This window comes from Pangasianodon hypophthalmus, chromosome 13 (genome assembly GCF_027358585.1).
Source record: "Pangasianodon hypophthalmus isolate fPanHyp1 chromosome 13, fPanHyp1.pri, whole genome shotgun sequence".
NCBI classification, from domain to species: Eukaryota; Metazoa; Chordata; class Actinopteri; order Siluriformes; family Pangasiidae; genus Pangasianodon; species Pangasianodon hypophthalmus.
The window spans coordinates 4511309-4643263 of record NC_069722.1 but is presented as its reverse complement, the minus strand read 5'-3'; the positions used below and the strand labels follow the sequence as shown (position 1 = coordinate 4643263).

Genomic DNA, 131955 nt, shown 5'->3' with positions numbered 1-131955 from the left:
GTCCAGCTATCTCATCTGTACAATCTGCTCAAACAGATCAGAGCTTCAACCTTCATGCTAATGCCACCATCATCACCATCTCGCTCTTCATCTCATGATCGCTAACTAGCTGAGCCGAGTCGCTGGCATAACTCAGCGCAACTGTGTCGCGTAGCTGCGTTGCATTCTGGGACTTTGACTCCAGCCTTTGCACCAACTTCTCCACAATTTCTCATTAATATGACAATCAAAGTCACTGGAAAATGGTGTGACAAAAGAAGCACTTGATTTCTTGAGTTTAGGAGCTAAATGCAAAAACTGACCATCATGCACAGTATATGTGAGATCGTAGAAATGTTTTCTTTTATTAAACGCTATTGTAACGGTGCTAGCAAGTAACTTCTCACAGGAATAATGACAATACAGCCAACCCACAAATTAGCACCAGAATCTCTGAACTCATCACAAATATTTCATTATAAACATGTTTAATGTGTTTCAGGTTGGACTTTTCCTTTAAACTCTCTCTCCTCTCTGTTGCTTTCTCTCCTCCTACAAGAACAGATGTTTTATTTTTAGAACATCCCACTCTCTCTCTCTCTCTCTCTCTCTCTCTTGCTCTCTCTCTCTTGCTCTTTCTCTGTTCGTCTCTCTGTATCTCCTTCTCTCCTTTTATCACCCCCTCTCCTGCCGTCCCGGCCCACGCCATTTTGAAAAAGGGAATTTTTTTACTTCTATATATGGCTTCTAAGAGAGCGGAGTTTCCAGAAGGAAAGCGACTGTCATTATCCTGCCCATCGCTTTGGCCCAGAGGACGCCAAGAGGTGAAGCAGAGGTCCTCCATTCCTGCCTTCATCACAGGCCTACTTCCTCTCACGTCTCATACTACTCCATGCAGTGTAATGAAGCGTCGCTCTCCGCTAAAGTTTAATTCATCTCAACCTCCAGAAAACGTCGCTGCCATGAGAGTCGAAGGTGAAGGTGCTGCAGTTATGTTTAACAAAAAAGCGAAAAGCGTGAGAGGACGGACTGATTTTGCCTGAATACTCCATCAGGTTTCAACATTATCTCTGTCCACCACATCTGTAGCCAAAAAAAAAAAATTACTCAAAACTGATTTATAATGGAAGTGTAAGGGCAGCTGTTAAAATCTGTCAATATATTTTATCAGTTATGGTGTTAGGATGAAATTCTATCAGTTAAGGATTAGAAATGTTGAGACAGATATGAGAGAAATTATTACTAAAGATGTTCTTATATAGGTTTACACTGGAGCACTAAACTAAAAAAGGAGTTCCAGTTGCTTTTACCTTTTTTTTGGATCCGTGCACCATCAGTCCTACACAGCTATGTTGGCAAAGCATAACTATAAATTCTTCTCCCTGAAAAAGCAAAAAAAAAATCACAAATTTTACTGATTTGGAACTTCAATGCCAATCCCCTTTCTATAAGTGTAATAGTTCTGCATAAGTCTTTGTTTACACAGCAGTACAATTCAAACTAGCAAGCAAAAGTCAGCTAGTGGCTACTAACATAAAATCTTTCTTGATTATATTTTACCTAAAGGCAACACCTAGTCACAATTCCTAACTCTTAACATATGCAGTGCAGACAACACCGACAAAATCTGATTCTTTAACACAAATTAGGGAGATCCAGGTCCAGGTATTGTCTGTCTTTTTTGTTTGTTTAGACTGAGTCACATGTCTAGAGATTTTAATCCGTTCTGAACCCACGTATGCATGTCCCTTGAATCCAATTCCAAAAAGCTGTATTTTGTCATTGAACTTATCAGTTTAAAAAATTTCAATTGTCGCTCAAATCAGAGATTATATGACAGACACAAGAACTGCACTTAGACTTCCATTATGAGTGAGTCCGATTAAAAATGGTTTTCTGATGATTTCTCAGTGCATGTTGAAATGGTACTCAACAGATGCAGTGGAGAGAGATTCACCTGAATATTCCTTGAAATACAGAATTTTATGCAGTTACACAAATATGAATGGGGCAGTGTGTAACACTCAGTGTGTTGGCAGGATTACTTACTATGTGTGTGATGCACATCAATTTAAAAGGCAACAAATGAAAAAAATTGAGGCAACAATCATAAATGGATTATCAGTGAAAAAGGACAACTGGTTTGCAATAAATGCATTGATATTTGAAAACTATCTACTAATTATCTACGACATCATCAGTTGCGAGTTAACATTAGGCCTACTCCAGATTCAGAACAGAGTCTGTCACATATCGATTGGAAGCTACTAAATAAAACCGTATCATATGATATTGTATCGTAGTAGATTCAGTGGTATCATAAAATAACAAATAGTTGCCTTAAGGATCAAAATCGTACCCTGTGGTATCGTGTGGAAGCCAGCCTATTATATATAATGTATGAAGTCCCACCCCTCACTGTATACAGCGAATCATCTTGTTGGCTAAGACTTTACCATAAAACGCCTGACCTATCCAAATCGTACGCCGCTGTTGCACAGATATAGGGTGCTTTGCTCCGTTTGTGAAAAAGAAACGTGTATGCACTATAGCTGGAGCAATCTGAAAATATTTTTTCATGTAACTGAAGCCAGGGACCACATGTTACGCACGTCATTTTTTTCTGATTTTTAACACCAATTTCAAATCTGTGTTTAAAAGATCATATTATCGATATGTTTCTGGTAAATGGGTCTCTATCCATTGAAGTAGATTGGAGCCTGGTCCTGTAAGACTCTCTGAAAATAACTGCCCAGAATCGTTGCCAAAATGGCCACCAAGTAGACAGACTTTACTAGGACTTTAGTTGCACACACTCACACACAGGCACTCACACACAACGAATGACTTCACCAGTGACTTGGTTGTGGCAAGTGGCAGAGATTTTGGCCCATGTGGCCAGAACAGTATGTCCTTCCAGACTCATGTCCTAATTTTGTTAAGAATTCCAAGGAAGGAGTTTACCATTTTGGAAAGGAAATATTTCTCAAATATATTGTGAGCCTTGTGTTAGGAAGTGCAGCGGCATCAGATTACGGAGTACAATCTGTCCTCTCGGTACAGCCAGGTCTCCCTGTGTCTGTCCGTTTCACTCAGGCTGTACACTACCAGTGTGTTCCCCTCACAAACTGTGCTACTGAATGTTTTATTAGTTCCCTAATTTGTACCTGGGAGTTCACACGTCATTGTCCTGAAGCTCATTGATATTTATATTACTTCACATATTTAAAGGTCAACCAAGACATACTGTATAAGTCTGCACTGGAACTGGAGCTCCAAGGTTAATGTAGCTACCATCAGGGGTCACGACCCCATGTGGGGTCGCCTGAGATGCAGATGGGGTCACAGGTGATTTTTACAAACCGTTATTTATAATTACGTTCTATGCAAATAAACTTGATTTATAGAATAACGTAAACTAATAAAAATAAAACTACACTACAAAATAAAATATTCACACTATATTTTGCAATGTATAGCCATAATCTAAACAGCACATGGATGATATTTCAGTCTCTAATATACTGTAACTATGCATGCTCAGTTAAAATGCAAACTTCATGAAAGTTCTTCCTGTCACAGTGTGACAGATAAATGTATATATATATATATATATATATATATATATATATATATTCACATATATATTTGCTAGGGTTTATGTATTTTATGTGCATCAGATCAGAACAGTGATCTTGGTTAGATGTAACAGCTGAAATAATGAGATGATGCATACTTTCCTGACGTTAACACGCTGCAGTGTGACGCACAAGCCCAGTCCTCTCATTAGACAAGGAGACCGCAGTTACACACTCTTACACACTCTTACACACAGTGACTCATAAAATTTGCTAAAAGTTTATACAATTAAATGTGACATGAGATATGTGTTTATCTATGTCATCTGTTTTTATATTAACTTGTTAAGATCAATTTTAATCTTTAATTGAGAAAGCCACCTAGCATTCTGTAGATGTTTTTTAAAATAAGAAGCCTTTATTTTTCACACATAAATTTCTGCGTAGTGGAATTCGTTTTTTCGCATATCCCAGCTTGTTGGGAAGCTGGGGTCAGAGCACAGGGTCAGCCATGATACAGTGCACCTGGAGCAGAGAGGGTTAAGGGCCTTGCTCAAGGGCCCAACAGTGGTAGCTAGGCAGTGCTGGGGCTTGAACCCCTGACTGTGCACTTATTTACAGTAACAAACTTTGGATTTTTTTTTTTTTTTTTTTTTTTTTACAATACTAGGCTTGGCCTGTTATTTTTATTAAGTGACATGAATACTAATTATTGTCATGAATTTTTTGGCCCTTATAGAGGCTCTTAATTTGGGAATTTTTGGCCCTAAAAATAGAGTCCCTGGCCAAAAATTTGAGAAGCCGTGAGCTAACACAAAAGAAAAGCTGGAAAAAACCTAAGCACATTACTTTAGTTATAGACATAGACTTCATTTTCTAATCATCCTTTCTTTTTCTTGTTATCGTTTAGTCACATATCCTGCTTCTTTGTGTCCGTGCCCGTGAGGGTATTTGCATGCAGGACAGCGCGTCCACTTTGGTGTTGTTGCTACGGGAGACAGAGAATCCGGCAAATACTGCTGAGTCAGCGTGACGAAAGACAGACACATGCTTCTGTGCCCGTCTCTCATCTGTTTATCCTCATCTCTCTCTCTCTCTCTCTCTGTGTGTCTCACTCTGTCTCCTAGTATCTAATTCATTCACACTCTTTTTTACCCAGTCCTTTCTCACTTTTTATCTCTTTCTCTCTGTTTCTCTGTCTTTGTCTGGCTCTGCTATTTTTTTCTTTCTTTTCTTTCTCTTGCTCTGTCTTACTATCTTTCAGACTTTCTTCTCTCACTCTTTCTCCAGCTATCTCACTCCTCCTCTCTCTATCCTGTACGTCTTACTTTCTATTTTCTCTTTTTTTCCTCTTTTGTCTTTTTTGCTCTCTGATCATTTCTCCCCATAACCTTCACTTTCTCATTTTGTGTCCTACAGACTTTCGCTTTCTCTTGCTACTTTCTCTCTCTTTTCTTTCTCATTCACTTTCTCGCTCTGTATTCTGCTTTCTCTTTCTCTTTTTCACTTGATCTCTTTCACTCTTTTTCTCTCACTTTCTCCTGATCTCTCACATGAATTCTCTCACTCTGTGTTGTTATCCCTCTCATTTTTCTCTTATTGTTTTCCTCTGACTTTTTTCTTTCACTGTTTTTCTCTCTCATTCTTTCTCTTTTCAATTCACACTATTTTCTCACTTTTTAATGCTCTCTCTCTCTAGTTTTTATCAGTCTTCCTGCTATTTCCTTTTCCTCTCGCTATCTCTTTCTCTCTCACTCTATCTGCAGTTTTTTTTTTTTTTTTTTTTACTATTTTCCCACATTCCTCCCCTCTTTCTCCCTCTGTCGCCTTCTATCACTTTCTCTCTTTTCTCACTCTCAGTCTTTTTCTTGCTTTTCTTTTCTTTCTCTGTGTAACTTTGTTTCTCTCACTCTTCTTCCGCTAATTTTTGTTCTTTCTTAATTTCTTTCTTTCTTTCAGTCACTCTTCCGCTATCCCTCACACTCTTGCACTTTCTCCTGCTACTTTTCCTATCACTCTCTAACCCATACTTTCTTTTCTCCTGTATATCTCTTTTTATTTCTTAGCATCTCTCTCTCTCTCTTTCTCTCTCCTGCACTCCTTCTCCACTCCCCATTCTTTATTTCTCATCTTATTTCTGTTATTCCTTACATTATCTTTATGAGTATTCTCCCATTCCTTTACTGCTACCTCACTAGTGTATGTCCTCAAAAACTGCATCTAGATTTTAGGCAGAATACAAAAGCTGTTTTTTTTTTTTTTTTTTTTAACTTTTCTCCAGAGATCAGGCTCCGCTTAGTTTCCAAATCCACCTAAGCCCTGACAAGACCGCTGTCTGTGTGTGAATTACACCCTGCTTGCACACTGCGGACGCCTGTGTGGATAGAGATTTATAGAAATCCTCGAACCTGACTGTAAGTTATTACAGCGATCAAGCGTCCCAAAGCCTTCCTAAATCAGTGTCTTTTAGTCTGAGAATGAAACAGCAGAGGGAAGAGCAGGAAAGAAAGGGGGAAAGAAAGGGGGATGGAAGAAGGAGGAGGGGGTGCGTGTCATGGAGAGGGCACAGAGGGGGAAAATCAAGCCTCCTTAAACTTCTGACCCCCTCTCCATTTCCCTCTCGGCCTGCTGCCTTTCCTCGCACCTCCTGTCATCGGCTCCCTTTCGCTATCTTTATCCCCACCTCTCCTCTCCTCTTCTCTCCTTTCCTCTCCTCTCACTAGATCAATCATCCCTCGCTTCTGCGTCTCAAAGCCTCACAAGTCCCTTCGGCGCATGTTGCACATTGCGCAGATCCTGTTAACCCACCCCTCATTTCACATTCAGCTCTCCCTCTCTCTCTCTCCCTCTCTCTCTCTCTCTCTCTCTCTTTTTCCTTTCTTCTGTGAAACTTTCACAATGTGCACAATGCCTGAGAGGATGTACTCTGCTTCTCTTGTTCAAGCTTTCTCACAACAGAAATTCATTCTTTTTAATTCCCAGGAAATGATTGGGGAAAAATCTGAGTCTGAGATTAAAAAATGTGCCCTTTTGCCATCCCAAATAGCCTAACATCCCTAACATTAGCTAATCTAACTAGCTAACAAGTCAGTTGCTAGTAAACTAGCTCACATTTGTCACAGGTAGACATAATTTTGTGTTTCAGGAATATGAGGGATTTATCTGTCTAAATTTCCCAAAACTATCAAGATTTTGTACATCAGTAACATTAGCTATGTTAGCTAAGTCTTTACGTTGCTAATTCTCTTGTACAAGCTTTCTCACGACCTACAGTATCAAAACATTAAAACCAGTCAGTGTCAAATGCTGTTGTTTTAAATGCTAAAATGTCACAAAACTAAAATGGTGTAAGCAGAGATTGCAAAAACATCCCCCATGTTTCACTGCCACTGACAACTGTTAGCGAACTAGCTCATATTATCACAGTCAGTATAATAACTTTTACTATCTTTTTACGTTGTCATATTGTGTTATTTATTAAACAATGGGCAAATTTGTCTAAATATACTACAACAATCAATATTTTGTCCATCAATAATATTAGCTAAGTTAGCTGCTAATTCTCATGTACAAGCTTTGTCATGACCTACACAGCCATCATTAACATTAGCTAAGTTAGCTAAACCTTTACACTGCTAATTCTCTTGTACAAGCTTTGTCATGACCTACAGTATCAAAACATTAAAACCGGTCGGTGTCAGATGCTGTTGTTTTAAATGCTAAAATATCACAAAACTAAAATGGTGTAAGAAGAGATTGCAAAAACATCCCCCATGTTTCACTGCCACTTCAAATAGCTAGCCAGCTAGTCAACTGTTAGTGAACTAGCTCATATTATCACAGTCAGAGCCTAGCATAATAACATTTAGTATCTTTTATATGTTGTCATATTGTGTTATTTATTTAACAATGGGCCAACTTGTGTAAATATACTACAGCAATCAAGATTTTCTCCATCATTAACATTAGCTAAGTTAGCTAAACCTTTACACTGCTAGTTCTTTTGTCCAAGCTTTGTCATGACTTACAGTATCCCTATATGTTTAATTCTAAAACATTAAAACCAATATATGTCAAACAACATTGTTTGTTACATTAACATAGCATATTATTAACACAAATATGCTAATATGCTATAGCATGAATAGGATTTTAGTATTGGAGGCTTGATACAAAAACCAAACCTGTCAAAATATACCATAACACTCGTGATTTTCTACACTAGCAACATTAGCTAAGTTAGCTAGCTGGCTAGTAAACGGTTAGTAAACTATCTAAGATTTGTCATAGATAAACCAGAGTAGATTTCAGTATATGACTCGTAATTTCTCAGTGATTTTTTTTTTAAAGTAATACGTCAAGGTTCTGTGGTTAAGGAAGTTTCTAGGTCAGCGGAGCCTGATTTTTAAAATCTGAAATATGTACACAGTTAGGAGAAAAGAAGTGGCTGATTTTTGAAGTAAAGAACCCATAAACCCTTTTTAATGCTTCCTGATTATTTTGACTAAAGTACTGAGAAAGGCTCTATTAGAAATAAAAAAAAAATCAAAAGGAAATATGGAAATTCAGCAATACTGACTCACACACCATTTTTTTAATATTCGTTTATGAGTGCAAGATCAAAGACTCTGACTCATAAGACAGTCAGATAACCATCAGTTGATGGATCGCTGCTCCAAGTGCTCTGCATGAGGAGAAAACTAGCATTCTGAAAGAAATACAAAGGACACTGAGACAAAACATCAGTGTCCTTATCGATGTCTTGCATCAGAGTTGCAGCAGTAACCAAGAGGAAACACACACACATACGCATACACATGCACACATACACTCACACGGACCATGATGGAATTAAGTAGTGAGGGTGGAAAAAGACAAAACAGCGACATAATAAAACAGGGGGGGGAGAGAGAGAGAGAGAGAGAGAGAGAGAAACATTATTATGATGTCCCCATACTGAACTCTAAAATGGGAAGAAAATAAAAACTGCTGTCTTCTCTTTATCTTTTTTATGACTTTGTTTGGAATTAAACAAAGGATATAAAAAGTCTACACACCCCTGATAAAATGGCAGGTTTTTGTGAAGTCAAAAAATGAAAGTAAGATAAATCATATCGGAAGTTTTCCCACCCTTAATGTGAAATTGCAAAGTATATAAAGAAAGTTAAAAAAGATTTAAAAAAAAAAATAAAAAACTTACAATAACCTGGTTGAATAAGTGTACGCACCGCTAAACTAATACTTTGTGGAAGCACCTTTTGAATTTATTACACCACTCAATCTTTTTGGTTGAGTCTATCAGCGTGGCGTATCTTGACATGGCAATATTTTCCCACTCTTTCTTCCAAAAACATTCTAGATCCATTAAATTGTAAGGGGATCTCCTGTGCACAGCCTACTTCAGGTCACCCCACAGATTTTTAGTGGGATTCAGGTCTGGGCTCTGGCTAGGATATTCAAAATCATTGATCTTCTTTTGGCTAAGCCATTCTTTTGTTGATTTGGATATATGCTTTGTGTCACTGTTGTGCTGAAAGGCGAAATTCCTTTTCTTCTTCAGCTTACTAGCAGAAACCTGAAGGTTTTGCACTAAAATCAGCTGGTATTTGTAGCTATTCATAATTCCCTCCATCATGATAAAAGCCCCAGTTCTGGCTGAAGAAATGCAGCTGTAAAGCATGATGCTGCCACCACCATGCTTCACCGTGGGTATGGTGTTCTTTTGGTAATGTTCTTTGGAATTATTATACCTTTTCGAATTGGTCTCATTAGACCATAACACATTTTGCCACATGGTTTGGGGTGATTTAGTTGAGCTTGGATGTTTTTTGTGAGAAAGGGCTTCCATCTAGCCACCCTACCCCGTAGCCTAGACGTGAAGAATACGAGAGATTGTTGTCACATGCAGAGAATAATCAGTATTTTTCAGTTATTCCTGCAGCTACTTTAATGTTGCTGTAGGTCTCTTGGCAGCCTCCCTTGTAAGTTTTTGTCTTGTCTTTTGTAAATTTTGGAGGGACATCCTGTCCTTGGTAATGTCACTGTGGTGCTCCATTTTCTCTATTTGTTGATGATGGCCTTCACACTGTTCCATGGTACATCTAATGTTTTGGAAATTCTTTTATACTCCTCTCCTGATTGATGTCTTTCAACAAGTGAGATACCATGCATGCTTTGTAAATTCTTTGCAGACCATGGCTTCAGCTGTCAGATGAAACCAAGAAGATGTGAAGAAAATCATACAGAAACAGCTGGTCTTTATTTGGGGTTAATCAGAATGATTTCATCGATGACAGCTGTATGATAATTACTATTGAACATGAGATTGAATGTGATTGGTTCATTCTGAACACAGCCACATCCCCAATTATAAAAGGGTGTGCACTCTTATGCAACCAGGTTATTGTAACTTTTTTATTTTTCCTATTTTTCCCTAAAATGTTTCTGATTGTTTTTCCACTTAATTTTTATACATTTTAATTTCACATTGAAGGTGGAAAAAGTTCTGACATGATTCATCTTAGTTTTGTTTTTTTTTTTTACTTCACAAAAACCTGCCATTTTAACAGGGGTGTGTAGAATTTTTATATGCGTTGTAATCAGATTTTTGAAAGTATATTATATATATTTTTTAATTCCAAATGTAGATCACTTATGTAGCCTAATAAGAATACTACTAGTTTGTTTAAAGGTGCAATAGTTGATTTTTTTTTATTTCTTACTTGTACAAGTAAACTGGAAAAATATGTAGAACATGATTAAAAAAAAACTGTTTAAGCCATGGCCTTTTGGCACGATTGTATTATGTGGCTGAGAAAACACTTTTGGAAAACTACGTTATGGTCTGGAATGGGCTTCTGGTCAGTCATTTTATAAACGCTCCATAACACCCCTTTACTCTGCCTAAGCAAACAGCAAAATTCTCCTGTGAGCAAAAACCCACACTATGCTTCAAAAAAACCTGACAAGAAACGCAGTAAAACCAGAATAAACCCTGTCAGTGCTTTTCCAAGATGGAGTCATTTATTACTGGTGAAGGGGATGAAGCTGGACACAGAATAGCGATGATGCTCCTGGACAGCTACAGCATATAAACTCAATGTGTATAAAACTCTGAGTCGTTTGAATGGTCGGCTTTAATAGATTAGCTTTTTTTTTTTAATTACAAAGAAAAACAGTACCCATAAGGCCCTCATGAACATTTTAATAGTGATATAACTTGGCTTTCAGGCAGTTGAATGGCCTATTTTTTAGCCAACAGTGCTAATTCTGGTGTTTTAAAGCTCATGATGTCGCGGGAGGATAGCGAAGGCACTCATGGAAATCATAATAAATCATTATGAGCTGAAATTCACTTGTTTCTAGTGTTATAACCCAAGCAGTTGACTGCACTTGAAAGTGTTGTCATGATGTCATCCTTGCTAATGCTAACTCTAGTTAGCACGCTAACGCTATATGAACTCTATGAGCCACGTTCCGGGGGTGGAGCTTAACTGTTAGAGACCTAATCTTGACTAATTTTGATTAATCATACCTAATGCACCTTTAACAACCAAACCAACATCATCGAATGCACAAGACTCATATAACTTTATGATGTTACAATTTATACACTTTAATAGTAAAACAGACTGTTTATAAGTGTTAGATTATATGAAGTTTTATTATTTCTATCAAATTTATTTTAATTTATAGTTTCTTAAAAACTATTGTTATTAATTTTTATTAACTATTATGTGCTAACTTAAGAACTACATTACTTATCTTGTTTATATGTTTTATTACTTATATATTATCACTTACTTTATAGCAGCTATAAACAGTCATTCTCACGCCAGCCTCTCTTTTTTCTCTCTCATAAACTTAATAAGACAAAACCCCTGCAGTTTTCATGTTCCCGAGAAACCACAAAGCGTAACTGACACTGGACCCCTGTCAGCTATCTAACTGTCAACTGTCTAACTGTCAGCTGTCTAACTATAGACCAATTTCAAACCTCCCCTTTATCTCCAAGATCTCCAAGATCCTAGAAACGGTTGTAGCACAGCAGCTATGCTCATACTTACATAGGAATAACATTCATGAAATGTATCAGTCAGGATTTAGGCCTCATCATAGCACAGGGACAGTGCTGGTTAAAGTGGTAAATGACTTACTACTGGCCTCTGATCAGGGTTGTGTCTCCTTGCTTGTGCTGCTTGACCTTAGTGCAGCTTTTGATACCACTGATCATGCTATTCTCCTCGATAGACTGGAAAATGTAGTAGGCATTAAGGGAACGGCCCTTTCCTGGCTCAGGTCTTATTTGACTGATCGTTAACAGTTTGTAGACGTAAAAGGTGATTTCTCTTCGCATACTACGGTAAAGTTTGGTGTACCACAAGGCTCTGTTTTAGGCCCACTGCTCTTTTCTTTATATATGCTACCTCTAGGCCAAATTATTTGTAAACATGGTATTAGCGTCCATGTTTCAGCAAAGCCAGATGACAGACACCAGCTTAATAAAGTTGAGGTATGTGTAAAAGACATTAGAAGCTGGATGCTTATTAACTTTCTCTTACTTTATTTCTGACAAGACAGAAGTACTTGTACTAGGACCACATGCAGATAGAAGTAAGCTTTCTGATTACATAATAACTCTGGATGGCCTTTCTGTTTCATCATGTGCAGCAGTAAAAGACCTTGATGTGATTATCGACTCTAGTCTTTCTTTTGAAGCTCATGTAGATAATATCACTAGGCTTGCTTTCTTTCATCTCAGAAATATTGCTAAAATAAGAAATATATTGTCACTAAACGATGCAGAAAAATTAGTTCATGCTTTTGTTACCTCTAGGTTGGTTTATTGTAATGCCTTACTGTCTGGATGCTCCAGTAGATGCATAAACAAGCTAGTCCAGAATGCAGCAGCGAGAGTCCTTACTAGAACCAGAAGATATGACCACGTCACCCCTACCTTATTCACACTGCATTGGCTACCTTATTCACATTGCATTGACTTTGGGTCTTTTATGATCCGCCACGGCTACTTAGATCAAAAGGTGCAGGCTATTTGTTGGTATCTTGAATAATGCGGGCTACAGCTGGGGGTAGAGCTTTCTCTTACAAAGCCCCACAGTTATGGAACAGCCTTCCACTTAGTGTTCGGGACTCAGACACAGTCTCAGTGTTTAAGTCTATGCTGAAAACATATTTGTTTAGTCAAGCCTTTTGTGAATAGTTTTTTCTCAGGTTAAGGAGCAGGTCTGGAGGGTTCACAGGCATAGAGTGTTGTGGTGAACTGGGATGTTTGGATGCTGTCGCCCCCCACTCTCACACGTTCACTCAGGTTTGTTGACGGTGGAGTGGCTGGCTGCCTTATGTCCCAGGGTGCCCTCATGTCTGTGTTAGCTTCTGGCTCTCCATTTTAGTTATGCTGTCATAGCTAGTTTTGCCAGAGTCCCTGCTTGCACTCTGCAAGCAAAGTACATTTTCCTTAACAATTAGAGGACAAAAGCTTACCTAACAATCTCTCTCTCTCTCTACATCTCTCTCTCACACTCTCTCTCACTCTCTGTCAAGCTACACATGCTACTTCTGAGATGCCAGTGATCCTGACCCCTTCTGCTCCTCCTCGCTGCCTGACCCATCCTGATGCCCTACTTCTGGTTGGAGTTCTCATCGGTTGAGTTCGCTCACTGCTGCTGGGGGCGGCCACATATGGACGGCCTGAAGAACCGTTTGGATTGCTGGGGATGGTGCCACCTGGGGGCTGTGGAGATGGCTTGGGGATCACATATTGGGAGCTGTTCTGTAATGGCTTGGGACCGCGATTGCTGTAGTGGCTTTGGGACTGCAGTTGCCACGAGCACCTTCGTACTCAGGACTCCATCAGTGGACAGTGGATAGATTTTAACCAACCGGACTTCTTGCGAAAACTGTGATGAATTTACTGGTTGCACAATTGCACTATTTGTCCATATAGTACACAATAATAGAAGGGATTTATTTATAATCAGACTATCTGGTGTCACCCAGATGAGGATGGGTTCCCTTTTGAGCCTGGTTCCTCTCAAGGTTTCTTCCTCATATTGTCTCAGGGAGTTTTTCCTTGCCACCATTGCCTCTGGCTTGCTCATTAGGGATAAATTCACATATTTACAATATATTTTTTGAATCCATTTATTTTTGTAAAGCTGCTTTGTGACAATGTCCATTGTTAAAAGTGCTATACAAATAAAATTGAATTGAATTGAACTGGAGACTCCTTCCAAAAAATGTTATATAAGCATCTCTTTACAGAAAACTTCACTGCATCAACTTTTTAACTCATTTACATAGTCCATCCGCCACACAATTCCCTTTGAATTAGCTGTTACTAAAGAAACGATAATTTATTAGAACATAAATATTAACCTGAGGTTTGTATTGCAGCCGAAATACTACTCAGAGCCGCTGTTATAGAAAATTAATCAACACCTTCTGACAAAGCTCCATTCAATATCCTATGTACTTGTATAATACTATATATTATATAAACACACTAATATAGTTTGTAATGACATTTTTAAACTATTTCTTAAATGCTATAATAAAAGGAAGTAATACCTAATCACTTATATATTATTATTTACAGATATAATTGTTATATTCTTATGTGTATTGCAAGTAGCACTTTATCAGTTATAATATTTATTACTTCTAGATACTTTAGATATCTTTATATGTGCCTTGAGACACACATAGTGTGTGTGTGTGTGTGTGTGAGAGAGAGAGAGAGAGAGAGAGAGAGAGAGAGCTGAAGTCCAGATCTTATAAACGCTGTTCAGAGTCGGCCGGACTGCTGATTAAGGGTTAAGCAGGCGTGGGCGGCTCTCCGGAGGCCTTGCTCTATTTTTAGCCTGTAGACTGTGTGAAAGTACTCCGAACTTACAAACTGCTGCCAAACCTCTGGATCACTGTGTGTGTGTGTGTGTGTGTGTGTGTGTGATTGTGTGTGTTTGTTTGGAAGACATAAATGGACACCACAGATAGACAGATGTTACATCACAGTTAAGATTCTGTGAATAATTTCACTCGCACTGCTAGGAAAAGTTTGGTGTATCTTGCTGGGGATCTCTGAACCACCTTGGCTGCAGTCCACTGTGTTCTGTGGAACCTGGTGTGTGTTTGTCTATATGTTTGTTTACCGTTCTCCTGATTACCTTTTAGATAGCGCCGCACCTCCAGTGCTTCCACAGAATCTGTAATTAGATTTTGGAGAAGAGGCTGACTCAGATGGGATCAGAGGGCACTTACTGTAAAAATCAAACAGTCCAACTATCAGGAAAGTGATTTCAACTGGGAATATCCAGAAGTTTCTGTGGGAAAGGATGTCTCCTGTGTTGGTCATTGTGCTTCGGTAGCACGCATTCATAAATTTTCCTTGGTTGAGAAGTGTAAATGTGGTTCTGTTTGAGTGCTGAGTGCTTAATCTGATATATCTCCCTTTTTGATGATTAAGAGAACAATTCATTCATTCGTCATTCATCATCAGTAAGCACTTTGGCCTTGTCATAATCATAGTGGATCCGGAGTCTCTGCTGGGAATGCTGGGCGTGAGGTAGGAATACATCCTACATTCCATCACAGGGCACCATTCACACACTCATTCACACACACATACACACATTCATTCACACATTAGCATAGCTAGTCCACTTACTGGCATGGTTTTGGGAGGTGGGAGGAAACCGGAGAACCCAGATAAAACCCAAAAGGACATGGACAGAACAGAAAGTCTGCACAGCTCCTTCCTGGGACGTCCTTGCCAAGACATCGTTTTACACACACTAGTCATTTTAAAGTTACTTCTTTTATCGAATTGTTGCACAGGGCATCGAATCGATATGATCACACACTGAATTTATATCATTAGCAGGTATACATACATATCACATGCTTAGGTTCATATATAGTTTATATTATGAGTTTATATAGTGTTACAATTTATTGAAATTTTCAAACATTCAGTTTTACTATGCACAAAAAGGAAGCCAAGCCAGTAGACCAATGATCATTATTAGTAGAGAAAGTGTAAGCGAATTCAAAACAGTTGTTCTTATGCTAGTATTCATGCACTACAATCCATTAAAGCTGCAAGTTCAATTTTGATGGCTTTGTGAACCGTTTTGACCGATTCATTTAAAGGAATCACTTCAGAAGAATGATTCCTTCCAGTCAGACATCACTACCAAAAAAAAAAAAAAAAGAGAGAGAGATTCTGGGGATCTAAGATGGCTGCCCTTGTAACATTACAGCAATCTGCTACACGGTGAAGTTTTTCCTCATATTTATAGATAACAGTAAGTTAGTAAGTCAAGCTCAGACCTAAACTACAACAGGAAGTCGTCATGGTTTGTTGCAGATATTTACATGGTGAATTTCCACATCTCCATTGCTCGTTAACTACATTATACAAAGCTGCAGCGAAGAAAACTGAAAACATGTCATGGTAGATTTAAGGAAAATGGTGTTCATTTGATTGTTGGCTGAACTCTACTTTGAAAAAGGATCTGAAGATGTGATTCAGAGCACAAGAGGATAAAGATCAGCTGAATGATCGCTGGGAATGAAGCGGAAAGGAAAACTAAAAGAAACATAAATCACACTGAGACAAATAAAAAGACTGGAACTCTTATCGATTTCATGCATCAGAGTCACGACAAAAACCAGGAAGAAGGAGAGGAGGCCGCATACACACGCACACACACACACACACACACACACACAGACTGACACAGACACAAATCTCATAAGCAGGAAAATGATTTAAACCAGGAAGATCCAGAAATTATTGTGTGAACTGGCATCTCTGCTCCACACACACACACACACACACACACACACACACACTCTTCTTCTTCACATTAGGTGTGTAAATGAGGCTCTATTCGAGGCTTTAGCTGGGTTTCAACCCGTGACCTTCAGTTGGATTAAAGGAACACTGTGGTGCCTCTCTGATCCGCAGCCGTATTGAGTTACTGCGCTGGCCACTAGACAAACACAACTGATCCAGAAAGCTTCGATGTTCAAGCACACGCCCACACACACACACACACACACGCACTATCCTTCTGAGGACCTTTAACAGACATAATTATTAATGTAGCTAATTAATTCTACACCTAAAACTAATCCTAACTTTAATCTTAGTAACCAAAACGAATAATTTGTTTCTTTTAGTTTAAGGTTTTTGTTTAAATAAAGCAGTTTTCCTTGTGGGGACCAGCCAAATGTCCCCACAGGGTCAAAACTCCTGTCCTTGTGGGGACATTTAGTCCCCATCAGGTTATAAAAACATGCCCCCACACACATATATACAGTTCACACGCACCCTCTTTCTACATCCACCATCTTGATCTCGCTGCCCACATGCCAGACGAGCCACATGAGTTTAGTCTACATGCTCATTTGTTTATGTGACAGAGTATGGAACTTCACAGTGTGTGCCAGCGCCCTGTCTCTTTTATGTGCGTGTGTGTGTGTGTGCGTGTTGGTCTGTGAGTTTACAGATTTCATAAAGGATTATACACTCTGTCATGAAAATGTGCGTCTGGTTGCAAATGATCTTCTGGTTCTGTTGCAAAGGTAGAGGAAGCAGTGAGAAGTACAAACACTCAGCCGTTAAGCCTGAAATCAACCGCAATTAGCTTCTGGTTTTATATTTCTAAACAAGATGTAATATTTAATAGGACTTGACTGTCGATTCCGCTTGTAAGAATGTTTAAAGCTGTGGTCAGTGATTTGACGTTCTTCGCATAAGGCACATTTGCACTCAGGAACTAATTCAGAACCTCAGGAAGTTTAGACGTTTCCACCAACATGGCCTCACTCTTACAAATTTGTATTCCACTCAACTCCGTTTTCATGAAACATTAGGAAGGTTATGGTTAGGGTTAAGAACAAGGTTAGCATTTGTAATTTTCTCACAATTTCATTTATATATGAGCCAAACAAAACTCGCCCTCAAATTTGTATAAATTCCTCAAGAGTTCGGGTTAGTTTCTAAAGAAAAACACGGCTATTTGTAGTTCCTGGAATTCCATGAACTTTTTACTAGTTTTTCACAATGGGTTCATGGGACCTGCTTTTGAGTTTGTATTATTTAATTTAACAATTTAAAATGCTTGATAAAAACAAGAATAGAGAGGGTCTAATATATATATATATAATATATATATATATATATATATATATATATATATATATATATATATATATATATATATAATTTTTTTTTTTTCTTATTAGAAGACTGTGAGATGTACTTTAGAGTTTTGGGCAATGTCCTGTGTTTTAAAAGAGGTGCTGTTAGATAGATAGATAGATAGATAGATAGATAGATAGATAGATAGATAGAACACGTATTCATGTAAATAGACAACATAACGGTCAGGATAAATATGGCAGGAATGTAGCTACAAACGCATTCAGCTAGCTAGACAACAATGGGACTCAGTGAGTCAGTCTGTCTTTTCTAGGCCAGCACTCCAGTCAGTCCGAAAACAAATTCTCAACTTAATATACACTGAAGTATAGTTTGCTCAATAAAAACCTAATACGTAATTTAATGTATATGGACCTTTAGCATACTCAGATATTATTTATACCTGTATTACTACATCGAAAACACACCACTTGCTGTACTTTTCTTAAAGTATACTAACAAGTTCAAAATAAAATGTAAACTAGTGAACTTCTCTCCAAGAAGCAAACTGAAAGAAATACAAACCACATTGAGGCAAAACCACTGGAGTCCATATCAGTGTCATGTACCAGAGGTGCAACAATAACCAGGAAGAAGTGACGGGAGCCACCCACCCACCCACACACACATACACACACACACATACACACACATACAAGCACACACACACAGGCAAGGTGAAATAAAGGTGTTAATAAAGACCTGGTCTTACACCACCTGTGTACACACACACACACACACACACACACAGACCTGCCATCAGCAGGACCCCTGAGCATGGAGGGGGTTTGGGGCTTTATTTCTGTGAACAAAACATGAACTAGTGAGGGATATGCAAGCAAATTAGTTCCAGTTCCAAGGCGTATTATTGCTTTTGTTCTGCTTTTATTCGTATTATTGCTTTTGTTCTGATACGTTATTGTTTCCATAGTAACAGCTAATACATGAGGACTTGTATAGCAGATGTACCACATAAACAGATTTTTAAAGTTTGTTAAAGTTTGTTTGTAATTGTTGATATGGTATAGTATTTAACATTTACGGAAGGAGTCTCCAGTGTCAGTGTAAATCTGTATCTTTAAGTTTTCTGACCTGGGAAAGTTTTCAAGATGGAGGGATTTGTGGTTTCCCGAGGTTTCTGAGGGAACGACTGTTTCTAGCTGCTATAACGTAAGTGATAACATGAACTATCTGGTTTCCACAACATTGAATGTAACTATAAATAGATAAATATACAACTTTAATAAAAAATTGCTGTGGCGTAATAGGAATAAAACATATCAGGGTGTGTTGTTATTGGAAAATATTCAACTTTGGGGTGGTAACAGTAACTTCTTCGTGTCAGGCCGCATCACACCACCTTGTTGTTGATTATTTTCCTATAACAGCACACTCCCAAGTGTTTTTATTGCTTACTTAATTCTTCATGAGCTACAGTAAAAAATATACACAGCTAGGAGAGTGTGAAAAGTGAGTCTGGACCCATTGACTCATCAGAAATGAAAGAGTTATAATACAGTTCTCACATTTTTGTTTTTGAATCTGCGTGCATGTTTAAAGTTTATGAAAGTTTTATTGGTTTAATCGTCAATCACTAAGATGTCAAAGAGAATAAAGAGATGCTAGTTTTATTATGCAAGTGTTGCTTGAAGGTTATTGAGGCTAAGCTAAAGCAAACACCATGCTGCGACGAGTGCACTGTAGTCAGGGTTATTTGAAACTGTAAAGTGGAACCTGATGACAGCGTGAGTCTGGGGTCTGTAGGACACGGTACCAGCATGCTGTCGGGTTTCTGCTGACCGAGACATCACGCTAAGATAAGTGGAAAATGCTCTGTTATTTTTGTAATGGCTGATATGATGATAACAGTGTAGTTGAAAACGAAACGTTGAGGAAAATAAATGATAATATCGTTGCATGTACATTTTAAGTTGTAGAAAGAAAGAGTGAGATATATAGATAATATAGTTGAATGCAAAAGTTTGTATACCCTTAGGACAAAAGGGAAAAACGCAAAGAAATTTAATGTCTAGAAGTGAAAAAATTAGTATGTTAGGTTTCATAGATATGTCCGATAGTGTATGTAAAGATATTAACAGTGAGAGAAAAATCTAAAATAATTTCACTTCAAAGTTTCTGACTGTGGTATAAACATTATCTAGTAACTTGAATACAGTTTGGTTTTATAACCTTGTCATATCATCTGAGCAGCTATTTTTCTTTATTTTTTGCCTTATGCCTTATGATTTGGATTGTTGTCTTGGAATTATAGTTTTGGTAGACAAATTGTACACCAAACTTGCACACCAAAGCAAACAGGAGTTTGCAGCAGTTATGTAAAACTGAAAATTTAATACAGTAAGAAAAAAAAAGAATTCTTGAGAAATAAAATGAAACTAAAAGTGAAGGCCAAATATGGTGACCCATACTTGGAATTCGTGCTCTGCATTTAACCCATCCAAGTACACACACACAGTAGTGAACACACACACACAGCAGTGTGCAGCCTTTTTTGTTGCAGCGCCCGGGGAGCAGTTGGGGGTTCGGTGCCTTGGTCGATGGTCTCACCTCAGTTGTGATATTGAGGGTGGAAGAGAGCGCTGGTCATTCATTCCCCCACCTACAATCCCTGCTGGACCTGAGACTCGAACCCACAACCTTCAGGTTCACCTCCAACTCTCTAACCATTAGGCCACAACTGCCCCTAAAAAGGTTAAATTATAAAACTAAATAATAAAACCAAACAAACCCAATAATGTGTACATTTTTGATATGGCTTTGGGCATAACTTCTATTCAAAATCCATGGAATAGTCTGCAGAATTAATATATTTATTAATGGCATCGATCCCAAGGTGTAATAATGTTGATGGCGGAGTTTTCAACCAGAATATGAGCCGCATGTCACACAAAGGAGTATTTGTGGAAGTCACTGCAGATTAAAGGGAACCGACATTTTGCTGAAGCCAGTGTGGGTTTTGAATTGGGAAATTTCTCTTTCAGACTCCAGCAGGCCTAACAGGCTTTGAGGTTTTTTCACCAAAGCACCAGACGACAGGCAGCTGGTCCGACCGTATGGTCTGGCTATTTATTTGTTTATTTGTCCAATAAACCCAGAGACGGGCGTGTTGTTTTAGCAGCTGTTCGCAGGGCTGAAAGATTCACGATGAGCCTCTGTAAAGTCTGCTTTCCAGTGAAACGGAAGAACACTCACAAAGTGTATTAGATTGTGTAAGCTGTTGAAAATGATCAATGGTGTCATCCTTATACGGAAAAGAATGCAGAAAGTGTAAATTTAAACCTGACAATATACGCTACACTGATGAGCAACTGCAGAAGTTATTTAGTATTACAGGAAGTTATGTGGGGCTTCGCTAAAACCAGAATAGTTTCAGTTCTTTTTTGATCATATTTCTGTAGGACAAATTTACAGGAATCTAGTTTCTGATTAAAAAAAAAAGGTCCGGGATTTCTGACTTTCTTTTTCTTGGATTTTTCCTCATTTTCTCCCTAATTCTCCCTCACCTACCAATTCCTGCCCACTAGCTAACTATTCCATTTTCTATGATAGCTACCAAGAAGGGAAGGTGAAGGCTAATCTGTGCTTCCTCCAACACATGTGAAGCCAGCCAAACACATCTTTTCAAAACTGCTCCTCATGCTGTATCACAGTGCTGCGTAAGACACTCAGAGGAAAGCACTATCTGCCCTCTTCCACATACATGAGCTCACCAATGCCTATGATTGGCTAGTGTCTCTGTGATTGACAGGCGAGAGAGAGTTTTTGTATTGTGACAAATTTAGACATTTATTTAACAGTAACCAAACCTGTCAAAATAATAAAAAATAGTAACAGTCACAAATTTGTTTATCACGAGTGTTAGCTAAGAATGGTAGCTAGCTAGCTACAGTATCTTAGCATGTAGGTTCTGCAGCTAAAAGATAAATAACTTAAAACATTAATAAAATCCACAACACTTAGGAATCAACATTTTGCCCATCCCTGGCCGCTTTAACTACACTTTACCTTCAAATTTAATCATTAAAACACTTCACAGATCATCCTTTTTTGCATTAACGTGTGAATCCGTTTACATCTCATGCTTGAAACATCCTTTTCCATGAGTCGGCCATTTTAGGTTATGAAAAATGTACATTATAACTCCACAGCATTCTCTCAACATTCATCTCTATGATATTATAATGTTTGGAATATTCCACAAGTCACATGTTCAACAGGAAGTTGCATCACCTGGATTTTCTGAAGATCATAGGAAGAAGAAAGTAAGTTCTGTTATTCCTTTTTCCTTTATTTTCAGTAATATTGTGACATTGATTGATGAAAACACTTTGAAAGCACAATTGTTACCCAGATTATAGACTAAAAGTATATTTATTGATACATAAATATATTTTGAGTAAATTATTACAGTGTTACTCATTTAAGAGCAAATGCAACTGTTTACAGCAATGAGAGCTTGTGAAAAAAAGGAGATATTGTTCCCAGAGATGATGGGGGTTAACACTTTTTTTTTGAATAGTTAAAATGCATGTTTTCTTAGATTTGATGTTGAAAAAATATTAGTATTTTTTTAAAAAAAGAAAGTTTAACCTTTAATAGTTATGAGTTAATTTGTGCCACAGACATGGGAGTATCAAACACGTAACACGTCATTCTATAATAATTTGCAGCTGTCAAGTTTGAAACAAAGTGTGAATATGAAAAAAATGTCTTGTTTGTGCTGTGTAAAAAAATATTTGGCCCATATATTAATCTGTATAATCAGAACCAGAGATTCAGTGGGAGTTTAGCGGACTTGCTCGAGGGTCCAGCTGTGATTTTTTTGGGGGTTCTGAGAAATAAATGGTCGCTAGCACAGAGTCAATTATAAATTAACCAAATCCAGGCTCTTGTTTGCGACATCTCCACTGGATATCTTGAAAATCTCCAGCTTTTAATAAGTTATTGCAGGTGTATCCACAAACTTCACCACCATTCCCAAGGCCAGCATGCTTTTACTTGGGTTTTATTTACGTTTAGCACTCGTCACACACAATTAACCAAGAAATCACGTCATTAGGCGTGCGTTTCACACAGTGACCCGGTTTCCCTTGACGTTCTCACAAAGTGGTGTGTTGATGTGCAGCAGAAGGCTGCTGCGTCTGTGAGACGCTTTGCTTTGGAGACTGAGCGGTAAGTGATGACTCAGTGATGCGCAGTAATGTTTTTCCCCCCCTCACGTACACGTGCCTTTACGGAAAATACTCAGACAGGATCATATGATATACACTCACACACACTGAGGCGTGCTGATAAGGGCAGGAGACGAAGAGATAGCCACACAATGGACAATGGGGTTATGCACAAGCTTTTACGGGAGCTGGAATTCCACGAGACGTTTGTACATGATCATAGTCATGTGTAATATGGGAAACACCAAGAGACGAAGTCCATTGGATAGTTATTTAATTATATAGTTATTTTCCCATTTTCGCCAAAAAACAAGCTCATTTTAGTGAATTGCTTGTGGTTACCTCCTTGAGCTTCAGACGCACGTTTGCTTGCTGAGGTAATGAAGGAATTCTTGCCAAAATGTTCCTATTTATCTGCAAACTTTGCACACTTCCTATCTCTGCATTCATTATTACTGAAACACGCCGCAGTTGCTCTTTTAATTCTTCTAATAGAATCAATATACAGTATGTACATATATGAAGCATTCTGGAGAATCAGGGTTTGGCCATTATTATTATTATTATTATTATTATTATCATTATTATTATTATTATATTTTGCTCATAACCTGCTTTAACAGCTCAACTTTACAGTATTTATTTTACAGGCTTGTACCTCAAACGATTGTGAAATTAGAGGGATACATTTGTTTACTGTAAAATAACAGAAAATATTACCTGGGAGTAAAATACTGAAATTCGTCTTTTAGTGCGAGTTCAGACCTTTAGCTTTCAACAGCTCAGTTGTATCCTGCCTCAAACGTAAAGCTAAAAACGTCAGCCAAATGAGCAAATGTAGTGGATATATTTTTTAACCGTACAATATATTACTGGAAACATGCAGTGAAATACTGTAAAAAGTAATATAGTGATGATCTTATTTACTGCAAATTTACTATAGAAACTCTGCTGCCTGTACATTACTGTAAACAATTTGACAATTTTTTTTTTTTACAGTGTACGAAACCATAGACTTTTTTTTTGTTTACCAAAACAACATGGAAATTTTTTTTATCATGGATACCTCAGTACTGATATCAGTATCAGGTATTGGTCTGATTTGGTGCTTATTTTCTCCTACTCATAGTTCGTGCTCACTACGACACCAACATCACATACCAGGTGATATGATTTGACATAAGCCGTGACACTGTACTTTACATCATGGCACAGTTGAATCCTCGAATCTGATTGGTCAGAAGGTGTGCTCTAGTTTTGTATAACAGCACGGCTCAGACAGTAGTTCCAGTTCTAACATGATTGACAGGTTAATATTAATATTAATATTAATGTTACTATTGTTATAATACGTTATTGTTTCTATAGTAACAGCTCATACACAGGGACTCATACGGCGGACACGTCACACAATCTAAGACGTATGTAAAACGTATAATCGTTGATGTGCTGATATTTTTTGTTAGGAGACGTTCATTTAACATTTATGGAAGGAGTCTCAGGTGTCAGCGCTTTGTAACAGTCACGGTGCTTAGCAAAGTTTCCCAAAATGGGAAAGTCTCCAGGACAGAGGACTTTCTGCTTTCTTGGAAAAATGCGAGAGAAAGCGAGAAAGAGAGAGAGAGAGAGAGAGAGAGAGAGAAAGAATCTAACTCTAAACCATTAAAATGTGTGATGTGTTGTTCATTATTAAATTAAAATTTGTAATCATTGGCAAATCTCTGTGGTATAAGTGGAATAACACACTCCAGACCATGTGGTTGTATGAAAATAATCCACTTGGTGGGAACGTCATTCCACTTTGTGTCGTACCGCATGACACCACCCTGGCGTGGATTATTGTCGTATAACCTCACGGTCTATTGTGTGTTATTCCTTCCTTGTTGCTCTGATGAACAGAGGACACTTTGGCAGCGATCTGGACTTATTTACCGAGTAATGATTGATTTTGTTGTTGACGAGTACAAGAAAACATACTCGTACTTGGTTGGAAAAAAATGGTATTGATGCATCACTCATTTTTGAATCTTTTTAATCTTGCCTTGGCCATCTTCCTGCAAAAGTGTGTAAGGAGGCAGTGTGACAAACATGGCGGAAAAAACAGTCTGCCTAAAATTTGCTAGATAGAAATGTGAGTTTCCTCACACACTGAATGTTAGCAAAATGGACATAAGTCTAATCAAATCAGATGGAAATCAGATACCGCTTGTCAAAAAAGTCACTGATGATCCTGCGTCACAGTCCAAACAAAAGCCATCCATCCATTTTCTGTACCGCTTACCCTACACAAGGTTGTGGGAAAGCCTGGAGCCTATCATGGGGAACTCAGGGCACAAGGCAGGGGACACCCTTGACAGGGTGCCAGCGCATCACAGGGTACAATCGCACACACACCACAGATAATTTGGAAACACCAATCAGGCAAAAGGGCATATCTTTGGACTAGGGGAGGAAGCCGGAGTACCCAGAGGAAACCCCGAAACACAGGGAGAACATACAAGCTCCGCACTCTCAGGGTGGAGGCAGGATTCGAACCCCCAACCCTGGAGGTGTGAGGCAGACATGCTAACCACTGAGCCCCCGGGAATGAAACCTTTAAATGTAATTTTCTCCCTTTACACTTTTGTTTCAGTTCAGGAAAGTCTGCAGTTTGCAGAACTTTATACTGCAGAAAATGTGAACATTTTACTTTAATCGTAAAGAGTTTTCTCAGGATGCCACACATATACCTTGTACAATGCACATACAATATGCTTAAAGGAATACTCCAGAACTTTTCAGACTAATTACCACGGACAAGACATATTTTCATGTACTCTTGAATTCGTGTTATGCATCCACATGTTTTAAACATTTTATTCACAAATTTATTATTCATAGCTGCCCCTAGCCTTCCATTATAACCACAGTTTATTCAATTGATTTTCCATTCCTTGTCTCATTACATGGAAAAATGTAATCATGTCAAAATTACTGTCTGTTATAATCACACATACTCTCCAGATATGTTAGATAGACAAGTTTTAAAATGTTGGAGTATTCCTTTAAGGATGAGCAACTGATATCTGTGCCATGTTCTAGCCATATGGACAGCATCATTTCTGATAAGTAAAAGGCTCGTGGATCAAAACAAAACAAACAAACAAAAAAAGCTGTAGGAGGGATATCATACTGTTGGTGATTCCTTAAACATCTGCTCATTCATGTGAACATCTTGATGCTGGGAAATGAATAGATTGTATATAATAAACTGATCAACAAAAATGTGCTTCGGATCTGATATACTTTATTTTTCAGATCAGATATACTTTATTTGTCCTGATGAGGGAAATTTGTTTTGAGCATCTGTGTGCTTGAAGTTGTAACTCACTCAGTCTGTGATTTTTGATCATTCAAGAAGCCTCGTCTGTATTTTCAGATATGAGTCAGGTCCGCCATCTGGTGGCTGACTGAAAATCTGTGCTTCAACTTCAACGTCAGAGCGTATAATTTGCTGCAGGTTGGTGAGATGTGTAAACATCAACACAGAGGAAATGTGAGAGAGTAGACAAATGCCAACTCTGTACACACAATAATCACTTGTTGGCCGAGTAGATTTCCTAAAATATTTTTAATTCTTGCCTTAAACTTACTCACTAATCACTCATTCTCACTCACTCGCTTTCAGTAAGTGCTTTATCCATGGTCAGGGTCATGGTGGATCTGCAGTCTCTCCCAGGAACACTAGGTGTGAGGCGGGAATACACCCTGGATGGGACGCCAGTCCATCCCAGGGCACCAGACACACACATTCATGCACTTATTCAGATTAGCATAGCCACTGCCATGTTTTCGGGAGGTGAGAGGAAACTGGAGAACCTGGAGAACCAACATGGGGAGAAAAGGTGAAGCTCCACACATACAGTGACCCAGGCTTAGGATCATAACAGGGATCCTGGAGCTGGGAGACAGTAATGCTACCTGCTATACCACTGTGCAACTCAATAATATACTTAATAATGTCATATAATATTAAGCAGATACATTTAAATAATAAAAAAAAAATCAGCACATACTTTCCTTTTGTTAATGCTAGTGGACTCAGGGGGGCATATATTTTTGCTGACATGGTTTGCCTTCACTTGTTCCCTTACATGGAAGTGCACATCAATACTGACTGATCACCTTTATCCTATGATGAAACGTCTCATATCCCGATGGGTGTGGTCTCTTCCTGCATAACTCCGCCCCCATTCACATGGCATAAGGGCTCAGTGAATGGGATGATAATGATTCAAATCATATGCTATGACCTTGACAGTCAGTAGATCTCAGGATTAGCAGGTCTTTTCCTTGAATATTTGTGAAAAATGATATAGTTATGCTTGTGAAATAAAATTCTATTAGTTCTTGAATGTAGGCGATTCATAAATCCAACAAAGAGGCTTATTAGGCTGTGAGTTTGGCTGCAGAGCCGGTTATGACTCTGTCTTCTGGCCAACCATTTATTCAACAGTGATAAATAGGTGAAAAATGTGCTGAATGTTCAAAAACCTGTGTGCTGGACAGAATATCAAAGGCTTGTAAAGGCAATGGAGTGTTTCAGTGCCAGACTTTAGCTTTGATTACAAGAACAACACACATAGCCAGGAATTGGTTATGCTCCGGCATGACGTAAATCTTGCCCCTGGCCTCTTAACATCCGCATGTGGTTCTCTCAGTAGCTGACATTTCCAGTGTGGCTAACACGACCAAGATAAATGACTTAAGCGTCCTCAAAAAAGACAAGAATTTTGGCGTGAATTGACATCGGTGTGACAGAAAACGCTTGCAGAGTTTCAGTTCCTCTTGAAAGTTTTTAATATATCAAATTTCACACCAGGGGATGCATGAAGAGCTATGTCATTCTTTCTTATTATGCTGCCAGAGATAGGGATGTGTGTGTGTGTGTGTGTGTGTGTGTATCTGGGCTACAGTAGAGTCATGCTTCAATTAAATGGTATGCGTTTTGTCTCTACAGGTGTAATTTATTCTTGGTATTGCTGTAGCAATGAATTCATTTCAGTGAAGTTGAGGAAATCTGCTGAATTAAATCACAGTGTGATCTGTGCAGGGCTGGAGAAAGTACTGAGAAATTATACTTATGTGAAAGTATAGATAATGTGTCAAAACTTTACACAATTAAAAGTAGATGTATGCAGCCAAAAATCAAGTGAAAGTAAAAAAAAGTTGCTACTCTTAAATTTAATGCAGTATTAAAAAAGTAAAAAGTAAGTATTTTTAACTGATGAAATTAAGTAAAAGTCACATTTGCATGTCAAACCTAACTTTTATTACTTATCTAAAACTGTTAGATGATTTTCATTTGAAAGGAATTGTACTATTTTGCATGAAAACATCACACAAACATCTCTGTACATTTGCTATTAGCTAGAATTTGACTGGCTGCCTAGCTGATAACATTAGCTACTGGAATCAATGCTAGTTTAACCTTGTGTTAGCAAAAAAAATAATGATAACAAAAATAAACAGGGTAGCAAAGCTAAATATAGTCAGTTAACATATTAATAAATTTGTGAAAGTTATCTCAACATGCTTTTTCAAATTAGCTGGAGTTCAGGCCTTTTTTCACACCTCATTTTATACGAATCTTTGCTTTCTTCAGCATATTGAAACATTTTAGTGAGGTAGGGCCAGGGGCGCTCATCCTCAAGTTCAACACCGCAGTCCAGTGGATTATCCATCTTCAAACACACACAGATAGCTATAGCGCTAACTACATTGTGTAGCATGAGAAAATCACAACAGATGGCAAATTATGATTCTTGATCATTTTTTCTCCACTGATGAATTTAATTGGACACTAAACTGACCCCATGTGATTGGCTGGAAGAGAGGAGAAGAGACTTTTGAGTTTTTTAACAAGTACCTTGAAAGTCAAAATAAATTTTTTTTAATGGAAATGTAATTAATTAACTAATGCAATTTTACTAACACTCAAGTAAAGTATAAACATGGCAAAAATAATACCTAACTATAATAATAAAGTACAATTACTCAAATTTTTACCATCAATGCAGTTAATCTGATAAGTGTGATGCTGATGCATTTTGATTAGCATTTTCCCAGAAAGCAGTAGAAATTTATTTGCAATTTATTTACTTAAGCTACGATCTAACATCAACCGATCTCGCCATAATAATAATGTTAACAGACACAGGAAATAAAATTCCTTTATGACAGTGTCAATGAAAATTCTTAAAAATGACACGCAAGTAATAAGGAAAATGACATTTTACCTTAGAAAACCAGCTCTACGATTCTTTTTCTCCTCCAGTACTACATCCATATCTTTAAGCTCAGAGTGTAGCTAGCTGACTAGTAGCTTTCAATCAGAAAAGAGAAAATGCACGATCCTGATTGGTTAATCCTGTTAATCCTGATAGTAGCCGGGAGCCTATGATTAAATCTGATTAAACAAAGTAAGAGGCGCATTCGTTTGACGTTCGAGTGGTTAAATATGGAATTGTTTGTAATGATGACTTTGTTGACCTAAATGAATGTCATTATAGCGCAATTAGTGTGCAAATCAGTGTTAATTAACACGTGTATAATCAGCTGCGCTGCATGTGTGTTACATTAACCATCAGCAATTAAGCATTCGGAACTGTCAGAAAATAATTTCAAGCCAGTTCAAACCTGAACATCTAACTGGAGAAGCTGGAGATGTGTGTTTTTGCAAGTCTGATCCACATTAATAAGGCCATTTAATGGCCTTATTACAGTGACATTAGTTACTCATGGCATTATGTGTAACAAAAAAGGTCTGTGTGTTCCCCTGTAATAAAACCCTTGTGTTGGATTCCCCAAACATTTATGTGCTACTAGAAAGTTTCTAGTTTTCTTCTTCCTTTCACCTTATTTCATCATGCTACAAACGTACTTTACAAACGTACAGTAATCTTAAAGCGAGGCAGCCGTAAGCCCGTTTAATCAGCCAGAGATTTTGTGCTTTTGAAGGCAGCAAAGCATGACTATCTTCTAAATAAGGAACCTTATAGATAGCTGTGCTTCACTGCTTTCTGGATGAGACAGATTTTATCTCCGGAATTCAAACACGGCCAAACCAGGCTGCATATTTTGTATTGCTATCGTTTGTAAAGAAATAGGTTGGAGCAAGTAGATGTGTTTTGCTGAGGTGTAAACAGAACTTGAGAGTCAAAGCCAAGACATGTTTCATACTTCATGTTTCAAAGCTAATAGGCAATGGAAGTTTCACCCAAAATATTTCCATGTTTTTACACCATATATATATATATATATATATATATATATATATATATATATATATATATATATATATATATATATATATATATATATATATATATACAGTACTGTGCAAAAGTCTTAAGCACCCTATTTTTTTTTAGTACAAACTTTGTTATAGATTTTTATTTTATGACTTCTACATTATTGATTCAGTACAAAAACATTTTAGATTCCAAACGTTAGTTTTCCAGCACAAAATTAAATGATACTGAAAAATGTTTGTATGTCAGTAAAGAAAGCAGCAGATTACATAAGAGACACTTTTCAAATAAAAACATAATGAAGGCTGCTGGGTTTCGCTGCAGAAATAAGAAGCGAGTCGACAGTCAAAGTCTCCAGAAGAACTGTGGCTGCTTCTGCAAGATGCTCAGTAACACTTACAGCTCAGCTCTCTCTCTCTCTCTCTCTCTCTCTCTCTCTATATATATATATATATATATAGAGAGAGAGAGAGAGAGAGAGCAAAGATGCCTCAAATTGAATGTATATACACACATATTTCTATATATTTACATCCAAATTATCCATATTTTAGATAATTGACTATATTTAACAGAGTGTGTGTGTGTGTGTGTGTGCTTCATGGTCATCGTTTTTGAAAATACTCTTTATTAAATCTAATTTTCCTTGTCTTGTCACAAGCACACACACACACACACACACACACACACACACTTACACACTCACATACACTGCATCTGCTCATGATCAGCAGATAAAAGATGCAGAAAAGGGACTAGATTTTTTTTTTTTTTTCATTAATACCGAACTGGTGAATGAGATTAAAACCATAAATCATGTGATTGCATTCAGAATGTTGTTTTTTCTGATGAAGCAACGATGTTTTTATGGAAGACGATAAATCCTCTAAACCCCCACTCTCTCTTTACTGGAATATGCAGGAGTAGGAGAGTATCAGCTTATGAAAAAGCTTCAATCTGAACTGATTAAAACGCAGCACAAATCCCGAGCTGGATGCCTAGTCTCACCCGAACCCATGCCATGCACAGTGTCTGCCCTACAAACCCAGTTCCTAAAGCCAAAGCTGTTTATATAACATAGTGATGAACAAACTGCAACACTTTTTTCACTCTGCCCCAATGGACTATTAACTGTACAATCATGCACTGCTGAAACACAGTCTGACATGCTGTTATAGGAAAATCAACTACTACTACCACTACTACTACTACTACTACTACTACTAATAATAATAATAATAACAATATAATCATGTGCTGCATAGTGCAGGTAGGTTCTAGTCCTGGTTCTGGTTGGACAGCAGGAGGTCAGTACTGCTGCGACAGTAGGTGTGAGTCGTTATAGAGTCTAATAGCTGTGGTAAGAATGCCTTGGTGTGACGTTCCTTAGTACAGCTCGTGTGTATCAGTCTATTACTGAAGCTGCTTCTCTGTCTAGCCAGTGTGTGATGTATGGGGTGTAAGTTATTATCCATAATGGCTAACGGTTTGTTTGTTGTTCACACACCACCTCCAGTGAATCCAGCATATCCTGTAACAGAGCTAGCCTTCTTAATCAGTTTGTTGAGCAGCCTTTTTTGCAACGCTTTGCACTGATGCAACAGCAAACGACAGCATTAGCTGGTAGAAATGATGTACACACATTAAACACCACAGCCTTCGTAGGAAATAGAGATAACTACGGCCCTTCTTGTACACAGCGTTGGTACTTATAGTGCATTCCAGTCTGTCAAGCACAAATTATATGTACTTACTACCACCACATTCTTTATATTAATGGACAGACAATAGGTGAGGCATAGACCTCGTGAAATCCATCACCATCTCCTTCTTCTTGCCCATCCGGCTATCCTGGTCTGATACACCCCGCGAAGGCCATGTCATCAGACTCAGTGTTGCACCTAAAATCAGAGGTGTATGGGTTGAACAGGTCTCCAGTGCTGCACACAGACAAATCCAACACACAGCCATGAAATCGTATGAACTGCAGCCTGCCAGTTAGGTAGCCCATTATCCACGAATCCAGGGACTCATCCACCTGCATCAACTGGAGTTTATTCCCCAATACCTCAGGCTGTATGGTGTTGAAAGCACTGGAGAAATCTAAGAACATGATCCTCACAGTGCTACCCGATGTCTCTAAATTGGAGAAAGTCCTGTGCAGCAGATAACCACACTATCCACACCAGATAGATAGATAGATAGATAGATAGATAGATAGACAGACAGGTAGATAGATAGATAGATAGATAGATAGATAGATAGACAGACAGGTAGATAGGTAGGTAGATAGATAGATAGATAGATAGATAGATAGATAGACAGACAGGTAGATAGGTAGGTAGATAGATAGATAGATAGATAGATAGATAGATAGATAGATAGATAGATAGATAGATAGGTTTTATGATAGAACATTATAATTGTTAATTCAGTAAAAATGGACAGACAGACAGACAGACAGCTAGCTAGCTAGATAAATAGATAGATAGATAGATTTACTTTATGTGGGTGTTAACTAAAGACACTGATAGTTAAATCAGCACAGACAGACAGACAGACAGACAGACAGATAGATAGATAGATAGATAGATAGATAGATAGATAGATAGATAGATAGATAGAAGTGGGAGTTAATTTAAAACAGTAAGAGTTAATTTAGCATTATAAATTATAAATTTAGCATTATAAATTATAAATTTAGCATTATAAATGTTATCAGAGAGACAGACAGATAGATTTACTTTATGTGAGAGTTAATTTAAGCAGTTAATTTAGCATTATAACTGTCAATTCAGCAGACAGACAGACAGATAGATAGATAGATAGATAGATAGATAGATAGATTTACTTTATGTGGTGTTAACTGAACACATTAATAGTTAATTCAGCACAGACAGACAGACAGACAGACAGATAGATAGATAGATAGACAGATAGATAGATATACTTTAAGTGGGAGTTAATTTAAAACAGTAAGAGTTAGATTAGCATTATAAATGTTATCAGCACAGACAGACAGACAGACAGACAGCTAGATAGATTTACTTTATGTGAGAGTTAACTAAAGACAGTGATAGTTAAATCAGCACCGACAGATAGATAGATAGATAGATAGATAGATAGATAGACAGACAGAGTTATTTTAAGACAGTAATAGATCATTAAACATTCTAAGTGTTAATTCAGCTCCGGGTTTTTCTTTGCTCTGCTCTTTTCCCTTCAACTTGCAGCGCTTGTGTTACAGTGGAATTGTGTGCGCGCTCCCGCTAAGTCGCAGCATCAGCACCGTGCACGCGGCCGGCCGGCAGAGCACCTGGAGCAGCGCGAGTTAAAGTTACCGTCAAAGCGGAGCGCCGGGAAAGAGCCAGACTCCGCTGCCCCGGTACCCCGCTACCCCGCTGCCCCGGTACCCCGCTACCCCGGAGGTGTGGACGCTAATGATCTGATCAGCGGGGCGAGGCGGGAATCCGACCCCAGTGCAGAGGGAGAGGAAGATGATGGAGCTGAGAAATCTGCGATTACTCCTTCCTGGCCTTTTGCTCTTATTCGCGCTGCATCGCTGCTCATCACGTAAGTGCCGCAAGATTGCGTGAAAGTGTCACATTAAAGATTCCTGAACGCAATGCACGGGTCGGGGCGCGTGTTTAGAGGAAGATAAAATGCTTAAAAAAAGATTTAAGACCTAAAATCTGAAGTCCCACATCTTTGCATTTTTCATTTTTATTACTACTTATTATTTATTTATTTAGTTAGTCATTTCTTTATTTATTTTAGATTTGGGTTCTGTTTTAAAGAGCAGGGTTTTGTGGTCGCGAGATGAAAAGTAGAGAGAGAGAGAGAGAGAGAGAGAGAGAGAGCTGTCCTGCGGTGGGGCGCGCGCGGTGCTCTTTTCTGCATTGCGGTGCTTCCTCGCGCCCGCACGCAACTTTCCGCGGAGCGCATCCTACACCAGGAAGGACACAGTGCACCTCTGCATTTCACACAGAATAAGAAACACTTACCAACAGCCCTGAATGTTTACTGTTAAAACATAAAAGACACATAAGATCCGTTATATATATATATATATATATATATATACACATATAGGCTGTAACTGCGGTGTAATAGCGTTTCCTCTGAGCGCGCGGCATCACCTGTCCGCGAGGACGGGCTCGTGCGTTTGCATGACGTGTAATGCAGAGGAATCCACGCACTGTAAACTTTGCATGCACAGAAATGCTCAAAGGCGGCTGCAGATATTTTTTAAAGGGGTTGGACTGGAAGAAATGGCTGTAATTTAGGACTGTCATCATGATAGCAGTCTGATTTAAGCATTTTGAAGTGTGTGTGTGTGTGTGTGTGATGGGTAGGGGAGTGGCGATATGACAAAATAACGTATATCACATCCTAGAAGCAGTGGCATGTCCTGGCCACTTTTAGAAATGTTCCCACGAGAGGAGCAGAATTTACTGTAGTGGATGTCTGTTAGGAAAATACAACCACAAATATGCAAGAGTGATGCAGGATTAAAGGAATATTGCTGTGCAAATTCATTTGTTCACGGCTCTCAATCATTCATCTTTGAATCAGAAAGAGCACTTTATCCTGCCCAGGGTCATGGTGGAGCTCAGGGTCATGGTGGAGCTCAGGAGCTCTGGGTCATGGTGGAGCTCAGGAGCTCTGGGTCATGGTGGAGCTCAGGAGCTCTGGGTCATGGTGGAGCTCAGGAGCACTGGGTCGTGGTGGAGCTCAGGAGCTCTGGGTCATGGTGGAGCTCAGGAGCACTGGGTCATGGTGGAGCTCAGGAGCTCTGGGTCATGGTGGAGCTCAGGAGCACTGGGTCATGGTGGAGCTCAGGAGCACTGGGTCATGGTGGAGCTCAGGAGCACTGGGTCGTGGTGGAGCTCAGGAGCACTGGGTCATGGTGGAGCTCAGGAGCTCTGGGTCATGGTGGAGCTCAGGAGCTCTGGGTCATGGTGGAGCTCAGGAGCTCTGGGTCATGGTGGAGCTCAGGAGCACTGGGTCGTGGTGGAGCTCAGGAGCACTGGGTCGTGGTGGAGCTCAGGAGCACTGTGCATGAGGCGGGAACACACCCCGAATAGAACTCCTGTCCATCACGCTCATTCACACCTACAGGAGCAAATTAGAGCAGCTAGTCCACCCACTGACAGGATTTTTTTTTGGGAGGAAACCTGAAAACCCTGGAGGAGAACATGCACAGTGTAACCTGAGCTCAGGACTCAACCAGGGACCCCGGAGCTGAGCAAGTTTTTTTTTTTTTTCACAAATATCCTTAATTTCATTTCCTTTATTCAAGAATTCCAAAATCATTTCTATTCACTTATGCTGTCGAATTTTTGTTGGAACTCTTCTCACTTTTTTCTTTGCCTCATACGCACTAACCTCTAAACTCCGCCTCTTAAGCTAGCATTGTCCATACATACACCATACAGTGGCACGGATCGTGTAAGATAAGCACCTTGAAAATGAATAGTTGTGTGTTGTTTTTGATGAAATTTCATTATTCGTGGCTGTAAACAGAAATTAGGTGACGTAAGTCATTCTGTTTTTGTAGTACACTGCAAAAAATCATACCTTAGCAAGTTAAAAAATATAAGCAAATTCAACTAATATGTCACTTTATTAGATGTAGAGGACACAGTATTATCTCTGGTAACTAATTAAAAAAAAAGACAAAAAGCAGGTCCACAAAGTCAAGTAGGCTTTATAGTCATTCTATATTGTCAACTGCTGACTATATCCAAAACATTACAGTAAAGAATACTGTAAATCAGCCTGTTTGACTGATCATTTGAATTGAATGAGTCAAAAACAAGTTGGCTTATAAATATTATCAACTTGGACTTAGGGTTAGGGTTAGTGTTAGGGTTAGGGTTGGTGGAAAGGAATAAAAAGAATAAAAGAATAAAAGAGTAAAAAGTCCTGTTGGTAGAAAGGAATAAAAAGTTATATGACTCTAATAAGTAGTAAAAATACACATTTAAATAATGTTCCTGAAATAAATATGTGCTGATGGGGTCCGTGGAATTTATTGTACAGTTAAAGGATACAAAAAGTTGTAAACCATTAACAGTCTTGAGCAGCAAAATGAGAATATAAAGTGACTTATGTATGTGGATTTTTAAATTTTTCTGCAGATTTGTCTTCCTTGTGAAGCGACTGAGTGCACTGGGTTGAGTAGTTTGTGTAACTGAGTGAAATGAGATGAAAGAAATGGCCATTGGGAGGTCTGTTTCAGAATCTAATGGCCTGTGGGAAGAAATTGTTCACGAATCTGGTAGATTTGGCCTGGATGCTTTATAGTAGGGGTGTAATGCATTGACACTATCTGTATCTGTATCTGTTTAGTGCTCCAAATATCCATATCTGTATTCAGGATTAAACCCAAAGTGGGTGTGGCTTAAACCCTACTACTACAAACCATATCACTTTGCCCCTGGAAACACAGAAAAACGCTAGAAAGACCTCCAGATGTAGAAATGGCAGCACTGCGAACATGGTGTGTGAATCCTGGCTCTGACAGTTCCTCGGCCTCAGCTACATCACTCCAGTTCATAATTGGGCTCAACTGGAGATGTGATTGATCTGAAAAAAGACTGACTTTTTAAAATCCTGTTCACACAGTTATTATAATATCAACATAAACGAATTGCTATCCTAGTTTAAACCCCATGACCTTGACCAGGCAGTTACTAAGCACCACTGTATGTTCATATTTATTTGATTTTAAGGGAATTCAGATAATTATAACTGTCGTTTTGTTATCATCATTATCCCTTCCTTTCTTTCCTATTCTTTCTAATTCCTATTCTTCCTATTCGTATCTGTATTTGTATAGAACACGTTATCTGTATAATCCGAATGAGTGGTGAGTGCGTTTTCGTACGCGTTTGGCCAATCAACGTCTACTTACGTCACGGATAGTACCAGTTGTGCTGGTTAGACCCTGCTCCAGAGTAGGAGCTAATTTGGTTCTCGAAAAAGGCAGTCCGGTACTAAAATGGCACCCAGTTCCAGAGGTGCGAAAATGCCAAAAAGTGGGTAGTTCCACAATTAGTTCAGGTACTATGAAAAGGTTCCCACGGTGCGAAAGGCCCTTTTATATCATAGTTCTCATACAGTATTACCATCATTTGAGCTACACACTCTATGTATGCATTCTTCTATGTTCATGTACAAATATTGTGACTGATCCAAGCGATATCTTTCGAGACAAGTGCTTGATGATTTAGGTTTATAGTTTGCATGAAGCTAAACTAAAGCTTCTCATACTTATTAGCTTCTTAGCCCCAGTGCAAAACTAAAACAGCCAACGTCTCAGTTTTATCAGCTGCTCACATCCGAGAGTGTTTTCCCGTGGAAATAGGAAACCAGTAATGGGATGCTGAAGATCCTAGAGGAATAAATCCATTGTAAAGGGATGACACAGCACACCCTCAGGTTTTATGTTTTACAGATTTAATATTTTAATTAAAAGTGACAGGAACAGAGCAAAATAACAGGCCAGATATATGCATAATAATGACAACAATCGTATCATTATTTCTGAATTTGTTGTCATGTAGCTGTTATACAAGCAAGATAACACGCTGGGGTTTGGAGGTTATCTCTTACATATAACATACACTAAATGGGCAAATGTATATGGACATCTGACCATCACACCCATATGTGGTTCTTTCCCACACTGTTGTCTTTGTATGCTGTGCCATTACAATTCCCCTTCACCGGGAACTAAGAGGCTCAAACCTGTTTCAGCATGACAATGCCCCATGCACAAAGCGAGCTCCATGAAGACATGGTTTACCAAAGTTGGAGTGGAAGAACACCAGAGCCCTGAACACCTTTGGGATGAACTGGAACACTGGAACTCCTGACATCAGTGTCTGAACTCACTAATGCTCTTGTGGCTGAATGAACACAAATCCCCAAAGCCACTCTCCAAAATCCAGTGGAAAGCCTTCCCAGAAGAGTCGAGGTTAAATTGGGACTAAATCTGGAAAGGGATGTTCAAAAAACTCATATGGGTCTGATGGCCAGGTGTCCACAAACCTTTGGCCATATAGTGTACCTATTATTGAATGTCATGACATTTAATGCTTTTTGGCTTTTATGTTATAGTTTCACCAGTTATAGTTAAATCTCTCAGAGTTAAAGGCTGTAAAAAAGACTGACCGGAACAACATGGATGTTAGAACGTTCTAGAAACAGACTGCGTGTTTGTTGGGTAACAGAGCGGCATCTATTACATGCTCTGTCAGAGGGAAGAGAGCTGTTGGGCCTTGGTGGGAATTAGGGACATGTGTGTGTGTGTGTGTGTGTGTATGAGAGAGAGATAGATAAAGACCTAGGCAGGGTGTGACGATACAAATCAATGCCAAGAAAGAGTGAGAAATATGGAGTGTGTGTCTGTGCGAGAAAAGAGAGTGCACCTGTGTGGAAAGTGCTATTCTTATATCTGTAGATAGAGCCGTTTTTTTTGTCTTCCTATATGTTTCTTCCTGGCTGATGCCTTTCTGAATTATTCATAATCACATGCTAGAAAACATCTGCAACATATCCTGATGCAACTGCTACCCAGGCTCACCCATGTGATGTTTGGAAGGAAAGTGTATACCTCAGACATCCTCCAGGGACAAGCACGCTCGTCTAAAAGACGCTCTCTTGTGAGTTCATGTGAGGCAGCTAATGTGGTATTCAGACGCACATTCAGAGCAAAAGTGCTGCGTCAGCCTGGAGCGGTGGGGGTGCTTGTGTGTGTGTGTGTGTGTGTGTGTGTGTGTGCGTGTACGTGTGAGCTTGCACATGCTCTGTCAGCACACTGTGGGTTGCAGGATTCTCCTTCACGCTTGCTGTTATCCTATCCCCTTGGCTTTGACTGTGAGAGCCGAAGAAAGCATGAAGGAAGGGGACACTCACACACACACACACACACACACACATTGAGAGAAAGAGATAAGATGGAGAGGCAGGGAGGGAGGGCGAATAATTTTAGAAGCTGAAAGAAAGACGACGCCCTTCTGTGAACTAGGAGTGAAAGAGAAAGGGAGACAGTGGTGGGTCTCTTTAGTATGCAGAGATTGGTCTGTGTGTGTGTGTGTGTGTGTGTGTGTGTGTGTGTGTGTGTGTGCGGCATACATAATTGCTAATATGCTCATGTAGAAATCATGTTACACCTTTATATTTCATGGGCATTTTTAATATAGTCTCCATCCATCCATCCATCCATAAAGACATCCATAAGTCCATCCATCCATCCATCCACTCATCCATCAATCCATCCTTCCAAAGAACTACAAAGAGATGAAATGGGAGACTCTTTCCATAAATGTTAAACATCATAGAAAAAACATCACTGTATCAACAATTGCACATTTTTTTAATCCATTGTGTAAGTTGTTACTATAGAAACGATAATGTCTTAGAATGAGCACATTAATATAACATAAACCTGTGATTAGTCTTGCAGCTGGAAATACTGTCAGATCTGCTGTTATAGAAAAGTACTTATCACATTTTGACCAATCAGAACTAAGAATTCAGCCGCACTGTGGTATAAATAGTATTATACAAAAAATGATGTGGGACCCACTTGGTCTGATTTCAGAGATACTTCAGGACAGTCTGGTTGGAACTAGCGAGTCACTGAAAGGTTGTAAATTAAAATCCATGGACTCCCAAAGAGCCAGTTGGGCCCTTGAGAAAGATGTGAGAAGTGATTCTGCCTTATTTGTAAGCTACTTAGGATAAAAGATTTCATATTAATATTCACAGAATTAGAGAGGTCTCAGGAGTTATTCCATTTTTCAGGTTTAATTAATGATATGGAGATGATTCTATGGACACACTCGCCGTATATAATCGATTCCCTTTAATACAACAGGGAATCAACAGCGTGAAGAATTGGTTACTGTGGACCAGCTGTGCTTCAGTGGCAAAGCCACACACACACACACACACACACACACACACACACTCACACACACTGCCGTCCTCTTGTACTGCTGCTGAAGGTCAAACACTAGACACTCAGGCCTCTGTCATTGTTATACCATTAAAATGACACTGAAATGAACTGATATTAGGTGTAGCTATTTCATGTACAGAGAGTGGACGTTTATCCATCCATCCATCCATCCATCCATCCATAAGTATCTATCCATCCATCCATCCATCCATCCATCTGTTCATTCATCCAAACATTTATCCCTCATTCTTTTAGTTGACTACATATTCCCTTTTTTTGTCCACCAGTCAATCAGTTTATCTATAGATTGGTTCCATCCATCTCTCCAGCCACTCATCCACAACCCATCCATCAGTGCAGTCACATAAACAAGTCTCTACTAGTGAACCACCAAATTTCACCCATCCCTTTTTCTACCATTTCATTTACCAAACTTGCATCCATTTATCCATCCACATTTAGCCACTTCACTTCTCCATCTATTCATCTGTCTATCCATTTGTCTATCTATCTGTTCCCTTTCTATCCATGCATCCAGCCATATATCTACTTATCAATGGGTCGCACCATCTAGCACACATCCACCTGTCTAGTCAGCCATCATTTTTTCTAACAATTCCTTTGCTATCCATCTATCCAGCCATCATTTATTACATTGACTACTTATTCCCTCTTTATTTACACTTGGTCTGTCCTTCCATTCATCAATTAATCTTATCCATGTGTTGTTTCCATCCATCTTATCCATCTTCTCACCCAGAACCAATCTACCCATCCATATCTCCATCTGTCAGCCAATTTTTCTATCTGATCCCTCTCCATTCATCCATCCATCCATCCATCCATCCACCTTAAGCCTTCCACCATTTATCTATTCATTTAATCCATTCCTCTGTCTTCTTCAGCCAATTGGTCTCTCTTTATCTATTTATTTAAATTATCTGCCATATTGAGAGTAAGGGCTACTAAATGGTGATGAGATGCTGTTTATTCATACAGTAATAAACGAGTGCTGTGGAGCGATGGAGTTTATCAGGCTCTTCTGTTAAGATTAGGCTGAATTGTGGCTGCTTCAAATTGAAACGGGGATTTATAAGTTTATAAGTGAGGAAGTGATGCTATGCTACAGAAAAAGCAAGGTAGACAGTCCTGACTTACTGCACACACATACTCCTGTAGTGTAATACAGACAAGGGCCGATTTTGGGCGTTAACATTATTGTGCTTAATACAGATGGATGAAAATGGGTTGAAATGAGAATGGGAATTTGACTGCCTTAGATAGATCTACAAGCATTCCTGTGAGAGGTGAGGAATGATTTCTGGCAGAGGTTAGATTCATTTCAGCCCATGTTATGACAAAAAGTAGGCCGTTTACTTGTGGTAATAGCAACGTTTCATCACACACAGATTTAATACTAAGAAGGGAGTGTCACCTTGTGTCTGGATTGATCTTCCTCCATTACTGTCCAGTAAAAGAAAGGACATTAGCATTCAGTCAGCATTAGAGAGCAGTGTAGCTAAGGCAACTTCAACACCACATACTCTAATATCCTAAAATGTCCTACAGCCTTTTGTGCAAGACAATCTAATTCCAGTGACACAAAAATTAATCCTCATACTTAAATAATGAGCAAGACTACAGTTTGGAAATCATATATAGACAATGATATGGATATTTTTTGTCTTGTCCTGCCATGGTGTATCAGAAGCAGTGTCTCAAAATTGCATTTGCCAAACACACTCAGTGATACATCCATCCATAATGTGCACTGAGTAGAGGGTGTGGCAAGACACAAGTGTGTTAACTCTGTATGTGCTTTATTTGGGTGAATCCAGACATGTCAAACAAAGATACCGAAACAAAGGTAAACCTAAAAAACAGGAAAAAGTATGTGGAAAATGTGGAAACAAGGCTGGAACTTAATGATAGTGTACTTAATGAAAGTATGATGATACTTCACCACTATAGGTTGACACAACAGAGCATACATATACAAGCTAATCAAGGACTAACACAGAACAGGTGAACACAACTGGGTAACAAACCAATGACAAGTCATCCATCTCACTCATCCATCTACTTATGTATCCATCTATCTCTTGTCTATCCATCTATTCATGCATTTATACATCTGCCAATTTTATCTGTCCACCTACCCATTTACAGTACATATCCATCCATCCATCCATCCATCAATTATCCAGTTGACTATTTTTTCTTTCTCTGTTCAAATAGCCATCCATCCATTACCAGGTGTCTCATCCATTTCAAAACCTGTTTCCTTTCTGTTCATGTATTGGTCTATCCATCTAGCCACTCACACATCCATCCATCCATCCATCCTCATTTATCTACCTGTCCATCTATGTCTACATACAGTATATCTATTACCTCATCTGTCCATTTGTCATTTTAGTCTCTATTCATCTATCTATTCATCAATCCATTCATAAATCCATCCAACTAACCATCCATCCTCATTTATCTACCTGTCCATCTAAGTATGTCTACATATCACTGTTTACCCCTCCATCCATTTGTCTATTTCATTTTTATCCATCAATCCATCCATCCATCCATCCACCCATCCATCCATTACCACGTGTCTCATACACTTGATTACTTGTTTCCTCTCTGTCCATCCATTGGTTTATTCATCCATCCTCATTTATTCATCTATCCACCTGTTCATCTACATATACCTTCTTACCCATCTGTCCATTTGTCTATTTAGTTTCTATCTATATATCCATTATTCATTCCATCCCATAACTTACCATTCATCCATCCAGCTAGGCATCCCTCCATCTATTCACATAGTTATCCAATCAGTTCCTGTTTAATTAATCTTTTTAATTTAATCATGTCCAGTATGCTCATCCATGTCTTCATCTCTACACAATAATGATGGCTATTTATCAATTTCTGTTTAACACATTATCTACCCTGTAACCAGTGGACATTTTTGAGTTAATACAGTTTGAAATTGGTTCTTTATTCCCTGAATAATGTCAATCTGATGTTATCAAGTTTTTTATGAAATGGAGAACCCAGAAAGTCTAATGTCATGCTAATGTCTCAATCTGTTGCAATTATCAATGATTCTCTCTCTCTCTCTCTCTCTCTCTCTCTCTCTCAGGACCATGTTTAGATCCAATTATCTCACCACTCTATGCCTCCTCTTTCTGGGCCTCCTCCAGATACAATTTTCTCTACTCTGCTCATTTTGCCAAACTTCATGGTAAGTTGCCAGATCAGAGGCTAATTACATTAAGTGCCTGCACATCTTGCCAATAATATGTGTAAGGCTAAAATAAAAATGGCAGGATAAATATAACCTTTATGTGTGTGTAGGGAGCAGTGGCTGGTCTCCGGCCCCCGGAGACACACAGCCGTGGCTGCAGATCAATCTTGGTAGAAAGTATCGCATCGTCGCAATTGCCACACAGGGTACCTTCAACTCCTACGACTGGGTGACGAAGTACACACTCCTCTATGGAGACCGTTTTGATGCATGGACTCCTTATGTCATGAAAGGTGGCAACATGGTAAAGTCAGCATGTGTTAAGGTTTAATGGGTTTTTGGGATGTAACAGAGTTGAAGCCTTGATGTTATGACCTTTTGTCATCTTTCATGGTCCTCAAAAGTACAGTGTGCCTGGAGGGTTCCTTCCAACCAAATAGGAGCTTGTAGTCATTCGCTCTCACTTAAGATTGAAGACCTCAGGGTCTGACAATACACAAAATTTATTGTGTGCCTTTGTGGAAGTTTTATAAATCATTCATGGAAGTTTTAGGAAACAACTGAATGTCCACATTTAGAATTCTTTTAGGAAGATCCTTATAAATGAGGCCCAAGGTCAAGATCATGATCTTTCTCCATCATGCTGAAGATTATAATCGTGACATTCCACAACTAGTTTGCACTGTAATTTGACACCAAAGCATTACAGTTTCCCTTCACTGAAACTAAGAGGCCCAAACATGTTCCGGCATGACAGTGCCCCTGTGCACAAAGCGAGCTCCATGAAGACATGGTTTGCCAAAGTTGGTGTGGAAGAGCTTGAGTGACCTGCACAGAACACTAACTGCGCACCAGGCCTCATCGCCCAACATCAGTGCTTGACCTCACTAATGTTCTTGTGGCTGAATGAGCACAAATCCCCACAGCCATACTCCAGAATCTAGTGGAAAGCCTTCCCAGGAGAGGGGAGGTTATTATAACTGCAAAGGGGAACTAAACCTGGAATGGGATGTTCAAAAAACACATATGAGTGTGATGGTCAGGTGTCCATAAACCTTTGGCCATATAGTGTATCAACTGTATCCTGGTATTCCTACTGGAGACCTCTACATGAGTGGGCATTAAATTGCCAGTAGGCAGAAGAGGGTTTGTTTCAAACAGAAAGGCCGTTAAAAGGATTAGGGTTGGGATTAGGGTAAGGGTTAATATCCAGCCCATTTGGACCCTGCTCTGCTCTGCAGACATACCATTCTTAGTCTTTTTAGAGTTGGGTTTTAATGGAGTACAAGTAAATCAAACACAAATCACTGCATTGTTCAGATATGATAGATTTGTTGTAAACTTATATGTTTGTTATATAGATAAAAGTGGTCTTCCTTCCTCTCTCTCAGACATTGCCTGGAAACTGGAACTACTACCAGGTGAAGAGGAATGTCTTTCACTATGCCTTTACTGCTAAACACCTGCGCCTCCTGCCTATGGGCTGGAACACAGAAAACGGTGGAAAAATTGGTGTACGGCTCGAGGTCTATGGCTGTCCCTATGGTAAAGAGGGCTACATTTGTATATAAGATGGCGTTCAGTGATTCAAATGTAGATTTAGATGCATTTGATTTCAATTCTGGTAATTGCATTTTTTTTGGGAAAGCCACTTAACATGGTAGTTTCTATCATCAAAGCATAAAAAACACACAACATTTCCATATTTTACACTTTCTTAGCTTATCTGATTGCCTTTCTCACCTTCAACCTCTGACTCCCTGGCCTCTAGACTCATACGTGATGCATTTTGAGGGGGACGACATGGTGGCCTACTCATTACCCGGTGGGAGACTAAGAACCTTGCAGGACCACTACGCTTTGAACTTTAAGACGCTTGAGAAAGATGGCGTGCTGCTGTACAGTGAGGGCATCCAGGGAGATTCGGTCTTGCTAGAGCTGAAGACTGGACGACTCTACCTGCATATATCCCTGGGTAAAGAAAGATCAAGGGCTACAGGTTTATGGTTATGGGTTTTGAGGAAAAGAAATCCGTTGTGTTGATGATGATTTTACTGTTTGATTCTACAGGAAGCAGTACAGTGCATAACATGGATGGAATGACCACAGTGAGGCTGGGAAATGTACTAGACACACAGCATTGGCACTATGTCACCATCAAACGTTATGGCCGAGACCTCAACTTCACGTTAGACAGCCAGACAGAGAGAGTCCTCCTCAATGGCGAGTTTAACTATCTGGATCTGGACAACCAGGTGAGTTCACCAGGCATGACAAATCAAATGGCTAAAGGAATATAATGTATTTGGTCCATTTTCACTCAGCTGAGCTTTTCTGCTGGAGCAATACACTTTACAGCCAAAGGAGTTAATTCCTGTCCCATGACAAAGAGCAAATAGTAATTTTAATTTAATCAAGATTATAGTTTTGTTTGGAAAAATTGGTGGGAGACGTTTGAGAAGTTGCAAGGTTAAGGTATGGTACACCTGTGAATTTCATTTGGAATAAACGTAGGACACAACCACAGTCTTAAAGGCTGGCAAAAAGGTTAAACCCAAAATGAACAGTCAGAAGACAAAGACAAAGACAAAGACAAACCAGAAGTATGGTATCAGAAACCAGAAAAACCAAACATGAGATATAAAGGTTTAGAAATACATTCAGAAAGAAGGCAAGACTTCACAATGAGCTCATGAAAACTGGGAGTAAATGAGTAATAAATTAGAGAATTCAGGTGAGAATTCAGATGAACCAGAAGTGGTCTAGTATTCTGATGATGGGGCCCTCAGGTGGTGTGGGGTGAAAATTTCAGGAGACACCTGGGAAGTTTTGTTAAAATAAGTATCACTGGAACTTTAGCTAAGCTCATTTATTTTCCATTTTGTATACAGATATATGTAGGTGGTGTGATTGAGAAAGACTCACCTCACCTCCCAGGTAAGGTCAACTTCCGGGGCTGCTTGGAGAACGTCTTCATCAATGGAATCAACATCATTTACAAGACCCAATACAAAGATCCTGATGTACGGTTCGCTCCCAAAAAGGTACTATTCTATACCAATCAGTAGTTACCTCAAGGTCATTAATGATATACTGTATTAGCTGGATGCTTATACTGGTGAATTGTCATTCTATACAGACATAAAGACTAATGAGAATTTTTGAACATTGTGTGTCTCAAACCCTTTCTTCATTTCATCACATCATAGAAAAAGATGCACTACACATGCCGTGACCTCCTTTGGAGACCCATGACCTTTGCAGGGCCCAACAACTACCTCCAGGTGCCTGGGTTCTTTCGAAAGAACCGACTGGCAGTGAAGTTCAAGTTCCGTTCTTGGGACTACACAGGATTGTTGATGTTCACCAGATTTGCTGATGATTTGGGCTCTCTGGAGCTTGGATTGAGTGAGGGTCAAGTCAACATCACGCTCACACAGCCAGGGAACAAGAGACTCCGCTTTGCTGCAGGTAACACTCACATCTGACTGCTGATCCACCTAACATTCAAGGCACCATTCTCCAATTAATTGTAATAATTCAGAGGGTTTCTGGAAAGTCTAGAAAGACTCTGGAAACCTCGTGAGACATATCATGCTGGTTGATTTGTCAGTGTGTAAACTGTTGTAGGTTACATTCTTTATAATTATTGGGGATTTCTGGATCTGTGAGTTTGGGCCTTTATGTTCTAAGAGAAAAGACTTGAAAATACACCTACAGGTTGCATTTCTAATGTTCTCTAGAAACTTATTCCAGAATTTAGGAGCAATGTAAGAAAAAGTTTTTTTTTTCTCTGGCTGAGCTGTGAGTGATCCTCAAGATTAACAGCAGGTCTGCTCAGGATGGGGTATACTGCCTCAGGATATACTGTATATCAGAGCTAAACCATTTAGGGCTTTAAAGCAGGACATTTTAGTCTATGAGGAACTTGCCAGACACCGTTAATAGAATAAAACTGGCATAATGTACTTTGACATTCTTTTCCTGTTAAGGTGTAGACAGCAGGGCAGCCAGCTAGCAATGTATTACAACAGTCCAATTTTAGGAAAAATCTCAGTTGATGGGAAAAAAAGAGGTAAAATCTAGTAAAATCTAAACTACGCAAGACCTCGTACACTATATGGCTAATAGTTTTTTCACACCTGACCATCATACCAATATGTGGGCTTTTTCCAAACTGTCGCTTGTGGGGGATGGGTTCAAGTCCGTAGTAATGCCCATGATTTTGGAATGGGATATTCAACAAGACGTATGGGTATGATGGTCAGGTCAGGTCTACATACTTTTGGCCATATAGTGTATATCTATGTAATCGGAGCATTTACTTTTACATGGTGTCTGGAGCATGACACTCGAATCAACATTGGACTTCTATAAATTGAAGTTACATAAACACAAAATCTGACCTCATCTTTAAACAGCAGCCTGTTGGTTAATATAGAATCACTCTAATGTCTCATTTTGTGTGGCTTGCTCCTAGGATATCGTTTAAATGATGGTTTCTGGCACACGGTGGATCTGGCCGCCAGAGACAACTTGCTCTCAGTCACGATTGACGAGGACGAGAGCTCTCCATTGAAGATCACCAACCCATTCATGGTTCGCACTGGAAACACCTACTTCTTTGGAGGTGAGTAATGACAGTAATATATTTTTTTCAGTCAGCTAACAGAGCATGGGTATGATTTAGTTTTGTTTTTGGCTCAGGCTGTCCTAAGACCAACAATACGGCACGCTGTGTGACCAAGCTGGCGCGCTTCCACGGCTGCATGCAGCAGATCTTTATTGATGACGAGCCTGTGGACATCGACGTGATGCTGCAGAGGAAATGGGGCCGATACACAGAACTACTGCTGGGGACATGTGGTATCACTGACAGGTGTGTGTGCAGTCCATTCCTGGTTGAGTTGACGTGAGAGGTTTGGTTATGCATCCCAAGTTATGTGCCAGTGAAAGTAAGGCAAATAATTTAAAAAAATTTAGCTGCTTTTTTTCAAATCAGTGAAAGATGACACCTGACATATGTTTATTGCCAGTATTTTCAGGATTTTTTGGTGTGCAAAAACAAAATGTAGATAAATATTTAATATAAAACATATATACACTTAGACTAGGAGCAATAGTCTTTGTGACAATGAGTGTGATTTTTTTTTTTATATATATATATAAACACTGAATGTTCAAGTATGTGTTTCCTAAAGCTGCTGGAGCAGCTGCTGTTCACTTTAGAGAGCAATAATAATGAAGGTAATAACATCCATCACTCAAGAGCGACAGCTTAAGGGCACCACAAAACACATTTATATCCTGTTTAAACACCACTCAGAGAGCTCAGAGTCTGTTCCTGATATTATGTGTGCATGACTAAATGCCATCTTATAAACAGATATTCATCATGTAGTTATTTGCCACTCAGCATAGATTATATTTGGTGTTTTCCATACAGTAGATAGAAGCCACGAAGGCACCCATATCAGAAAACCTATATAGTAAATCTAGTCTACACTAGCACTCTCTGTGTGTGACCATGACAGTCTCGGGCATCTTTAATAAATCTGAGACAACACAAATAGTGTAGAGGCCATGACAGAGCCGAGCAAAAGACACGACCCCAAACATTTTGTTATAAAGATCACAATTCACTCACAATGACTGCTGCTTTTAACTGAAATATACACTATATCAAGTCTGCTTACTCTATTCATGCACTATATAAGCTATACAGTTACTGACTAACTCATGCGTTGCTGTGAATAATATCCTGTCCATCAGAACATTTTATTTTATGGCTCTCAGTGATGAGAATTCTGAATCTTTTCAGTGAGTCAGATCATTTGACTCGGCTCACCAAGAGGAGTCGATTCTTTTGGCATCCAAACAGCCCATTGCCATTTTTTCTCCAATAATATTTCGACCTTGTGACTGTTCTTCTTTGTCTTACTATGGCTGAAATTGTTTCATAAATTGTAACAACATTACATTACATTTCAAATCTGTTTGTAATCATTGTTAAATAAATGTGGAACTATAAATGTGCATACAGTAAGCATCCCTGCATGCTATTAATATTACTGTGCTGCTGTGTCTGTGTGTCATGAAGCAGATTCATTTCTATGTATATTGACAATCATTTTTAACGATACACTGACTACATACAGTCCGTCTTCAACAAGATGCAGTGTAGCAGATCATTCCTGTCATGCTGCTTGATTCACGCAGCTGCGAGTTGCTCTCTCTCTCTCTCTCACACACACACACTCACTCACACACACACACGTCTCACCATTCATGCAGATGTTGAAAAGAGGTTTCCATGGAAGCAGTTTGATTAAATGACACTGCAAAAATGAAAGCATTGCCTACATCAACACCACAAAAATTCAAATATGCCTAATAGAGCTGACTCATTCATGATCATCACTAGTGGCATATTCTCAGCACAACGTTGTAGTAGTGGTGGTGTGTGTTTGTGTTTTAAACAGTGTACAAGAACTCCCACTTTATTAAACACACCTACCTTGTCTGCTCGTCTTTTTCTGAAATTATCCTACACTTTTTTTTAACTGCTTTGTTTCTCTAAAAAGTATGACATTCATTATAGTGTTTATGTGACGTAATGTGTTTGTGAGGCTCTATTGTTGGCTCTTTTCTCTTTTCTGAAGCCCCGTCCTTACATATATGGATATTTTTGAAAATATACCCATCCCAGAAGGTCGTGATAGTATATCATAAACTGTAATCCCAAACACCTTAAGAACAATATTAACAGCACATGTATTGAGCGGTAGAAGAGGCGAAATGCCAGAACCTTGAATTCAGGAGCAGTACAGAGTGAGATTCTGCTTTTTGCATTCTCCAAACCTCCAGAACAAAGTGAAATTAAATTGCAAACACATTGTCAAGTAAAAAAAAATTCACAGAGCACAAAGTAACTAGCACATTAAGAACACACGCAAAACCACAATGGGTAATGTGCAGGTTGATGCTGTGATGTTAGTGTTTTGAAAAACAGACTTTTATCCTGCTCACATGAAAACAGTGAGTTTTAAAATTCCCTCACCTTTCAAAAAGCTTTGTTTTCAGTGACCAAAAAAATGCCATTTTCAATGCAGAGAAAATTAATACGGTTTCAAAAATATCCCTATACCTACGAAGGGGGCCATAATATATGCTTCCTCCTAGTGTTATTTATTGGTCCAAATAGCAATAAGCATATCTATATTAATCACCTGGATGAATAGATATTTTCTTAAAGGAAATGAAGATAAAACAGAAATGATTGTTGTTGTGCCCCATAGTAATAGAGGAAAAGCTCTGTCTTCCTTCATTCATGTGAGAAACGTGACTTACGCAAGGCTGTATATCAGTTTTCATGCCGCTTAGAAGCTTTCTTGTGCAAATATAGCCTTGATACACAGCTCTGAAAATAAATTATTGACTTTTCAGGCTGTTCTGGGCTTGCTGCTGTATCAGCCAGGCTGTAGTGGTTGATCTATGGGTTGGTGTTTTTCAGGTGCTCTCCAAACCCATGTGAACACGAGGGCAGGTGTATTCAGTCCTGGAATGACTTCCTGTGTGTTTGCAACAACACAGGCTACAAAGGGGAAGTGTGCCACAACTGTAAGCGCCACTTTCACAACTCTGTACTTTTTAATGAAATGGTCTCGTACTCCATTTCTCTGTCCTCACTATGTCCTTTTCTTCTCAGCCGTCTATAGGGAGTCGTGTGAGGCCTATAGACTGAATGGAAAGTATTGGTCAGGCAATTACACCATAGACCCGGACCTGAGCGGCCCGCTCAAGCCTTTCACTGTCTACTGCAAGATGAAGTGTAAGACCACGTTTTCTTGTTCATCATGCTGTCAGGACTGCTTCATATTTTCGGGCTACAAATTTGCACTAGAATAAGGCATCAAGGATAGAGAAGCTGAATTAAGGCAAGGAAATGAAAGGTAACTAGAAGTATTAGAACTAGAAGTAATTGCTAGAACCTGACAAACCTTGAAGTAGGTAGCATAACAATAACTAGAGCACAATACTAGACACATAGATCAACTAGACAGTGCTAGATTCTGAATCATACAGTATGAACAATGTCACACTGGCTTCAAGAGTTTGGTGTGCAGCACAGCTTCAGGGTCCAAGGATCGATTCTGCAGTCTGGTTACTGCCTGAGCCAAGTTTCATATGCTTTCCTATTGTCCCCATGGGTTTCCTCTGGGTTCTCCAGTTTTCTCCCACCTCCCAAAAACATGCTGGTAGATAGAGTGATTAATCTAAACTGACAACTCTAGGTGTGAATGAGTGTGTGACATGCCTTGTGATGTCCTGCTGTCCCATCCAGGCCCATATTCCAGCATTGCACTCAGTGTTTCAGGGATTGGCTCCAGATCCATCATGACCCTGACCAGGATAGAGCACTTACTGAGGATGAATTCTAATGAGGGTAGAATTGAGAAGCGAGCATTATTAATCTGGGGAGGCAGACCATTGAGCACTCACTGCAGGGATCAGATCAGTGGCATTTTTATATAGATCAGATTTCTAATCCACATAAAAATTCACACAAATTCTTATTCATTTAAACTCATTATACTGTATATGCACACTACATGGGGTGCAACATAATAGTGTTGTAGCATCTAGTACACACTATGTCTAACACTCTAATTAATATTTGTTGTTCATTTTAAACATCTTAAATATAATATCACTTTAATAGTTGATATTGAATGATACTGAATAAAAGGATGCCATAAATACATATAGTAACCCCTTTTCCTACTATTGAAAGTTCAGGAAGTGGTTTAAACTGAACCACTGGATCTTTCAAATATTCAAATCTGAATTTTTTGTCTTCAAATACCAATTCTGGATATCATCTATCCTTACTATACACTTCTCTACATGTCTCCCTTGACTTTTTTTTTTTTTTTTTTTTAAAGTAAATGTTCAATAATAATTAGTTTAATATTCCATTTGCATAAGTAATTTATTAATGCTTAAGTGATGCTAGATGTCCTGAAGATGTCCATGCACTCAGCCTATTTCAGATGTCAAGTGTGTTTTGTGCTGTTATTTTTAACTAGATGAGAGAGCTGGGGCAATTAAGCAAACCCGTTTTCTGTGGATGGCTCTGTAATGAGCTAATCAAGCGCTAGAAGACTAAGCACATGTCTGTTTGCTCACAGCATCAAATGGAGCACAATCAGAAATCCGATAATGAAGTCCCACAGTCATTTTTCCAACTCTTATCTCTAAAATGCTGCATTTTATATGTTAGTGTGGCTCACACAAGTGTTATCGATATTACCACCGGACAGCCTTTATGAAAATGCTCCAGCACATTTATCTTTATTAAATATCTGTAGCAGGGATCCTTTCTGAAATAAATTCCTTGGCTCATTAAGTCTGTTTCCTGTTTGTCAGTGAACAAAGCCTGGACGATTATTGAGCACAACCGTCTCGAGAGAACCAAAGTGACCGGCTCTAGCTTGGATCGGCCTTATATAGGGGACGTCCAGTACGTGAACGCCTCGTGGGACGAGGCCACTGCTTTAGCCAACACGTCGCTATATTGTGAACAGTGGATCGAGTTCTCGTGTTACAAGTCCCGCCTTCTAAACACTCCACGTAAGTATCTGTTTGGATGACCATGGAGCAGATATTAAAAAAATATTAAATTTATGTAACTGTTGCAAGGAACAAATCTGGTCAATGTTTTGCTGCCCTCCAGAATTCTTGGCACCCTATTGTACATAGTCACAGCCTAATCACTGACTATCTGATTGTCTTTTCCCTTAATTTGTGCTGTTACTAGTTACTAGTGAATTCTAGTGAAAATGGCTGACATTATATTAAGAAAACTAATTAGACATGAATTTTAACATATAGGGCAGGGCAAATGTTGCTCCATTAATACTGCTCTGCTTCTTGTTTCTTGTTTTAGATGGACGGCCTTATACTTTTTGGATTGGTCGGCATAACGAGAGTCACGAATACTGGGGCGGGTCTTTCTCAGAGAGTGGGAAATGCGGCTGTGCCATCAATCAAACCTGCACCGACTCCAAGTTCTGGTGCAACTGCGATGCTGATTATCGCCAATGGTGAGAGAGAGAAAGAAAGAGTAGGCATGAATAAATATATGAATGAATAAAGTGAGTGTAAATATACAGAAGAATCCTCATAAATTAGCAAAAAAATACATGAAGAAGACTAAAGAGAGTGTTTATACTACCATTAGACAGCATTAAATTGTATTTAGGGAGATTACTCAAAAGAAGGGTATTCGGAAGGGCTTGTGGGTCATCAGACATGCTAATTAGCTGGCTTTTCTGTTGAACAGGTATTCAGATAAGGGCTACCTGATGTTCCGGGACCATCTGCCTGTCAGGAAGGTTGTAATCGGCGACACAAACCGCCCCGGCTCAGAGGCCCAGTTCAGCATCGGACCACTGCGCTGTTCTGGAGACAGTGAGTAATCTGCACCATGCTCTAAAAATAGTCAGAGTATAATTATGTTAGATGTTTCATGCCAAAAAATTTGGTTGCCAGATCATTTCAAATGGTTTCTTGCTATACCCAGCCATATGCAGTACAACCTACCTATGTAGACAATACAATTAGTCGCATCCACCAATAGCAGCACTTCATGGTATATTGGCACACATGGAAGAATGTAGCATAAAACAAGAGAGTTTGTGTAAAACGGGTCATAAGAAGGACTTTACAGAGCAGGAAGAGGGTGTAATAGCATAGGAAATTAGCCATTGTGTCATAACGGATGGTCCAACATGCAAGTTTACTAAAAATAGGATAAATTTATTTGGAACAGCAGATGAAATACTGATATACAGGACTGTGCAAAGGTTAGAGAGCAGCAATTTGTTTTCAATCAAATGGCCATTCAGTACTTATTGTTCATTATTGGTGGCAAAGACCTTTGTGACCTTTGTATGATTTTCTTTTAAATATGTTTTCCCATCATTATTGTCCGTTATTGCTATTATTCATGAATCACACAACAGTGAAAAAAGTTATGAATCTGTAAATATTTTATTTGTAATATTGAACTTTGATATTGACCTCTATAAATAAGTACCACATGGTTGTTTGACTGAAAATGGAAATAATGTACTGTACATTTTTCCATCATTATTGGTTGCCACCAAATAATTGACAATAAGTCCAGAATGGCTTTTGTTTTAACACAAAAGGGTGCACAGTACTCTAGGCACTGCATACTCAGTCTCTGCAAGACTAAATTGCGCACCTAGTCAGTAAGCTAAAATTGATAGGAACTCTCTCAAGACACTGGTGGCATCTTTACCTGGCAGGATTGGTACTGTTAATAATGCAAGGAAAGGCATTAGGAAATATTAGTCCAGGAAGCGTACTTTATTATTATTTCTGAAGAGTATTTAGTGTTTGGGTCTTGCTCTTATAGGGAGTATCTGGAATACTGTAGCCATTACCAAGCCCACCTATATGACCTTCCCCACCTTTAAACCTGGTATCAGCGCTGACATCACCTTCCACTTCAAGACCTACCGCACCAACGGGGTCTTCCTGGAAAACTCAGATGACCATCTGCGCAACTTCATCAGGATCGAGCTGAACTGTAAGGTTTCATACAAAAGCAATAAAATATATTATAAGAAGAATTATAACAGTATAAAAATGCATGTCTGTGGGGATTTACATAACCAGGAGCACTAAACATAGCACAGATTCACGGCTCTTTTTCTTTGTCTCTCGCTCCCTCTCTTTCTCAGCCACTACCGAGGTGGTGTTCATCTTCATGGTAGGTGACGGGATTAGGAACGTGACCCTGCGCACCACCAAACCTCTCAACGATAACGAGTGGCACTACGTGGAGGCTGAGATCAATGTCAAAATGGCACGGCTCAAAGTGGACTTCTATCCTCCTGCTATCCACAAGTTCCCCGGCCAAACCTACATCACCATGCAGTTCACTCAACCCCTGCTCGTAGGTGCGCAAGCAAGTTAGGGTGGCTTTTGGGTTAACATAAATGTGGAAGGTACCACTCAGAAAAGCTTCAGTTCACCCACAGTAGGGGTGTTCAATTTTATCCGCAAAGGAATGGTATATGGCTGCAGGTTTTCCTTCCAACCAAGCAGGAGCCTGTGGAGGAGATTCCATGCCAGAGTGAATTGCAATCACTCCAGTGAAAAAAAAAACCCATGAAATATAGTAACATGCAGAAAATGTACCACACTGAAAAGCAAAACCTCCACTGCATTGCTTTTATGTCGCTCCCAACGCTGTGAGGTGGTCAGATTATTTCAAATGGTTTTAGTCTCTGAAGACTTCTTTTCCTTTGCGCCGTGTGTGCAGGTGCTGCAAATCACACTCTAAGGCCATTCTTGGGTTGCCTGCGTGGCCTGCGAATGAACGGCGTCCCTGTGGATCTGGAGGGGAAGGTAGACGAGCGTACTGGGATCCGGAGGAACTGCACAGGAGCTTGTCTTAACGCCTCCATCCCCTGCAGGAACGGAGGGCAGTGCATCGATGGCTACGCCTCGTACACCTGCGACTGCAACAACACGGCCTTCGACGGTTATTACTGCCATTTAGGTGAGTACTTCTTTTGCTCTGCTTGTCATTATGGAGGTCCTGTTTAATAGCTTGACCCTAAGAACCAACTCAATTGTGCAATTGTAATTCTGGTCCATCACTACACTCTTGTCTGCTCTCAGATATAGGAGCGTTCTTTGACGTTGGTGCTTGGCTGCGGTACGACATCCGTAAAGAGCCCATTTCAGAGGACGCCTGGTGGGCTAACTTCTGGATCGAACCGCACTGGCACAACTTCACACTGGGCTACAACACCACCACCGATGACATCGAGTTCAGCTTCAGCACCCAGCAGACTCCGGCTGTCCTGCTGTACATCAGCTCCTTCCACAAAGACTACATCGCTGTGCTGCTCAAGAAAGATGGTACACACACTCACACACACATTTGCTGAAATGCCCAAAATAGTAAAATATGAAAGTACAGGATAAATTCATGCCTAAACACACACACACCCACGAGCTCTTTATGATCCAGTAACCAATCATCAGGACAGATATTACATTAAAGCTGCTGATGATGTCACTTCCTGTCCAGGTACCCTCTCCTTGAGGTATCGTCTGGGATTATTAACGCATAAATTTCAGCTGACCACCAGGAACCTGGCTGACGGCTTCCCTCACTTTGTCAACATCACCAGGCACAACTACACCGTATGGACCCAGGTATGATTTATATGCATCGCAAACATTTCTAATGTGCAGCAGTTTATAGAAAATGAAAAAGTGAAGCTGTAGTGCTGTAGTGCTGTAGTGCTCCCGCACATCTGTGTACACTAAAGTGTAGGTGTCTTTAAGGTGGATTACATGGAGCCGTGGGTGGAGAGATTAACTCTCGGGGAGATTCCCAGATTTGACTCACCGAAGAGTATCTTTCTTGGCCGTGTCATGGGTAAGATAAAGACTGAATGTCATTTTGTTTACAACCGTTTGTGTTCTTCAAACGCACTAACAAATTTAACCGTTAAAGCTGCAATATGTAACTTTTGGGATAAAGACTGAATGTCATTTTGTTTACAACCGTTTGTGTTCTTCAAGCGCACTAACAAATTTAACCGTTAAAGCTGCAATATGTAACTTTTGGGAATTTGGGAATTGGAGAACTCTCGAGTAGAAATTTGTTCTTAGAATAAGTTTTTTTTTTATCTTGTGGTTAAATTGTATTACACCACAACAATTTGATTATTTTCCTATAAAAGCATATCCCCAAGGGTTTTATTTCTTGTATAGCACAGCAATTTACCATTGCTAACCATTTTTTATGAACGACACATCTTGCTTTTTAACATTTATACTGTAGTTACATTTAATGTTGTGTATGCAACAATGTTGCATTCTGGACCTGCTTGGTCAGAAGGTGTTGATTAATTTTCTATAACAGCAGCCCCGACAGTAGCACCCTCGCAGGGACTTGTATAATGGACACGCCACATAAACAGATTTAAAAACGTATAATTGATGATATGGTGAAATTTTGTGTAAAAAGATGTTTGAACATTTAAGGAAGGAATCTCCAGTTTGTTCATTTAAATTATCCGACACAGGAAAGGCTTCAGGACAGATGAGTTTGCACACACACTTTTCAGTTTTTTAAGTAATATGACAAGCTGCTGTTTGTCTTATAAACTTTAAGAGAGTGGAATAGAGCGAGAGGCTGGTGAGGGGGACGGACTGTTTATAGCTGCTTTACCAGGAACTAACGTGTCTCATGGACGGCCCACAACATTAAATGTAACTACAGAATAAATGTTAAAAAGCAAGATGTGTCGTTCATAAAAAATGGTTAGCGATGGTAAATTGCTGTGCTATACAAGAAATAAAACCTTCAGGGATGTGCTTTTATAGGAAAATAATCAAATTCAGGGTAGTAATGCAATAGTCAAGATACTGACTAATGTTTAACATAAAAAGTTGCATATTGCTGTTTTAAGGCAGTGATTTGTTGACTCAGAATTAGCTGTTTATGCTTTGTTGAAATGTGTGGCATGATTTCGCTACTGATGATATTTTTCTCTGCTCGTTTTTCTCAGAGGTTGGCGATATCGATTATGACATTCAGAGACACAACAGTCCGGGTTTGGTGGGCTGCATATCGGGGGTCCGTTACAACATCTTCGCACCACTGAAGGCGTATTTCCGGCCCAACGTCACCAACCCACCCATCACCACCCAGGGCTACGTGGTGGAGTCTAACTGTGGTGCAGTCCCTCCTGTCTTAGGCTACGTGCCCTGGGAGGACGACCCCTGGTTCACTGGACTATGTAAGACTATCAACTTTTCATCACTCATGATGAAGATGCATTTCAAAAATGTTTATATATTTTCCTGTTAGCAGCTTAAAATACTTTACGTAATAATTCAATTTCCTTCCGAAAAAAACTGCTGTTGGATGAGTTTCTCTTTGTGTTTAGCACATTTCCATCAGCGAATCACAAACTGCATACATGCTTCTTTATTTTTTGGCTGAATTTTTCAATTTTGTCACTTGTTTTCACCAAAAACATTTTGGCTATAGTTTTGCAACATTTAATATATTGACAGACATCTTTAAAACCTTTATGTGAGGCAAATGAAAAATAGTTTTGTTAATATGTAAATATAGTAATAGAAAATATTATATTATAGTAAATATTATATGTAAAAAAAAAAAGAAAAATTAATGCTGATTCCATCACCTATATTAATTTAATAAAAATAAATAAATAAATAAATCCCTATCCAATAGAAATATGGCTATTGGTAAATATAAAACACCAAAGTATATAATAATGTGTGTTAATAATAATAATAATAATAATAATAATAATAATAATAATAAAAAAACATACTTTTTGCTTCCTTTTCAGTCTTCTATTATATTCACGATGACGTGACTCCACCCTGGATGACGTGTAAGTGTTCATAATTTCCAGAATGTTTATTAATTATTCAGATACTGTATGCATGTTTGATGAAATGTCTCTGCTCTTCTTGATAAAACACTTGATAATTGTGCTCTTAATTCACCCAGTCATACCACAGATGCATCTCTTTCTTTCTACTTTTTGTCTGTTTGCTCTCTTTCTCTCTCTTTCTTGTTTCTTGATCTTTCTTCGTCTCCCATTCTCTGATGTAGATTTCCATTTTTTAAGCAATGCTAGAAATGAGGAACACATCAGATTAACTAATAGTTTTATTGCTATCGGCATCAATGTGTAAAAGTGATGCACTTTTTTAAAACTAATTTATAAAATAAGTTCTTAAATGGAATTTTGATTTAAACTATGAGTAACTGTATTTTATGTAAGCCCTGAACTTCAGGGTCTAAAAAATGTTTTTGAAGTGCTATGTCATTATTTTGACTTAGGAACTCATTAATTCAAGATACAATCTTGTTATTGTGTTTTACTAACTCGCTATTTTGACTTAGTAACTCGTTATTTCAAGATATTATCTCATTATTGTGACATACTAACTTGCTATTTTGACTAAATAACTCTTTACTTCAATATTTTATCTCATTATTTTGACTTCAGTGCTTCTGTAGTATTTTACAATACTTGCCATAACTGAAAAATATCTATAGTAAGATATAAAAATTTAGTAAAAAATAAAACACTTGGGGCATGCTGTTATAGGAAAAGAATCAACGACGGGGTGGTATGGTGTAGTGGTTGTTACCACCCCAAAATTGATTATTTTCCAATAACAGCACATCCCCAAGTGTTTTATTCCTCTTATATCACACCAATGATTATTTTTTTTATTAATTAAAGAATGTGATATTGTACTTTTATCCATAGTTACATTGGAACCACTGGAACTAATGACTGTGGAATATTTGCAAGACAAATTACTCCCTGAATAGCAGCTATAAACAGTCGTTCCCTCACCAGCCTCCCTTTTTTTCTCTCTTTCAAGTAGTAAATAAGACAAAAAAATTCAGCTTGTTGCATGGAAACCACAAAGCCCTGTCCTGAAGTTTCTCCTTTGGTGGAAAACTTACTGATACTGGAGACTCCTTCCATAAATGTTAAATAATCGCTTCCTTGAAGAAAAACCGTATCAATGATTGTAAATTTTATTTGTTAAATAACAGCTTTTTTAAAAAACAGTTAAATCTTAGATTATGTGAAGTATCTTGCATGTAAGTCCCAGTGAAAGTTGTAACTATAGAAACGATAACGTATTAAAATGAGTGCATTAATATAAACCTGTGATTTGCCTTGCAGCTAATAGGAACTACTGTCAGAGCTGCTGTTATTGAAAATGCATCAACACCTTCTGAAAAATCAGAATTGAGAATTCAACCATGCTGTGTATATGAAAGATGTGTGTGTGTGTCTCCACAGTGATCGTCACCGTGTCTCTGATGCTGCTCTTCCTCATGCTATACGGCATGTACATTTACCTGTACAAATATAAAGGCAGCTATCATACGAACGAGCCGAAAAACTTGGAGTCGCCAAGTTCCGCGCGTCCTCTCACCGAAACCCTGCGCAAAGACAAGAAGAACCTGCCGGAAATCCAAGAGGAGGCGACGGGTGAATAACATCTTGAGAGAAACAGGGTCTGGGGGGTTGGAAGGAGGGGTGGGACACACAAGGTGAGCGAAACGTAGGGAACAGGAAATGATGAAACAGTTGGATGAAACGGGTGAAGTTGTGATTATAGAACATGCCTATATTTTTGCTTGATATTTTTCATTTATATTGTGTATTTGTTTTTTCTGCCCCCGGTGTTAATTGGTGGTAATTGGGTCTTAATCTGACATCTGGTGCTTTTTGGCTAAACATTTGCAGGGTTCAGATCTGTGTCCCACAATGCAATGCTGGCCAAAGTAAGTGCCTCAGGAATCCGAACATTTAGAAAGAACCAACAGGCTTGTGTGTGTCAACAGTGTTTGTGTTATATTTAAGAAATCCAAATTTCTTAAAAAAAAAAAAAAAGATACAAGAGAGAAACACAAAATGCACAACAAAGAACAAAAACAGACATTTTGCTAATGTACATGTTTACAAAGATTGTATGTATTTCTGGTAAACTATATACAGTTGTGTACAAAAGTTTTGGCACTCCCGGTCAAATTACACACACTGTTGTTTTTTGAAGCGAAAAGAAAGTAAAAAACAACCTCAGCAGCAAACTATTTTTAAAAATAACATGTTCTGCAAATGTAAATGCATAGTGACTTTATATCTGATGAACTTAAATGCTTCGATGAATATTTGATGAATATTTTTAATAGCCAGCTAGAAGTCTGTCTGTGCACGTTTAATGAATTTTCACCCACTCTTCCTTGCAGAACGGTTCTAGCACTGAGATATCCTTGGGCTGTCTTGCACAACAAGCTCTACACACAGATTTTCAATGATATTCAAGTCAGGGGACTGTGAAGGCCATTCCAGTAGCTTCAGCTTGCATTTCTTAAAGTAGTTCATGGTGGGTTATGAGGTATGCTTTGGCTCACTGTCCTGTTGTAGAAGCCAGCCTCTTTTCAGCTTCTGTTTCCCAAGCTTAACAGTTGGCCAGCTGTTCTTTTCATCAATTGCTGCTCCTATTTTTCTCCAAACACACCTTTGGTGATTGTGGCCAAAGGCTGAAATTTTTACTTCATCAGTCCACACTTGTTTCAAAAATGCCCCTGGCTTATCTAGATATTGTTTTTGCATACATCAGACGTTCGCTTTTGTAATGAGGTTCCAAGTAAGTATTAATTCTGATGACTCTTCCATGCAGATCATGTTTGTGCAAGCAAAGCTGCAAACAGTATGATGCACCACAACTCCTGTGTCAGCTAAACCTTCCTGCAGGTCCATAGTGTCATTACGGGGATTTTAACAGCATTTCTTAATGACATTTAAGACAGTGAAATGCGCTTTGATGTCTTAATAGCTTTCCTCTGCTTTGTAGGTATCAAATAGCTTTATTTTCAGATCCTCAATCAGCAGCTCAATCAGAGGAGCCAGTGATTGTTTAGTGTGAGTACAAGCTTTGAAGAATCAGAATTTATTATGCTCTAGAATTGTTATGATTATTATTCTTCACAGTTCACCAAATATTAAGTGGCTGTGCACTAACATTTGCAGAAAGGTGTTATTTTTTTTTTTACTGTTATATGCTACAGAAATTTGTGGTTACTTCTTTTCAACTAAAAGGTATAATTTGACCAGAGATGTCCAAACCTTTGAATACAACTCTATGGCTTTCAGCAGACATATTTGAAATAGTCATAAAAGCTGATGGGTTAGAAATCTATATTTGTTATATTACTGCCTTCTTCAATGATTTGTGCTTGCATATACAGCAGGATCATATAAACACTCTTTGAGCTTTGTTCAGTGTGCTTAGCACTTATGATCTCTGTAATTGGAGAAATAGTATTTAGAATTAAAGAGAAACTAGTAATATAGCATAAATATACAGTACATTCCCATACCGGCCACAGAATAATGGCACTTTTTTATATGGAGAAGAGCCATAGTGAGCTTGGTCATGCCCGTATTAATGCTAAATGTTATCTTCTAGGTCTTCCCAGTGAAACCAAACCTCAACTTTAACGAATCCTGCCCTGTGAAATGAGTGTGAGAAAACTGTTATGTGTTTTATGTCAGTACGCCTTGACTCAGGGTTGAAAGGTTCCTCTCACTGTCTCCACTCAAACATATCAAACAGTCAAGTCTAAAAGTCTCAGTCCACTACCAAGAACTCGTTTATGATCCACTTGATTCATCCCTAGAATAGATAAGAATACATTATTTAACTCCATTTTAGCTGTCAGGCAAATCTCACACCATTAGCTTCATTTTCATTTATTGTATACAGTGCAAAAGTTTGTACTCCCCTCTCCCAAACACCTACCACATCTCTCCCCGCTGCTTTCCCAGCACAAAGTCGTCTGACTGTTACAAAGTGCTGACACTGTCGACTCCTTCCAATTGATAAATCAATTGCCTCCTTAATTACTCGGTCCCACATCCTTCACCATGTCGTCTCAGGGAGATTTTCCTTGCCAATGTCACCTCTGGTTTGCTCATTAGGGATCTTGGTCTACATCCAGATTTCTAGAAGGCTGCTTTGTGAAAAATTCCATTGTTAAGCGTGCTATAGAAATAAAATTGAATTGAATTGAATTCAGGTGTGACGTGGTGAATTTACAGTCTGGGCTTGAAAGAAATCAGCCTCATCCTCACTTCTGACTTCATCTTATCATTCTGTATATTTTTAAATAAATAACTCGCTTTAAGACATTTGTTAACAGTAAATAACCTGACGCAAAAATAAAACCGAATGTTGATGTCTTATCTTTGAAAGACAGCTGGGTTTTTTTTTATCAGTCACTCCTGACTACATGATGTCCATCTTTCACTGTTTTGCAATCTACTTTGAAATACAATCGGTCAGCTGTGGATTTCATAACGAAACAGACTTTTGGACTCGACTGTAAATTTTGACATCGACCAGCATTTTCACTCTAGCATTTTAATATTGTCATGCAAGCCAATTTCCTGAAGCTCATTTTTCCTAACGCAAACCTTCCAAATCCCATAACGTGAGTGGAAGCGCTGAGAGGAATTACTTATGATTAGTCGCTGATGTCTTCGTGTGAGTTTATGTGTTCGGATCCGAGCTCAAGCTGGAATCTGATATGCATACGTGGTCAAGCAATTATTATAAACACACCTAAACACACACACACTCTCTCTCTCTCTCTCTCTCTCGCTCTCTCACACACACACATACACACACACATACACACACACACTATTTTGTCCACATCATTTCCAGTTACTGGGATGGGTTCAAATCAAAATGTCATTTCCTCTCACTGCTGTTTTTGTTGAAGCCCGCAAAGGTATAATGCTTTTTAAAATCCATGTAGCATATCATATCTTTGATCATATTGGTCACTTCTTTTTAACTAAACGTTCTTTTCCACTAAATATGTAAATGAAGTAGAGTGATGGTCAGTTTACAAGTCACCCAGTTTGATATTGGGTTTAAAGGAAAACTTCACCCTGAATGACTTGCACATTAATCTTTATAATTAACATGTGAACTTCAGTGGCAATTTAGTTTGTAACAAAATTCTGAGTTTAATTTCTTTTTGTTTCACTTTCTTTCATCGACATGTTGGTCTATTTTCTCTTTGGTTGATGGTTGAATGATGCAGCGGCGCTTTAGTGTTTTAGTCTGTCCAGCTCTCTCATCTTCTCATCTCTACAATCTGCTCAAAAAACTTCCAATTCAACTTTCATGCTAAAACCACCGTCAACGCCATCGCGCTCATCATCGTAGATCGCTAACTAGCCAAACCGAGTTTTGCCATAATTCATCATTATATAACTGCATTGCATTCTGGGACTTTGAGTCCAACATTTCCACCAACGTCTCCACTACCTCTGTGTTGGATTTCTCATTAATATGTTTGAGATCGACGACATTTTTTTTTTCCAACTAATCACCATTTGTAACTCTGCTAGCAAAATCAGTGTCTTCGTGTAATGTCAGCACAGGGTATTCTTCATGGAAATAACAACAATACAGCACTAACCAACAAATTAGCACCAGAATCACTAAACATATCACAAATATTTGAATATAAACATACTCACTGTGTTTCACGGTGGAGTTTTCCTTTAATCTTAGCATCATTTTTGCTTTTGCATTGAATTTGGTGGAGAGCTCACAATTTCCTACTACAGAAGATGGAAATGCTGCTCCATAGAATCCAGAACAAAAAATAATTAGTAAAATGTTTCCCAAGTGAATAATTTGACATGCTTTTACATAATAGTATTAGTAATCTTTTTGGTAAAACTATAATTGCCTCTAAAATTAGGCTCAGAATCTGTTTGTGATGCCAATATTAGCACCAAACAAAGTGCTTTAATGAAGTTATAAAGGTAAAGATATTTGAATCACATTTTATTTGAGAATAATAATTTTTTGTTTGTTTAGGCTTAAAGTATGTTCAGTCATGTGAATTATAAGTACACCTTTTTTTAATCGAGTGGTTTTTCAACAATTTATAGCAATTAACAAATTAGTTTCTCTCCACTTTCAATAATTATATAAAATCAGCAGACGACATAATAATATTACGTTATACTTTATTCAACAAATGCCATGTAAAAATGCAGAAAGCATGTTGGGAAAATGGAGTACAAGCTTTATTGCTTCGGTAGGAATGAAGATGCTAAATAACAGACAGGTGCTGCTAATTAAAGCCATACGATTGGTTGATAGGCAGGACATGTGACCAACTCTATAAAAGCAGAACAAGTGGCAGTTTGTCTCATTCAGTTTGAAGAGAAATGACATCAGAAATATTGCAGAGACGCAATTTAGCTTTGCAGACCTGCACCTAAAAAGACCACATGATTTCTGGAGCAATGCATTTTGTAATTCTGCAAAAAGCCAAAGTGGGCCATAATGAACACATTACATCACTAGATACACCTCATATGAGAAGATCATCATGGTGAAGGAGGGATAGCCTCCGTTGATGGCTCACTGAGCAATCTGAGATCTTTTGTGCACTTTTCTGGCTGCAAGCTTCAGAACCTTGAAAATTGTAGTTTAGTTGGTTTCAGGCAGGAAAAATAGTTTTAAACACTGTAACTGTCAGCTTCTTGAAGGAAGATATGGTTACTGGATTGAGAAGTTCAGAGCAGCACATCTTAAATTATTTTGACGTGTTTCCCTTGAATCAGTTAGTGACTAGTAAAGTTGGACAAATGACCACTTACTATGAGAGTAGCTGCTTCTTGGTCACATTTATAAAAAAAAAACATAAGGTACTAGATGCCCGGCTCAGGAGACTAAAGAAGGGGAGATGTAGAGACAAATTGTGGACCGTCTGTCTGTCTGTCTGACAGCTACAGCTTGGTCGTGCAAGTGGAATATGAATATTGACAGGCATAGCCGAAAATCTACAGTCTAATAGTTGGTAAAGAAAGTAAGGGTTTTAACTCTTAGGAAAAACGTTTCATTGTTTGGTTAATGGTTCTGCTTCTTTAATCTTGTTAGAAACCTTACGCTAAAGAAAATCCCTTTGTTGTAAGTGTTATAAGAACGCTTCATGGTGTTGAGTGGTCCAGACTTACACCCCACTGAGATACTCTGGTGGGACCTAAAGAAAGCTGATCATATAAGCTTTAAATATCACTGAACTGAACCAATGAGCCTCATTTATCATTTTTGTAACCCAAACAGCACTAACAAAGGTTTCTATAATTCTTACATTGCTTGGATTGCTTTCTTTCAAGACATTAATATAAAAAGACTGAACGTCACAATTTCTACTAAATAAGATTTTTGATAATAGGATAGGTGAAAGGTTAATTTTTGTGCCTACATCCTTGGGCGTAACTTTTTCATGACTTCTACTAAATTCATGTGTGCAGTTTAAAAAAATAAATGATTTAGATATGACTGTGTAATCCGTGTATAACACTGCAGTAACTTATCACTAATTGTACAGTTTGAAGCTAATCAATCACGGTTCATGATAGTGCCATATTAGCTTAAGCATAAATTTGCACAAATTCAGAGTATGAACGTTTTTCCCAACTAACTGGATTTTCATGAGTACTGCGTTTCTTGTGTAAATGCGCTTCGTAATAATTTATGAATAAATTTGTTCATATCCAGTTTGATAAGTGAGGCCCATTGTTCGTTTGGGCCAAAAGTCCTTAAAAATGATGTGAAATACTTATAAACCAGAACAGAGTTAGCAGAACATGACTTCTTACAAACATAATGAAATGATCATGTGGTGCATTTAATTTTTCCACCATGCTTTCTTCAAGCTGCTTTATCAAATTACTCGATTGTTTTGTTACTCGTTAGCTGATCTACGTACGACCAGATGATCTTTTCTTTCATCGCGAATTCTGATGCATAGAATTGAACCATAGAATTAAAGAAAGGGTGTACTTTCTTTTGCACATGACCATATATTTTTAATTCATTTCCCCAGTAAAATAAGCCATTATTTGAGGTGCTACAAGCCAAGACAGACGTATTAATAACGCTCAGATATTCAGTTTGGTTCCACTTGTGGTCGTGAGAGTCTGTGGATGAGAACTACAGTGTAAATGTACATATTATCAGATTAGTTTTAGCCCACTGTCATTACTGCTGCTACTGCTGCTGCTTTCTAGCTGCTTCAAGTTGAGGTTTAGACGATCGCCACCATCGCCATCCAGTCCTCTGCCGAGGTCTCACTAGGAGCAGTGCTTTAAATGAAAAAAAAAAAAAAAACTGAAGTAGAACACGTTAAAGCTATGCATTCTGCATGACGGCACTTTTTCATTAAAATGCAATAAGAATAATAAAAAAAAAAAACAACAAAAAACAAAAAAGCTTCCAGTGCTAGTGCTAGTGTCATCGCCAAAGTAGCGATAAGATATACACACATATGTACAGATATACACACATACGTACATGTCTAAATAAATGTGCAAATGGTCTTTTTTATTCATGTAATTTGTAGTAAAATAGGCAAGTGAAACTATTTTGATTAGTATGCGTGTAGAGTGAGTAGACGGCCGTGATTCTCGTGCTCTCAGCCTCGAACTGAAGACTGAGTTGCCATTCTGTCATTCGTCCATGTTTCGTCCTGCGTCTATCATTCCCGTTCTCGCTTTCACTCACTCAGGATGAAACGACAGCCAACTGTACACTTTAGAATGAAGAAAGTCTGAGAGTATGAAAGCGTGTGAGCTTTTTTTGACTGTAAATGAGTGGTGTTTACAGTATTGTGCTAATCACCAGAAGGTTGTGAGTTCAAATCCCAGAGAGCTGCTGGTCATCTTTAGGGTAATGCTGCGTTCATGACTAGATAGGAACTGGGAAGTTGGAAAAAATCCATTTGAACCACTGAATAACTCGTAATTCCCACTCGGAAAGCGAGCACAAGGTGTCTATTTGTTCATGATATGATTTAAGATAATTGGATAGCTGAAAGGTTAAATGTCTTGTACCTATATCCATGAGTGTAACTTTTTTTTTTAATAGTGCTGGGGACGAGAATGTGGGAAAAAATGAAAAAACTGCACAGAAAGCAGTTCTCAAGCATTTTTGTTCGCTCTTTTAAACAGTTAAATCCATAAAAACGTCATAAAACTTTACAGGAATAACAGGAATATAGGAATATATATATATATATATATATATATATATATATATATATATATTTAGTTGTACATCACATACATTTGTGCTAGGGAATCATTAGAAAAAGTGTTGTGTTGCACAGATTAAATTTGGCCATTTATATAACAACTGCAGCTGGTATAACTTTCACAACATCAGGACTGTAGCTTATTGTAAATAAATTCATGAAACAATAATGTGATCAGATCACTGTGTGTTGCAAAGAAACTCCAAAAGAGCTTGTGAGCCATCAGGAAACAAGAGTTTTATTATAGAGGAGCCATTTTCTTACATTCGCCCCTCTCACTTTATATGAACAGGGTTAAACTGAAAGAGAGAGTTAAGGATCTTTTAGGAGTGGAGGTTATTTTTTTATTTGATTTTTTTTTAATTAAAGCCACTCCTAAGAGAGTGATGGAGAGAGAAAAAGGAAGGGAATAAGAGGAAAAGAAAGGGTTAAAATAAAATAAAAGCATGAATAATTATATAATAAATAAGGGGATATGCACATTTTCATGTGCCCATGAAGTCAAACACAATTTGCATAAAAATACAGGAACAAAAACCTGGGAGATTTTTTTTCAAGGAGGGGGAATACAAAGTAAGTATTGCATTAAATATTTTAAGACACTTTTAAGACTACACGTCTATGCTTAGTACCTCTTGTATCCACTTTTAAAATAAATGAAGCACTTAAACACTTCTACTTAGGAAGTTTTAAAAGCTCTTTGAGAACTTTTTATATCCAAAAACAAGGCTAGCTTTCCACAATCACCTTCAGTTAAGGTGGTATGAACAATCTGAGGTGGGAAGAAGGTTTGTGTTTTTGAGCTCCGTGTTGTCAGGAGTTCAGCATGAAACCCTTAACTGCACAGCTCTGTGCTTGCGTTGTTCTTTGGCTCACTTATAACTCGCGTTGGATAAAATGATCTGCCAAATAAATAAATGTAAATGTCAAATGTCGAGCTTCCGAATGTAAGAGATATTTTAGCTACAAAGCAATTCAGAAAGCACTTAATACTTATACATATACAGTAAGTATACTTATATAATTAGGTACTATATACTTAGACGTATACGTTTTTGTTTTTTTTCCCCTTACCTTATGACCTTACTCGTGCAACATCATGTCTACGGGACTTCCAAGGTTAGTGTGGTATCTGTTTAAATAAGGGTCTTCCTAAAGAATAACAATTTTGACTATAAAGTTTGCGTATACGTCCTCAACAGGATGGTGTAAGTCTGACTGCACCTTAAACATCACCACCATTACATTTCTATTTGCTTTGCATACACAAATGCATCAAAATGAGCTAGTGTCTATCAAACTTTATCAAATGCTCTGCAAATCCTGCATGAACTAATCCAGTGGTGTCCATCTGCAGTCCTGGAGGGTCAGAGTCCAGCAGAGTCTGAGTTTTCTGCTTAAAGTCACATGACTTGAATCACCAGTGAATTGGCAAAAGTGGAAAAACATTCTGAAGGGAAAAACTGGCTGAAAAATGAGCTAGTCATAATTTGAGGACATATAATTTCTCAGTTCAAACTGAATTTCAAACCTACAATGTTAGTGTTGTAACTTAAAAAAGAAAAAAGTGTTTCCAATCTTCAGCTGTCCAGTTTCAATGAGTCTGTCCTCATTGTAGCCTCAGATTCGCTGTTCTTGGCTGACAGGAATGCTTTTCTGCTCACCACGGTTGTAAAGAGTGGCCTTCTTTTCAGCTTGAACCAGCGGTCCAGGTGTTTCCGCCTTCAGAACTGCCACTTACTGGATTTCTTTTCTTCCCTCGCAGTGTTCTGTGTAAACTCGAGACAGTTGAGAAATAATAATCCAGGCGTTTCTGAAATACTCCAACCAGCCCATCTGGCTCCAACAACCACAGAGTCACTGAAATCACATTTTCCCCTCATTCTGATGTTCGATGGGAACATTCCCTGAAGCTCTTGACCTGCATGAATTTATGCATTTTGCTGCTACATGATTGCCTTTGGTTGCAAATTTTCCTAATGGTTTGGTTAAAAAGGTTTTTAGAAGATACTCTTACCTAGAAAGTCTTGGTGTCACTTTGGAGAGCTCTTACTAGTATGATAATGTAATATATACTACTACTACTACTAATAATAATAATATACTGTACATACAAGTAAGTTACTAAACCGTGCTGGACTTCGGCCCTTGAGAACTGTCACTGGTCACACTGGGTTTAAAACGCCATCTTGCAGGATTTTTGTATAACTGTGAGTTCAGTAGAAATTTATTTCTTGTGTGTTTACAAAGTGTATGTGCAATCGGATTTTTTTTTTTTCACTTGGCTGATGTCATCAGATGTGTGTATATATTAACACCAGTCTGGTGTGTGTGTGTGTGTGTGTGTGGATGGACCAGAGGATTGATCATGTGTGTAAGGTCAAAGGTTAACACTCTTCAGTCAGACTGGATCACTCTAGATGATCTTTCCAGTTAGAGAGATGTTTAGTCTCAGCGTTCAGAGGGCAGATTTGTTCAGTAACACAATTAGAAAGTAAAAGATTTTTCCCCCGTCTTTTTGTAACTTGTTCATTGTAATTACCATGACTATAAAAGCTATAGAAAGCAAAACCAAACTGACACTTCAATAAAAGAAGCTTGAAGGAAACGTTTCTGTCTTTTTTTTTATATGATTGGATTTATATAGTAGTCTCCTGTTTAGCCAAACAGTGAACGAATCGGATGGTTAGCTAGCTAGCTTTCTGAAAAATATATGAAGTTAACTTATGTTACCTGTTAAACATTTATAAATATGTCTTCCTAAAATCCTGCCAGTTTTGCTCATGTTAGCTAGCTGGCTAACAAAGACTGGGAACACACAAGCGATTACACAAACGCCATTTCCTTTATCATCCTTGAAGACTTCTACACTATTAAGGCTTCTAGATTCGATCTTTTTTCTTTTAAGGGTTTTTCAGTTTTCCCATTAGGAGTACCCTTAAAGGTTCTATGCAGAAGTGTTTCTCTATTATAATGGGTTCTAAATTAAGAGAAGAGAATATATTGCTCACAAAGGAAAATCTTGAAAGATGGAGTGCAATGCTCGCAGGCTGTGAGGTTGTGAGGTGGCACGCTAAGTACCCTTAGAACCCTGGGAACCATTACAGGCAAAAAAAGTACCCCGAAGAACACTTTTTATAAGAGTGTAACGAATAGAAGTAAGGAATAAAACACTTGCTAGCGTGCTGTTACAGGAAAATAATCAGTGATGGGCTTGTGTGATGCAGCTTTACATGAGTTACTTTGAGTTAACACCGCAAAGTTGATTGTTTTCCTATAACAGCATGCAAGCAAGTGTTTCATTCCTCTTTACCACAAGGATTACTTTTATTTATTTTAAGAATGACATTTCATACTTAATAGTTTATAGTTACATTTAAAATTAGCTCCTGTTCTCACTTACGTTATAGCTGCTATAAACAAAGAGGACCAAAAACCACAGCTTGTCATGTTCTAGAGGAATCGTGTGGACATTCCCATGTGACTGTTATGAAGCCCTGACACTGGAGACTCTCCTTACAGAAAACATCACCAATCAATGATGATACGTAATTTTTGGTTAAATAATTGCATTTTTTAAAATCTGTGTTTTATTATTAGGTTTACATTGAGTGGAGCATCTGTTATACAAGTCCCTGTAAAATTGCTGTTGCTATAGAAACAATAATATTACAACAAGAGTATTAATGTAATCCTAGTCTTGCAGATGGCATTATAGTCTGAGCTGCTGTTATAGAAAATTAAATACCTTCTGACCAATCAGAATTGAGAATTCAATAAATAAATTAAATATGCTTAAGAAATCTTACTCTGTCTGGATTTTGAATATTTTTTAAGTCCACATACGTCTCTAAATGTACAAAGGTACAAACTACAACACGGTCTGTGAACCTCAAATATGGATGGAATCCAAATACTGAAAACATCAATATGGTGGAAAATCTCTGGTAAATTTCCATACACACTGAATATCATTGGTGCAAATGTAACTTGGAAGTAACTCTATTCAAAAAAGCTGCAACCATAAAAACTCATGAGTCTCCCTTTGCTTAAACTTCACTACACCGAAAAACACTCTTTTGTCTCTCTCTCTCTCTCTCTCTCTCTCTCTCTATATATATATATATATATATATATATGCATGCTAGAAGTGTATATGATTTATAAACATTTTGTTTGCACCCATATGCAATTAAAAATGGCGAAGACACAAAAACACAGATACAATTTGAAAGTTATAAATTTATTTTCCATACACAGACCTGCTTGCTTTCACATACACGTCTAACTTCCATGGCATTTCAGTCACCTGACAGAGCTCTCTTTTTATAAAGAGTAGGTTGGCGTAATCAATGACCACATATACGTAGTAGAGAAATAATATTATATAATAATATTCAGTCTCAAAACTTTTAGACCTTGGATATCAGTATTTTATTGTATCATTGTACATGTATAATATATTAAATGAAAAACTATTTGACAAAAAGGGAACTTGAAATGTATAGAAATGTAATAAATTCCAAAAGTTAAAGGTAATAATTAATTTTTAAAGCGTTATGGATTCCACTTTGCTTTCTGAGTCAGCGTATCTCATATTTGGCACATATTGAAATGGGAAGACTTCTTCAGAAGGTAAAGGATGTCTTGACATGAACACAGGAAAGATAATAGTAAAAGAAGTGACAGTTAAATGAACACAACATTGTAAGGTAGGCTTTAATTTTTTCTTTTAACCAAAAAAAGGTGAATACGACTGATTGGAGGACCACCATGGCGATTTCCTAATATTCCAGTTTGCTCATGTCATTGCTGAGAACCAATAGCAAAGCCGTAACCATGACCTCAGGTGTGCGGCCTAGAAAGGCCTCTACTACACTATCACTCTCATCCTCTTTTCCTTTCCGTTGCACCCTCCATCTTTGCTATGTGTGCTTGGCAAGGAAATAAAACAAGCAGGAAAACTCCATGAATTCTGAAGGAAACCACCATGGCAATCCAAAACAAAAGGACATTTTGGAAAGACGAATTCTTAAGTCTCAAAATGGAAAGTCAAGGATGACTATATATGGGTCAAAAACAAACAAACAAACAAAAAAACCCCACCAGATTCTGCAATAGTAACAATACGAATACATTATTTGGAATGAACAGATCAGAACAGCGCGGATACAAATAGAAAGCACGCTATTTGTTTTTGTTGTTCCAGAAATGGCATCTATTTGAGAACAGAACAGATCCCATCAGGACTGGGATCCTGCTGGATGTAACGGCATGCAAAAGTCACACAAGTAGGAGGTTTTTACTTTCATGCGATGCAGGCGCACATCTCCATTTAAGTCAGTTGTGAACTGGAGTGATGTAGTTGAGGTTGAGGAACTGTCAAGAGTCACAATTCACACATCATCACTGTCAACAGGATCTGAGGTTTTCCCCCCGGTGTTTTCTATTGATTCCAGGGGTGTAGGGTTTATTTAAAAAATAAAAAAATAAAAAAAATAAAAAAATTAAGCCACACCCATTTCGGATTTAAAGCCAAATACAGATATGAACATTTGGAGCACTAAATACCTTTTATTCTTGGTATTAGTACAGTAATGTGAATATTTACTCTGAATTACAAAATTTTCCCTTCAAAACTTTATTTCTTTCTTAATATGTACTGTTGTAAACATGTTTGAAAGCTAAATTCAGTGGAATGATATTTAATATCTATGCATATTAATAATTTTCTGTAAAATGAAAAGCCTTGAGGCAAAAAAAAAAAAAAAAAAAAAACCTTTCCTAAAGTCTTGTCTTTGACCCATATACTGTATATAAATATGATCAGCAGATAAAGAGAAAACGAAGAATCGTGTATGATTTTCTGCTTTCTTATTGGATTTAGTATATGTATGATGTTTGTGATGCTAAATACCACCACAGCTGGGTGTATGAGATTACTTCCTAATCGCTGTGATTTAGTTCCTTATGATAATGATGTGAATGTTACGTATATAAATCAGTACCTTAAGATACATGTAAGAGATGCGTTGTAGAGTGGTACGTAACGTTCCTTTAGCGGAAGATTTGAGGAGGTCAATTCGGTAAAAATGGAGCTAAACATAATAGAAGTGAAATATCATACCAAGCACTATGATGCACAAATATTATGTACTAAAGATTATGTGTGGTTAATAGGATTAAACTGATTCTGCAATTAATATGATAATGCATTATGTTTTGTGTTCTTTTTTTTTAGCATGCTTTCTTTAATATTCCAGAAATTGTGACGTGGTTAACGTATTCGCAGCCTTCTCAAATCTTCCGTGTGGAAAACATGCTAAATAGTCAGTCAGTATGGTGGATTTAGTTTGGTTTAGCTCATTATTTAACACTTACAAAAAGGGTAAGAATCATAGAACCTACTCTCTCCTTTTTGTTTTTTTGTTTTTATTTAAAAAAAAAAAAAAAGACCCTACAAACGAATCTCAAACATTTCTTTCCTTCGTCATCATTAACTCGAAGTGCACATTCACCCTGTCGGCTTGTATGGTTCTTTTTTTCTTTTTTTTGCGTCTTGTTACAGAATACCAGATGTGTTATGAAGTCTAAAACATAATGGATACCCAGGGTTGCCAGGGTCAAGCTTTTTTTTTTTTTTTTTTTTTTTTTTTTTTTTTTTTTTTAAACATATGTAGTGTTTTTTTTTTTCCTTCTTGTTTTAAAGCAAATTTATAATGAAATCTAATATCCAAACATAGGCAATTGCAAACAAAGGGAAAGTGTAAGTGCAGACAATGTATCTATGATGTACAGAACCACTTCTGTCTTAAGATCTATTGCAAAGAAAGGGAGATTATGGAGAGGACAATGTCTGTGCCAGGTGAGTAAAAAGGTGTATTGCAGATACTGTCTATCAGAAATTCTTCCTGATTCTAATTCCTGACTTTTTTGGGCTAGTTTCAGGTCTTTGTGCGTTTTTTGAGATTCTAGAATTTCTGAGACCTGGCAACCCTGTGGATACCCGTGACTGTCACTAGTTTATCTCTTACAAATAAGTATATGTTTGCGCTACATAGTTAGCCACAGCCAAGATACTTAGCGCTGGAATAGCCAGGGATCCCGGTTAGATACTGATTAGCGTAGCTGATATGAGATGGCGGCATTATAGAAACATTTCTAAAAAATATAGCTTGAATGTCAAAGTAGCAAACGGCAAAGCTTTGCAGATTAGAGGAACAAGCTAACATTACAGTACACTGCATCATAACTAAAGATAACATTATTGCAGATGTGAAGTTCATTCATTTCCGTGTGAATAAACTGACCAAAACTAACAGCAACCATAAATATGTCTCCTAGTTTGCAACTATACATTATGTAGCGTATATTGGGATGCTAAAATCGCTAGTCAGAAGCTTGTGTACAGATTTTACCACAACGTGAAAAGGTTAACTGAAGTGAAGAACGCTCTCTGCTCCAGATGAGCCAAACTAGCAGCTTTTGATGCTTTCTTGTCAGAAAAAAAAATATGAGTAATGGAAAGGACACTGCTATTTGAAGTAATTTTTTTTTTTTTACTTTGCTAATCATCCATACGCTAGCTCTGTAGCAAGTGCTACCATTCATGTCTAGCTAATGTTCTTAGTAGAATGTGAGCCATTTGTATTAGTATAATAGCATACACTGTTATTTCCTGTACTAACCTACATGCTGCTAGCATAACCGAAACTGCTAAGTTAGCACATTTGGCTGTCTGTAACTTATAGCTGGAGATTGTATTTGTTTAGCATTCCTGTGTTTTCTGTCAGCTTAAGCTGGGAATGTTAATGCACCACTAATTAGCATATTAGCTACTTGAATAAGCTAAAATAGATAGCCTATTCTCTTTTGTATAAAATATTTTTAAGATTTCCTTCAAATTTTCTTGGGAATCATTGACATGTATGAGTTATTTCTAATAAGAACACTAGCATCCTTTTTATTTTACAGACCAACAGACACGCTAGTTCAGACAACTCAATTAACCCCATATTTAAATACAGAACGTTTTATATGACCTTTTTGTTTTCTTTTTTTTTTGTGATATTTTGTGATGAGCGATTCTTTGATATCATACCGTTATTACAATGTTATGACATCACAGAATCCCTTCTTGTAACTGAAGATGTATCCAGGCAACCACATTATAGAACCGCGGTCCTGAGTGAGGAGAGGTGCATTGTGGGCAGGAAAGGCGGAAGGTGGGAAAGTCAGACCACGTCGATCTCCCTCTCTATGCCCACGTATTTGAGAGCGTCGGCTTGACTGTACCTACGAGGGATCCAGGGATGTACTATAAGTGAATATCAATGAGATGCAGGGTTTCAATCCAGTACAAGCTTTAAAAAGTAGAAATACATACAAAAGCAAGTTAGCTTCTGTGCTTAGCCGAACTCGGATGTCCCTCAGTAAAAGAAAGAGATTCTGCTAAATTGAGGCTGCTTCCATGGACATTTTGGTATTCATCAAAAACCATCACCTTACCACTGAATTCAACAAGAACAACATGTTGAACGGAACCTGGCACCAACACACAGCGCATACTCTGATGGAACTATGTGTCAGCCAATAGGAGACAGTCTGAGTCAGTCATTCGTGCTGATCCTGAATAAAATGGAGGAGGAACTAATCATGGTTGCTCACATCCAGAGCTGCTGCTTACAGCTGACTTTTCAAAACGTCACAAAGCTCACAGTGAACCTTGGCCTGCTACTCCGTTAGTGTGGGAACAAGAAGACGTCTTTTTTTATTACCTTATAGGTTATGGATTATGATGCTAGCTTGATGACAGGAATATAGCAAGCTAAAATGGAAAATTAAAAATTAATGTTGAATTTTCTCTAACCTTAGCGAGGTTTTGTTTGAGAACCTATTTCTAATGTTTGCGAGGTTTTGTTTGGGAATTTTCTCGAACATTTGTGAGAGGTTTTGTCTGGGGAATTTTCTGTCATTAGTTTTTTGCCTGCAATGAACTTGGATCCCATCTATGGTGGCCTTGAGCTTTTTTTTTTTTCCCTTGATTTCCATGCATGTTTTACCAAAAAAAATCTCTGCCTACCAACATGGCTATAACAAACCAGCAAAACATCAATGTTTCTCATCAATGAGTTTTTCACAGGAACCAAAATGTCCTTGTAACAGCAGCCTTAAACGCCACCTATTTTTATCCTACACTCCTTCAAAAAGCACTATTTCTCTCTTGTCAAGCAGCAGAAATTTTTCTGAACTGCACAAAACTATAATATAATTTAAATGATAAACTAAACTAAAAAAAAAAAAAAATAAAAAAATATATAAAATATTAATATCAAATTATAATATTATATCATTATATGTATAATCTTTTACATTTTAGTTTACACAAACACACAAATGTATGTGTTGTGGTCTGGGAAAACCCATTGGACATCTCTGTAGCTGAATTCTGAAATTGGGTTTTGGCCAAAATTTGTTTTTCCTGCCTATAACATATTTTGACATCCCTTTGTTGGTGTCAGAGGTTTCGAAGTATCCGACATACTTTGTTGGTTAGCTACGTCCCATAACGAAACAGACAATTCAGGAAAACCTGCAGTTTTCATAACAACATGTATTAGAATATATCTAACTTTTACTGTGTGAATGGTTTCCCCAAGTCACCACACACACGTGCAACGGCGTAGTTTAGTTTCACTGGAAGGAAACAACACAACAATGCAAACTTTTTTTTTGCAATGTGAATTTCAGTAACAATCCTGTCCAGCTCCAGATCCAATCTGCTGCACCAGATGCAACAATCTCTCCTCTTAGCTGGATGCGCTGGATCGGGCGTGTGTTTAGATTTAGAACCGAACACTTCAGGAAGCACAATGAATACAAAATGAATACAAAACCACACATGGAACAGACCGTGAAATCGTGTTGGTTCGTGTTTTCCTGAAGCCCTAATCAACATTACGGAATACCTGTAGTCGAAAAACAACTCCTCTCCCTGCTGAATGGCCCGTTTTGCAAAGATCCCGATGCGGTGGTCCCCATTCACCATGACGACTGCAACAAAGTCCACCAATCAGATCTCATCAAAACGGAGACTTTTTTTTTTTTTAAATTCTCCACTTCATCCTTAAACTAAGAAGCCGTACTTGCCTTTTGCGTAGCAGTTTGGATTGACTGAGTGGTTGGCGAAGCGAATCTTGTTCCCTTTTCGTGTCGCGTCCACCACAAAGTCTGTTGAGGTCAAACACAGTCACAGGAAGTGTACGATCTCTCAATGTGGAGGCGAAGATGTGTAAAATAAAGCAAGGAGGAATAGAAAATACAGTACATAAAATACGTACCATTGTTCAGGTTGAACAGGAAGCTGGACATGTACTTGTCGTAGATTCTGCCTCTTCTGTCTGCTTCATCTTGGGAAATAAGCTGAACATACAGGAGAGTAAAAATCGGATTGGGAATCGTAACATGGAGTGTAAAACTGCTCTGCATAAAAATTTCCTGTACTTATTTCTTCTGAAATTATTCTAGAGCCCACTTGCTATAGCGGATCAGGACAAAAGATATGCATCCTGGTGTACTATGATAGTTTTCTAATCACACATGGAAAATGATCCTTTTCAAAAAATCTGAACTAGATTTATTTAACTCATATGAACCAGTTTTATATGCAGTAGTAATGGACTGAAAATTCCTGGTCACATCTGAAATTCAGGTCATACTGGGCTGAAAACCATAACCAAAAAAATTCTCTTTTTAACCGAAATGAAATATCATTAAAAGATCATTTAGATAAAATAACGCTACTGTGACTTACAATAACAGAACATGGCTTTATTTTCTTTTATATGGCATTCAACAACATAACTGCAGAACTCTTCACTTGGGTGAAATTATCCCCAAAATGAACCTGAGCACCGTACTATGCAGTACTGTAAAGAAATTCTTCAGAGCAAAGATAACTAATGAAAGGAAACATTTCCAGGTATAAAAAAAACTGACTATAAAATGCAGAAACAGTAATTAAAAAACAAAACAAAAGCAAATTTACACTAAGAGTAATAATAAACACAAAAAAACTTATTGAACAAAGTCAAAATGTGCAAATGGTGATATGAAGATTTCTGTAAGAAGACAGTGTGTGTGTGTGTGTGTGTGTGTGTGTGTGTGTGTGTGTTGGATATCTGCACTGCACTTGCCTCTCCACAATACTCTGAGATGAACTCGTTTTTCTGAACCGGCTCCTTGATGAAAGTTCCCCATCCTGCTACATCTGACGGAGCCAGGAGCAGATGCTAAAGAGGTCAGAGGTCATGGCATTAAGCAAGTTCATTAAACTGGTTAAATTTAAAAATATATATATAAATATCACTCTGAAAATGATTTACATGCTAACAGATAATCTGATATTGATTTAATACTGAATTTCGAGGACAATTTATTAAAGCAAGCTTAAAGATATTGCATTTCACATATCACAGTTTACCCAACACTGTAAAAAAAAAAATTACACTGCAGACTTTGCTATGCTCATGTGTACGTGCAAATTAAACTTTAGGTTTTATTGTGCATTATTTCCAGCATTCCTGTACACCTTAATCTTTGGGAAGTGGGGCCCAATTGAGAAGTGATACAATCTATGTGGAAAACATGAGAATTAAATAAAATCCCTGAAGAACTGGATATGATTTGAGGCAGACTGTCATGAATTCAGTGTAATGAGTGACGCTTTCATGAATTTCATGAATTCATGACATGTGAGTTTTGTTTACATCGCCATGTGCCTGTGTTTTGGTCTTGTCTCCTCCCCATCATTGGTCTGTTACCTAATGTGGGCACCTGTTCTGAGTTCAGCCATCGGATAGTTTATCAATTTATACCTTTCTGTTCCTTTGTCTCTTGTTGAAGTCTCATTCAATGTGCGTTTCTGAGCCTTACTTTCCTGTGTTTTCCATTTCCTTATTTCTAGTTGTCCTTCCTGGTTTGGGACCTTGCCTTTTTGTGTGTACTGATTATGGATTATCATGGTTTTGGCCCTGCTACAGATATTGATTACTGGATTTGCCTTAATAAACAACACGCTGAGTTTATGTACACTATATTACCAAAAGTATTCGGTCACCCATCCAAATGATCAGAATCAGGTGTCCTGATCACTTGGCCTGGCCACAGGTGTATAAAATCAAGCACTTAGGCATGCAGACTGTTTTTACAAACATTTGTGAAAGAATGGGCCGCTCTCAGGAGCTCAGTGAATTCCAGCGTGGAACTGTCATAGGATGCCACCTGTGCAACAAATCCAGTCGTGAAATTTCCTCGCTCCTAAATATTCCACAGTCAACTGTCAGCTTTATCATAACAAAATGGAAGAGTTTGGGAACAACAGCAACTCAGCCACGAAGTGGTAGGCCACGTAAACTGACGGAGAGGGGTCAGCAGATGCTGAAGCGCATAGTGCAAAGAGGTCGTCGACTTTCTTCACAGTCAATTGCTACAGAGCTCCAAACTACATGTGACCATCAGATTAGCCCAAGTACAGTACGCAGAGAGCTTCATGGAATGGGTTTCCATGGCTGAGCAGCTGCATCCAAGCCACACATCACCAAGTGCAATGCAAAGCGTCGGATGCAGTGGTGTAAAGCACGCCGCCACTGGACTCTAGAGCAGTGGAGACGCGTTCTCTGGAGTGATGAATCACGCTTTTCCATCTGGCAATCTGATGGACGAGTCTGGGTTTGGAGGTTGCCAGGAGAACGGTACATTTCGGACTGCATTGTGCCGAGTGTGAAATTTGGTGGAGGAGGAATTATGGTGTGGGGTCGTTTTTCAGGAGTTGGGCTTGGCCCCTTAGTTCCAGTGAAAGGAACTTTGAATGCTTCAGGATACCAAAACATTTTGGACAATTCCATGCTCCCAACCTTGTGGGAACAGTTTGGAGCGGGCCCCGTCCTCTTCCAACATGACTGTGCACCAGTGCACAAAGCAAGGTCCATAAAGACATGGATGACAGAGTCTGGTGTGGATGAACTTGACTGGCCTGCACAGAGTCCTGACCTGAACCCGATAGAACACCTTTGGGATGAATTAGAGCGGAGACTGAGAGCCAGGCCTTCTCGACCAACATCAGTGTGTGACCTCACCAATGCGCTTTTGGAAGAATGGTCAAAAATTCCTATAAACACACTCCTCGACCTTGTGGACAGCCTTCCCAGAAGAGTTGAAGCTGTAATAGCTGCAAAAGGTGGACCGACATCATATTGAACCCTATGGGTTAGGAATGGGATGGCACTTAAGTTCATATGTGAGTCAAGGCAGGTGACCGAATACTTTTGGTAATATAGTGTATGTTTGTCCTGCATTCTCTAACTGCATGATTGACTAAATTTGGGGTAACGAGATTGTCTTTTCTGAACTAAACCTATACCTTTTTGAGTCCTCTCTGGATGCTGCAGTTCTTGCAGGAAACCTGTTTGCTGTCCCAGCGGTCCGAAGCTCCACAGGTCAAGCAGAGGTCAGGGTCACATTCACGCACGGCCAGGTAACACGGACACTGCTTAGTGTTACACTGCGTCTTACAGCGGCAGCCTGGGAAACGGTTCTGACCTGCACAAGGAAATGAAATGAAACTGAATAAACCTGATTACTGAGAAACTTTTACTCATGTGGCAGAAAATCCAGGACAAAGACTGTCTGTTTCAGTCCACCCATTTTTAGAGTCGTTCTTTATGCATGCATGATAAATTTGCACAGTGATTTGAATGAGTCGAGGCAGAATATTTGGTGCAATATCATAGTCAATGATTTCACATCTATGCAGAAATACAATGAGCAACCCACTGGCCATTCAAACTCATCCCACAAATGAACCAATGGTCAATGAAACTAGTCCATTTCCAAAACTCTGACCTTCTAATGATCCCAAACTGTGTATTAAATTCCAAAACCATGACAGTCATTGCCAAAAATTCTATAATATTTACAAAGTAAAATTCATTGGTTTTATAATGGTCTCATATTAGTACACACATTGTCATTAATAAAGTATACTAAAGTATATTCACTGATGCACAACACATACTTCCATACAGTAAAAGTAGCCTATTTTCATTTTGTTTAAATGTATTGTATCAGAATGTTACATTACCTTATTCTTATGGATGCACTTCCATATACTTCCTAACTAAGGACCCTTCCGCTTACTAATCAACCTGCAAGCACTGATATAATTAATTTAAAAGATGCAAAACGTCCAACCCCAACTCATGCACAAAAAATAAATAAATAAATAAAAATCGACCTATCCCAGTGAGTAAAGAGTAGATGCAAACCTGGCAACCCTGTACTGAACAAATGCTTAAAGGAATACACTGTTCTCGTTGAATCATTGAAGCATAAGATTTGACTAACAGCAAACCAAGCATCAATTACTCTTTTTATTTTTGAAATGTTGCTAAATAATAAAAAAAAGTAATGACGTTACAGGAGTTAGAAACTACAAATTATTTCAGTAACTGTCGTATCACTCATTTATAAACGCCTCTTTTTACAGTGGAGTTGCAGAGCCACTTGTGCACATCTGCCCTCTGGTGGTGAAGAACACACTTTGGCAACCTGTCACTGTTAGGTCCTTATGTAAGACCCTAAACCGTAAAATGTCTCACATAATATCTGGCAACCGACTTAATCCCAGAATAACAAGGACAGTGTGTTACTGATGTGAAGCAGAGCTGAGTGACAAGCCTTTATCTTTCTATATTTGTATTTCTCTACTGGCTGTAGGGATTTGGTTAATGAATGCTGCTCTGACTGAGTGAAAGTTTCTGATTTTGGTTTAGGAAAAAAAACACTTGTCCTTGTGCGAGAGAAGCAGAATGGAATGCGTTGTGTGTACGTGCAAACACACGTGCGTTCATCTGAGCCTGTCTGTGTGGCTTCACACCAATTTCTAATGTGTAACATAGTCCCGTTTGTGTAGAGAATGGATTCTGCGCCATGAAGTGCATTAATATCAGAACACAAAACAAATAACTTCTTGAGAAATGTGAAGAATATGTTATTCGGGACACAAAAACCACAACGGGAATAATTTATTTTAAGTCACTGAATTGACAACATGGCTTTTCATCAAATGGACAAAATGTGAACTGAATTTTGTGACATTAAATAAATACTCGGACTAACATCATGAACCGTAACGAAAATATGAAATATAACGAAATAATTGTCTGACTTGCAAATTTCACGTCACTGAATTATTTCGTATCACAGAATTCACTTTTTTGCAAGTGATGATAATTGATTTTGGAAGTGCTGATGGTTATTTTATGTCACACAATTCCCTTCATTTATTGTGCGTCCCAACTTCATGAGCACTTTACATCAGTCTACTTTTTCATAGTAAATAAAGTAGTAAATAAAGTAAAAAAAAATCTATCTTTATGACATGAGAAAAGCTAGATGGGGAAAGCAGGAATTTTGAGAGAGGAAAAAACAGGAGGAAAAATAGAGAAAGAAGGGAAAAAGAGAGTTAAATGAGTGTATTACGGACACCCGTCCTCGTCTCACCTGTCCTCCTGGAATGAGTTTCCTCATTCCACAGAAAGAGCAGGAATAAAAGGCTCTTTGACACAAAAATATGTGTGTGTGTGTGTGTGTGTGTGTGTGTGTGTGTGTGTGCGTGCATCAACTCACACTCTTGATCGCACTGGCAGAATTTCTCGCAGAAGTTCTGGGTCATCACACACGGACACGAGCTGTCGCACGGATGCTCGGGGTGGTCACATGGCTGGTAGTTGTACACCTGATTGGATGAATTATCTAAAAAAAAAAAAATAAAAAAAAAAAAATAAAAAAAAAAATACAGTGAACAAAACATGACCATGTGAAGCGAATCGACATGAAATGCTGGGTTCACACACGGGGACAATCTATAACGCTCACACGGGACGGACAGACAGACAGATGGATATTTTCCCATAATTCCTTAACGTTTATTCGGATATGATTGATTTGCTAGCTTAAACAGGAAGAGCTCACCTTTTTTTAACTGGATCTTGGCCCATAACCTGAATAACAGAGAGACGTGATCATGATTTGTTCTGGTACGTCACATGACGTAAATTATAAATAATATTAAATATATTAATTGTACTACACAGACTATTAGATGTGTTTATCTGCATGTGCTTTAACTTGGACAGTGATGCAATAAATACATACAAATATATACAACAAAAAAAATTAATTTTGCTTGTAAATAAAAACAGTTGTCATGGCAACCAAATGGTATAAAGTACATCCTCATTACTAAGTTGCTATGCAGATGAAACACTGTTTATACGCCGGCTGTCGCTAAGCTACACTGTAGCTACGTTCTTTAAAAACCAGCGGTTTCCTCACAGATGCTCTGGATAGTTTGAATCGGAATTGAATCTGGATTGTTGAAAGTGGGTTTTCCCAACCACACACTGAGTCACAGATAGCTGTGGCATCTTTTGGGGCTTAAACTCATGATCTCCTGACAACAAATGTTTCAATAAATACAATAATATTTGTTAAAACTAATACAGGAGAATAGTCCTCTGTTCTACCGGTGTTTTCTTTTCTTCTTTTGGGGTGAGATGCCTCCATCTTCCAGAGGAACTCGATGAATCAGAACCTCTTTCACAGCAAACTCGTACACCTGAGACACACACACACACACACACACATGCAAACACACATGTGAACAAGAGTGATGAAAGTTCCCAAAGAAAAGCTAGCTAATGTTTGAGAGAATTCCCAAACAAACGGTAATTCACTCATTGATTCATCTTCAGTAAGCGTTTTGTCTTGGTCAGCATCGTGGTTGTTCCGGAGCCTATTCCAGGAACACTGGGTGTGAGGCAGAGACACACCCCGGATGGGACTTCAGTCCATTGCAGACAAATGCTAAAGTCAGAGAAAATTCTCAAACAAAAGCTAGCTAAGGAAAATTTCCAAACAAAAGCTAATTCATCTGCAGTAACCACTTTATCCTGGTAGTATCCTGGTCATGGAGGATCTCGGGCCTGTCCTGAACATTGAAAATACACCCTGTATGGGATTCCAGTTCTTTGCAAACAAAAGCTATGGGTAGAGAAACTTACAAAACAAAAGCTAAGGTTACAGAAAATTCCCAAACAAAACCTTGCTAATGGTAGAGAAAATTCCCAAACAAAAGCTAAGGTTAGAGAGAATTCCCAAACAAAAGCTACAGTTAGAGAGAATTCCCAAACAAAAGCTAAGGTTAGAGAAAATTCCCAAACAAAACCTTGCTAATGGTAGAGAAAATTCCCAAACAAAAGTTACAGTTAGAGAAAATTCCCAAACAAAAGCTACAGTTAGAGAGAATTCCCAAACAAAAGCTACAGTTAGAGAAAATTCCCAAACAAAAGCTACAGTTAGAGAGAATTCCCAAACAAAAGCTAAGGTTGGAGATAACCGCCAAACAGAACCTTACTAACAGAGAAAATTCCCAAACAAAACCTCACTAACCTTGGATAAAATTCTTAAAACAAAACCTCATTAGAGAAAATTCCCAAAAGAAGGCTAAGGTTGGAGAAAATTCCCAAATAAAGGTTAGGCTGGAGAAAATTCCCAAATGAATTCCCAACAAAATGAATTCATTTATTGATTCATCTTGAGCGAGCATCCAGAACCTATCCCAGGAACACTGGGTGTGAGGCGGGAATACAACCCTGTATGGGACGCCACTGCAGACACAAGCTAATGTTAGAGAAAATTCCCAACCAAAAGATAAGGCTGGAGAAAATTCCCAAACAAAACCTAATACTGGCACAGGGCACTTAATATGTACTGTGATACACTGAGAATCATCTGTTTTCTGACATGTACATTGTGTGTGTGTGTGTGTGTGTGTGCGCGTGTGTGTGTGTATACCTGTTTGCAGGTCTTGGTGCCTAGGAGGCGTGCGATGGAGCAGAAGTTGTTGTAGTACGTGCCGTGCAGAACTCTGAAGAGCGACTCGTCTGCGCCGCTCCACTGCAGAGGAGCCTCGCCTTCCTCCATCAGCTCCTCACCCTGCCTCAGCTTAGTGGGGGTGGGACACCGAGAGTTACCCTCTAACACACACACACACACACACACACACACACACAGCATTAGTATTCACCTGCCAGAGAGTTTAGGTGTGGATTTTTAACTGCTGGTGTTTTTGTTCTTTAAACCTTCTGTTAACAAAACATCCGTCAACAGAGAATTCATTTAAAAATCAATGAAGCTGAAGCAAAAATGTGAACTGTTTAGAATTTTCTTGTTTTTGTGAACTGTCATATGTTTATCTTTACACAATAAATTACACAGATGTGAAATTAATTCACTCTCACATCAGGGGAAAAAAAAACAGAGCTAGGTTATGTATTGCTATGTTTTTTTTTCCTCCAGATGTTTTCGTCTGTCTAGACAGGTTCTGCTTCTTAACAGTTGCTAAGCCTCTGCATCGAAGGCGTGTGTGTGTGTGTGTGTGTGTATGTGCTTATCAGAGAAATTGTGTGTGTGTGTGTTTGTGTGTGTACCAGAGGAACTTGTGGTCTCATGGTCACTCTCTCCATCTTTTCTGTCCTCGGCTGAACCCGAGGGGGCGGGGCCTGTTGAGCTGGAAGGGCGTGGCTGACGACGGCGCCGGCGAGATCTCCGTGACCTCAACATGTACTGATCTGCAAACTCTTTTGCTCCTTTCTACATATGATCAGAGAGAGAAAGAGGGCAGGTCATTGACGATGTGGGTGGAGTTTGGGTAAGGTTGCTGAATGCTGATTGGTTTTAACCTGTAGCAGGAAGCAGTCTAATCCACAGGGCTCCGTCTCCTTCCGGATCTCTTTAGTCTTCCTCTTATAGACGTTAGGGGAGGCATGGAATGCTGCACACACACACACACACACACACGTGCATATTAATACATGATCTTTACAGTAATAGATTAAGTTTTGGGTAAATGTAAGTCACAGAAAAGCAAAGAAGATTAATAGACAAAAATGGGTCCTGATTGTTACATAATCAGCTGAGTGAAGTTATTTGAGTTGAACATGACTATCTTCCGTAGCGATTAGATTTAACGATCATATGTTTATTCCATAACAAATACGTGGATTACATACACTGGGTTGAAATACCACAAAACTAGCTTGTACACAAATAAAATCCCTGATGCACAAATAAACCATCAGATACACAAATAAAATCCCTGATGCACAAATAAACCATCTGATACACAAATAAAATCACTGATGCACAAAAAAACCATCTGATACACAAATAATATCCCTGATACACAAATAAACAAGCTGATACACAAATAAAATCCCTGATGCACAAATAAACCATCTGATGAACAAATAAAATCCCCGATACACAAATTAAATCCCCGATACACAAATTAAATCCCCGATACACAAATAAAATCCCCGATACACAAATAAACCATCTGATGAACAAATAAAATCCCCGATACACAAATAAAATCCCTGATACACAAATAAAATCCCTGATACACAAATAAAATCCCCGATACACATATAAACCATTTGATGAACAAATAAAATCCCTTATACACAAATAAACCATCTGATGCACAAATAAAATCCCCGATACACAAATAAAATCTCTGATACACAAATAAAATCCCCGATACACAAATAAAATCTCTGATACACAAATAATATCCCTGATGCACAAATAAAACATCTGATGCACAAATAAAATCCCCGATACACAAATAAAATCCCCGATACACAAATAAAATCCCTGATACACAAATAAAATCCCTGATACACAAATAAAATCCCTGATACACAAATAAAACATCCCTGATGCACAAATAAAACATCTGAGGCACAAATAAAATCCCCGATACACAAATAAAATCCCTGATACACAAATAAACCATCTGATGAACAAATAAAATCCCTGATACACAAATAAAATCCCTGATACACAAATAAAATCCCCGATACACAAATAAACCATCTGATGCACAAATAAAATCCCCGATACACAAATAAAATCCCCGATACACAAATAAACCATCTGATGAACAAATAAAATCCCCGACACACAAATAAAATCCCTGATGCACAAATAAACCATCTGATGAACAAATAAAATCCCAGATACACAAATAAAATCCCTGATACACAAATAAACCATTTGATACACAAATAAACTCTCTGATACACAAATAAACCATCTGATGCACAAATAAACCATCTGATGCACAAATAAACCATCTGATACACAAATAAACCATCTGATACACAAATAAACCATCTGATGCACAAATAAACCATCTGATGCACAAATAAAATCCCTGATACACAAACAAAATCCCTGATGCACAAATAAACCATCTGATACACAAATAAAATCCCCGATACACAAATAAAATCCCCGATACACAAATAAAATCCCCGATACACAAATAAAATCCCCGATACACAAATAAACCATCTGATACACAAATAAAATCCCTGATACACAAATAAAATCCCTGATACACAAATAAACCATCTGATACACAAATAAACCATCTGATACACAAATAAACCTCCTGACAAACAAATGTAAAACTTTAAACCAAAAATGCTAAATAAACATCTCACAGAAAACTTCACCATATCAATCAGTATGCATTTTTCTTCATTAAATAACATTTTTAAATCCTTTTACTATAATGTAGTGTGTCGACTATACAAGTCCCAGTGAATTCGCTGTTACTATAGAAACCATAAATTATTAGAAGGAGCCTGTGATTTGAATTACAGCTGGAACTACAGCTGTCCGAACTGCTGCTAGAAAATAAATCAACACCTTCTGACCAATCAGATGTGAGAATTTGACAGTGCTGTGGTATAACTGGAATGATTTTTATGGAAAAAAAGTTCATGACCGTGTGTGAGAGAAAGAGAGACAGAGAGAGAGAGCGCTTTCTTACGGTGGAGGAAGCAGTCGTATTTGAAGCAGCGGCGGCAGAAGAGTGTGTGGAAGGAGTGCAGACTCTGTTCTCGCTGCACGGACTTGGCGAAGGGGCCGTCCATGTTGGGTGTGCAGAGAGGAGGAAGCTTTACTGTACTCGCCGGCTCCAGCAGGTCCTTATACCTGACACAGAAAGAGAAAGTTAGAGATAGAGACAGACTACTTGGCTCTTAGTATTTTTTTTTTTTTGGTAGCAGGCACAGGAAAGAGAGAAATGTGCTTACTTCTCCTTGAGCTCCTCCGTCGTGCCTTTGTAAGGGAACATGGATGCAATAGCAGTGAAGATCTTGTCATGAGGGATTTTCTTACTGAGAGACAGCTCACTGCCTAGAGGAGCAAAAGTGAGAAAACTTCATCCATTCATTCATCTTCAGTAAGCGCTTTATCCTGGTCAGGATTGAGGTGGATCTGGAGACTATCCCGGGAACACCGGGCGTGATGCGGGAATCCAGCCAGAATGGCGTGCCAGTGCATCGCAGGGCAACATGCACACACGTTTACACACTCATTCACACCTACGGGCAATTTATCTTAGCCAATCGACTTCGGGAAGTGGGAGGAAACCTTCACGGACGCAGGGAGAAGATGTGACACTCCACAGAGACAGTAATCTGAGCTCAGAAGACCTAGGAACTGCCTGCTGTGTCATCGTTCCACCTAGCCACCTCAAATTCTGTCAGAGAAAATCAGTCCCATCTGATAAATATGTGTGTGTGTGTTTGTGTGTGTGTGTATTTGTGTGTTATAGTGCGCCGGCGGTCAGTCTAACCCAACGCTGCAAAGACAAACAGGTTTATCTTGATATAACAAGGAACAGGGTCATTCATATCAAACACACACACACACACACACACACACACAGATAAATCCAGCTGACAGCCAGTCACTTATCTCACCCTCAGCAACTCTCCTGCGCTTCCTCTTAAAGGCCAGAGATCCGGCCTTGTTCTCTGCCAGACTCTCTCCTGTGCTCTTCCTCAGACATCGCTCTTTCTCCTCTTCCTCCTCCTCTTCCTCCTCCGTGCTCTCCTCCTCTTCATCCTGATCCGAATACTGACTGAGCGCCTCCACTAGCTCCTTAAAGATCTCGTCGTTTATGAAGCCTCTGTCTGCAGTCACACACACCCACACACACACGTGTAATGCTTTTATTTAGATTTAGAGAAAAAGCAACAGTATTTAAAAAAAAAATATATACATACACACACACACACACTAGGCATAGGGCCTAAAACCTTGGGCTAATGAGCGCACAAATATTATTTTCAAAAAAGACTCTTTTTAGATACGGTTCTGCGTTCTGATTGGTTGCACTACATTCAGTCAGAGGGTTTTAGTAGTGTGAGAACGGCAGCCATGTTTTGCTAATGAATTTTCTGCTACGTGTCTTAAAACAGCATGAAGTTTCGAACAGAATTTTTAAACAGAAATGTGTAATTAAATTCATTTTAACACTTTTGTCTTTTGTTAAATAACCTGTGCTTTACGTGAGGCTCGGCTCAACGGAGTCAGCTTAGGAATAATAATCTATAGGCATAATACAATGCTAGCGTACAGTAGTTTTAGCCTATTTAAACATCTTTACTGAAAACACCGAATGTTAAAGGAATGAACTGTGTCTCGGAGTAAGACTGAAAAAGTTGTGCACTTTTACATTTTGTGTAAAACTACAGGCTTATGAAGTCAATCAGCAGAGATCCAAATGAGCATGAAAAGCATAAGAAGGTGGTAGGTTTTACAGATTAGCTCTCTCTCTCTATGTGTGTGTGTGTGTGTGTGTGTGTGTGTTTACCCCTATCCCCATGGACTCCATCATAGTTGTCTATGAGCTCCTCAAGAAAAGCTTCGTCCTGCTCCAGTACCTCATCACCCATATAAGGGATGTTGTGCAAAAATGTTTCATCCTCCACCTGAGAGAGAGAGAGAGAGAGAGAGAGAGAGAGATTTATACAGTATATCAGCATATCACATTGAAATAATAGGACTGAGAATATGCATCATCCGTGTGTGTTTGTTTTGGCCCTTTAAGTGTGTGGGTGTTTGAAGTGTGTAAGTGTATCTGTGTGAGTCAATAAAAGGGTGAGTATTTGGATTGTGTGTGTGTGCGTGTGTTTTCTGAGACGTGTGTAAGAGTGGGTGTAAACGTGTTGGTGAGTGTATTTGGGAAAACCTGCCAGAGTGAGTGTTTTTTTTTTGTGTGTGTGTGTGCATACCATGGAAGTGAATGTGTGTGTAAAGGGATTTATGTACATCAGTGTGTGTGTTTGTGTTAGCTTGGAAGAGAGTAGTTTTTTGGAGTCTGTATGTGAAAGTGAGTGTGAGTGTGTGTGTGTGTGTAAAAGTGGGTGTAAACATGTTGGTGGGTGTATTTGGGAAAACCTGCAAGAGTGTGCGTTCATCAGGGGATTTATGTGTGTCAGTGAGTGGGTATTAAAGTGTGTGTGTGTGTGTATGAAGTGTGGGTGTTTTAAAAAGCTCCTTCTTTATCTGAGAGCTGACCTATTTTCACAAACGACCATCTCATTTCTCTCTCTCTCTCTCTCTCTCTCTCTCATTCACACACACAATCTCTCTCTCTCTCATTTCAGCTGACGTGTGCGTGCGTGAGTGTGTGTGTGTGTGTGTGTATTGTCACATGCCACATGCAGTACCATGAAGTTCTGCTGCAAGGGGGACCAGGAGTACATGAATGGTATCCCAGCAACGGTTGTCAAGGGTCTCATGGCAACTGCCTGGCTGGGGAATGATGGAAAGCCGAACTCCACCATGCACTGCTACGGAGACGGAGTGGACACACACACCCACACGCCCGCACACACACACACACACACACACACACACACAAACACACCAGTTCCTTAGTAGTTGTAGAATTTAAAGCAGACCATATCCAGTAACTGAGAGAAATGAAAAGTTATTTGTCACATGATCACATGTAAAGTAAGACTAAACAAACACTGGGTCACACGCAGGGCCGGCGCTAGCAATAGGCAGAGCAGCATAACCATAACAAACCTATACACTCATTCACCAGTCAAGACGGGCAGCGTAAGACCAGGCTCTTTGTCCATTGGATATAAAATAACTGTCACTCACCTGAAGTGGAACCACCAGTTAATGCATGAAGAGACTGTGTACAGTGATGAGCAAAATCCAACTCTTCTGCATACTGCCTGATGGCGCCGAAACGAATGCATCCCTCGGGGGGTGCTAAGCGAAAAGCTAAACAGGCACGCAAAGAAAGCGCAGCTCGTGATGCAGGTATGTGAGCTGTCATCATGTATTTTTGACTGTAAACGTATATTAAAATAAACGCAGCCTTATTCTGCCGATTCGCGTCAGCGCCATTTGAAGATGGATCAGTATTTGCAGCCGGTTTATTCTGGGGGCCTCCATATGTTTAGAACCTGCCCTGGTCACATGGAGAAAAACGCCATGGCAAGTACTGCTTTTGCTAAAAAAAAAAAAAAAAAAAAAGTTTAGAGGAAGGATGCTTATCGTCACCGTGACCTCTGACACTCCCACACACCACCAGCAGAAGTCGCTCTCGCCAGAGAACCAATTACAGTACTCCCTATGGACACGTCACATTTCCCACTGCAAATGGTTCTTAGATCCTTGAGGGTATTTTTTTAGATAGTTAAGGGATATTGTCTTTATACAGTGGTTTTACTTGGAAAGTAAAAATAAAGGTGTCAGAAAAAGACTCTTTAGCGTGATGCCATAGCAGAACCAATTTGTTTTCCTAAAGTTTGAAGGAGCTATTACACATAGAACTAAAAAAATTCCCATGATAAAAGACTCTTTGTGCTGGAAAATTATTCTTACAAACAATAAGGGAAGCTACGTGAAATTGAAATTGTTCTTTTTTGGGCGTTGCTCTGAAAAACGTTTTCCTTTTGTATTGTTTTGCAGTGAACCATGAAGGTTTTCTCCAGAAAGTCAAACAGAAGAACCATCAAGAGAGCCAAACGGAACCATTTTTAAGGGTAGTTTAGTGTAGACTGTAGTTACTGTGTCATTAACTCTTAATATTTATACTGTTATTTCATTATTTTGTCATCATCTTTCATTTTTTGTCTCCTTTGGTGTACACTGGATGCATGAAAAATTATGATTTGATGATTCGGATGCAATACGATTCGTGTCATCCATTGCAAGATTGCAAGACTTTCAATACTCGTTAGCTAAATTATCCTTATAGCGCCAAAGAAACACTAAAGAAACACACAGCGGAGCGGCTGGAGAAAATAAAAATTTGTGTCAATTTGAATTCTCAGTGTACTGTTCATGTACCGTCTCAAAGTTCAGGACAAGGGCATGATAAATGTGCAGATAAATGTTAAATACTACGTTATAGTTATTATTTTAGCTAGTTACTGTAGTCATAAACCTAATTGACTCATTCTCTAATTTAAAGCTCAATAAATTAAATGAAATCTAAATGAAATTCTAATAAAACTAAAAAAATCTATAGTAGTAAATGTTTTGAATCTATTTTAACGCGATGTAACCAGTTTAGAATTTTCTGTAGGTAGAAAGTTCAGGAATAAAAACTGTAACAGCATCTATAAATATAATGGTACACATTTACACATACCACAGTGCAGCTAAATTCTCTGATTGGTCAAAACTTTTACATTATTTTCGTGTAACAGCACGGCTCGGATGTTAGCTCCAGCTGTAACATGAGCTAACATACACTCATTCTAATACGTTCTTGTTTTCACAGTAACAGCTCATACACAGGGACTTGTATGGCGGACGCACCGCGTAATCTAACGTGACTAATATGGTGGAACGGTGCTGTGACCAAAATGGAGTTGATCATATTGATCATTATTTATCTACAAAGGATCCATGGGTTAAAAAAAGAGCGAGAACCCCTGTTTTAAGCTGCTTTAGGATCTTACTTGTAATCTGTTTCACTTTCTTTCTTGCGTTCTAGGACTGTTTGTGTCTGTTTTTCATTTACCTTCTTGCTGGCCAGTGAGCCACTCGGTGTGGACAGAGGGATGGACTGGATCCTGAGCTTAGACCACTCCTCATTTAACAGGTCGGTCCTTCCCTCAATCTTACGCCTGTTTGACAGGAACAGAGCCTGAAATGCACACACACACACACACACACACAAACACACAACTAATGATCTGGTTTTCAGCACGACAAACCATTTTGTCTTTTCAAGTCAAAGACTCTAAGCCATGCAGCTTATGGACTAAATGAGCAGGTGACGAATGATACAGCAGAAATAACAGCTAAGACATTACTGATCACTGAGAGAGAGAGAGAGAGAGAGAGAGAGAGAGAGGTAATGAGGACAAAGGATTGGGGAAGACAGATCTGTTCTAGACAAAGTAAATCCCTCAGTAAGGTCCTGACAGTAAGAGGTACTGACTGTGTGTATGTGAGTGCAGGATTGTGAGCACTCATCCTCACCTTCACCTCCTCAGCCTTGCGGAAGCGCTTCAGCTGCCTGAGCCTCATGTACTCGGACTTGACCCTCTTCCTCCACTTCATCAGGCTGCCCGGGGCTTTAGTGGGGCAGAAGCGAGCGCCGGATGCCTCCTCCATCACCTCCATCGCCTAAGACACCTCAAACACAGGAAGACACACTCAACACACATGTTCAGGCTTTCACATCCGATCCCTAAAGTTGTCCTAAATGTCAGCGATTACAGGGAAATAAAATCCTCATGATTGAAGATTTATGCAGGATTCCACTTTTTTTTTTATAGGAGAGTAAAGAATAAAACATTTGGTGTTGATTATTTTCCAAAAACAGCATGTCCAAATATGTTTTATTCCTCTTATAGCACAGCTAGTTGCCAATAATTACAATTTGTTATTTACTAAAGAAAAACACGTCATCCGTTTTATCCATTTATAGTTACATTTAATGTTGGGGAACGTCCATGAATGAATTTACTTCCTCTTGTCACTTACGTCGTTCCCTCACCAGCCTTTCTTTTATTTCTCTTCCTTGAAGTTAATAATAATAAAAAAAAAAAAAAAATGAGCTTAGTTAGAGTTAGAGCTGCTGACACTGGAGACTCCTTCCTTAAATGTTAAATAAACGTCTCCTCACAGAAAAGATGTATAGACTTTTTTCTTTGTTAAATAACAAACAAACATCAGTTTATTATTAGTGTTAGATTGTGTGGAGTGTCTGCGGTACAAGTCCCTGTGTACGCTGTTGCTATAGAAACGATACCGTATTAGAACGAGTGCATTAATATAAACCTGTGATTTATATAAAACGCATTTATTTTTTATAGTATAGTAGTATAGTATGCAATGAACTGAATTTCAAACAAAAAGAAAAACATATTAACATGTTACTTTCTGCAGAAAATGAATAAAAATTACATTTGATTCTGTAAGTGTTTGTTTTTTTAAATGCAAAAATTCATGCAAATCAATGGGAAGGCTTTTTTTTTTGTGGGAAAAACAACACTAGCTCCCAGACTCTCCCAGGCTTTATTTGCGTAGCACATATTTGATTGTAAAGCAAAAGCTGAAAACATTTACATCATCACGGCGTCCCATCGCGGGGGTGTATTCCCACTTCACGCTCAGAATTCCTGGGAAACACTTAGGATCCATCGTGACCCAGGATAAAGCGTTTCAATAAATAAGTACTTACTGAAGAAAAATAAATAATTCTGTGCGTCCTAATAACGAAAGCAATGAAGTGATGAATTTGAACTGAAAAGAAATCTGAATTATCAATACAACTTTTTAATTGAGCTCATTCCACACTACCGTGAGACACTTGCATAAATAAATAAATAAATAAAGTACAGCGGTTAAGATACAATACAGCGAGCAAAGACGCTTCATAAATAAAACAGGCGTCTTTGCCAGACGTTCATGGGACGTCCAGCTTTAAGCCTGAATGAAAGATTTTCCAGGATGACAAAATGACGCCTGTCGTGGTTGTGTATATCAAACGGTGGCTTGTAATGGACCGATAACTTTTTTTTCTTTCTGGAATAATATACGTCAGGCCACACATGGCTAATAATAGAAGCCCATGGTCACGTTGTGTTAATGGAGTCTGCACGGAGAACAACAATATTACTATAATTGGAGGTTGCAGATGACACTCAAAGGCAGAGCTTCTCAAAATGGCGTCCTTGGTCTCCCAGGGGCTCATGAAGCGTAGCCAGGCGGTCTGTGATTTTTCAATCCTGCTACAGTGAAGGAAATCACAACCCATCATTATCACAGTCATTATATTTATTAGAGAGTTCTTATAGTTATTAGCCTGTTTGACTGATCACTTGAATTGAATGGGTTTAATCCAAACCTCAAAAACTCCAAAGCAGTGCGGAAAGTTCAGGAATAAAAAGCTGAATGGCTCTAAAAGAAATAGCCGAATTATGACTGTACATGTTTATATAATGACCTTAATGTTTGTACAGCTGGATTATTTTTCATTAAATAAATCTGCGCAAAGCATTTACAGTGTTCGTTCACTCATCCTTAGTAACTGCCTGGTCAGGGTGGGAGGGATTTACTTTAGGCTAATCGTTTGTTTATATTTTGGGAAATAGGACCAAGCTGACTAAATTTGTCGGAAAATATTGTAGGCAGGTACAAACTGGAACTGTCAGACAGAATTTACCGACAGTGAGGTCATTTCTATCACTGTTTTTCATAGGTAATAATTAAAAAACAATTAGAAAACCTTTTCAGCTATCCCATGATGGTTATTTGGAGCACTGAACAGATACAGGTACAGATAAAGATACTGGTACTGTGTTTCACCCCTAGGGGTCTCTCTCTCTCTGTGTGTGTGTGTGTGTGTGTGTGTGTGTGTGTGATAGGAGGATTTCTACTCTTTAGTTTGGAAATTTCTTTGTTTTCACAGTACTTTTATAGATGTTGAGTCATCTTACAGTGATGCAGGGGTTATAAAGATCCCAGCAGAAAAGCTTTTCCAGCTTTTCAGAAGCTTTCCCGCACTTGCAGTGACTCACTGACACACACACACACACACACACACACACACAGACACACACACACTGTGTCAGACAGAGGGGCCTCACAAATCCTGCACATGACTCAAACTTTGTCACTGAAAGCATCCATGATTGGTTGATTCCCTGTAGCATGTTCGCGCGCGCCCCCTGCTGGAAGCAAAACAGAACTGACGTTCACCATTTTTAAAAGGATTTAAATCCCTTCCTCGTTTTCTCGTCATTTCCGGAAATAAACGGATGCTTTAAACGCTGTCTCTGCTGAATCACAGTGCTTTTATTTCACTCTGAGATGAACGCCTGTAAGTGTTAGGCTAAAATCGGTAACGGAGGGCGTCATCCAGGGCCGCGCGTGACACGCTGTCTGCGAGAGGAGCACGCGCTGCTCGCTGGAAGTGGGCGTGTCCACCGTGCTCGCGTGAGGCCATAGCAAAACGGCACGGAGAAGTGCGTAGGTCACACTTTTGCACGTTTCGCAGCTTTTCACTTCTTCACACAAGCACCAAAGTCTAATAAATGTGAAGGTTAAAATTTTTTGGAGGACATAAAAGATCAAAAAAAGAGGCTCGAGGCTTCCGTACCGGAGGCGCGTGCATGAAGCGCTCGCTGGCATGCGAACTGGCATTAGGCTGAAAATACTTCATCAACATGACAACTCCGTCACACAGCAAACGTTTGGATTTACAGCGCGAGAAGAAATAAGCAATAACGCAGCAAAAACACACTCGCGCGCGTGCGGATTAACCGTCGCAGTCTCACACACACCGTTACCTACCGTCACTCCAGCGGCTCACGCGCAGAACTCCGCGTCCCCCCTCTCCGAAAAACAGCAGCAAAGGCGTCCCAGCACCGAAAACACAGATAGCTCGCCCACGGAAACCTTCCGGTACTGCTGAGTGCGCGCGACAACTCCTCGGGCCTCCGCGAGCATGCCGAGGCTGTTAGTTACACAATTTGGAGCTGCGCACTTCGCCTGACTCGGACCGAGCTCGGGGTGACGTGTTTATTAGCAGCGTCGTAGAGCGCGGAGGGATAAAAAACACCCCCTACAGTACCGAATACTACACAGCCTCATTAAATACTACACAGCCTCATTAAATACCACACATGATACTGTACAACTTTATGAAATACTACACAACCTGATTAAATACTACACATGATACTATACAACTTTATTAAATACTACACAACCTGATTAAATACTACACATAACACTCTTCAACTTTATTAAATACTACTCAGCCTCATTAAATACCACACAGCCTCATTAAATACTACACATGATACTATACAACTTTATTAAATACTACACAACCTGATTAAATACTACACATGATACTATACAACTTTATTAAATACTACACAACCTGATTAAATACTACACATAACACTACACAACTTTATTAAATACTACACAGCCTGATTAAATACTACACATGATACCATACAACTTTATTAAATACTACACAACCTGATTAAATACTACACATAACACTACACAACTTTATTAAATACTACACAGCCTGATTAAATACTACACATGATACTATACAACTTTATTAAATACTACACAACCTGATTAAATACCACACATGATACTATAAACCTTTATTAAATACTACACAGCCTGATTAAATACTACACAACCTGATTAAATACTACACAGCCTGATTAAATACCACACATGATACTACACAACCTGATTAAATACTACACAACCTGATTAAATACTACACATGATACTATACAACTTTAGTAAATACTTCACAACCTGATTAAATACTACGCAACCTGATTAAATACTACACACGGTACTATACAACTTTATTAAATACTACACAGCCTCATTAAATACTACACATGATACTATACAACTTTATTAAATACTACACAACCTGATTAAATACTACACGTGATACTATACAACTTTATTAAATACTACACAACCTGATTAAATACTACACATGATACTATACAACTTTATTAAATACTACACAGCCTCATTAAATACTACACACAACACTATACAACTTTATTAAATACTACACAACTTGCTTAAATACTACACAACCTGATCAAATACTACACAGCCTGATTATATACTACACAGCCTCATTAAATACTACACACGGTACTAAACAACTTTATTAAATACTACACAACCTGATTAAATACTACACAGCCTGATTCATTACTACACATGACACTATACAACTTTATTAAATACTACACAGCCTGATTAAATACTACACAACTTGATCAAATCCTACACAGCCTGATTAAATACCACACATGTTACTATACAACTTTATTAAATACTACAAAACCTGATTAAATACTACACGTGATACTATACAACTTTATTAAATACTACACAGCCTGATTAAATACTACTCATGATACCATACAACTTTATTAAATCCTACACAGCCTGATTAAATACTACACAACCTGATCAAATACTACACAGCCTCATTAAATACTACACATGATACTATACAACTTTATGAAATACTACACAACCTGATTAAATACTACACAGCTTCATTAAATACTACACATGATACTATACATCTTTATTAAATTCTACACAGCCTGATTAAATACTACACATCATGATTCAAAAGTATACAACCTGATTAAACACCTCGCAGCTGGATTAAATACTACACAGCCTGAAGAAATATTACACAACGTAATTATATACTACATGACATGATCAAATTCTACACAACCAAATTAAATACTACAAAACCAGATTAAATACTACACAGATTAAATACTCCACAACTTGATTAAATGCTACACAGCTGAATAAAACATTACACAACTTGCTTAAATACCACACAGTCTGATTAAATACTGCATGACCGGATTAAATAATACACAGAGCAAAATAAAATACTACACAGCCTTATTAAATACTATACAGCTAGATTAAATACCACACAGCCTTATTAAATACTATACAGCTAGATTAAATACCACACAGCCTTATTAAATACTATACAGCTAGATTAAATACCACACAGCCTTATTAAATACTATACAGCTAGATTAAATACTACACAGCCTTATTATATACTATACAGCTAGATTAAATACTACACAGATTAAATACTCCACAACTTGATTAAATGCTACACAGCTGAATAAAACATTACACAACTTGCTTAAATACCACACAGTCTGATTAAATACTGCATGACCGGATTAAATAATACACAGAGCAAAATAAAATACTACACAGCCTTATTAAATACTATACAGCTAGATTAAATACCACACAGCCTTATTAAATACTATACAGCTAGATTAAATACCACACAGCCTTATTAAATACTATACAGCTAGATTAAATACTACACAGCCTTATTAAATACTATACAGCTAGATTAAATACTACACAGCCTTATTAAATACTATACACCTAGATTAAATACCACACAGCCTTATTAAATACTATACAGCTAGATTAAATACCACACAGCATTATTAAATACTATACAGCTAGATTAAATACCACACAGCATTATTAAATACTATACAGCTAGATTAAATACTACACAGCATTATTAAATACTATACAGCTAGATTAAATACCACACAGCCTTATTAATACTATACAGCTAGATTAAATACCACACAGCCTTATTAAATACTATACAGCTAGATTAAATACCACACAGCCTTATTAAATACTACAGGGATGGCTTAAATAATACACAGTCAGATTAAACACTACACAACATAATTAAATGGTAAATCAGATCTTTGTAAATAACTCTACTACACTTTGTAAATAGTAGTAGTAGTAGTAATAATAATAATAATAATAATAATAATAATAGCTATTATGTTTAGGCTATTATTAGTGTGACCTTTACAAAGATGATGATGATGATTATTATTATTATTATTATTATTATTATTATTATTATTATTAATAGCTATTATGTTTAGGCTATTATTAGTGTGACCTTTACAAAGATCATTATTATTATTACTATTATTATTATTATTATTATTATTGTTATTATTATTATTATTATTAATAGCTATTATGTTAGGCTATTATTATTGTGACCTTTATAAAGATCATGGGTGTTATTATTGTTATTATTATTATTATCATCCCCCCCCACCCCACCCCCAATTTAAAAGCGTAAAATGTCTTATAACACGTGGACTTTATTCATTAAAGGTGATTTTACGTCATCACTGGTGAGTTCCGGACCGTTAGATTACCTGGTTGCTTGACGGAGCAGCAGCACGCGCACCTGGCCACTGTTTCCGTTCCCACAATTCCTGTAACCGTTACTCAGACAACCGAACAACAAATACACAGTTCTGTTCACCTGTTTCTCTAAGCTTCCTCCGCGTGCTCAGCTGCGGTGTACTATTCACATATTGCTCTCAGCTGATGGCTAATAAGCTAACGCACTGGCTAGCCGCGTCTGGCTCGTGCTACTGAAAGGAAAACAGTGATGACGTCAAAGTAAGTTCCGATTACAGAGGTTTAACTGTACCCAAGTGCTCGCGCGCTAATCGGTTAACACACTATGCACTACCCCTGAGTGCACTAGCTAGTGGACCAGGGTACGGAATGGGACACAGCCTCCGAGTAGAGGCATTTTCTCCGACGCTCCGTGCAGCGCGAGCTGTTTGCTTCTCTTGCTCCAGGCAGAGGGCGCGAGCGCTGCGGAACTGCCCCGCTGATGACTCACAGCGAGCGCGAGAGCACAGCTGGAATGACGCAGAGTCTGCATGAGCGTCCAAGTTTATACTTAGAGGCAAACATTCATTCATTCATTCATTCATTCCAAAGAACTTGGGTGCACATTATTATGCACATCTCGACACCCTAAACATGTCCTGGCACACGTTAGAAACCCACAGTAGGCTACATATACACTCACCGTCCACTTTATTAGGAACACCTGTACACCTGCACATTCATACAACTATCCAACCAGCCAATCATGTGGAGCAGTACAATGCATAAAATCAGATACAGGCCAAGATCTCCACTCCATCAAACATCAGAATGGAGCAGCTGAGATGAGATTTCTCCATTCTGATGTTGGATGCGAATGTTAGGTGGAGATCTTGGCCTGTAGCTGATTTTATGCATTGCACAGCTGCCACACGATTGGCTGATTGGATAACTGTATGAACTATCCTGGGCTTTTGACGCACAACAGTGTTTGTGTGTCTCTAGAGTTTACACAGAATGGTGCGAAAAACAAAAAACATCCAGTGAGCAGCAGTTCTGCAGCTAGAAACACCTTGTTGATGAAAAAGATCAGAGGAGAAAGGACAGCTGGTTTGAGCTCACAGGAAGGCTATGGTAACTCAAATAACCACTCTTTACAACCGTGGTGAGCAGAAAAGCATCTCACAACACTTTAAACATTGAGGTTTACATCAGGCTCCACTTCTGTCAGCCAAGAACAGGAATCTGAGGCTACAGTGAGAATAAAGTGCTTACTGTAGATGATGGGGTCTCCTTTGGTGAGCTAGTAGGCCTGAAAAGAAGATTTAAAGCAGATTTCAGTTTAAAACTCTTTCCTTCTTCAAGTTGCATGGAACAGTTTTCCTCCACCAGATGGCACCATGATGTCATTTTTGCAACTCAATAAGACCCTCAAACCCCCATGTTCTTACACCACATTGATCACATCCCTCATCAACTGGGGCCAGCTGGTGACTCAAACATTTTGGGAGGACACAAATTAAATTACTGTCAATAACAATTATAAAACTAATCAGTGCTCATTTTGGTACAACTGTGTACTTAGAAACAAAGTGACTCATAGAAATATTTTTAATAAGAGATACTATTAGGAGAAAAGAAATAATTAAAAATTCTTAAGGATTCTTCAGTTGTTCCTTTAGGAGAACGCTTAAAGGTTCTATGTAGAACCCTTATCCTACAACATGGTGTTTCCCTAACATCACATTCAGTACGTTTCTCATATAGTTTTGATCATATGATTTTCACACATGATTTTGAGTAGTATATGATCACTTGGAAAATGATGGAAGCTGGACATGTGCACTCAAGTAAACACACGTGACATCAAGTGAATATTATGCAACAAAATAAAAACACATGTACTGCTTGCGAAAAATTAAAAGCATGTGAAAGAAAAAAGTGTGATATATCTAAAATCCACATGTGTAAAATGCACCTGTGTGTGTGTGTGTGTGTGTGTGTGTGTGACCTTTATAGAACACAAACCCCTGAAGAATGCTTTTTGAAGAGTGTGCTTACAGGTGCTGGGGTTGAGTAATCAAGCTGTAACATGGAATAAAGCCTGAAAAATATTCAGTAAGCCAGAATTCAATATTTCAAATCAGGTCACTGCATTTTTCACACATGCAGATAAATAATGGTAAATATTATGCATATTGTTATACCTATATAAATGATTATAATTATAGATATATTCAGTACAGAAGAACACACTCACCTTGAAAATGTAATCTTTTTTTCCCTGCATGCTTGAGCAGAGGAGTCATACAAGTCTCTGTAAAGGGATTCAGTGGGCATTCTGCCAACATTTTCATATCCGTCACCTGATCCGTGTATTTTTAAGACCGCTCCCGATAAACCAGATGTATTTCTCATACCAGCTCCTCCTGGACACACACTCAGCATCTGGCTCTTCTTCTTCTGCAAAAATGATTTCAGTCTTCCACCAGGCTTGAATGTCACCATCTCACTCATATCTGAGGCAAATAGCTGTGGTATAAGAGCAACAAAACACTTATTCCTCTTGTTGGAGGTGCTGTTTTTGGAAAATGATCCACTCCATGTCAGGGTGTGTCATTGATTATTTTCATATAACAAACAACAAACAAACAAACAAACAAAAAAGTTAGAAAAATCATGATCATTTTTTTAAATGGTGCATCCATGATGGTGCAATACAGAGCATTTGCTCTGCGGATTCTCTTCAAGAACACCTCAGATCTTTTAAGAACACTTAAATATGCAGAAATAGCATAGCTCTCTCCATCTGAATAATGTGTGTGTGTTTGTGTCACTTATGTTCAAGACGAACTCCAGGTGAGCAGCTCTCAAGTCCGAGTCAAGTCTAAGGACGCTTTTACACTTATTAGTCTGTTTGCCAAGTCTGAATCAGAGCGAAATGAATAACTTTGATTTGTTTGCTATTTGGTTTGGTTTGGCTTCATATTATACATAATGAAACAGACAAAAAAAGCAAAAAAGTAAAGGAAAAAAAGGTCTGAGGAGTGCGTTGGGCTGAGAACGTACTCGTAAAACTCTTTCATTCATTGGTCAGAAATAACAGGAAATGGTTAACAAACCTTTACCAAGTGTGGACAGCAATCATGAAAATCACATGCGTATCACAACCAGGTTTTCTCTGTGCAGTTTTCCACTGTATTTCTGCTGCTCTACTGTCCTTTGGTTCAGTTTGGACCTCGTGGCTCAGGTTAGCAGGCTGTGTTTACAAAAAAAAAAAAAAAAAGATCCAACCCAAAACACATGGCACATTTGGTTCACTTCCTGTAGTTGAGTTGATTCAGAGTCGAATCACATTTTCATTGCATTACAACCATGCTTAGATGCTCTTGGGCTGGTTGTTTTGGTCTGCACCCGAGTGTAATTGCTATGTTCTCATCTGACTAAAGACCTGCACAGAGAGGAAAACACACCAGGGTTCCATTCTAATAGACTAATAGACTCACCTTCACATCCAAGTCAAGTCTAATCTAAGCTGCTCTAAGCTGCTACTCAAGTACAGAATGTCAAATCATGCAAAAGTCAGTAGAATCAAGTCCAGATCAAGTCGCAAATCCCAGATAAGTGTATATCATAAGTATACAGGTCTATCTAGGTGTACTTTCACTCACTGTGCTGCAAGTGGCTAGTGACTGGAAGGTCGTGATTTCAAATCCTGGCACCATCAACCTGTTGAGCCCTTGAGCAAGACCCTTAACCCTCAACTGCTCAGTTGTATCCTATCTCTATTGTAAACCACTTGGATTGAAGCATCAACTGAATAAGTTGAATGTAAAGGCAAACCTCTTGACCTTCATTGATGTTATATTCTTGGCCCCATACCAGTGGTAGCTCAGCTGGAAAGTTGTAAGTTCAAATCCCAGAAGAACCACTGTTGGTCCCTTGGACAAGAACCCACAACTGCTCAGCTATGCAAATCAATACATAGAAATGTAAAAGCAATACAGAGAAGACTCTTTGTTCTTATCCCAAGCTTGATTTATCCGCACAAAAAAATTCATCCTCTTTACATATTCCCAGTATGCCTCTCTTGGAGTCGTTCCCAATGGTTTCCCATCACTCCGACCGGCCATACGCGCTGCATAAACAACATCATGTTTCCATTTTTTGTAGCTTTCAGAAGGAGGTCCAAATGTGTGTGGGTTTGAGCGATGGGAAAACGATTTAATCACAACTGCCTTGCTGTATAAATAAAAGATTTAATAAATTGGCTCCTCCGAGTATTTATTTGCAGATCTTTTGTGCAGATATTTATTTTGGAGTGGAGTAGATCTTTGTGTGGACTTCACATTATGCAATTTTTGGGAATTGTGGATTAGACTTCGGGAGGTTGGCGTGGAAATCTTGGCTAATTCGATGCATGCAGGTGTTTTGGGTCTTTGTGGGGGGGATGTATAAGGATGAAGCTTGATGATGGACGGAGTTACTGAAACTAAAAGGCTACTCTCTGATTTATGTCAAATTTATCCTGGATGTTACAACAAGAGCGAGTATAATCAGGGAGATAAGGCATAAGACGGAGAGCTTATCTGTCAGATTTTTGGCATTTTGCGTAATGTAAACCAAGTATGTTGGCTTTGGCTCCTGAGACGGAGGATAATCTGTCAAGGCCAAGCAGAAACTTCCCTGCTCAGGCTTATGAGTGATATCAGCGTCTTTAGACTTAACAAAAAAAAAAAAAAAAAAAAAACCACCACATATTCAGAGCGCTACATGCTCATTTCAGCCAGAATCAAAACCATCATCATCTCTACAATCTACCACACAGTACCATCTGTACTTGGTAACAGAACCAAAACCCTGACACATTATCTTGTTTGTAAATCGCATTAAACCTCACGCTTTGGTCTCTGTAACTCAATCTGCCGTCGCATCCAGAAACAAAGCAGTGCTGGAACACCAAAAAAAAGCATCCTGGATGAAATGTGGAAATCATTTGGCCGGCATCAATACGCAGAACCCGAGCCCAGTAGAACGAGAGCAAAGGGAATTGTTTGATGACGTATATATCAATGTGTGTGTGGCTTTTATTCGAGGCTTTGCCCCAGAGAAACGACTTTTGCTTCTTCTTGCACCATCAGCACCCTGCTATGCATGTGTGCCAGTGGTCAGACTTGTGCTGTACATGCGTCAGTGGCAGGCCTCACACTGAACATGCGTCAATAACAGAGCAGGATGTTCCTTGAGGGGGGTAAGGATTTGTCATCTGTCTTGCTTTTTGAAACAAATTTGGAGTTCTGCTTCCAGAACCCCCAGCGTAGTCCCATCAGGTTGGAGTAGCCTCTCTGTCTCTCTCTCTCTCTCTCTCTCGCTCTCTCTCTCGCTCTCTCTCAGGATTATTACATAACATTGTAGCTAAGTCTGCACGAACAGTGTTTTGAGCCATTAAAAACACAGAACAATGGTTGAGACACCATCCTGAATCTCCCTTTGTTTTCCCCAGTGTAGAATTACAAGCTGTTTCTGTAGTTCTGTACTATTTTTCAAGCCATATTTTTGTAGACATACCAGGTAACGTTCTGCATCAGTAACCAAAATGCTGTAAGTTCAACTCTCAGGAATTCCTTAATGGAATACTCAAGCGTTTTTCCCAATCTCTATCCACTACATCTGTAGATCATACGATTACAACATGCAAGAATTTCAACATATTTCCCTTTTCTGAGAAAAGAATGATGTCTAAGAGCAAAATAAATGACTACATTTACATTATGGCATTTGGCAAACACCCTTACCCAAAGCGACTTACAGAAGTGCATTGAAGACTTTATCAATATATACATCCTCCTACTGGGTCACAAGGTTAGGGTCTAAATGTACTAAAAGCCCTGTCAGTCTAAAAACCCTGTTGGGGGGGTAGTGTAGTACAAAAAACACACAACACAAGAACATTTTTATATGACACAAATTCAAAACAACCAGGTAATGTCTGTAAGAAGGAAATAAGATGTTTGAAGGTATGAGTTGAGGCAGAATCCAATAATCCATAGCATATATCAGATCACAGGACCATCAGAAATGTCCATGATCAGTAATCAAAAGATAACAGGCACGGTCCGAAACATGGAAGTAACTAGAAATATGGCTAACGAGAACAAAGGAAATCAATTAATGCACGTTAACAATGATGAGACTTCACAATGAACCAAAGACACAAGAGGTTCTATAAAGGCAATCTAATCAAGAACTAATTCGAAATAGGTGCATGCAATCAGGCAATTAGCAAATGACAAAACTGGGGGTGGAGACAGGACCTAAACAGAAACCGACACAAACTTGAACACATAGTGCTTGTCGCCTTAGGAACCGCAACGACAAATCCTTGACACAACAATGATGCTTACACTTATCCAAAGATATTATGGTATCCATGCATCAAACCCACAAAATCTATCATCCATTCATTTAACTTCAATACCCTGGTAATGGAGGATCTGGAATCTATCCTGGGAAAACTGTGTGTGAGGTCGGAATACATGCTGGATAGGACACCAGTCCATCACAGGACACCATGCACACACACATTCACACCAGGGCAATTTAGTGTAGCCAATACGCTCACCACATGCTTTTGGGAAATGGAGATCCCAGAGAACATTGGAAACTCCACACATACAATAACTCAAGCTCAGGATCGAACTCCAGACTCTGGAGCTGTGAGGTGGCAATGCTACCCGTTGCACTAGGGGAATTCATAACCACAAAACTTCCCTCTGGGAAGGTAGCTCATCTCTTAAAGGACTAATTACCCATTTCTAGGGCTCATATTACAAATACATGCTACTGAAAACACTCAACATTATGTTTTGCATAAATCTTCAGTGACTAAATTCAGCACTTGCCCTTAGACCTCCATTTTTTTGAAAACAGGTCTCTTGTTTACTTCTTTTTTTCAGCACAGGGAAATGTTAAAATTCTCATTCAAGGTAACTGGCCATATGTTGCAGAAACAGTTAATAGAAATAAGTTTGAGTAATCATTTAACCCTTGATTGCCCAACTCTGTGTCGCAATTGGATAAAAATCTGTGAAATTTATAATTGCCAAATTGCCACTCTTGAATGTTTTTTCTTTGTGTTTATTGTCCATAGAACCATCTTTCAGGACTTTTGTTAGTTCTTGCTAAACATCACTGTGGCTTTTCTATTTTTTTTTTTTAGTGTAAATGCATCTTGCTTCTGTAAACAGTACCTCATCTCTGCTCTGAGGAAGTTGTTGCTATTATCGGTTGACAGTTGTTTTACTTTTTATTCGCCCGTCTCCGGCCATTTGTCCTTGAATGTCTGTATCATATACCATTGGGTTTTTGTTTTTGTTGCAACATAATCAAAACTGTTGATTTTGCTATTCCCAACATCCGCCTAATGGTTCTGGGTTGAATTGCCTTCTTTCAACATTGAAACTCCAAGCAAAACCAGCTCTCATGTTTTCTGCAATTAACCATCTGGAGGGAGATATGGATTTCTGCATTAATTGTTGCTAAAATGTAACCTTTCCACTGCTCACTGATCTGGTTATAATATACAATTTTAGTTACTTACTCTTCACTACATAATGCTGTTCCAGTGCAATATGACATGATGTGATTGAAATTTCAGAGGACCTAAGAGGTTAAGTCATTAGAGTTCATAAGACTTCACAGTCTAGAAAGACACAATTGGAAAACATTGAGCACCATTGGTATAGAATTTATACACTGATGTTAATAGCATAAAATCTCTAAACAGGCAAGAAAGAACCATTAAGTGAACGCTAAGCATCCACAGTCATCTCATCACCTGAGTGGTGTTCATGGGATGCAACTACTGAGAAATTTGCTGAACATAGCCACTAGGCTGAAGTTTGGTAAAGACCAACCAGAACCACTTCTCAAGCCGTGTTCTATGGACACCTGAGATAGAAACTGAACTTTTTGGTAAATGCATGCAAACCAAAACTTTTAAAAAGTATCCTGGTGTAAAGCATGGTGGAGGTAGCATAGTGCAGACGGGTGACATTGTCTCAGAGTCTGAGTGTTTTGCACTCATTACACAACCAGCAGAAGAACATCAGGACATGTGTGTATGATTTAATACTGAAAATGGACTAGTCCATGTGGGTCAACATGACACTGACCTAAAACAGAGGAGTAAATCAAATGTTGCGTCTCACAGAGAACACGCATTACTTTAATGACTTAAGACTTAGTGACTGTTAAAAGAAATAAGCCACTCAAGCAAGACATCCCAAGAAATATACACAAATTTAAACTTTATCAAAGAAAAAGGAGCTTTCACAGAGCTGCACAGGAAGAACAACTACAGAAACCAGTTATGTCGATTGTTAAAACCTTTTATTAAACTACCAATGTGTTTTAAACAAAAATGTTGTAGCTTATTATTATGAAATTTTATTAGGTTCATCTATCATATAGGTAACATGGTGTACAATTGGTGTACAATTACTGACCATAGCTGTTACAATCTATCAGCAACACACAAACTTGCTCTTTTGCAAAATTTGAAAGAGTTTGAATGATGATGAAGGTGCTGGGTTTTCTTGGATTTTATATGAAGGAGGTCATAAGAAAAGAAACAACTGCTTCCGTCACCTAATTGTACCTTTTAAGACGCATTCCCGCGAGCAAACCTTCAAATAACCTTAATGTACAGTGGGGTCCAAAAGTCTGAGAGCACTAGTGTTTCAATTACATCAATTACCAAGTTTTTCATTACAAACGATATCAGCAAATACTTGAGTGAAAATTAGAAAGTAATTACATGAATTTCAGAGTTTCTTACTGTTTGGTACGTCGTCTTTTTGCTTTAATGACAGTGTGCACTCGAGCTGATACAGAGAAATTGATTATCCATGTTAGATCAAATCCATCAGCGTGTCGTCTGAACACTTGCTTCAATGGAAGGGATAAGAGTCACGGAAAAATCTGTCCTTTTGTACAAAGCAGTTAACATGGTCAATATCACAAATTTGTTTAAATTTAAATAATGACCTAGAAATCTACCAATAGTCAAGAATAGTCAATACGTTTCATGTTATTTTCACAAAATTTTCAAAATGCTAAACCATTCTGTTTATTTTCAGTTTTAAATAAATAAAAAATTCCAGATTTTCATTGTGGTCTCAGACTTTTGGACCCCACCTTGCATAGTAATTGAGTTATGAATTCTACTGTATTGGTTAAATTTTTGCATCAGATTCATAATAACTCTGTCACGCCCATCTCTAGAAACACGTCAGCTCTCAGCATCCCTGTCCTTCTAATCAAGAGACCTGCCTTACACCCACCTGTTCCTCCATGAGCAAGAACGTGCTAGAAACCCACTTCCATGTATGACAATCCTGAACCTGTATATTACTATTTAACACTTCTCTGATTGCCAGGATATCGCCTACTGTCTTCTATCTGTTTGGATTTGTTTGCTTAGTGCTCTACTGTTTTTTGTGCTTGACTTGGACTGTATTTATTTATTTATTTATTATTTTTTTACTTTACCATTTATTTTATCCCCAATTTCCCAGCTCTCTGCTATCGTATGACAGCTATAACTCAGGGAGGGTAAAGGCTAACACACTCCGTCCGGGACATGTGAAGCAAAGATCAATATCGGCTACATCTTTTCATCACACTGCAGTGTCATACGCATGGACAAAAGTGATATCCACACTCTTCCGCATACACAAGCTCACTGACACCCATAATTGGCTAGCGTCACTGTAATTAACAGGGGAGAGAGAGAGTAAAGCCATCCTTTTCACCCAGAGAGCTCCAACAACGTCGCTCACTCGGTTCCCGGCCGAGGATGGCTGCGGCATCAAGATTTGAACTTGCGAACGCTTTTCTGTTGCTCCTCTCAGAAGCATGGACTTTGGCTGTATTTTACATCCAAATTTCTTTTGTGGGTCACAAGACCAAAGGTTTGTAATCATATAGCTTAAAACACTATGAAAATATAACTTGGTAAGATGGAAATATAAAAAAAGAAGGTTCCCACACTGGTAATCTCATTAAAATAAACGTTTTAGTCCTTCAAAAAATACTGGATGAAAATAAGAGGAACAACTTGTACAGTGCCAATATTTAGAGGGACACAGTGAAGCTGTAAAATTAAGCTCTTCCTACTCTGAAGATCATCAGGTTCAGAATATTGCAGCAGGACTGTTTCTCTTGATGGACATTTTATGTCAAACTGCAAACCACAGCAACCTCGAACGCAACCAAGCAGTATTATTTCACATACCTGCGGAACTATTTTGTCCTTTCACTGAACCTTCGCTGGACTGTTTGCGAAACAGGTGCTGACCTTAATGCTGTGACATTCTAGTCAAAATAAGCCAGTCACTTCAATGTGGGTTTGAGGTTACTGAAATTGGTTCCATTGGAGCAGTCAGTGTTGGCTTTGGAGGAGATCTGAGAGAAAGAAAAAATGAGGGAGACAAACAATGACAGAGTGAGAGTGGGAGTGGGTCCTGACAGACAGAGAGACAGAATGAGAATAGTGGGAAACAGAGAGAGAGAGAGAGAGAGAGAGAGAGAGAGGTGGTCTACACAACAGCAGCCCGCCCTATCTGTGGCTTCTGTCCCATTGTGTGAGTCCACCACCCCTTTAAGGAAATGAGCACATCCTGTTGTTTTAGTCGAGTCTTCCTGCATAAAGGTTCCTACATGTGATCAGTGTTCACTGAGACACACACAGAGCTCGCAGTGGACTAAAGGACCATGTCTCCTCACGTGTCCTCACCTCGATTAAGGCCAACATGGAGCCCCTCTTTTTGGGGTAAGTACTGCCAATGCACCGCCTCCAGGTTTCTGATCTTTTTATATAACCAGATACAAATTCTCTGAACTTGAGCTATGGATAGAGTATATACTGTAAATCTAGAGACATTAATAATGCACTCTCAGAAATAAAGGTACCAAACTAATGTTTAGTAGACCAATAACAATAAAACATTAACACCTCCTCTTAAATGTATTCATTTATCGAGATTCATCTGAAATGTCAGTGTTGTGATTGCATAATCACACCTAAAATAGTTCTTTTATAAAGAATTGTGGTTACAGCGTCATATTTTTTGTGTGTTAATAAAGAATTACATTATTAGCACGCTTTGTCAGTAGCTAAATCTATGGACCTGAGGTTATCGCTCTATATTTCCCCCTAGTGGAATAACAGAGATTAGCACATTTTTTTCAAATCTTTCAATTCACTTATGGGTCACAAGACAATTTTAATTTAGAACACAGATCCTAAGTTCATTTAGTCCGCCAGATTACAAACTTTAGAGGGCTGGATCTGGCTCGGAGCCGTATTTTTCAATTAAAGGTAAATTCCCATGGTAAAACATACATACTAAAGGTACAAAAGCTGTCTCATTGATAGTACCTTTGGAACCTTTACGTTTGGTACCTTTATTTCTGACAGTGTGGGCATGGGGGACATTTTTCCTTTGGTCTACTTGCCTATTTCCTTTGCTTGCTGGTGCTAAAGACCAGGGCCTCTGAAGTAACTCCTAAGATGTTGTGCTATTATTCCGATATATAACTCATGCAAGTTGTTCAGCATACAGATGATCAGGCACATGTAGTTTTTTTTATTCTTCATATCCAGATCTTGCATACATTTCAAATTAGAGAAACTCTAAAGTAGACAGACCAGGAAATGCGCCAGTAGAACAGGACAAAGAGAGGATGCACTCTTGCCATCACCAGTTATCTCTCTTCTCCTCTCTTCCTCTGTGTGATGATTATGAGGGAGAAATATGTGTGTAAACTTCCAAGAAGTCCTTAAAAAGACATCAGGATGAGAAATCCATTTTGTTGGTCCACCTCTACTTCGAGAGCAGAAGTTTACGTCGCCCGTGATTCTTTGAATGTAAAAAAAAAAGGTACAAGATCTGATGGCATCCAAAAGGACATCAAATAAAACATGTTATATATGTCCTTTAGTTTTCCAATGTTAGAGTTGTTTGTGGAGTTGCAAAATCTAGAATCATTAAGGGTTCTTTGCTTGTCCCTCTGAGGAAATCTGAAAGGTTCTATGGTATCAGAATGGGTAGAACTTTTGAAGAACCAGTTGAAGGGATCTTTTTTGTTGCATTATTGCATTATCACTTGATTGAGTGCGTATGTTGATGTGTGTTTTTAACCCCGTGTTTCCTCCCTCTCAGTCGCCTGCATGGTTTTGATGTTTGGTCGGCTGCAGGCACTCATTCCGAGTGAAGCCACTCCTCCAAAACGATCAGATGAACAGCGCGGTGAGATTTTTTTTAGCTAGTCCATTAACTTTAGCACATTGTGAATTGAACCACTGCTTGAAGTCTATTTGATGTAAATGATACCAGAAGTGAGAAGTTAAACAGCACAATTAATATGTTACTGTACTTGAGTACCATTTTCAAATATCTTTTTTCCCCATGGAATAGTTTTCACACTCAGAAATGTTTTAAACAGACTCTAAAACGAGTTTTAAAAACATCTTGAGATAGCATTTTTTGCTTTTTTTTAAGTTTTTAACAAATCTAAACTGTAACAGATTTGACAATGAGTACAGAAGACCAGAGATCACTCTTACTTTCTAATGGTTCACAAAACCAAGGCTAGCAAGTTCAGACATTAAAATTCACCTACATAAAGTCGTCACAAACGTGTCTTTCATGTCCCATGTCCTTTCCCCTTCAGTGAATTCAATGTGAAATCAATGGGAAATATTCCCAGTGAGTATTTCAAGTGGGAGAGAATAATTTGCAATCATTCTGACAACTGCTTTGGCTGAAATAACAAGAAAGTGCAGTTTTCCGGTTTCTCCTGTTTCAACATATCAAGAGGTCAAAAATCGTAGTTGTTGGTCCCTCTGAATTTGCAGCTGTTTGTACATGTATGAGCAAGCACAATGTACTACACCAGAAAAGGGATATAGTAACAACAAGAACAGCCATAAGCTCTTGTTGCTCAAGAATTCTTAAAATCTTAAGAAGTTTATTTTTTTTCTTAAAAAAACAACACAATATCTATCACTACAAATAGCTGTCTTTGTTTGTAGTTTGTATCATGACAGCTAGCTTCTAGTATGCAAGCTAGTGTTTTTTATTGTCAAAGTTATTAGCTGTTGTTTGCTAGCTTGATTTCTTGGTTACTTGGCAAAAGGCGACTAATTTGCAAACAACAACCAAAATCAGTGTGTGGTTTAATACGCATACGTTTAATCTCTCATTTCTGATTTTTTTTGCTTGTACGTTTACTTTCATACTTACTGTATGTCAATGTACTAACAAATATTTATACATGGAAACTTTTTTTAACTTGAGTAAGAAATGTTGGACTGCTATCACCTCAGCACAACACATAAACCATGATTCTTTCTTTATCTCTCTTTGTGTGTGTGTGTGTGTGTGTACTTCAGGTCTTGGCAACACCCCCCTCTTCCCAGGAGTCCCGACCACACCGTTAACCACAACAAGTGAGAGACCCTGTAACACACAGCTGTCAAAACACACCGCTCTAGCCCGATATGACATCAAGGGCTTTGGCTCATGATTAGCCCATCACGTCTGACTGAGTCATGCCACATTTCTGGGGCCGGTTTTAGTGCTTTTAAAATGTTTCCCAGGCCATCTCACACAAGTTCTTTGTTGCAATGCCTACAAAATTAACAAAAGATACAGATATATCATATAAAAGAATAAATATTGATATAAAAACCGGGAATATAAACCTGACTGGAGGCTTGTGATGGCGCTAACAAGAAACTTACACAGCTGACTGGTCCCAGGGGTCTGCAGACGCCCTACACAGCAATTAATATCTTACACTTCATGCTGGTTTAGAGTTCAAACGTCAGGATGTTTGTGCAACTTAGACATGCTATGGTGTGATCGGATAAGGATATGAATTAAGTTGGGATTTTTCTACACAGGAAGGGTTATTTCTACTTGATGTAAATCAGTAATATAGTTCTTGTAACAGTTAACTAGTAACATAGCAACTAAATAATATCAGCTGTGGGTTACAATTTGCTTTAATAGATTACAAGATGTGTTCAAATAGCTACTCATTTACCCAGAGATTGTTGCTTCAGTGATAAAAACCAGATTTCTTCTTTGAGAAGAAACCCCTAAGCTAAAACACACTACACATTACTGCCTCCCCATGCTTCAGGAGTTTATGTAAACATGAGTTATGGGCGTGAACAGCTCAATACATTCGTAAACAGGTTACCAGAGGAAAGCAATAAGCCTCGTTTCAGGTACTGGATAGTGTCGATCTTCACCAAGTTTCGTTTAAATTGACCGCATAAACTTGCGAACTCTGGAAGCGAGAGTCAATAGAAAGCAAGCAGGAAGAGTGTAGTCTTTTCTTTCAGGAAAACAATTGAGGAAATGCTAATTGTTTAATGTAGCACCAGAGACTGTATAAATAGAGACAGTCCACTGATTAAAATATGAATAGGTTAACACATGATGCTCAACATACTGTAAGTCCCGCCTCTACAATAAAAATAGCCAATCACGTGTTAGATTCTTAGAGATGCAATGCATAGCTATTGGTTAGCATGCTAGCTAAAACACTGAGCAAAAAAATATAAATACCAGAACGAGCAGAAGCTCCAAATAAGTCACTCTTGCCAGGTACAACCAAGTTTGAAATACAACAAGACCGAGAAATGCACATTTTCTGTTAGTCTCTAGTCAGCTATTAGGAGTTCTCTATCCTAACAACTTTACAACTGGGTAAAGATACAAATTCCACAATGAGCATAAATCACATGACTATCATTAAGTAGCTTTTGGCCAATTAGTGAACAAATAAAGAATCTATCACTCCTGAATTCATTTTTCTCTCATAGTATCATATTGACTCTGACTTCCGTTTGGTTTGTGTATTCTCTCACGCTCTTACTCTTTCTCTCTCCTGACTGACTGTCTGTCATCATGAAGTTGGACTTCTTTCATGCCTAAAATTGGTGTGATGATGCTTGACATATCCGAACTGGCGTATGACACGTGTTGACGTATTGACTGGAGTATGACGTGCATATGATGTGTGGCGTATGAACTTTCCTGCCAATTCTGACCCGAGGCGTTGCAATCTTTAAAAGAAAGAGTATTTGATAATAATTAAAAGTTCCTTAGCTCTACAACATGGTTTAGTAAAGTTTCCAAGAAAGTCTAGCTTGGTTTAGCTACCAAAGCACAGACTGATCTCGCCAAACTGGTAGACCATCTTTCCCGGCTTCCTAATTACTGACTAACTTGATCAATAAATGACAAATTGTGCTTTTTTTAAAACAATCTGTCTACCATGTGGCATAAGTAGCTCTAATTCAGAAACTGTTTTCGCTCTAGCAGCGCCTTCCAGCTGCCAAAGAAGGTCCACCAGTTTGACCAGCTGTGTTTTGGCAGCTGGTCAGACCAAAGCTGTGTGATTTTTAGCCTGATTTTCTGTTGTAATAAAAATTGTACATCATAAAAGTCTTAGAATGCATAATCTGACCCACACCAATTTAGTGAAAATTTTGACAAAAATCTCTAGAAAAAAAAAAAAACACTGGTCTAAAATCCACCAATAGGGTGACTGTGTAGGGTGGCGCCAAACTCAGAGGACAACTACAAATATGTGAACGTAAATGAAACATGGTAAAGGATAGAAGAAATATCCTTATACTTCAAGCTTGCTTTGAAGAATGTTTGTGTTTGTGTGAACCCGTTTTCTGCACATAATTCACACTGATTTATGATGTAATTTTCATTAATCGCAGGTCTACCATTAGAGGATCTTCATCATACAATCTGACATGGAGAACACTTTGTCACACACTCTGTTATAGAATTTTGCCAAGATTTTATTGGGATCATGTTCCCCACTGTGACGAGCGATAATCGAAAAAGGGTTTCTAAGTTGACAAGAATCCAAAGTACACTTGAACAGCCATCTTTTTTCTCAGGAGTGTAGTGAACCGTGGGTTATCCTAAGCTGGCACCCTGTGTCGGATTGACATGTATTTAGAGCAGTTGGAGATTTGGGATGGGATCTTTGTTTAAAAAACAGCTGGCTTAAAGAGAACAGAACAGCTGGTGGACTTTTGGTCAGGATTCCCGGACCTCAGCTCGCTTAATATGAGCCGTTTTATTCGTTTATCCGTTTCATCACGGTCCTAAATGTTTACTCGTGTTTCCTACTCGGCAACAGATGCAAACTGAAATAAATCAGAGGCGCAGTGAAGCAGCAGCGAGCGCCCTGTGAGAAAATACAGCAGAGGGTTGAGATGGGGGGCTAAAGGAGTTTCAGATGTGTGTGTGTGTGTGTGTGTGTGAGAGAGAGAGAGAGAGAGAGAGAGTGAGAGAGAGAGAGAGACAGAAAGACATAAAGAGAGACAGATTGGGTGAGAGTGATAGACACATGAGAGAGAGAAAGACAGAGTCGGGGAGAGAGAGACACAAACAGAGGGACACAGAGAGGCAGGATGTAAGAGAGAGACAGAAGAAGGAAGAGAGACAGAGAGTGAGGCAAAGAGAGAGAGAGAGAGAGAGAGAGAGAGAGACAGACAGAGAAAGAGGTGGTGTGTGTGTGTGTGTGTGTGTGTGTGTGGGAAAGAGAGAGAGAGACGCAGGAGGACAGACAGAAAGAGAGGGAGATGGACAGGCACATGAGAGAGAGAGAAAGACAGGGTCAGGAAGAGAGACAGAGTGAGGCAGAGAGAGAGAGAGAGAGAGAGAGAGAGAGAGACAGAGACAGTCAAAGAGAGGGACAGAAAAGAAATGAAATAGAGAGAGACAGAGAAAGAGTGAGAATCAGAGAAAGAGAGAGAGGAAGAGAGAGAGAGAGAGAGACAGACAGAAAGTTAACAAAGACTGTGGGTGTGTCCTATAACGGGGCTCCCTTTGAAACATCTGGTTTATAACCGTGTCGACATCTCTCTCTCTCTCTCTCTCTCTCTCTCTCGACCTGGGGTTACACACCGGCCGTATCCCTATTGGATATACAGCGCACTATGTAGCGTGTGGAAGCGTTTTGTTGTTGTCTCTCACACAGTGCGCGCGTGCAGGGAGCAGGGCGCGGTTAGGGACTGAGCGCTTCCACCCTGCCCGCGTTTCCTCTTCCTGCCCCGCGCGCACTCTTCACTCAGTCACGGTCCGCGCGCTCAGCGGCGCCTCGCGCTCTCTGCTATGAGGGGACCGCTCGTGTTCTTTGGGCTGTTATTCTGCGTTTCTTCCGGTAAGTTCCCACTCAGGGCTTCCGCACTGTTTATTTAGCACCTTAACTGTCTGACAACTAACTGCAGTCGGCTGTTTAACTGCAGAGAAACTCTCAATGACCGACACTTAATTATCGCGATAATTCATAAGCAATGATGTAATAATGTAAGTTTACAGTAAGTTTACTATAATCTAAGTGTGTGTGTGTGTGTGTGTGTGTGTGCATATATATATATATATATATATATATATATATATATATACACACACACACACACACACTATGTATGTATATATGTATACTATATATATGTGGGTGTGTATATATATATATATATATATATATATATATATATATATATATATATATATATATATACACACTATGTACTATATATATATATATATAATTATCAATATGATTAACACAATTTTCATAGTTATTCAAGCATATTAGAGACGGCACGATACCAGTTTTTCTATTCCGATACCGATACTGAAATCTTGAGTAGCCGATATCAGCCGATATATGTTTAAAAAAAAAATACTACTAAGATTTAAAATGGTTTTATAGCTAGAAAAAAACACAACTTGCACAAAACGGCAGCTTTTTTAATTTCAGTTAAAATCCAGTTTATTCAGTTCACAAACAAATCGCCTACATTGCAAATATAATCCTTAATGTATAAAGTATATAAATATCATAAAATCAATCCTAACAATAAATATAAACACGTCTCTTTATATGTAAACATTTCTGGCTCCAGATCCAATTTCATTATTTTCTATTTGTTACAGGATCAGATCGAATTCATTTTTTTTCTCAGATATCCGATCCACCGTTATTTGCTGATATTGACCCGATGGTGGTCCTGGGTATTGGATCGTTTCCATCTCTATAACATAATTATTACAATTTTTTCATTTATCTGTATCAATACAGATTAGATAAAAATTTAATTATTAGGAATAGTCAAATTAACTGGGTCTTTAAAATATAAAAGCAATAAAACTGGATTGCAAAAATAAACCAGTTTGATCCAAAACTATTCTAATGAATGAATGAATCAAACAAGACATGTTTTATTCCTTTTATACCACAGCAATATAACGGCACTGATTGCAATTTTTTTAAAATTAAAGAACGACTTCATACTTTTTGTCCATTTATAGTTACTTTCAAATGTTTAATGTGGAATATCACTTATGTTATAGAAGCTGTAAACAGTCCTTCTGTCACCAAGGCAGTTTTTTTTTCCTCTCTTTTTTTGGAATTTTGAACTGTAGAGTCTGTGGTCTGTTGTTTTGCCATCTAGAAGCTCTTAATGATCGATAGCACATGCATAATGGAAAACGCTTAAGTATCATGATAATTAATAATCAATAACGCAAGCTTAGTCATTTATAATGAGGTAACAGTTTTGGTAAAAGCCTGTACGATGACAGTCTTATAACGACAATAATAATTGTTCAGGTTGTTTAGCAACTCCAGTTTTATTGTACTTGTTCATTTGATCTTTATTAATCTTTAAATAAAAAATAAGCTTGCTTCTTATAAGACACATTAAAGGTGCAATAGCCGATTTTTTTTATTCCTTTCTCGTATAATAACCTGGATGATATAAAGAATGTGATTAAAAACTAACAAACAATGTATTAAGCTCCTTAAGGTGCTGAGAAAAACCAGTTTGGAAAACTGACGTCAGGTCTGGAATGCTTGTTTGTGTTTGAACGGGCCTCCTGTCAATCATAGTATAGACACTCTACAGGCCACTGTAGATCCTGGGGGCGGAGCTTTGTGAACATGTGCGGGAATGGGAGAGTGAAAAATCATTAAAATATCAAACCCACCTAACCATTAGACAACTAAGCTTGGAAAAAAAGACTAATTTTACCGAATGTACCTTTAACTGGATTTTTAAATGGTATATATAAACACAATTAGACTGGGTTGCATGAATAAACCAGTTTAAATCAGTTTAACTATTAATCCAAAAAGTCTGTTGCTAATCTTAAACCCTGGTTAAACTCAAAACTTAATGATGTGTAAGGTGTGTTTGAGCAGAAAAACACACATCATGGAGTTCCAGGACTGGAATGAAAGACGAAAGTCTCTTGAACTTGGGAAGAAGGTCGCTTTTTTTGTTTTAAAACTACATATAATCGATGCCAGGTTTTCATGCCACTTACTTTAAAAGAGCAGTATTTCCTCAATTTTCCATTTGCTCCAGCTGGACTGAGTCAGCCAAGACATGTTTTTGGTGTCTGAACTTGCTCTTTTTGGGTTTAGCACTGGAGCTATGAGGCTAATCTTCCTAACAAATTAAAAAAAAGCTTACAGCAACCCTTAGCCATTATGACAACTGGAAACTTTCCGCCTAGTACCTTCCTACTTCCTGTATAGGAATGTGCTCTGTTCTCTGTCGCTCAAGCACATTCAGTATTTCAGACTGAAACATTTTCTCAATTTAGGCTAATTTAAACACATACTGCGATTACATGTTGTCCATTTTAGACACAAGTTCAAGTTTCTATGGAGCCCATTCTCACCATCAGCATTACAACATGACAAAATGACCATAAGTCATACAGTTTCAACTACAGCTAACGATATAAACTAATGGCTGTGTCCTGAATTCCATACTAGCACACTAATTAGGATGGTTAAATACTACCTACTCTGTGGTATTTGCACAGTCATCTGTCTTGAAGACTTTTCTGTGTCGGAAACATTAAAGTTACAGCTTTACCTCTCACTGTTACAAAGCCCTGACACTGGAGACTCCTTCCATCAACATTAAACAATTGTCTCTTATAATACAGAAAATGTCAACATGTCAATGGTTATATTCTTTGTTAAATAACCATTTTTTTTTATCCATTTATTATTATTCTTAGATTGTAGACTGTCTGCCATGAAAGTCTCTATGAAAGGGATGTTACTATGGAAACACTACTACTACTACTTAGAACAAGTGCATTAATATATAATAAACATGTGAGTTGCATTACAGTCGAACAGCTGTCAGAGAAGCTGTGTTTGAAACATTAATCAACACCTTCTGACCAATCAGATTTGAGAATTCAACAGCGTTGTGCGATAAAAGAAACATCAGCCGTGCTTTTTTGTTTCGTTGTTCCTCTCAGCTGGAGGTATACGCCACGCTGCTATGGGCTTGAAGTGTTTATTACCTGCCGTTGGTGTTTTCGTTCAAGCTTTTTTTAAGACAGCTTTTTATTTAGCTTTTTAGTGGAAATATATATGATTTGAGGTGGGCAAGATGTCTCTTTTGTCTTTTAGCAGGAAGACAACTGAATTTTGGTCAAATGGGTTATTTGCCCATTTATATATATGTTCTGGAGCTAGCTATATAGTTTGCATGGCTACTTTGCACTAGCCAGGTATAACAAAGGTGAGGTGAAGCATCTTTGGTCATTCAAAGAAATTGTTTTATGAAATTGTATGACAGCCAGAACTTGTACTTTGGGGAAAAAGGACACATATTGTGTGTGGATATAAAAAAAAAGTTCTTAAAAAAGCTTTTAAAAACACCCAGGAGCTTTGTTAGTGCTTCATCAGTGCTTAAACGACGTTATGGAATTTCAGTGCTTGAGGAAGTTTAACTTTCCGAGTGGCAATTACGATTGCAGGCAGTTTGAATAGATTTTTCCCACTCGGATGTCTCGGTCTATAAGCTACGTTTGGGGTAAAGGGAAAATTATGTATTTCATTTTTGGACAAACTGTTGATTAAAGCCGTGGTAGCTTAGTAGTTAGAGAAAACACTGAACTTTGACCTGAATTTGACCTCCTGGTTTAAATATTTGCTCTCACACTCATGATGTCTCTTCTTTTCTAGGTGTCAGCATTGACGAGAAACCACCATGTAAGTTTTCACTGTGTGTTACATCCTGTAGTGTTGGGGTAATTGGAATTGTTGTTTAGTAAGGAGTAAAACACAAGGTGGGGGTTTGATGTTATGGGAAATTAATCAACGACAGGATGATGTTACGAAGCACGACTTGACACGGAGTTACTGTTACCACCCTGAAACTGATTATTTCCCAATAACAGCACATTATAACACAAAGTGTTTTATTCCTCTTATACTACAGTATAATTTATATATAAAGTATAATCGTTTATAGTTATGTTCAATGTTATACGTTTAACGTATAGTTATGTTCACGTTATGACAGATAGAGACAATCGTTCCATCTCCAGCCTCTCTTTTTCCTCTTGAAGTTATTAAGACAAAAAAAATGCAGCTTGTTGTGATACAGAGAAACCATAAAGCGTAATCTTGAAGTTTTGCTTAATTTTGAAAACTTACAAACTTACAGCTGTTACAGCTTTACCTCTGAATGTTCTGAACTAACGTCAGAGCTGCTGTAATAGAAAATTAATCAACACCTTCTGACCAGTCAGACTTGAGAATTCAGTAGCGCTGTGATGTACGTGTACTTGTATGAATGTTGTTTATTTTTTCAGTTAAGTTGTGAAATAATTCTAATTAATTGTGTTTTATTCACTTTGTGTATGGGAATGAAGCAAGCACATGTGAAGTATACTGCTCCATATGTGACGAGACTCCACTGTCAAGGGTTCAGTGCTACTCTGAATTCCTTAAATACTGCAGAACAAATTTTCAGAATGAGATGGGGAATGTCAACGCCACCGACTGGTGCATGTGGGACAAAGTGAAAAGGTTAGTGGTGTTCCTGTGCTTCACGGCATCATGCATTAGAACTGCTGAAGAGAGAGCTGAAATCAGATAGTGATGAAAGACAGATACATGGGATTTTCTGCATGTAGGAAACCCTGGACGGAAAGGCAGAAATTCTAATTTTGTAAAAAATGTATAAAAGATTAAGTCCTTTTTGCTCTCTCGTTCAGGCATAAATCATAACATCTTGTAGCGTTAGCCGTGTCCTTTGAAATTTGTTGTTTTAGATTCCAGCAGTGATGCAAAATTTTGAATACAAAATTGTGTTTTGAATACAATGGCTGAAAAAGGTACAATGTACAACAAGAAAGGTTTTCATTTGGTATTTAACAAAACAATTCTAGTGATGCTCTAAAATTTCGACTACCTGAAATAACTGAAAACAAGTTAGAATCCTGACAAATTCATCCAAAAAAAAAAGTTTTACTCCAAAATTTTATCTACCAAAATGGCTGAAAAAGTAAAAAATTCTGAAAATTTCAACTAGAAAAGTTTTCAGTTGGCATCCTAAAAATTTTAGTGGAGCCATAATTTTGACTACTAAAATGGCTGAAAAATGGAAATGTACACTATCTCGCTTTTTCTCTCTTGCAGTCCCTATAACAATTTCTCCGTGTGTTCGGAGGAGATTGCGGAGTGCCTGACGCTCCCGTGGCCGAACAGGCTGGTCGAGGACATGTTTGTGGAAATCCACTCCTCCTTTTTCCAGGAGTGTCCCACCGAGACCCTTAGGGATCCGCCACCTAACGTCATCTTCGCCCTCGTCATGACCCCTATATGTCTTATCCCGGCCATGGTGGTGCTCGTCGTGCTGAAGACCAAGAACGGAGACAGGAGGTCATAAAGCTTGGCTTCATCCCCTGGATTAGCTCCATCTGCCCTTTTCCTGGAAAAAAACCTGGCACTCATGTCTTTGGCTTTTAGACATGAAGATCTTTTTGTACACTAACTTGACAAAAAACCCAACAGTACAGTAGTCCTGTTTCCATCCACATGCTATGGGAATTCTGAAATAGTGTGAATGGAAATGCCAAACAATGGCCAGGAATCCAAGAGAGTATAACAATTGGTCTCTGGATTCGAAGAAAGGCCTTGTTTTTATTATTTCGATTAGTGTACTACTAGCCAATCACAGGCGTTAGGTTCATATAAACAGAAATCATGCTGACAAGATGGCTGGCTTCACGTACATATTTTGTATGTGTTAACCTTCAGACTCCTAATTTGGTACCTGTTTCACTTATACAGAGGATTTTGGATAATGGGATAGGAATTGCCAGCCACGAAACTGGGATGAAATTGGGTAAGCAAAGGGGTAAGATAAATTCATCAGCTAGCCCACCAGCCAAGTGGAAGCTCCAGTTTGCTGCCCAGACCCATGTTTTCGTTGCCTGAAATCCTAACTAACGAGGCTAAAATGTGTTAGCTAACGTAATGTAATAACATATACCGAGCTAGTTAGCTAGGTAAGTGCATTCACACAGACTACGAGAAACGAACAAGTATATAGCCACAGTCCTGATCAAGTTTCTAATGTAGCACATCACGTTTGCCAAAAAGTCAGCAAGTCATTGGCAAAAATTTCAGCAGTTGTTTTCTCTCCTCACATCGCAAGTTAAATATTATTTGAGTCTGGCTAGCACCTTTATTTTCTCTCAGTATGTTGCAAGGTGAGTTAATGTGCGTATCATGCTAGCAGATGAGTTATAAGACAGCTTTGTGGTGGACTTCACGTTTCTCGGTTTTGTCAGTATTTCCACGTACCTGCATTTCCTGATTCTGAAAAGATCACCTGTTATCCGTGCACGCTAATTAATCCACCTAGTAACAACGTTCCACTAGCATTAGATCGGCCGTTGTGTGTAGTGCAGCAGGCGGCGGGATCTGGAAGCTTGCACTCTAGTTACAGCATCAAGGTGAAGTTTAAATAGCTCCATACCAAAAGAAAACGTTTGTTTTGCAAAAGTCAGTAAGAACTATGGTTTATTTTCTTTCTCTGCTTGTTGAACCTGCTTGCCTGCTAGGCAACTACGAATAAAAAATGATTAGCCGGAACATGAAATCTGCCTTTCGCGGGTGCTCAGGATACTAATTTGTCCACTGCTATATATACAAAAATGTAAATATCTCACAAATCATTGTTTACAATTTGCTGAATTAGAAAACCTGCCATATTGGTAGAGAAATGATGCGATAAACATTTCTCAGTGGAAACACATCATGATTATCACTTTATTTTTCAGACTTTTTTCAGAATTTCGCTCTATGTTTTTGCAAAGCATCTGTATGGAAACAGACCTAGCAATGCAGTGTTTATCATGCATCACTGATATATTAGGCTCTCACAATCACATCTGGATCACATCTTTTTTGTTTGAATTAATTTTTATTTTTTTTAGTCCTAGCAAATCTGATTTAAGTGTTAAACACTCATGCAGATGCTTTTAAAAATGTCTGATTGTCTGCTTTCATGCTTCTAACATCAGTTTATTTTATACATTATTTTATTCGCTTATACTCTCAAATCCTGATGCTGATATTAACGTTATAATGCTGAGTGCTGGTCTCCCTCTTTTATTAACAACTTTATAAGCCACTGAAGCCTTACTCCATGTACTGTAAGACTGTTTTTTTCTTCATAATTAGTATTTTTATATGAATTTGAGTGTCAGTTGAATGACAAAGGCCAATTTGCTGGCTCGGTTATGATTATGATAAAATCTCAATGCGTATTTTTATGATTTTATGACCCAAGTCATAAGCGATGACTATCGGTTTTGTAATAGGACGATTAAAAGAGAATTTCACTCATTTTTTTCTTTCTTTCATGTTTAGCCCAATTGTCTGTCACTGATACAAGAAAAAGTGCTCTGCTGCAGTATAAACCTTTTTAAGAATGCTTCCTGGTTTGGAAAGGAAACAGACCATAGAGCGGAAAGTTTGACTGTCCAATCATATCTAAGAGGACTGGTGATTTTTAGATCACAAAACTTTTTTGTAATATTTGTGTTCTCTTCAGATTCTGGTAGCTGTCAGGAGAAACTCTGATTTTATTGGCTCCCCAGGTTCTGTGAAAAAAAAAGAAGACTTGGACCTCCATCATCTAACCAATCAGGAACATCTAAATTAATCATGTTGCTGATAATTCAGAAACCTCTGCATACTCTAGTATTCTTTACCAAAAATCTTTAAAATCTTGTTAAAGAGCTATAGGACCAAGGGTGTCTGGTATAAATGTGCAAGCAGACATCCATATAGCCTTACTTGCTTAGTAATGGTTTAAAGTAGATTGTTTTTTTTTTACTTTTGTGGAAACAAAAATAATAACAACACCATAAGTAAAAATAAAATACACAGAATGGCATGAAGTAGAGGCTGGGGCTGATTTCTTTCTAGCCCAGATTGTAGATTCATGCAGTCAAGTCAAATGATTGTAATAGTATAATATACTAATTCTAATAAACATGAACGGGGTGGATTACTTTCTTGATCACTGAATTTTCATGCTTGGATTAGATTCTAACTCATTTGTCCTATGATAAGTAAAAAAAATAACAGAGCAATGAAAAAAAAAACTTGGTGCATCCTTTCCATCTTGTTTTAGTGGCAGATGCTAATATTTGACAAATACAAAGAACAAAATGGGTGAAATTCCTTTTAAGGAGCAATTGATCCATATAAACATCTCAATTTATCAATGTATATTTTTTATGACAATGCAGTGTTCTCTCAGTCAGCAGCTTTCTGAATGTTTAAAGGTCTAAAGGTTTAAAGGTTTAGTGCAACCACAAAGTTGCGCATTCAAATCCCACGACTGCCCCTGCTGGGTCATTGAGCCAGACGATTAACCCTCAACTACTCATCCGTGTACTCGGATTATCTCATTTGTAAGCCGCTTTTGGAGATTTCAGACCTCACAGCCGCTTTGGTGCAACATCCACAGTAATTTAGCGCAGTAGAGTTGAAAGGTTAAGGGTCAGAGAGGTGGCGTGGGAACATTCTTAACTAGAAAACCAGCTGGAATGAAGGCTGTCTGCTTACCTGTGTGAATCTATATATATATGAATAAAAAGGTCTTAATTCAAGGTCTGACAGTGGGACTGTAAAAATGAAAAAATGAAAAAAAAAAATTTATGTTTATACTTAAAATTTGTTTTACTGTTTCATGTAATGGGAAATGTTGTCTTTGTATACTTTGCACATTTTTTTAATGACTATGAAAGTGTGTGCTTTCATTGAATCTGTGTTTTTGAGCTGCTCTGTCCTGTGGTATGGCCTCACTAACAATCTGTGAATCATTTTATACTGTTCCTCTGGAAGCACTTAGACATACAATTAAACAGTGTCTTTTAAAATTCGATTATTTTTTCTCCCTTTTACGTGAGTGATTTTTACCCTCTTCAGAACGGTGTCAGAAGATGACCTCAGTGTATCTAAGAGAAACCAGAATGCCAAACATACAGATGGTCATATGTTAGCAATTTTGATTCCTTGTAATTCCTGCTAATTAATGGCCCATGAGATAAACACACAAAACATTAAAGTGTCTACTTCCTTTCTGCTCAAGTGGCATGACCTTGCCAAAAAGATCTAAAGCATCATGGAGAAAAAACCCCACAAACAAACCTGTTTCCTTTCAAATACAGTAAATAACTGACCAAAAATGACCACATTGCAATCAAACCACATTGCAAAGCTACAGATGATTTGCCATAAAGTTACCACAGTGTTGTTGAATTCTTCATTCGGATTGGTCAGAAAGTGACAAATCACACACACACACGCACACACATATATATATAACTTTTGTGGTAAACACTACACATGTGTATAATCACTGATATGGTGAAGTTTTTTTAGAGCTTTGTAACAGTCAGAGGTAAAGCTGTAACCTAAAGTTTTCTGCCATAGGATCTTATTTTGTGCAACCGTAAATGTAACTGCAAATGGATAAAAAGTATGACGTGTCATTTAATAAATAGTAAAATATATAGTTGCTGGAAAACTGCTGTGGTATAAGAGGAATAAAACATTTCAGGATGTGCTGAAAGGAAAATAATCAACAATGGAGTGGTTAGCGTCCATGATAATGGTATGAGGACATTAAGAACTTTATAATGATTCACTCAAAAAAAATTTTATTTTCATTAATAATTTAGCTTAAGAGTATAATTTGAGAAACAGTGTTGCACTTTCAAACTGACATCACTCAATATCACAATATCATACAGAAAATACAGAAAAATAACTTCTTTTTCTTCTTGAGGAAATTTGGATGTGACTTCCTGTTGTGATTTGTGGAATATTCCAAACATCTCATAGGGGTGAAAGTGTTCAGGTAACAGAGTTGAGTTTGACTAAAATGTTTGTCTAAAATCTTTCATAATCTGTAATGAACGAATCATGTAAAAGGATGTTTCAAGCATGAGGTGTCACATTAATGTAAAAAAAAAATACAAAATTTTTTTTGAAGGATTTTAATGAGTAGGTTTGATCATATAGACATAGTGTATAGTGTAGGTATAGTGGGCTGGATGGCAAAAATGGTACGTAAGTGCTGTAGATCTTGTAGTTTTGATAGTTTTATTAATGTTTTAAGTTTTTAATGTTTCAAATTTATCTGAAACATGCACATGGGTTGTTGAGAAAGAAGTTTTACATGTGTTTAAAATGTCTTTACATACAGATACAGATTTGTAAACGTAATATCAGAGGGACACAAACAGCAAAACAATTGTGGAATCACACAGGAGCTATAATAAATGTTGGGTAATTATCGTGCATTTTAAAGTTTGTATCAGCTCGGGCATATTTTAAATAAATGAGGTCTTGCTTGTGCATAGTGTGTATAAAAATATGTATAGTTTGTGTATTTATTGTGTATATTTAATGTCCTGGATTCTTTGGCTACCCCAAATCTCTGTCTCTGTCAGGCAGGGTATAGTGGGAAAGACAGGGTAAGGGTGATCACCCTCTTTCCTGTTCTCGCAGTCTCTCCTCCCTTGGCTCAGATCAGCTCATCCACATGGCTCCACCTTCCCTTGCTGATCTCCTCCAATCCTGCGTCATTTTCACAAGGCCCACGGGACAGTACACACCTCACATGTTGAACCAAGGAGCCAATCAGAGCTGGCCAGATGCTTCACACTGCCCAGTGTGACTGGCTTGGCTCCAAACATGGCTGTAACTTTTTCCCTTCACACTGCCTGAGTTTTAAAAAAAGGATCCATTTATTTGCAAATGCGATGATATGACTCGTCCACAGTCTATGACAGTCTAGGACAGTCTGGCCTGAATTTCTTTTATGCTTTGCCCTACTTTTATGTACTTTCTCTCCACTCTGAGCTTAAAGCCACTCTCCAGAACAGCCTCACTTATGTCTTTATAGACTATTTATGCAACAACACTGCCACATAGTGGTAAGACACAGCACCACAATCAATAAAATAGACTGCACTGAATAAGATTTATTCACCCCCAAGGAAGAAATTGGTTAACATTGAACCAGTCTGGCCATTCTCCTCTGAGCTCTCTAGAGACTGTTCCATATTAAAAAGCCAGGAGATCAGCAGTTTCTGATCTCAAACCACCAACAACCATGCCATAGTCAAAATTGCATTTTTTCCCCGTTCTGATGTTTAATGTTTGCAGCTTTTGAAATGTATCTGCATAATTTTATGCATTGAACTGCTGCCATATGATTGGATGATTGGATAATTGCATGCATGATGAGTGAGCAGGTGTATAGTTGTTCCTAATAAAGTGGTCAGTGAGTGTATATAGGCTAGAGATTTATAAAGAAGGCAGTTGTTGAGTAGGATAAAAAGCCATGAAATTCTCTAAAGTCACTAACAAAATGGGCAAAACATTGTTTATGGCAGGTCTTCAGCGTCACAACAGTGTCCCTGCTAAATAACCCTGAGTTTTCGACAGGAAGTGGTTTCGCTCAGACTGTTCTTTGTGTTGTGCACTGAAATGATTAGAGAAAAATGCCTTGTAAAAGAGTGATATTCTGCCTGAGATGGGTTAACACCTTTTTTGAATGATTAAATGCATTTTTCTTAGAATCAGTGTTGAAAAATACATTTTATTTTTAAGTGTTAATAGTGTGCCAAATGGCACAGCGATTGTGGAATCGCTCCGATAATGTAGCTAGCTGGCTAGTTAACTGCTAGACGCCTACATTTGTCATACGTTGACATGGATGAGATTTCGGTATCAGTGTGTTAAATTGCATCATCACATTGTCAGAGATTTTTTTAACTGTAGTCAAGCCTGTCAAAATATACATTACCACCCAAGAGTTTGGTAAACAGTTTGCTAGTTAACGGCTGACTAGCCCACTAGAATGCTAGCTACTGGCTAGTAGCTAGTAAATGCTAGTAAACTAACTTGCATTTCTCATTAGTAGACACGATTGGGGTTTCAGTACTGCACTCTCAAACTGCATTTCATAATCTTAGAAATTTATTTAACACCAGCAAACCTGACTATTGTTTATCACAACATTAGCTAAGTTAGCTATCTAGCCAAGCATGGAGGCTCTGCAGCTGAAAGTTTGCAGGTATGTTCACTTATCTAGGATAAAATTTGTCCAAAGCCGTGGAGATTGTCCTGTGATATTACAAACTGAGCTCATGCATACCCCTGTCCTGAATCTGTTTTTTTCTATTGTGAAAAAATGAGCTACTGTGAAAATCTGTTTAAATTGTAAAAATTCTGATGCCAATTTTGACCCAAGCACCAAATTATATTGTGGGAATCAGGTATACTGGAAGAGGTAACCATTTTAAAAAATCATTGGCCTTGTCCTGAGTAAGCAGTTCCAGTGCCTTTGACGCCCTAAGCACAAAATCTAGCAATACAGAGTTTGCTTTGTTTGCTTTGTGAAATTTGGACTCCCACATGGCTGAGAATGTGAGCTATGTAAACGGTGTCTGAACACTCGTTTATTTCCGACTTTGTCCTGCCTGAGTTTCTGTTCCTATTATGAGGTGCTGAAAAGACACCAATCAAATACCATCAAACACATGAATACTGGAGCCATGAATCATTTGGGAAAAAGTGTTTTCATTCTCTCTCTCTCTCTCTCTCTCTCTTTCTCTCAGGTAAATACACATACAAACACATTGTCTAAAAAAAAAAGCAAAAAACTATTTGAAAGGTTATTCCTGTTTCAACAGGACTTGAAAACTGATTATTTTTACTGGTTTGTTTGTTCCATTTCCATTCTTGCATTCCAACCCAAACTTTAATGAGTAAGAACAACATTATTTATTTAGATATGTACATATAATGTAAATAAAGCGTATGTTTCCAGAATTCAGAATCGTTGATATGGAGACGTTTTCTGTGAGGAGACATTTTTGGAAGGAGTCTCCAGGGTCAGCTCTTTGTAACAGTCAGAGGTAAAGATGCCATGGAAAAAAAAGCTTTAGGACAGAGCAGTTTAAACTTTCCAGTTACTCAGTACATGACAAGCCGGATTGTTTAGTTTGTTTTATTAACATCAA

The 131955-nt window shown here is 38.4% G+C and overlaps 3 protein-coding genes across 13 annotated transcripts; 2 read left to right on the top strand and 1 right to left on the bottom strand.

Moving 5' to 3' along the window:
- Positions 1 to 33448: 33448 nt before the first annotated feature.
- On the top strand, positions 33449 to 70862 carry cntnap1 (contactin associated protein 1). Its single transcript, XM_026916962.3, has 24 exons — positions 33449 to 33841; positions 43384 to 43485; positions 43599 to 43792; positions 44880 to 45033; positions 45260 to 45463; positions 45559 to 45743; positions 46380 to 46532; positions 46698 to 46959; positions 47969 to 48118; positions 48196 to 48367; positions 51002 to 51108; positions 51197 to 51319; positions 52918 to 53121; positions 53438 to 53594; positions 53834 to 53961; positions 54935 to 55108; positions 55263 to 55481; positions 55847 to 56086; positions 56209 to 56451; positions 56624 to 56751; positions 56884 to 56977; positions 58116 to 58346; positions 58932 to 58976; positions 60417 to 70862. The coding sequence occupies exons 1-24, from the start codon at positions 33766 to 33768 to the stop codon at positions 60614 to 60616; spliced, it is 3945 nt and encodes a 1314-aa protein (XP_026772763.3). The 5' UTR covers positions 33449 to 33765; the 3' UTR covers positions 60617 to 70862.
- A 1616-nt stretch (positions 70863 to 72478) lies between these two features.
- On the bottom strand, positions 72479 to 101751 carry ezh1 (enhancer of zeste 1 polycomb repressive complex 2 subunit). 11 transcript variants are annotated; one of them, XM_053239228.1, is made up of 20 exons: positions 98021 to 98272; positions 94700 to 94846; positions 94236 to 94361; positions 91912 to 92034; positions 91053 to 91170; positions 90157 to 90369; positions 89485 to 89587; positions 89220 to 89383; positions 87058 to 87149; positions 86806 to 86968; positions 86171 to 86352; positions 84841 to 84932; positions 84287 to 84315; positions 83942 to 84067; positions 81675 to 81853; positions 79450 to 79545; positions 78595 to 78676; positions 78404 to 78484; positions 78223 to 78307; positions 72479 to 76571 (listed from the first exon to the last, which is right to left on the bottom strand). In XM_053239228.1, exons 2-20 carry the CDS (start codon positions 94841 to 94843, stop codon positions 76550 to 76552), a joined length of 2220 nt encoding a protein of 739 aa, XP_053095203.1. In that variant the 5' UTR covers positions 94844 to 94846; positions 98021 to 98272; the 3' UTR covers positions 72479 to 76549. The 11 variants fall into 11 exon arrangements, with proteins under 11 accessions (XP_053095203.1, XP_053095202.1, XP_053095205.1 ...); XM_053239227.1 differs by having other exon boundaries at positions 72479 to 76549; XM_053239230.1 differs by having other exon boundaries at positions 72479 to 76549; positions 91912 to 92031.
- A 10387-nt stretch (positions 101752 to 112138) lies between these two features.
- On the top strand, positions 112139 to 127802 carry ramp2 (receptor (G protein-coupled) activity modifying protein 2). Its single transcript, XM_026916535.3, has 6 exons — positions 112139 to 112298; positions 113692 to 113778; positions 114924 to 114980; positions 122576 to 122602; positions 123268 to 123424; positions 124037 to 127802. The coding sequence occupies exons 1-6, from the start codon at positions 112241 to 112243 to the stop codon at positions 124284 to 124286; spliced, it is 636 nt and encodes a 211-aa protein (XP_026772336.1). The 5' UTR covers positions 112139 to 112240; the 3' UTR covers positions 124287 to 127802.
- The last annotated feature ends 4153 nt before the right edge of the window (positions 127803 to 131955 follow it).

What these genes read in the sequence shown, in the direction of transcription:
- ramp2 (XM_026916535.3), top strand. Translation starts at nt 112,241, where the DNA reads ATGTCTCCTCACGTGTCCTCACCTCGATTAAGGCCAACATGGAGCCCC. An exon ending in ATGGAGCCCCTCTTTTTGGG is followed by an intron (nt 112,299 to 113,691) that starts GTAAGTACTGCC and finishes CCTCCCTCTCAG; the next exon opens with TCGCCTGCATGGTTTTGATG. An exon ending in ATGTGGGACAAAGTGAAAAG is followed by an intron (nt 123,425 to 124,036) that starts GTTAGTGGTGTT and finishes TCTCTCTTGCAG; the next exon opens with TCCCTATAACAATTTCTCCG.
- ezh1 (XM_053239224.1), bottom strand. Translation starts at nt 94,843, where the DNA reads ATGGAGGTGATGGAGGAGGCATCCGGCGCTCGCTTCTGCCCCACTAAA. An exon ending in CAAGATCCAGTTAAAAAAAG is followed by an intron (nt 84,068 to 84,286) that starts GTGAGCTCTTCC and finishes TTTTTTTTTTAG; the next exon opens with ATAATTCATCCAATCAGGTG. An exon ending in CTGCCAGTGCGATCAAGAGT is followed by an intron (nt 81,854 to 83,941) that starts GTGAGTTGATGC and finishes TTCCTTGTGCAG; the next exon opens with GTCAGAACCGTTTCCCAGGC.
- cntnap1 (XM_026916962.3), top strand. Translation starts at nt 33,766, where the DNA reads ATGATGGAGCTGAGAAATCTGCGATTACTCCTTCCTGGCCTTTTGCTC. An exon ending in TCATTTTGCCAAACTTCATG is followed by an intron (nt 43,486 to 43,598) that starts GTAAGTTGCCAG and finishes ATGTGTGTGTAG; the next exon opens with GGAGCAGTGGCTGGTCTCCG. An exon ending in AAACACCTACTTCTTTGGAG is followed by an intron (nt 48,119 to 48,195) that starts GTGAGTAATGAC and finishes TTTTTGGCTCAG; the next exon opens with GCTGTCCTAAGACCAACAAT.